Source organism: Apium graveolens, chromosome 1, assembly GCF_009905375.1.
Source record: "Apium graveolens cultivar Ventura chromosome 1, ASM990537v1, whole genome shotgun sequence".
Lineage (NCBI taxonomy): Eukaryota > Viridiplantae > Streptophyta > Magnoliopsida > Apiales > Apiaceae > Apium > Apium graveolens.
This window is the reverse complement of record NC_133647.1, coordinates 187,682,117-187,796,781: the sequence shown is the minus strand read 5'-3', so window position 1 is coordinate 187,796,781 and position 114,665 is coordinate 187,682,117. Positions and strand designations below refer to the sequence as shown.

The 114,665-nt window shown below is 35.8% G+C and overlaps 11 protein-coding genes and 2 non-coding genes across 28 annotated transcripts; 3 read left to right on the top strand and 10 right to left on the bottom strand.

The window, feature by feature from the left end:
• The first annotated feature begins 9,272 nt into the window (after nt 1–9,272).
• On the top strand, nt 9,273–9,379 carry LOC141679928 (small nucleolar RNA R71). Its single transcript, XR_012558211.1, has one exon. It is a non-coding gene; the product is annotated as a small nucleolar RNA R71 (small nucleolar RNA).
• Nucleotides 9,380–22,613: 13,234 nt separating this feature from the next.
• LOC141673587 (ninja-family protein AFP3-like) lies at nt 22,614–25,914 on the top strand. Its single transcript, XM_074480342.1, has 2 exons — nt 22,614–23,646; nt 25,331–25,914. The coding sequence occupies exons 1-2, from the start codon at nt 22,926–22,928 to the stop codon at nt 25,732–25,734; spliced, it is 1,125 nt and encodes a 374-aa protein (XP_074336443.1). The 5' UTR covers nt 22,614–22,925; the 3' UTR covers nt 25,735–25,914.
• Nucleotides 25,913–29,948, bottom strand: LOC141673579 (LRR receptor-like serine/threonine-protein kinase RPK2). 2 transcript variants are annotated; one of them, XM_074480336.1, is made up of 2 exons: nt 29,292–29,948; nt 25,913–29,204 (listed from the first exon to the last, which is right to left on the bottom strand). In XM_074480336.1, the coding sequence occupies exons 1-2, from the start codon at nt 29,560–29,562 to the stop codon at nt 26,203–26,205; spliced, it is 3,273 nt and encodes a 1,090-aa protein (XP_074336437.1). In that variant the 5' UTR covers nt 29,563–29,948; the 3' UTR covers nt 25,913–26,202. The 2 variants fall into 2 exon arrangements, with proteins under 2 accessions (XP_074336437.1, XP_074336434.1); XM_074480333.1 differs by having other exon boundaries at nt 25,913–29,947.
• Nucleotides 29,949–30,506: 558 nt separating this feature from the next.
• On the bottom strand, nt 30,507–33,409 carry LOC141723024 (uncharacterized). 6 transcript variants are annotated; one of them, XM_074525072.1, is made up of 5 exons: nt 33,283–33,407; nt 33,085–33,176; nt 32,383–32,478; nt 31,601–32,291; nt 30,507–31,331 (listed from the first exon to the last, which is right to left on the bottom strand). In XM_074525072.1, the coding sequence occupies exons 4-5, from the start codon at nt 32,245–32,247 to the stop codon at nt 30,836–30,838; spliced, it is 1,143 nt and encodes a 380-aa protein (XP_074381173.1). In that variant the 5' UTR covers nt 32,248–32,291; nt 32,383–32,478; nt 33,085–33,176; nt 33,283–33,407; the 3' UTR covers nt 30,507–30,835. The 6 variants fall into 6 exon arrangements, with proteins under 6 accessions (XP_074381173.1, XP_074381172.1, XP_074381174.1 ...); XM_074525071.1 differs by having other exon boundaries at nt 31,601–32,249; XM_074525073.1 differs by having other exon boundaries at nt 31,601–32,249; nt 33,085–33,169; nt 33,283–33,328.
• A 988-nt stretch (nt 33,410–34,397) lies between these two features.
• On the bottom strand, nt 34,398–44,631 carry LOC141673549 (PHD finger-containing protein 1-like). 8 transcript variants are annotated; one of them, XM_074480306.1, is made up of 9 exons: nt 44,408–44,630; nt 43,982–44,050; nt 43,595–43,742; nt 37,769–37,813; nt 36,902–37,034; nt 36,469–36,571; nt 35,140–35,364; nt 34,942–35,066; nt 34,398–34,748 (listed from the first exon to the last, which is right to left on the bottom strand). In XM_074480306.1, exons 5-9 carry the CDS (start codon nt 36,993–36,995, stop codon nt 34,696–34,698), a joined length of 600 nt encoding a protein of 199 aa, XP_074336407.1. In that variant the 5' UTR covers nt 36,996–37,034; nt 37,769–37,813; nt 43,595–43,742; nt 43,982–44,050; nt 44,408–44,630; the 3' UTR covers nt 34,398–34,695. The 8 variants fall into 8 exon arrangements, with proteins under 8 accessions (XP_074336407.1, XP_074336426.1, XP_074336413.1 ...); XM_074480325.1 differs by lacking the exon at nt 43,982–44,050 and having other exon boundaries at nt 34,942–35,036; nt 44,408–44,631; XM_074480312.1 differs by lacking the exon at nt 43,982–44,050 and having other exon boundaries at nt 44,356–44,630.
• A 2,372-nt stretch (nt 44,632–47,003) lies between these two features.
• TRNAP-AGG (transfer RNA proline (anticodon AGG)) lies at nt 47,004–47,075 on the bottom strand. Its single transcript has one exon. It is a non-coding gene; the product is annotated as a tRNA-Pro (tRNA).
• Nucleotides 47,076–47,237: 162 nt separating this feature from the next.
• LOC141723008 (uncharacterized) lies at nt 47,238–58,734 on the bottom strand. The gene is made up of 9 exons (XM_074525069.1): nt 58,531–58,734; nt 57,499–57,619; nt 57,311–57,378; nt 57,136–57,195; nt 56,891–57,049; nt 48,635–48,781; nt 47,885–48,099; nt 47,662–47,770; nt 47,238–47,561 (listed from the first exon to the last, which is right to left on the bottom strand). Exons 1-9 carry the CDS (start codon nt 58,648–58,650, stop codon nt 47,481–47,483), a joined length of 1,080 nt encoding a protein of 359 aa, XP_074381170.1. The 5' UTR covers nt 58,651–58,734; the 3' UTR covers nt 47,238–47,480.
• A 2,013-nt stretch (nt 58,735–60,747) lies between these two features.
• LOC141673541 (uncharacterized) lies at nt 60,748–63,196 on the bottom strand. Its single transcript, XM_074480292.1, has 4 exons — nt 62,974–63,196; nt 62,374–62,616; nt 62,232–62,271; nt 60,748–61,531 (listed from the first exon to the last, which is right to left on the bottom strand). The coding sequence occupies exons 1-4, from the start codon at nt 63,026–63,028 to the stop codon at nt 61,003–61,005; spliced, it is 867 nt and encodes a 288-aa protein (XP_074336393.1). The 5' UTR covers nt 63,029–63,196; the 3' UTR covers nt 60,748–61,002.
• Nucleotides 63,197–64,499: 1,303 nt separating this feature from the next.
• Nucleotides 64,500–68,522, bottom strand: LOC141722992 (triose phosphate/phosphate translocator, chloroplastic-like). The gene is made up of 12 exons (XM_074525068.1): nt 67,969–68,522; nt 67,750–67,821; nt 67,256–67,321; nt 67,034–67,112; nt 66,825–66,945; nt 66,441–66,536; nt 66,065–66,177; nt 65,839–65,916; nt 65,624–65,740; nt 65,299–65,398; nt 64,958–65,058; nt 64,500–64,871 (listed from the first exon to the last, which is right to left on the bottom strand). The coding sequence occupies exons 1-12, from the start codon at nt 68,265–68,267 to the stop codon at nt 64,845–64,847; spliced, it is 1,269 nt and encodes a 422-aa protein (XP_074381169.1). The 5' UTR covers nt 68,268–68,522; the 3' UTR covers nt 64,500–64,844.
• Nucleotides 68,523–73,211: 4,689 nt separating this feature from the next.
• On the top strand, nt 73,212–76,930 carry LOC141673530 (uncharacterized). 2 transcript variants are annotated; one of them, XM_074480287.1, is made up of 5 exons: nt 73,212–73,422; nt 73,661–73,733; nt 75,880–75,931; nt 76,026–76,095; nt 76,652–76,930. In XM_074480287.1, exons 1-5 carry the CDS (start codon nt 73,309–73,311, stop codon nt 76,733–76,735), a joined length of 393 nt encoding a protein of 130 aa, XP_074336388.1. In that variant the 5' UTR covers nt 73,212–73,308; the 3' UTR covers nt 76,736–76,930. The 2 variants fall into 2 exon arrangements, with proteins under 2 accessions (XP_074336388.1, XP_074336383.1); XM_074480282.1 differs by having other exon boundaries at nt 73,215–73,422; nt 76,649–76,930.
• Nucleotides 76,931–77,413: 483 nt separating this feature from the next.
• Nucleotides 77,414–79,999, bottom strand: LOC141673526 (14-3-3-like protein GF14 iota). Its single transcript, XM_074480278.1, has 7 exons — nt 79,819–79,999; nt 78,879–79,185; nt 78,589–78,676; nt 78,386–78,495; nt 78,125–78,273; nt 77,773–77,837; nt 77,414–77,687 (listed from the first exon to the last, which is right to left on the bottom strand). Exons 1-7 carry the CDS (start codon nt 79,889–79,891, stop codon nt 77,682–77,684), a joined length of 798 nt encoding a protein of 265 aa, XP_074336379.1. The 5' UTR covers nt 79,892–79,999; the 3' UTR covers nt 77,414–77,681.
• A 446-nt stretch (nt 80,000–80,445) lies between these two features.
• LOC141673520 (putative methyltransferase PMT5) lies at nt 80,446–85,629 on the bottom strand. Its single transcript, XM_074480273.1, has 10 exons — nt 85,390–85,629; nt 84,377–85,168; nt 84,028–84,163; nt 83,631–83,871; nt 83,040–83,238; nt 82,752–82,911; nt 82,315–82,619; nt 81,535–81,667; nt 81,166–81,372; nt 80,446–80,856 (listed from the first exon to the last, which is right to left on the bottom strand). The coding sequence occupies exons 2-9, from the start codon at nt 84,886–84,888 to the stop codon at nt 81,223–81,225; spliced, it is 1,836 nt and encodes a 611-aa protein (XP_074336374.1). The 5' UTR covers nt 84,889–85,168; nt 85,390–85,629; the 3' UTR covers nt 80,446–80,856; nt 81,166–81,222.
• Nucleotides 85,630–86,328: 699 nt separating this feature from the next.
• LOC141673510 (protein KTI12 homolog) lies at nt 86,329–88,553 on the bottom strand. Of its 2 annotated transcripts, none has more exons than XM_074480265.1 (2): nt 88,420–88,553; nt 86,329–87,558 (listed from the first exon to the last, which is right to left on the bottom strand). In XM_074480265.1, the coding sequence occupies exon 2, from the start codon at nt 87,508–87,510 to the stop codon at nt 86,602–86,604; it is 909 nt and encodes a 302-aa protein (XP_074336366.1). In that variant the 5' UTR covers nt 87,511–87,558; nt 88,420–88,553; the 3' UTR covers nt 86,329–86,601. The 2 variants fall into 2 exon arrangements, with proteins under 2 accessions (XP_074336366.1, XP_074336362.1); XM_074480261.1 differs by having other exon boundaries at nt 86,329–87,594; nt 88,420–88,514.
• Between the last annotated feature and the right edge of the window lie 26,112 nt (nt 88,554–114,665).

Genomic DNA, 114,665 nt, shown 5'->3' with positions numbered 1-114,665 from the left:
CCGCTCTTTCCCTTGCGGTTCCCCAACAGTGAACCCTTCAAACCCAAGATTACTGCACAACTATTCCATCCTTGCATGACTACTAATGCTTTCACTTAGAAAAATAAATGTTGGCCTCTCCATACGGGTTAAGTCTTTTAGGAACCGAATCTTCCCAGGGGAACCCAAACCCCTCGCAGTTCCAAGCTAGAGCATTCATGATGCATGGCGGGCCTGCATTGTAGCACCCGCCAATAATTCATTTTTTGGATTGTGTAGGTCTCCAGCATATGTTTACATCTCTGTGTTTTGATCCTGGGTCATTGTTAGGGAGAAAACATGCACTAATATTCACGCAAGTATACGCATTCGCAAGTAATATAGAATATTTTCTAGTTCGTTCCCTCAGAGACTCAGACTAAGTTATTGTCTAATTAAACTCACTCACCAATGTATGACTACTTCTCAATGTTAAGATAATAACACTTAAAATTGTTGATTAAATATTAGCTATAATTAACTGCTTAATTAACCACTTAACTAACACTTCAAATTATCAATAATAAAACACTCATGAGATCACAACTTCATTATTACTTCCTTCTATAGCCATTGTTATTACCTTTAGCATGTGACAGTGATGATATTAATCGAATAACACGAAACTGATAAAAGCCAACTTTCATTGTACTAATACCATTCTACCAAACATCCACAATTAAGATAGAAGTTGAATAGTCATCAATCATGTTGAGTTCCTATATGTCTACAGAAATTGACAACACAACGATTTAAGCACAAGTTATTCCTTTTGATTATATAGGGCAAATAAAACTGTTAGAGTTACCCACTAATCATGCACAACGTACATGCACCTATGCTAGCATGGCAAGTTCTAAATCTCAAGATCCACCGTCGCTTCACAAGAGATTAACACCCTATCTTATATGTTCGCGACGCACATAAGACGAATACGCACAACCAATACTAGATATCATGCAATCATCACACACTAAAGTATTAAACAATTAACTAAAGAATTCCATAATAAATCCGTTGAAACCCCATGATCACGATTAGCCCATAATAGAACTTATCGCCATCATGGGTTCATATGAAATCATGATAAACAAACACAAGAAAATAATAACTAAACTAATTATATTAAAACAGAGTATGTCACAAGAGTAAATAAGTCAAAGCAAGAAAACTAGCATCCAACGTTACAACGAAACAAGAATCACAAGAATAAATGCTTCATCTTCGTTGCGGTGTGCTAAATCGGTCTTCTTCCTTATCTCCTTCTCTTCTTGCGTAAAACACAATCTAAAACATAATCTCCTTAATATTCTCTCTGTGAAAACGTCTCAAATCTACTTATATAATAGTCCCATAAAACTCAGATTACATAGAAGTTGGAAGCCAAACAGAAGTAGAAGTCTAAAATAATTTATCCTTTTCCCCGACCCTGCGCGGCCGCTCAGCATTTCTGCGCGGGCGCGCAAGGCTGCTGCGCGGCCGCTCAGCATTGCTGCGCGGGCGCGCAGGACCCTACTGGAAAAAATCCAGGTTTGCTCCGTTTCTTCGCCGTAATCTGCCCGTTCTTTTCCTCTCGCAATGGTGAACACATGCCAAGGCTTATTCTTGATGATTCCTCCTCCGAAATGCAACTAATACCCTGAAATGCATAAACACTAGAAAAACGCATCAAATACACAAAATACTTGATTTCAAGACACCAATTTAAGCCATTTTAAGACGTTCTAAGTGGTATAAAATGCCACTTATCACACCCCCAAACTTAAATCGATGCTTGTCCTCAAGCGTCACAGACTCAAAACAAATAAAAATATGCATGAATGCAATCTATATGAAAATGCAACGATCCCCCTTACTACAATTAACCAACCAAATTGTCACGTCTCAACGAATGCAGTTAGACACTAAAGATCAATAAACTCATGCAAACGGACATACAGCCAGAAACGTGGTGTGTGCAAATGCTTAACAGATATGCTTCGGAACTAGACCAATTACTATGACTAGACTATCCTCAAGGCAATCCTACGATTATACAAAGAATAAAAATTCTAGGCACAAAGTGATATACAACACTACAAGAACTCTGGAGCTTACTACGGAATCGTGCTTTTTATTTACAACTCAAATGCTTATTTGACCGTGCAATGAGTGAGGTCCACAAAAGACTTATACAATGGTATCCATGTAACGAGCGTTAGGTTAGCGGATCCCAGACTCTAAAAGCCTTAGGTCACTAGGCACAAAGTCCCCTAAGAACTTAATAACTCGAATACCAAAGAGCCCACTCTTGATCAATTATGCAAAAAATTTTTTTTTTTTCTGAGCAAGTGCGTTTCGCTCCATCTTGCTCAACCCTAGACTACTCGCATAACATGCGAGCCGGCTACTAGCCATTTGACGCCTAGCCACAACTAGCAACAAATTCCATTTTTACTCCATTTTTTTTCTTTTTCATGCCTTTACCACTAAGAACCTATTATCAAATTCTAAGCATAATAAATAGATTATCCTCGAAAATAATCAGATCATAACAACAATCTAGCCCTTAAGCATTCTCTAAGACTTAGTGAAAATACAAGTGCTTCTAGCATGCATATCAACCTACACAACTTAATATCACTTTAATGCTATCACTACACTCGCATCAATATCACAATTCCGTCGATAAATCATTGCAAAAGGGATCATGGTATATGCATGAGCTATATGATATGACAAACAAATAAAGCTATATAAAAAAAAACTATATGGCAAAAATTATGCAACTATATGAACTAACTATCATGAATATGCAGCTATATGACACACACAAAATATTCCTTAACTACCACCCCCAAACTTAAAATCTTCACTGTCCCCAGTGAAGGTAGTAGAAAGGAACACAGGGTATACCTACTCGGAGTCATCATCATCATCACCCTCAGTGGGTGGAGTATCAGGCGGCGGGTATGCAGAGTCCTCACCAAAAACTGGCCACTGGATATTAGCTCCAAGGCCTCGAAAAGCAGTCCCTAACGCAAGAGTGAGCTCCTGAGCAAACCTACTCTGCGTCTCATACATGGCATCCATCCGCCGTGAAAGCCTCCTATACTGGGCATCACCCATCCCAGCACCCTCCTGAGCTCTCGACGAACCAGCCTCACCACGCCCTGGCCTAGCCATAGTAGCACCTCGTGCTGGACGTCCTCCTGGAAGACGATAACCCAGCCCATGCTCCTCAGGCTCACCACCGGTCCACTCCTGCATCCCATTCAGAGTGCCAGAATCTATCGGAGCTGCTGGCAACTGCAACTGCTCATGAGCCGGCCAGTTCACTCCTACTACTCGGCATAGCTTCGTAACCTTGGATGCATAAGGGATGTTCATATGCTTTGCTCCCCTCAAAAACTTCAGAATTCCTTGGTAGATAAACTCACCAAGGTCCACATAGTATTCTTCATTCAGAATTCCCCACAACAGCTGTGCTCTCTCAACTGTGACCTCGTGTGCATGTGAAGAAGGCAAAATATTAGCACATATAAATGCATTCCATGCACGGGCATACCTGTTCATGGCGATCGCCGGAAAGTGACGATACTCATTATTGGCTGGACTGCGGTTCCAAACTGTGCCCGGTCGACAGAGAGTCGCACAAATCAAATCCAAGTCAAAATCCTCAGCAGTCTTTTCATTCCAGTTCTCCTCCTCGGGCTTCCTCTCTCGCTGTCCAATCACACGGCGAATCGCCGCAGGATGATAATCAACCGTCAGCCCACGGACTACAGAAAACCCATTCTTTTCAGCCTTCGCGTTCGCGTAGAACTCGCGAACAACGCTCATCGGTACTGCTTCAGGTGACTCACAAAAAGCTATCCACCCCTTCTCTGCAATCATGGGCAACAACTCACCATCCCTCCATGATGGTAAAAACCCCCTCTCTTTCAGAATCGGCTTCCCCAACAGCCTAGTGTACTCCTCCTCCGCAACTCTGTCAGTTAACCGAGGCCTTGCAGCAGTGCCCCTCGAAGAATCAGCTGTAAGAACTGTGCTGCTGCTGTCAATAGTGTGTGCTCTCTTGGGTGCCATTGATTCGTGAATAGAAGTGTGTAAGAACTGATTTTTGATGTTTGTGAGAGGGTTTAAGTGTAGGAAGTTTTGTGGGAGATATGTAGGATAGGTGTATGTATATATAGGGTGTGGAGTAGGTTAAATTAGATTAGGAGTGGGGTTGAGGGATAAAATCATGGGGTAATGGGAAAAGAATTCGTGGGTTTATGGGCTGTGATGGGTTTTTGTGTTTTTTTTTTTTTTTTTTTCTGAACTGTAAAAAAATTTCTGGAACTCGACCCCTGCGCGGCCGCTCAGCATAGCTGCGCGGGCGCGCAGAGGGTCTCTGGAAAAAAAAAATTCAGCCCCTGTTTTCTGATTTTTTTATGTTTTTGGATAGGTTATTAACTTCTAAGGGTTCCTGTAACAACAATTCATGGGTTGCCTCCCACGCAGCGCTTCTTTTTCGTCATTAGCTTGACGTTCCGTACCTTTCTCAAGTAGTCAACAAAATGGCACTAACCACCTCTCGGTTGGCCATGTCCCCATAGTAGTGCTTCAATCGCTGACCGTTAACCTTGAATGCTTGGTCCGAATCATTCTCAAAAATTTCCACCGCTCCATGTGAAAACACAGTTTTGACAATAAAAGGTCTAAACCACCTTGATTTCAACTTCCCAGGAAAAAGTCGGAGCCGAGAGTTGAATAACATAACTTGTTGCCCTGGCACAAATAACTTAGGATGTAGCTTCCTATCGTGCCACCTCTTCACCTTTTCCTTATACATTTTGTTATTCTCGTACGCTTGAAGTCGAAATTCATCAAGTTCATTAAGCTGAAGCATTCTTTTCTTACCAGCTGCATCTAAATCCAGGTTCAATTTCTTCAATGCCCAGTAGGCCTTATGCTCAAGCTCCGCCGGTAGATGACATCCCTTACCATACACCAACTGAAACGGTGACATCCCAAGTGGAGTTTTGTATGCTGTTCTGTAAGCCCAACCAGCTTCATCGAGCTTTAAAGACCAATCCTTCCTTGACGGACAAACAACCTTCTCTAGAATGCGCTTTATCTCTCTGTTAGACACTTCCGCTTGACCATTTGTTTGCGGATGATAGGCAGTAGCTACTCGATCATTCACATTATAACGCTGCATCATAGAAGTGAACTTACGGTTGCAAAAATGCGATCCTTCATCACTTATGATTACCCGAGGCGTTCCAAACCTTGTGAAAATTTGCTTATGAAGAAAATTTAGTACTACCTTTGCATCATTTATCGGTAAAGCTTTAACTTTGACCCATTTTGAGACATAATCGACTGCCAGCAAGATGTACTGATTATTGCACGACGAGATAAAAGGCCCCATGAAATCGATTCCCCACACATCAAAGACCTCGACTTCAAGCATCACATTTAATGGCATCTCATCCTTCCTTGACAAATTTCCCACTTTTGGCAACGATCACACCTTAAAACAAACTGATGAGCATCCTTGAACAAAGTAGGCCAGAAAAAACCTGCTTGCAGAATACGAGCTGTCATCTTCTCACCTTCATAGTGTCCACCATAAACCGTGGAATGGCAGTCTCGTAATATCCCCTCCGTCTCACAGAACGGGATACATCTCCTGATGATCTGGTCAGCTCCCTGTCTAAACAAATATGGTTCATCCCACATATACCACTTCACCTCATGCAGAAACTTCTTCTTTTGAGCGGATGTCAAATTAGGAGGCATTATATTGCTGACAAGATAATTTACAATATCTGCAAACTATGGTTCTTCCTCCTGAATTGCAAACAACTGCTCATCCGGAAAAGATTCATTGATTAACGTCCTATCTTGTGAAGTAGAATCGGGATTCTCCAACCTAGAGAGATGGTCAGCTACTTGATTCTCGGTACCTTTTCTATCTTTGATCTCTAACTCAAATTCCTGAAGTAAAAGCACCCAACGAATGAGTCTCGGCTTCGAATCCTTCTTAGAAACCAGATAGCGAATAGCTGCATGATCAGTGAATACTGTTACTTTCGTACCAAGCAGATAAGATCGAAATTTCTCAAAGCCAAAGACTATAGCCAAAAGCTCCTTCTCAGTAGTGGTGTAGTTCAATTGGGCACCATTTAAAGTCTTACTCGTATAGTAGACCACATGGAAGAGATTTTTCTTGCGCTGTCCCAGAACTGCACCTACCGCATAGTCACTCGCATCACACATCATCTCAAACGGTTCTGTCCAATCTGGTGCTGTAATAACTGGTGTCGTGATCAAACTCTTCTTGAGAGTCTCGAATGCTGCCAAACATTCATCATCAAATTTGAAAGGCACATCTTTCTCAAGCAAATTGCACAATGGCTTAGATATCTTTGAAAATTCCTTGATGAATCGCCGATAAAAACCCGCATGACCGAGAAAACTACGGATTCCTTTCACAGAATTGGGTGGGGGAAGATTTTCAATGACTCCCACCTTGGCCTTGTCCACCTCCAGACCCTTGCTAGAGACCTTATGCCCAAGGATAATGCCTTCACGCACCATAAAATGACATTTCTCCCAATTAAGCACCAAATTAGTTTCCACGCATCTTTTGAGTACGACGCGCAGATTATTCAAACATTCATCATATGAGTGTCCAAAGACGGAGAAGTCATCCATGAACACTTCGACGTTATTTCCAATCATGTTAGAGAATATAGCCATCATACATCTCTAAAAGGTGGCCGGGGCGCCACATAACCCAAACGAAACTCTACAAAAAGCAAATGTGCCAAATGGACAAGTGAAGGTAGTCTTTTCCTGATCCTCTGATGCAATACAAATCTGATTATACCCGGAATAACCATCCAGAAGACAAAAATACTCATGTCCCGCCAATCTGTCAAGCATTTGATCAATGAATGGGAGAGGGAAGTGATCCTTCCTTGTGGCTTTGTTCAATTTTCTATAATTCATGCATACTCTCCATCCTGTAACTGTTCGAGTAGGGATGAGCTCATTCTTTTCATTTACGACCACAGTGATACCTCCTTTCTTAGGTACACATTGCACGGGGCTCACCCACGAGCTGTCAGAAATAGGATAAATGATGCCTGCATCTAGCCATTTCAGAATTTCTTTCTTCACCAACTCCTTCATGATCGGGTTCAGTCTTCGCTGCTGTTCCACAGTTGGCTTACTACCTTCCTCTAACAGAATTTTATGCATACAATATGAAGGACTTATCCCCTTGATGTCTGCTATGGTCCATCCTATAGCCGATTTGAATTCTCTTAAAATCCTTAAGAGCTTGTCTTCCTCACTACCTGAAAGGTCAGCTGAAATAATAACAGGTAATGTAGATGAATCACCTAAAAAAGCATACCTCAAGTGTTCAGGTAATGGTTTGAGCTCTAAGGTAGGTGCTTCCTCTATTGATGGTTTGAGCTTCCCTTCAGCGTTCTTGAGGTCAGAAGTACCAAGAGATTCAAATGGTATGTCCAGCTTTCGCTTCCAGGGAGAAGCGTTCAGATATTGTAATTGCTCGTTGCTATCTTCATCGTCACTGTCAAATTCCCCCACTAAGGCCTTTTCCAATACATCAGACATTAGCATGTGCTCGAGTTCCGAAGTAACTGCGGAATCAATCACATCCACTTTTAAGCACTCCTCATCTTCTGTAGGGAATTTCATTGCCTTGAATACGTTGAAGGTCACATCCTGATCTTGGACCCGCATAGTAAGTTCCCCTTTTTGCACATCTATCAAAGTACGGCCAGTAGCCAAGAAAGGCCTCCCCAAGATTATGGGAATCTTCTTATCTTCCTCAAAATCCAGAATAACAAAATCTGCAGGAAAGAAGAGCTTATCCACCTTGACGAGCACATCCTCAACTATGCCCCTTGGGTAAGTAATGGAACGGTCAGCCAATTGTAGCGACATGTATGTGGGTTTTGGATCAGGCAGATCCAGCTTTTTAAAGATCGACAAGGGCATCAGATTAATGCTTGCTCCCAAATCACAAAGGCACTTGTCAAAAGTTAGATTGTCAATGGTGCAAGGAATGGTGAAGCTTCCTGGATCTTTCAGTTTTGGTGGTAACTTTTGCTGCAGAACAGCGCTGCATTCTTCCGTGAGAGCAACGGTTTCAAGGTCATCCAGTTTCACCTTCCTTGAAAGAATAGTTTTCATAAACTTCGCATAACTAGGCATTTGTTCCAGAGCCTCAGCGAAAGGTATATTGATGTGAAGTTTCTTGAACACCTCCAGAAACTTCCCGAACTGTCTATCCAGCTTTTGTTGCTGCAATCTCTTAGGAAAAGGTGGTGGAGGATAGAGTCTCCCCTGTATTAGCCTCAGGCAGAGTGTGTTCAACAGTAGTCTTCCTTGGTTCCGCCGCTTTCTCCTTTTGCTTAGATTCTTCATCTCTAACTTCAGCTTCGACTTCTTTTGCCTTTTCAGCATCAGCTACTTTTCCAGACCTTAAGGTGATAGCCTTGACTTGCTCTTTAGCTTCCTTCCTGCCTGGTACTTCCGTGTCACTGGGAAGAGTGCCAGGTTGACGATTGAGTACTGCATTGGCTAATTGACCGATTTGATTTTCCAAGGTCTTGATAGAAACCGCCTGACTCTTGCACAACAGCTTAAGTTCCTCAAAATCAGCACTAGTAGGTGCAGCTGCACTTCCCTGTTGAGGATATGATTGCCTTGTAGCATACTGATGTGGTTGCTGGAATCCAGGTGGGTTAAACTGTTTACTTACTCCTTACTGATATGTTGGCTGAATAGCATTCTGATTATTCCCCCAGCTGAAATTTGGATGATTTCTGTTGTTAGGATGATAGGTCGTTGGCACAGGCTGCTGTTGTCGCTGATAATTATTCACATACTGAACAGATTCGTTGACAAGAGAACACTGATCCGTAGCATGAGAACCTGCACAAAGCTCACAAACCATAGCTATTTGATTAACTCCATACGTAGCCAAAGAATCAACCTTCATTGATAGCGCTTGGAGCTGGGCTGCAATAGCGGTGGCTGCATCAACTTCCAGAATACCTGCGACCTTGCCTGACGTCATCCTCTGAGTTGGGTTTTGATGCTCATTTGCAGCCATTGTCTCTATAAGATTATACGCCTCAGTATAGCTTTTAGCCCATAAGGCTCCTCCAGCTGCTGTATCGAGCATGGGCCGAGATTGGGCCCCCAAACCATTATAAAAACCAGTGATTACCATCCAATCCGACATTCCATGATGTGGACATTTTCTCAACATTTCCTTGTAGCGTTCCCAAGCCTCGCACATAGATTCTGTAGGTTGTTGCGCAAACTGAGTAAGAGCACTCCTCATAGCAGCAGTCTTTGCCATTGGATAAAACTTCACCAGAAACTTTTGCGCAAGATCTTGCCACGTAGTGATGGACCCAGCTGGTTCAGAATGTAACCAGTCTTTAGCCTTATCCCTTAGTGAGAATGGGAAAAGCCTCAACTTGATAGCCTCATCAGTCACGCCATTATACTTAAAAGTGCTGCAGATCTCGACAAAATTCCTTATGTGCATGTTGGGATCTTCAGTTGCCGCTCCTCCAAAAGAAACAGAATTCTGCACCATCTGAATAGTGCCCGGCTTGATTTCAAAGGTGTTAGCTTGAATAGCCGGATGAAGGATGCTTGACTGAATATCATCAATTTTAGGCCGAGAAAAATCCATAAGAGCTGGATCAGCTTGAACAATACGATCTCCCATGTTTACTGGTTCTTTCTGCTCAGCGCCTGAATCCGAATCCTCAAAATCTAACTTCTCCGGAATATCAAGAACTGCGTTTGTCTCCTCAGTTGTATCTAAAGTCCTCTTGCGAGCACGAGAACGAGTTTGCATAAACGCTTGCTAAAGTACCTGAAACACAACCGAAAAGAGTAATTAAATACTACGTCCTAATCACTGAGTCCTAATGACCAATGATGGTAAGTACATAAACTAAACAAATACGCCGAGTCCCCGGCAGCGGCGCCAAAAACTTGTTAGGGCGAAAACATGCACTAATATTCACGCAAGTATACGCGTTCGCAAGTAATATAGAATACTTTCTAGTTCGTTCCCTCAGAGACTCAGACTAAGTTATTGTCTAATTAAACTCACTCACCAATGTATGACTACTTCTCAATGTTAAGATAATAACACTTAAAATTGTTGATTAAATATTAGCTATAATTAACTACTTAATTAACCACTTAACTAACACTTCAAATTATCAATAATAAAACACTCATGAGATCACAACTTCATTATTACTTCCTTCTATAGCCATTGTTATTACCTTTAGCATGTGACAGTGATGATATTAATCGAATAACACGAAACTGATAAAAGCCAACTTTCATTGTACTAATACCATTCTACCAAACATCCACAATTAAGATAGAAGTTGAATAGTCATCAATCATGTTGAGTTCCTATATGTCTACAGAAATTGACAACACAACGATTTAAGCACAAGTTATTCCTTTTGATTACATAGGGCAAATAAAACTGTTAGAGTTACCCACTAATCATGCACAACGTACATGAACCTATGCTAGCATGGCAAGTTCTAAATCTCAAGATCCACCGTCGCTTCACAAGAGATTAACACCCTATCTTATATGTTCGCGACGCACATAAGACGAATACGCACAACCAATACTAGATATCATGCAATCATCACACACTAAAGTATTAAACAATTAACTAAAGAATTCCATAATAAATCCGTTGAAACCCCATGATCACGATTAGCCCATAATAGAACTTATCGCCATCATGGGTTCATACGAAATCATGATAAACAAACACAAGAAAATAATAACTAAACTAATTATATTAAAACAGAGTACGTCACAAGAGTAAATAAGTCAAAGCAAGAAAACTAGCTGTTGGGTCCCAATGTGTTTGTAGAAGGGGGGGTTGAATACAAACGTTACCAAATAATCGAATAAAATGCGGAATAAAAAAAATGTGAAACAAAATTCAAGTTAAATAAAAATATTATTAAACTTGAAATGTGTTACAACAACTGTATCGATTACAAGGTATTAATCTCAAATCAATTATCACAAATCTAGAATAAATTCGACATGATTTTTTTTTCTATTTTTGCAATAATTAGAATCAAATGCTAAACGCGATTTGAGATTAAGTTCTAGGGATTTTAATCCGCTAGATTGATATACAAGAACAAGATAAAGATTTCTAGTGGATTAGATTTAACATTACAATCTAGAAATTATGATCTTGAATAAAGCAGATGAAGAATAATATTTTTCAGAGGCGGCTGCTCTTTGTTCTTGTCTTCTCTTTTTTTGTTAAAAATGACTTCTGCTTCTATTTATCAACAGCTGAGTTAATTGAATTGGAATGACAATCCTTTAAGCTTGTATGACTTTCGGTAGGACAATTGAATGAACTAGCAAGACAATCTGAATGAACTAGCAAGACAATCAGAATGAACTAGCAAGACAATCTGAATGAACTAGCAAGACAATCAGAATGAACTAGCAAGACAATCACCCTCCTAGAGTGACTTTCGGTGTAACAATTGAATTTGGCCTAGCATGACAATCGGTATGACAATCCTGATTGTCATGCTAGTTCATTTTCAATTGTTTTGCTGATTTAAAGCTTAAATTTAATCCAATTAAACTTCTGAAAATTCCTAAAATTCCTAGAATTAATTCAGAATTAATTAATCAATTAATTCAATTAATAAATAAATTATTCTTCGCAGATATAATTTATTTTCTTAATTAAATTAGATGACTCAATTAATTAATAGAGAATTAATTCTAGTCTTGAGCAGCAACCATTCTTCTGCAAATCTTCTGAAAATCACTGAAAATTATGAATCAATTCCACCACTTCAACGTTGACACTCGATGTACTGTCTGGTTCATGAGTGACTAACTTCCGTGACGTTTCTTCATGTCTTGACTTTGACACTTTGATTTTCTTCAGATTAAATCCTTGTAATTTATTGATACCCTGACGAGATCTCTGTCACTTGATTAAATCCACGATCTTGATTTATATCACTGAGGCATGATCAACTTCTTGAACTTCTTCCAGTGAATTAACTCCTCAAGTCTGTAGATGAACATTGTCTCTGACTCCTTTGACAGATATTACTTTGCGAGATCTCTTTGACGGTAGTTCCACTATTTACTTATTACATTCTTATTTGAGTTGAGTTGAATCCTCGAATATACAAATAGGTCTATGACATATGACTTACAATCTCCCCCTATTTGTTTGTTAGACAATAACACACAAATACCTAGAGGATAACTCAACTAACAAATAAGAAAAAGATATAAGCATACATGCAAAGTAAATAGCAGAAAAGTTCTGGATGAGATTTAACATTTTCCAGATTCCAAGTAGATGTTCCTCTAGACTGAACATATCTTCAAGTAGTTCCATCTTCATTTGTACAACCACATTTCCTGTTGAGAAGCCCATATCTCTTGCTTCTCCCCCTATGAGAATCAACTGATTAAAGAAGATCACCTTCGTTTTACCACCTCTCCCGTACAATAGGATCCGCAGATAAAAACCAATGGTACTCCCTTAACAGCTTCTTCCCTTATCAGAAAATCACCTTGTGTTTACCACCTCTCCCGTACAATAGGATCCGTAGTTACAAACAACAATGGTGTGGTGTAGTGTACATATAGGATCTTTTTCTTCCTCCCTGCTATTTCTCCCCCTTAGTTGAGGAATCCTCCAAACTATAACTCAAGCTTTTATCTCCCCCTTAAAGAAGGAATGTATGCCGTCGTCAGAAGGAGTTCTCATATTTCACTTGGTTGGAAAAGAAATAACAAGTAGTTTCTGTTTCTTCCTCACTGTGAGTGTGTGATTGTGTTTTAGTGTACCTCACATGTGTTTCACTCTTCTCTCCACTCGTGTTTACACTCATTCTCACAAGTGTATCACTCTTCTCTCATAGCTCCATAATCCAGCTGTACCTGCAAGGAAAATCACCTTAGCCATCCTTAAAGGAGGTCACAGGTGGTGCAATGGGAGTTCACAAATCCCCACCCTTGTTAAACTCGTCAGATGAATCTGAGTCATAATCTACAAGTTGCTAGTTTCCCTTTTAGGGTTCCAGATTTGAATTCTGGGAAGGTAAACAATGATCCAACGAATTTAGCATAAAGATCAAGGTTCCCTTCTAATGTCTGTAAAGACATTTCCTTGTGACTTATCAGGTAATATCTGAATCATTGTCAACAAGTTGCCGATCTGCGCCTATGTCAGATCCACTATCCGCAGATGCATCCAGGGGATTTAAGCCTGGGGAGGTAGACACTGACCACTGACATATGGCTTTTGGATCAGTATCCTCTCCTAACACCTGTAAAGGCAATTGGTCCACTAACGAACCTTGAACAATCGAATCTGACCTTAAAATGGTCGAAACTCTTGTTTCCGTCAACTCATCCTTTGTGTGTGTAACCTCTCCTTGTGCATCAAGAATTGATTATGTTTGAAGTGGTGACACTACATTGGATACCTTGGCCGACAGGCAAAATTCAATAGACGCACCCTGTTGAGAGAATGAATCTAGTAACTGTTTTTGTGCCTTTTCAGCCATTACATCTTTTTGAGAAGATGTATGGGGGCTAGCAGTTGTCTCGGTTTAAATACTACTCATCTATGTAGGAGACAGAGCTACTGGGTTGACTACAGAACCTTCCTTATGTGGTGCACTAGGCACTATCTCCCTCACGCTCATTCATACTACTTTTAGTGGTAAAAGAGTGTTGGTTGGTTCTGTTTTTGTGTTTGTCTTTACAGTCTGGGATAGATGTTGTGGGTTTTCAACCTCATGACTGTCAATGAAAGAAAGTCATAGGAGACTGAACCTGTATCATAGAACATATGGTAATAGAGAGAAAATGATTTACAATAGTGATTTCAAAAGATTTTACATGAAATAAGAAATCACTAATGTAGAAAGAAGTTTAATTTTTGTTTTTCAAAATGAATGAGTTTTTGATAAAACATTGATCACTTAGGGTAAAGTCTAAGTAATTCTCATTCATGTCAAAAGCTTACAAATATCTGCAACATAATGTTAACAACATATCATTGACCGATACTTGTCAAGTACTTTAGATACTAATTGTTATGTTGCATAATTATGACGACTCTACTAGTTCATATAAAATTACAATTTCTGTTAGAGTGCCATACCATGTCCTTGACGATTGCTTGAGCAGTATACTAGTTCATACCAACCTGAAGTGAGATTGTGAAGAAGAAATTGCATAGTCCAATAGATCTGCAGCTGCAAAGTCCATGAACTGTGGTGCACTGACTTCCTCTTTTTAACTCACCAACCAGGAGTACACTTGTACACATCTTACTAGAGTACAATTCCAAGTGTAATGTGCAGCAGGTGCTTGATATGTCGTAATATTCCCAAGTCTCGTCACTGGTGCTATATGTTGGATACTGCTTCCTGATAATAACCTAGCACAATATGCAAAAATTTAACTGATAACATATCCAGCTTACAAACAGCCATATCCCTCAGATACACCTTTGCTGTTATCTCCAAAGGCAACCATGGGGCCAGCTTTCTCAATCCACATTTGATAGCAGGGCTCTATCTCCGGTCATATGTCTTGATGATCCACTGTCAAGAATCCACACTACCGGTTACACCTGTATACTACCCTGCACTTCAAATGGATTAGACCTTCTTCGGAACCCAAACTTGGTTGGGCCCGGCATACTTGTAGAACTGTCCTTTGTCAGGCAAAACAACATTTTTAATTTTAACGATCTCAACATCCTCAATGACTGAACATTTGACCTTGTAAATAGCCTTAACAAATTTCTGTTTAAGCTTAGGCACAAATGTCTCCTTTCTAGCCTTAGAAGGACTAGCAGTCTTAGACCTATCATGCTTCTTGTTATTCACATGCTGACGAGGAGTAGTCTTATCATTAGATACATGCTTACCATTAAAATAAGCATACATCATATTAAAAGCACAAGACATACAATTAGCAACACCACATGCTTTATGAGAGTGATTAACAGCAGGTAATTTATGCATGGTAGACATGGCATTATTGTTATCCAACTCATGTGTGTCTGAGTTAGTCTTAGTTGCTTTCACAACTTTGACTGGAACTTTCGACTCACTTGACTTGGAAACAATCTTCTCATAAGCATGATCCTCAGCACGTATTTCTTCTTGAATAACAGAAGAGGTCGCATCAAATGGTTCAGCAATTGATGCTTTATAGAGGGGTTCATCAACACCCTTAAGCACATGTGGTACTTCCCTCCCTTTAGCACATACATGAGGAGGGGAGTTTATGCCTAATTCTCCAATAGCAGCATTGTAATCATAACCTATTCCAGATGTTTGATTAACAGCTTGCTTACTGTAGAACTCTTTAGCCTTCGAACAAGAATTGAAGTAGGCTCTAACCTTAGTCTCAAGACCGGTGATCTTGTCTTTGAGAATAGTTTCGAGTTTTCTATAACAGTCAACTCTATTCTCTAGAAAAGATACCTGTTCTTTTAATTTGTCTTGATTAATGTGCACAAGTCTTAACTCATTGACCTCTTTCTCAAGGTCTGTGATCTGTAAACTTAACAGTTCATTATCACGACGTGCACAATCTAAGTTACCTCTTAGATGATAAACCATTTCAGCATCAGAAAGTTTTACCTCTATTCTTGACGATGAAGCTTTTCCATCAATAGCCATAAGAGCAAGATTTCCTTCATCTTCATCTTCACTGTCAGTATCATCCCAGCTTCTTCCCTTTGCCAGATAAGCCCTTTCAGAGTTCTTTCTTACTTGCTTTGGCTTTCTACATTCTGTGGCAAAGTGTCCCAACTCATTGCAGTTATAGCATCTAATGGTGCTCCGATCAACCATCCCTGTTTTGTATCCACCACTGCTGGTGTTAGAGGATGAAGATCCACCTTTCTGGAATTTGTTGTAGTTGGACTTGTACTTCAGCTTGGGATTCCTCTTGAATCTGACATGGGAGAATCTCTTGACAATTTGGGCCATTGACTCGTCTTCCAATTGCTCCAGCTCTTCCAAGGAATAAAAATCATCACTTGATTGATTTGTAGTAGGAGGATCATATTCTGCTACTAACTCATTTTCCTCACCCTTGGAAAACTGTACCATTCTCTCCGACTGTTGAGATTGCTGTTGTTGTTGACCTTCAGCTACAAGTGCAGTAGATGTGCTGACCATTCTATCCTTGCCGTAGACTTCCTTCTGTTGAATCTGCTCCAACTCATAGGTTTTTAACACTCCATAGAGCCTGTCCAAAGAAATCTCACTCAGATTTCTAGCTTCTCTAATGGCAGTGATTCTATGTTCAAGATGAGCTGGCAGTGTTAAAAGGAACTTTTTGTTGACCTCCCTGATTGAATAAAACTTTCCATTGATGTTCAGGTTGTTGATCAACGCATTGTACCTCTCAAACACTTCAGTAATTCCTTCTCCTGGATTTGATTTGAAATGTTCATATTCAGAGGTTAGGATTTCCAACTTGTTCTCCCTAACTTCCTCTGTGCCTTCATTAATTACCTCAATAGTTTCCCACATGTGTTTAGCATTTTTACAGTTCATCACATGTCTGTTCATTAGGGGATCAAGGGAATCAATTAATATTAATTGAAGGCTGGCATCCAAGGAGAATTCTTCCTTCTCAGCAGGAGTAAAATCTTCAGGATCTTTTGGATAGGTTCTAGCTTCAGTAGTCACCACACCATTTATTATTACCTCCGGTTCAATAACCATCGGAGTTTTTATGCCCTTCTTTAACAAGTTTGAATATTTGGGATTTGCAACTTGTAAAAATAATAGCATCTTCTTCTTCCACATGATATAATTCTCTTTATCAAATTGTGGAATTTTAACGGTTCCAACTTTATGTGAAGTCATTATGAATTTTTGAATAAATAAAAATTCAAGGAGTTGAAAAATCACAAAAGTCTAGGATCTTGATTTGTTCGTTAATCAGAAGGCTCTGATACCAATTGTTGGGTCCCAATGTGTTTGTAGAAGGGGGGGTTGAATACAAACGTTACCAAATAATCGAATAAAATGCGGAATAAAAAAAATGTGAAACAAAATTCAAGTTAAATAAAAATATTATTAAACTTGAAATGTGTTACAACAACTGTATCGATTACAAGGTATTAATCTCAAATCAATTATCACAAATCTAGAATAAATTCGACATGATTTTTTTTTCTATTTTTGCAATAATTAGAATCAAATGCTAAACGCGATTTGAGATTAAGTTCTAGGGATTTTAATCCGCTAGATTGATATACAAGAACAAGATAAAGATTTCTAGTGGATTAGATTTAACATTACAATCTAGAAATTATGATCTTGAATAAAGCAGATGAAGAATAATATTTTTCAGAGGCGGCTGCTCTTTGTTCTTGTCTTCTCTTTTTTTGTTAAAAATGACTTCTGCTTCTATTTATCAACAGCTGAGTTAATTGAATTGGAATGACAATCCTTTAAGCTTGTATGACTTTCGGTAGGACAATTGAATGAACTAGCAAGACAATCTGAATGAACTAGCAAGACAATCAGAATGAACTAGCAAGACAATCTGAATGAACTAGCAAGACAATCAGAATGAACTAGCAAGACAATCACCCTCCTAGAGTGACTTTCGGTGTAACAATTGAATTTGGCCTAGCATGACAATCGGTATGACAATCCTGATTGTCATGCTAGTTCATTTTCAATTGTTTTGCTGATTTAAAGCTTAAATTTAATCCAATTAAACTTCTGAAAATTCCTAAAATTCCTAGAATTAATTCAGAATTAATTAATCAATTAATTCAATTAATAAATAAATTATTCTTCGCAGATATAATTTATTTTCTTAATTAAATTAGATGACTCAATTAATTAATAGAGAATTAATTCTAGTCTTGAGCAGCAACCATTCTTCTGCAAATCTTCTGAAAATCACTGAAAATTATGAATCAATTCCACCACTTCAACGTTGACACTCGATGTACTGTCTGGTTCATGAGTGACTAACTTCCGTGACGTTTCTTCATGTCTTGACTTTGACACTTTGATTTTCTTCAGATTAAATCCTTGTAATTTATTGATACCCTGACGAGATCTCTGTCACTTGATTAAATCCACGATCTTGATTTATATCACTGAGGCATGATCAACTTCTTGAACTTCTTCCAGTGAATTAACTCCTCAAGTCTGTAGATGAACATTGTCTCTGACTCCTTTGACAGATATTACTTTGCGAGATCTCTTTGACGGTAGTTCCACTATTTACTTATTACATTCTTATTTGAGTTGAGTTGAATCCTCGAATATACAAATAGGTCTATGACATATGACTTACACTAGCATCCAACGTTACAACGAAACAAGAATCACAAGAATAAATGCTTCCTCTTCGTTGCGGTGTGCTAAATCGGTCTTCTTCCTTATCTCCTTCGCTTCTTGCGTAAAACACAATCTAAAACATAATCTCCTTAATATTCTCTCTGTGAAAACGTCTCAAATCTACTTATATAATAGTCCCATAAAACTCAGATTACATAGAAGTTGGAAGCCAAACAGAAGTAGAAGTCTAAAATAATTTATCCTTTTCCCCGACCCTGCGCGGCCGCTCAGCATTTCTGCGCGGGAGCGCAAGGCTGCTGCGCGGCCGCTCGGCATTGCTGCGCGGCCGCTCGCCATTGCTGCGCGGGCGCGCAAGGCTGCTGCGCGGCCGCTCAGCATTGCTGCGCGGGCGCGCAGGACCCTACTGGAAAAAATCCAGGTTTGCTCCGTTTCTTCGCCGTAATCTGCCCGTTCTTTTCCTCTCGCAATGGTGAACACATGCCAAGGCTTATTCTTGATGATTCCTCCTCCGAAATGCAACTAATACCCTGAAATGCATAAACACTAGAAAAACGCATCAAATACACAAAATACTTGATTTCAAGACACCAATTTAAGCTATTTTAAGACGTTCTAAGTGGTATAAAATGCCACTTATCAGTCATAGGAATGTTCTTGTTATGTTCTAAGTCCAAGTCCACTCTGCGTCTTTTTGGATCCAGCACTAGAAGACTATCCAGCCCATTCTTATTTCCCTTCAAGCCTGCATTTGAACTATGTACAGGTGGCAGATTATGATCAAGCATATTAAAATCTTCCTGATTTCCACCACTACTTCCTATCATCACTTCTTTAACAAACGAGTTAGTTTGAAGTCCAATCCCTGATTTGTTGTTGGGTTGTTGCATTTTTCCTACTTTCACGTAATTTACCTTATCCGTCTCACCTTCGTTTCCCCCACCGGAATTATTCCCCAGAAAGCTACCACTGTTTCGCAGCCATTTCGACCCTATGATATGAGTTCTCCGTCTCAGATCTGCACGAAGCCATGCACCGTATGGTTTTTCAATATTTTCTATTGAGTATCAAAAATTCTTTCACAGAAACGTTCACCATGTCCAATTATCCCACAAATGAAACAAAATTTAGGGATTGCTTCATATTTAAAATTTACCAAACACCATTCCTTTCCAGATTTTCGCAGCTTCATTCGACGTTTGATTGGAATATCTAATGGGACTGACACCCTTATACGTAGAAATTCCCTCCAAACTCCTATAAAATTATTAGGATCCCCCATCAATATATGTAACTAAGTAATTGTCAATATCTGTTGCCACACGTTATGACATGAATCCAGCACTCATATCGTGTAGCTGTACCTACATATCAATCATCTTTATCTCTATTGTTCTTGGGTTGTCTCCCTCTTTGAGGCGTTGCAGGACAAGATGAAACCGCCTAAACATCCATGGACTTCCCTCAATAACCCTCTTAATATCAACTTCATGGTAAAATTGAGAGAGAAATATGTTCGTATCCAATTGTTTCACATACACACCTTTCCCTGGCTTCCATAGTGAAGCCATATTATGTTGCATGGCCTGAAAATCGATAGATGAATCCGTGAGGAAACGTCCTACTATGCACCATTTTGTATCAATTTCACTCAACTCCTCTGTAGCGTTTTCATAAATAAGTCCCTCATACTCTTCATCCTCAATCTGTATTTTCACCAAAGCTTCCTCCATCTCTATTAAATGTGACTTTTGTTTGTCTATAATGATTCAAGAGCACTAATTGAATGTGATAAAACTGAATGCCAATGACTGAAATACGTAAGGAAATAGAATAACGAAGTGACTCGCACTTCAGAGAGACTCACGTGTCAGATGACAAGACATTGTTTATAAGAGAGGAATTTAATTCATAGGACTAATTGTCCCCAAATTAGCCACACACACAACACACACGGTCTTACTCTATATAAATAATCAACCAAACACTTCACGCTATTTTAGTGTCAAAGTAATTTTGCGTTGGTGCATGTGTTTGAGATGGTTTAATAAATAAAAATATTTATTTTATTATAATTTTAATAATTTATTATTACATGATTAATAGATTAACTTTTTTGTTAAGGTTCAAACCCACTTTAGTCAATTATATACCCATCTATTATCCACTTCACTGTATTAGCATAATATCCATCTCACAAATTCAGACTCTCGGAGTGCTCCGCGACATTATATTTTCTATTAGCACTGCATTCTATTTTGTCAGCAGTGTCAGCAATACTAAGAATAACATGGTAGCCGAGAGCACCAGAGTTCTTTCAGTTTATATTAGTTGTTATTCATTAGTCGGACACTCTTTAATTTTTATTTTTAAATGTTAATTTATTAAGTAGCTCAAACTTAAATTTATCAATATTTTTTTGTGATTCTTAATATTTTCTATGAAGAGTTGAATCGCAAAAACGAATCTTAATAATCTCAAATTCATAATCATAATTGAGGTGATTAATCGCAACCGTAATTACATATCGCTCATCATAATCCGGTTCGAATTTTACTCCAAATTCGATTCGATTTGAAGAGCTTACGCCCCTGGTTTATAGAAGAAACGTGAAACAGCACGTTAGTGCAGGGCACAAGTGGCTCGACACAATTATTGTTTACTCTCCTCGCTATCTTATTATTTCTTCCATCTTATACTCCACTTTGTCTATACTTCATCCACGTGTTGTGGATTCAAATTATTCATATTTTAGTTTGGGGACTTGATATGTTAGTCTCACAATATAATTGAGTCCTGATCTAACCTGATTTTAACATGCGATTTATTCAAGTATTGGGATATAAATTTTAAAAATAATACAAAATAATGGAACCAAGTTGAACGCTTATCCTACACAACTTTAAGTGACGTACAATATATTCCCCTCCTTTAAAATTTTCATCTTTAAGACGATGTATACAAACACGTATGCAACTTATTTACAATACTTTAAACCCTTTTACCAAATATATACTGTTAAACCGCATCTTTACCCGTAAAATATTCCACGTCTATTTTTTAATCATACCGAGTATTTAAATAATTTTTAAGTGTGCCCATTAGCGTATAATAAGTAATTTGGTGACAAATTTTGATTGATTTATTTTTTAATAATTATTATAAACTCCAGTATGCATAAAAATTTAAATCAATAAAAATCTCTCAACCCATAAAAAATTAATGTTAGAATGTTCCAATTGGTATATACCGAACAAACCCGTACTTAATTTAAATACTTATAGTTTTAACGAAATATTCTATTATGTGCTCGTAATCACATGATAAATGCGAAAAAATAGAAGTTTAATATATTTTGATTCGTTCATTTTTAATAATAGTAGTGAACCTCGTGCGTTTACAAAAATATCACCGATGAAAATAACCTAAACTTCTAATTTTCTGTACTTATCACGTGCTCGTAAACATACAATACAATAGAAAAATCGATAATTTAATAATTCCAAAATATTCAAAAATCCACGTATCCACATCACTAATCAGAAATAGTTTAGGGATTACCTGTCCTTGAATAACATGATTCAATAATGACAGCCTAGTTGTAGGGACCAAGACAACAACTTTAAAACAGACAATCAACACTAAACAAAATGAAACACACCAACGTGCCTTTACATATTACAGCCACGTGGAGAGTTACAAAGACTTCGCCAAGGTTCACCGACACGTGTCCTTAGTTCCCCCCCTCAAATACTTGACACGTGCCCCTAAGTCAATGTACTATTCGTTGTAGTTTCACCAAAACTAGTCCATCCCCCCACTTGGCGACACGCACAAACCAAGAAAAATTTAAATTATTATATCTCGAAAATCAAGACAGATATAAAAGTCAGTGACTCATGTACACGTGGCACCTTGCACTTTCCTCCCTTCTTGTAGTCTATACAAAATATTTTGAGATTCAAATAAATTAATTTTTAAATAAAATTTACAAATATAGCACAATTTTTTAATTAAATTTAAAAAAATTAAATATATGTCATGTTATCTTATTTTTCGACATTTTGTATCGAAATTATTAAATTAAATCAAATAATTTTGGATTCGAATTGTGTGAGGAGTCCCTATCCCTAATCTAAAGGTCATTTTAGAGATATAGCAAATCTCTGTCCCCCCTTTCTTGCTGTTTCTTTCTTTCATTCACATATCATACTGCCCTTCATTTTTCTTCACCTTTTTATTACATATACATCACTTTACGGCGAAAATTGCCGGAATTTCAAGAAAACTCCGCCGGAAAATAAAGATTCAATTTTTATGCAATTTCAAGGGTTGAATTGAGGAAACAAGAAGATGGGGTTGCTTAATTGTAGATTTATTCATCTGGGTAAACTTGCTTATTCAGCTAAGTATAGTTGTGCATGAGTTCTTGATGATTTTTTATTTAAAGTTTTGATTTTTATTGTTTTTTTTCTAATGGGTGATGGTAATGAGACAAAGAAAACTAGTAAAGAAATGGAGAATTTGAGTCTTGATAACAAAATTCCTAGAGATTTCTTGCAAAGATTTAGTGGTGGTTCTGGAAAAAATGAAAGTGATATAGATATAGGGGTAGATGCAAGTGATAATCTAGAGTTGAATCTTGGTTTATCACTAGGTGGAAGATTTGGTGTTGATAGAAGTACTAATTCGAATAAACTGGTGAGATCTTCTTCGATAGCTGGTGCTATTCCTTTAGTTAGAGATGAACCTGAAGTTTTAACCCCTCCGGCCACTGCTCCGGCGCCTTATGCGGGTTTAGTTAGGACATCTTCGCTTCCGGTTGAGACGGAGGATCAGTGGAGGAAGAGGAAGGAGATGCAGAGTTTGAGGAGAATGGAAGCCAAGAGAAGGCGGTCGGAGAAGCAGAGAGTGAGAGGAGGGGAGGAGGAGAGGAGGGAAAGTGATGTGAGTTTGAGAGGGAGAGGTGGTCAGAGGCAATTGTATGTTGAGGCTATGAATAAGGTGGGATCATCCGCGGCGCCGCAGTTTGGGTTGCCTTCTTGGGCAGTTGCTGCTAAACAGACTATTCTTGGTGGTGGCATTGAGGGTTTGATTGCAAGAGGGAGAGGGAATTCTGGCGGTGGTAGTGGACAGGAGTCGACACGAGGATGTTCTTCGACTATGTCGGAAATGGAGAGTAGTAAAGCACTTCAAGGTATAAAATTTTGTTGTATACTGTTGTTAATTTACTAAGTTTTCTTAATATCACAAGAAGTATAAAGAAACCTTGATATGCATTTATGGTTGTGTTGATACAACTCACTCGAAAGTCCTAGTTTGGGATTGAAGAGTGGATTGTTAGAAACGCTTCTTTGGGGAGGGTCAAAAAGAGATCCGATGCTAAATTTTTTAAAAATCTTAAGGGTGCTGTGAGGATGCCATAATATGTATATCATGCTTATAGTTTAATATCTAAACTTTCTCTAAATGCTCCATCTAAGATTTCAATGATATATTGATCTTTGTTGGGGTTAAAAAGAACTTTATGTGTTGCAAATGTGCATGTTGGAAAGAATGTAATGACTTCAACTTAAGATAAAACACTGTTGGTGATGCTCAAGATCATCTCTACATATAGCTGTGCTTTTTATGAATTTGCTGCTTTGTCAAAGTTGAATTTAGTGTTATTTTCATAAAGTTTTAACTGGTGATGCCCAAGGTCGTCGATACAAGTAGCTGCATTTTTTAATAATTTGCCTTCTTGTAGAAGTTGGTTCAGTTTTTTCCATTAATTTTTACTGGTGATGCTCAAGGTCATTTTAACATGTAGCTGCATTTTTATGAGTTTGCTTTCTTGTCGAAGTTGATTTAGTTTTAATTTTTAAAACTTTTACTGGATTGAGTATGAATATTTTAAATCTATTGTGGCATCAAAGTAAAGGCGGGTTACTATTTTAAAACACCAATGAAGAGAAAGAAGGAAACATTGTGAATGGTGTGTAATCAGGTGCAAATCTATAAAGACACCATTAGAATTTTATCCACGTGGAAACCATTATTTTCACTAGTAAGCTATAATGATCTTCAAGTTTTTTGTAATATAGCGCTATGAACTTTTGCTGTAATTGTATGACAGATATAAATGGATAGCGGGTGACGAAATAGAATGTCGTGTAGGGTTTGACATCTTTAACACGTAGTTTTTTTCAATTTCTATTTTTGGTAATTTACACAACTCATCTATGACGGGGAGAAGCTTTCACCACTGTGCCAATCCTGTATTCTTTACTTTGATAACTGGTTATGTGCTCTGTGTGTGCCTGGTTTGAATCTAAACATGTAATTACAAACTATTTTAACTTAAATCGTAACAAGGCATATTTCATATGTAAGAAATAATAAATGAGGGTTTTATATTTGTTAGAACCCATGAAATCTTGGGGTCATCCACTTATAGCACTTGGGTTTTTTGCCAAGTCAATTAGGTGTAGTTACATCAATATTATACTTTCGCCTTTCTTTTTCATTCAACTGACAAAGTCTTTCAATTATTATATACCTTTCTTTTTAACACTTCTTTACAAACTTGATTTTGTGATATTTCTTCACCTATAATATTGCTCCCCTGAACAGTGCTCAATTGTTTCAATGCTTAAGTTAGACAAATGCGTGTTAGCAAAAAATATTCCTACTAGGATTACTATGTTTGGTACTTTAGCCTATGCAATCTACCAATTTCTTCTAAATTGCACACATATCGCCGTACCACTTCTTTGTTGGCTTTCTGCGTGCAATAATCTGTTACTCATAAACTTCAGTCACCTTTAATCATTTGTAATAAAGTATTTTTAAGTTTCTGTATGCATTTTAAATACTTGACTATATGTCGTTTACAACAGGGACTCCAAGTTGTGGTGATTTTAGTGCAACTAGCATTCAATCAGCTCGAAGTAATCAAGACACAGCAGGTTCTTCAGGGAAAAAGGAGGGAGAAATTTCAGGCAAACCTCCTAGGGCTGATCTTGAAAATCTAAATAAGAGAACGAATGTAGCGAGCAGCGGAACAAAGGATAGCGGAATGAATTCATTAGATGACATGCCGTGTGTATTTACAAAAGGTGACGGTCCTAATGGGAGAAGAATAGAAGGAATATTGTACAAGTATGGAAAGGGAGAAGAAGTGAGGATAATGTGTGTGTGTCATGGTGATTTTTATTCTCCTGCCGGATTTGTCAAGCATGCTGGTGGAACTGATATCGCTCATCCACTCAAGCATATAGTTGTAAATCCCAGTTCTTCCTAGGGCAATTGAAAAGAAAAGGACAGGATTGATGTTTTCATCTCCAGTCCTTGTATGTTTCTATGATTGTTTTATTTACATTTGAAGGCTAAATGTTCTGTAGGATTTTTGAATGTACCATTTCATAAGAGAGAAAAGTATGCTGTTGACATGGGATGTTTCTATATACAATTTCCCCTTTAATGCCGTGTACAATATTTCTGTATGGTTTTGGTGATAAGAGGTGCACTAGTGCTGAATAAGTCAATAGTACATATTGGAAAAGAAAACATAAAAAATATTGACTTTGTGCTTCACTATGAAAAGGAAGGAAATTTCAAAAAATGAGATCCATGTACACATCCAGTCAGAGCACTTCTCAGGTAGATCAATTAAAGATTGAAAAACACAGAAGTTTGGCTGCAGCAATTGAAGCCGAGGTGAATTCTGCAAAAATGGCTTTACTCCGCATAACTAGAGTACCAAGTGCATCTAGATTGGAGGAGGTTCAAATCTCTTTAGTATGTTGATAACTTGTCTCATTGCAGGCCTGGTAGCTTTGACCTCTGCTGAACATCCTAGTGCTAACTTTAGAATATCAACAAGATGATTCTGGGGAGCTGCTTCCCAAAGACCACTTGTGAAAAACTCCTTTTCATGACTGCTTTCCAGCAGCATCAATGCCCATGACACAATAGTGAAACCGTTTCCATATGAAGAAAAAGAAGGATCCAGAGCTTTCTTATCGGAGAGCAGCTCAAGAAGCATCACACCATAGCTGTAAACATCAGTTTTCTCAGATACACGACCAGTTAAAGCATATTCTGGTGCAACATAGCCATATGTTCCTGCAACACTTGTTGTTGCATGAGTTTCAGAGATCCCTAAAAGCCTCGACAGCCCAAAATCAGATAAACAAGCATTATATTCATCATCCAGAAGTACATTGCTTGGCTTGATGTCATGGTGTAGAACACGTGGATTACAATGATCATGAAGAAAAGCAAGAGCACTGGCAACATTCAGAGCAATCTTGTGAAGTACTCTCCAGTCAATAGCCCTCTCAGATCGTTTTTGAATAAACTGCTCCAAATTACCTCCGGAAAGAAAATTATACACAAGGAACATCTCTGCTTCACTGGCATGATAGCCGATTAATGTAATGAGGTTTGGGTGTTTTATCTTTCCAAGGATGCCTACCTCAGCATTAAACTGTGGAACACCTTGGTATCTTTCTAAAGTGAGCCTCTTCACTGCCACTATGGTTCCGGGGGAGACTTCAGCCCTGTAAGTGGCACCAAAACCCCCATATCCAATGCAATGGCTTCCATTAAAATTTCCTGTTGCCTCAACAACACCTTCATAAGTCAATGGGACCCCTATATCCTTAAAAACTACAATTTCCTTTCTCTCGGAAGACACAGAAACATGATTTCTCAAATTCGGAGTCTTTCTTTTAATATAGTAGAAGAGTAGGACTAGACACAAAAGAATACCAACAATTGCAGATACAGATACAGTTAAAGCAAACTCGACAGAACTAATTCCTTTCCTCGATTTTTTAGTATCACTTACTGCTGGATATGCCACAGGGTCTTGTGTCTCTTCGCCAGAAGGAACTGAAGTTAAAGTAGCTACTGGACGAAAAGAATTTCTAAAAACGTTGCTGCAACTCATTTTCTTATCGCCTAACAAGAATTGTCTAGACATATTATCAAGTGAAATATCACAATTGGTGAGCGACATTGCATTAGACAACTTCAAAGGGATGTTACCTGACAGTTTATTGTTATTAAGCAATAAAACAGTTAGGTTAGTCAAGTTGACTAGACCCTGGGGAATTTCACCAGAAAAAGAGTTTGATGAAAGTTCTAAACAACGGAGAGAGGTCAACAGTGAGAATGTAGTAGGTATGGTTCCATTTAGGTGGTTACCTGCCAAGGATAGATACCTGAGATTCTTCATGAGGCTGAGATCAAATGGCACCTGACCTAGCAACTTGTTCCAACTCAAGTCCAGCTTAACAAGTGAATTCAAATCTCCAATACTGGGAGGTATGATTCCTGAAATTTGATTATTGGAGACATCCAAAATTTTTAGAAATTTGCACGCTACACCAATATCAGATGGAAGTTGACCTGAAAGTCTATTGTTGCTTACATTAATGATCATTCTGAAACTTTTGTTACAACTACCAAGTAAGTTATTTAATGGTCCAGTGAGATCATTTTCACTAGCAAGAAATGCATATTCAACATCACTGCCTAGTCTTTCAGGGGTTACTGGAAGCAGTGGGATTGGACCACTGAAGTTATTTCGACTGAAATCATGAATAACTGGAAAGCTCACACTTGAAAACGGCACAGGGTTTCTGGAAAGTGTCTTGCATGTAAAAGATGACACATACGCAAATGATAGCCTGGCAGGTCGGAGAAGGCTTGAATTAGAAGAGGGTAAAGAATTGCAACTAGAGTTGTCGAAACTGGGAATCAGTCCTGAAAGTAGGTTTGAACTAATATCAAACACAGTCATGCAGGGCACTGGAAGTTTTTCATCGAGATTCCCACTTATCCTGTTTGAACTCAGATTAAGAAAATGCAGGTTTTTGCATCCTCTAAAGCTCTCAGTTATTCCCCCTGTGAAAAAGTTTTGTGCCAAGTGCACCATCTCTAAGTTGTCACAATTTCCCCAGTTTCTAGGGAATCTGCCTTTTAAATTTGCACCTGGAGCCCAAATTACCTTTAACTTCGGAAGCAGGGTGACTTCCTCAGGAATGGACCCCTCAAAAAAGGTTAAATCATACAAAGGAGCATTAGGTAATGAAAATTCCTTCTTGTGAAGGTGACTTGAGAGGATAAGAACGGACAAACTAAAACAGTTTCCAAGGTTTGCTGGGATATGACCATTTAGGTTGTTTTCCGATACATCCAAAACTTCAAGCTTCTTGAGTTCACCAAGTTCAGATGGAATAACACCTTCAAATGCATTAGAGAATAACAACAGCGTTCTTAATCGACTACATTTACCAAAACCGCGAGGAAGTTTCCCATTCCGATAATTACCAGACAAATTTATATGTTCAAGACTCCAACAACTTTTCAACACTTCATCTGGAACAGGTCCCTTCAACAAATTAAATGACAAATGAAGTGCTTTCAACTTCATAAGGTTACCAATGTAATGCGGAATCTTTCCCTCTATCTTGTTATTAGCTAAGTTTAAAATTTGCAGTCCCCGACATTCTGACATTGAGTTCGGGAACTCCCCATCAATTCTATTAAAACCAAGGTTCAACACCTGCAATCTCCTAAAACTGTCAAAACCACCAGACAAATTCCCGGCAATGATATTCCCTTCTAGATCAAGTACTTCAATATTCTTTAAACTCCACAGTTCACTAGGAATTTCACCACTAAATTCATTAAATGGAAGTGATAAAACCCTAAGCTCAGTTAACTTTCCAATAATTTGCGGTAATTTCCCAACCAACTTACCTGTCCTATCAGAAAATTTTCTTTCATATCCATAATCATGCAACATAAATGCTGAAGAATGCATACAAGAAGCACCGTAAACATTACCTCCATTACCACCAGGTATCTTCAGTTCCACAACCCTATAAGCTGAATTGCATGTGATTCCAACCCAGGAACAGTAGTTAAAACTTTCGCTTTTCCAGCTGGAGAGAATCCCAGATGGGTCAGAAACTGAGTTCTTGAACTCCAGTAACACCATTTTATCATGCAAAACTTTTCCTGAAACTAAATAAACAAAGTAGAACAATACAATCACATAATACCAACTTCCAGTTTTAAGAACTGATCTCCAAAAACTTCTTCCAAAACATTCCATTTTCTTGATTTGATTAATAATCAAACTTTAAAATCATAAAAATCTGCAAATTAACACTTAAGAAGTCAAGATTTTTTTTGAAAGGAAAAAGATATAAGATTTTTAGTTATTAGCCAGTAAAAAATATTCAGGTTTCTTGGAATAGTAAATAAAAGGCTAAAAAGAAAGCCTTCCCTTCTTCTTCTTTCTCCAAAACTTGTGTGCTTTTTCTAGAGTCAGTTGAATCTTCCAACCATCATATACAGACATGTTTTTCCTACATGTTTCATTATCTGATTCTGTGGCCTGTGGATGGGGTCATTGACTCAGTTGGTGGTACCGAGTCAATGAATGTGCTATTTCCTAGTCTTGACAGTGACACAATGCGTGTTTAAAGTATAAACTGGTACAGAAGTCTCCTTCCACTAGGCTTCTGCTATGTGGACAACGATCGACCTATTAAATTTAGCAGCAAGTTTTTATGATTTACCTTGGATAAGTGGGCCACAGTCGGCCCACAGAACAACTGCAGTGACAGATTTTCTGCAGGACACAATGCAATGTATGTAGAACAAGAAAAATGAATGTTAGATTAATGCATAGGTAGAATATTAGAACACACCCATTTATCTAGCTAAATGTTTACAGGCGCAGATAATAACATAATTTCCTTTATAACTTTAAGAGCACTCTTAATTTTCAAATTGTCTCATAGCATAAGCATGATCGAGAAACAAAACATCTCAAGAATTTCAACAAACCTCTAATATGAAGTCAGAGACTAAAAAGTATGAGCCAATCTTCCCTTCATCCTAGTTTGTGGCCGCATTTATGAAGTATTTTGGCGCATAAAAATCTTATTGAATGCTAGGAACAGCCGATAAATGTACATATGTGAGGAGAAACACTAGCTAAATCTAATTCTCGCTGAATCAACTAATTTGATATCTATTTCAAGCCATTGCTATGTAAATCTACAAAATTTTATTAATTCTGAAATGCAAATTTTCAATTACAAGGTTAGGTATGGAAATCACTCAGGGTCAATCAGAATCAACACCCAACTTACTTAACACTAATACCAGCAGTAATGAAGAACATGACCTACAAGGTAAAAAAACAGCACCAACCAAAAATGTTGATGTAAACCTTTGCTGTGCAGCTAACCTCTCCACTATTCTGTTGGATTCCCACTGAATGTATTTTCCTGTCTGAATGGTGGCACTTTTTCCTTTTCTCTTTTCTGGAATCAAGCGTAATAGGTGATACTCACACTGACACAGGAGGAACACTTCTATATGTTAACAGGGGAATGAGATGCAGGATAACTTTTCCTTCTACAACAGTTCCAAGGGTAGCAGAACGACCAACTAAAACTTGAACAATTGCAGTTGAAGCTTGGATAGTGAAACTTGCAGCATGATCGAGGCCATTTACAGCAACTGCAGCTTGGCCATGTACAGCAACTGCAGCTTGGCCATGTACAGCTGCAGCCTGGCCAGTTACATCCGCAGCCTGGCCACTTGCATCCACAGCATGGCCACTTACAGCCACAGCTTGGCCGGTTGCAGCCACAACATGGCCAGTTGCAGCTACATCTTGGCCAGTTGCAGCAACAGGTTGGCCATTTAAAGCAGCAGCTTGGTTTACTACAGCAGCAGCGTTGCCGCATAGAGCAGCAATTCCAACTCGGCCACTTACACCAGAAGCTTGACCATACGCAAAGGCAGACATCCCAGCTATAGAAAGAACAGGGCCACAGCAGTCTCCACCCGGACCTCTTCTTCTTTCTGAAACACAAAAAAATACCGACAACATGGAATTTGGACTGCTTCATACATATTTGCATCTCTAAATAGCCAAACTACGCAGAATAGGGGAATGTTAATACATGCAATGACATACTAAACATTGGTGCAACTTTAAAAATGACTGCATCTACATATAGATACATAAAATGAGATAACCATTAACCACTGTGTGTGCAAGAAAGCAGCATACATATATGTTCATGTATTAATGGACATGTTCTTTTCGATAATAAAGGCAGAGAACTTACTCTGGAAACGCCAGGGGTTGACAGCTAATTCCACTTTCATCAAATTGTTGACAATAATTTGTAGCAGAATCTCTACTCCCCTCTACTTGAGGGACTCCATTTTTAGGTTGATTAAAGTTTTCATTTGAAGAATCTTTCAAGATTTCATCTTTTTCTTCATATTTCTTTCCCATGTCAAAATCATTTGTGTCATGAAGTATCCCAATTGGAGATTCATTATGTAGTCTGGACCAGATTAGTTCAGCAGATTTTCTCAATTCTCCAGATTTGAATAATTCATCAAACTTGTCTTCACTCATCGTCAGAAATTGATCCCTAGAGAAACTATGAGTCCCAATCTGAATGCTGAACAATGATTCATTGGAAACAGCACTCCAGGCTGTTGGCGTAGAGGGTTTACTTTCAAAGACAGAAGCTGGAATCCTGTCACGTGCTATATCTTCGGGCCTTTCCATGATTTGAACATCAGGAGCTTGTACAGGAGATGCGGTCTGCAAAGGAGATTCATAGGTGGCTGATGAGTATGAAGACAGGGAGCTAGAAGACTTTGAATATTTGGATGATTCAGCTGTCCCATCTTCGTTTATTGCGTTGTCTGCATCTTTGCCATGGTGATTTGTGGTTTCATATCCATGTACAGGCTCCATAACTTATGTTGAGACAAATAAGTCATTTCAAAACAATTAGGTACCTAAATTTAAGCAAGCTCACACGAGATGTGAAGATTTTACCAATCTAGCTGTTAATATGGATAAAAAAACTTATGTTTACTACATTTGTACCATGTGTTATTGACTTGAGGTGGATAGCTACAAAGCTCAACTACATAGCTCAATAGATTGAGAAGTACAGACGCGATTAGAGCAGAAAGGGTGACCCTGAGATCAAAATTCGATTATAACTAAGGTAGTAAATATATTATCTAGCAATGCATTTAAATTAAAATACCAGGTGAAAAACATATAGTTTGATAGCGTCTTAATAATTATTACAAAAAATACAACAGAACACTGAAGGAACTTCAGTGTGATGTTCGGTGGATAAGTCTTTTCAACACTCTTCCTCGAGGACCCATTTTTCAGGATGGGGTTCCTCGAACACTAAATGCTCATCTTTTCAGGGTTAGCTAGTGTCCATATATTTACTTCTAAGAACATCCGGAGTAGAAAAGTTCCATGTCCTAAACCAGGGAGTTCTAATACCATGTTAAAGTTACAAGATGAGGGTACTAGTCGAGGGGTTGAATTAATAAATCATATCTTCAACAACATTTCATCTAGCACATTGGTTAAGTCTTCGTGTCAGTACAAGATATCATAATAATAATGATCATATCGAATGATTTCATCAGGGTAGAAGGTCTTAAAAAATATTAACCAGCAATAGCTTCGTTAAAAATGTAATTAGTGAAATGATCTGTATTCACAAATAACCATCAAATTGATCATACTAGAAACATACAAAGAATTATAAAGGATTATCACCTGACATGAAATCTTGTAGCCTCTCTTGTCTTCCCGGAGCGGCAATGGCAACCAGAGGTTACCCTTCAACCGCCCCGCCCCGTACCTGCAGGCTGCAGCACATTACATATAAAATTTATATGAATAAACATGCATGCATTCACATATAAAACTTGTATAAATTTAGATAGACAATGCAATAGGGTCCAATGACTTTACCTTAAAGATCAAACTTTATTCGAGGTCGAAGCTTCAAAAGGGTAAAATCCAAGGAAGAATAAGAAAGAAAAAACTAGCTAGGGTTTTTGGGTAACAAAAATGTATGACTACATTTTGGCTTGGACAGAAGGGCTAACCGACATTCACGGCAATTTATATTCATGTTCCATTTTTGACATGCAGCAGATGATCTAGTAATGGGCACCCGAGATAAAATTAAATATTACATTTTTTTGTCATTAATTTTTTAAAAAATTAAATATATGAAGGTGCCTCTCAAAACTAAAAAATATAAATAAAAATCGCGGTGTCCTCCTAAACAAAAAATTCATTGATCCGGCACTATTTTGGCGCGCTTTCCAAGTGAACTGGGCAGTAAATTCAAAATTTTCATTTACTTAATCTTCTACATTAATAATTTTTTAAGGGATCAACATCATTTATCTTGCATATGAAGTTCTAGTTAGCACTAATGCCAGTAACGATGAAACATCCCGCAGCATCAAATTTTTGACCATTTGTCCAGTTCAGCTGTTGGTTTGGTTCCTCAACAAATTAAGAAGGCAATGATGTTACTTGCATTTTTAATTCATCAGTATGAAATGCACACATATGTTTCATGCAAGAAGGTTTTGTGGATCAGATATTCAAATGAAAAACCAGCAAAATTTTAGATACTCTGTTTATTTCCTACCCAGAATTTTAACAAACGCTCGACACCATACCTATCTCCTTCCTCTAATTACATTACATGTTCATTTTGATTTTTTAGTTATCAAATTGACCAAATAGTTCACTAAACATTATCTATTTTTTATTTGACAAAACTAAAAGTTTCAAATTAAAATTAGATATAACTTTCTTTTACTTTTTTTAATTGTATAATATATAAAAATTTAAATCAAATGTCAAATTGAACATGTATTTAAGGACGGAGCTAGTAATATTTAATATTTTTTTACAAAACAAGGTTTCTTTGCAGGATTGTTTTATGAAAATTCTGTAAGAATGAAGAAACATCATGACGATAAAGATCCTTTAAAGAAAGTGTTTTGTAGAGAAACGCCATGACTACAAAGCACAGACTTATTCAGCATACAAACATGCACGCCTCATTTTAATTATTATTTCTAACTTTATTCTCAACATAAACTTCAGAAATCCAGTTACCAGTTTTAAAACTCAAACTTGTAAAACCAGTGCCTCCAAGAAGCCACATGACTGGCCTATAATCTAGCAAACAATTAATCCAACACAATAACATCCCATGCTTTGGTCAACAAGAACAAGCAAATTTCAAAATCTACTCCATCCAAAATCAAAAGGGAACCTTAACACATAAACCGGAAAACATTATAGTCTTGTCAGCTATGCTTTTGCAGTTTCTTATCAGCTATGTTGGGCACCCATAAGTCAGTTGTTTCCGCCGCGAAAGGCTCCCCATATGAAAAAATTATTCTCTATCCCTGGTAAAAGCATGTAATACAAATAGTGAACGCGTTATCATAGAACAGTTGTAAAAATAAATTTCAAGAATGACAAACTTAATTAAGCAAAGATAAAAAGCTATGATGAGCGTTGTGAGGGATGGTGAAACTTGTAAACATCAATTATCATGAAATAGCATAAGATCAGTATTACAAAATTTATGATGCTTACTCTGAGAATCAGCCGGCAGGATTGTTGATGGAAACAACAGCAATTCTACACCATCAATACGAGACTGCATCATCAAATGGCTTGCTACCATGTTTCTTAATAAATTAGAATACACCATTTTTTCCCTAAAATTAGAAGAAAGAACTTAAATAGTTGGAGAAATAAACCAGAAGTCTCATGCAACAAGTCTAAAATTACCTATCAACTCTGGATGGATAAAAGTACAGAGCAATGTCGTCTCTGTCAGGGCCTGTATTCTGGAAGATTCTCGGATACCATTCAACAAGAGGAAGTAACGTGAAATCCAGTTTGGAGTTCATATTCTTCGAAAAGTCATAGGCCTTTCGAGAAACTTTGGCAGATGGATGAGCTGACATATTAGCAGACAACCTCACCCTAAGCGATTCAAACTCAACAATGCCACTACACAAAACAAAAAACGCGCTTAGCATTCATGTTCAATCACTTAGGTTAGACAGAAAACAAGCATGTGAAGAAGTAAAAACTACAAATTTCTTCAGGTTCACCCCAGCTCAACTTCAAGAAGCACAAAACTACTTGCAGCATAACTGTATATTCAAAATAAGGGATTGGTTTGGTTTGCATCTGGTCTCTGTTATCATCACACAGACTCACGAGTCACGACTCATCCAATTAAAACCACTTTATGATTTCAATACTTACTCATCGATATACCTCCTAAATTATTATACTGTCTCTCAACAAGGAAATCTTATTACATAGATTTACCTGGAGCTCCTGGAAAAATAATTTTAGAAACAAATGAAAGATGGTGAGTTATGCTAGGGGAGAGATTTACAGACTTGTAGAACGGATTTTATTATACTGTCTCTCAACAAGGAAATCTTATTACATAGATTTACCTGGAGCTCCTGGAAAAATAATTTTAGAAACAAATGAAAGATGGTGAGTTATGCTAGGGGAGAGATTTACAGACTTGTAGAACGGATTTTATATTCAGAGCAAATCATTGGTGGTGTTAAAAGTGGTGTTATTTCTATAACATAGCACCCAAGAAAAAAAGTCTACTACAATGGGGTGCTAATGATGGATGCAAAATAGCAAAATGCTATATTTGGGGCTATATACAGAACAAGTATAGATGTTTCTATAATTGCAACATAAGCATGCAAGTTGGTAAATGGAGCAAAATGAATTATTAAGTAACAAGAACAAATATAATTGTGCATTTAAAGATTAGGTGGTTAAAATATAGCTTTATTTAGAAATTTTGCTGCATTTTAAACCTATACATTGTAGCACAAGTTCTATTTTAAATCAAAATTCACTTTTAGATTTCAAAATTCAGCAATAGCTATATGTATTTTAGCACCGCCGTTGAACTTGCTCTCATAAACGGGCTACGTAAAATATAACTATCGAGTGCATAAAAAAAACAAAGTTTGAGCTAAGAAATTCAAGAAAATAATGCAGATAAGAAAGCTGCTTGAATTTACAGAGATGTATAACAGGATAACATGTACACGGGTTTAGTGCTGAACTCACCTCCATGCACGCTCTATTGCAGGACCATTCTGCAAACTAATTTGCTTATTTCCTTCTCCACTCGTTGTACTTTTATGATTGATCTCAGTCTGAATCTGGACACCTAATCAATCAATCATCAGAAGTTAATACTATTTTAATTCTTGGACATGGTATTGGTACAAAAATTGAACATACTACTAGCTCGGAAGCTCTTCATAGTATGGTGGCTACTACAGTGAGTGACATGTTTTATTACAATGCTTTAAAGGACATTTTTTCTTGCTATCCAACTAAACTTCTTCAAAAAATCTATTGCTCCTATATACCAAGTTACCAAGTCCAACAACTTAAAAAAGCTATTTCTCAACGAACATACTATCCATATCAATAAAGGAGCAAAAAGCAGCTACAAAGAGAAAATATTCAAAAGGTTAAAAAATTAAAATCATACCCCTGGAATTGATAATAGGTGAACCATTGAAGTGGCCTATTTTCTGTCTTTTCGAAGGCTCGGAGGCAACTGAAACTCTTTTCTGGGTGGACATTGGTTAAACTTGGCAAATATTGAAGTGATGACTATTAGCCTGTATAATGATGAAGATGAAATTAATTAGAACAGGAGAATAACATATATAAAATTTTCAAAGCAAGAAGAAAGACTGGAATGATAAGTGTGGTACAAAGAATCAATAGGTCAGTCTCCAATTATTTGGGGCCTTTTCCTAAATTTAATATCAGGACACATTTGATGATAATATATACATATATACATATATATATTTATATAAACTAATAATTTTGTCTAGTCATTATCCAGTTATTTTATCAACGCAAAAAATATCAAGTTACAAGTCTTGAAGATTTTACTGAAAAGTATAAACATCTACGTGCCACTCTAAGTAAGAGTTAATAGAACAAGAATAGCATACTACGGTATATATTACTTGCCCAAATTTCCACTCCAAAATTTTAATTTATTTTAATTAAATTAAAACCACATCATAAATTTGAGATCCCTAATTTTTCGGCGCCGTGTATACTGACATTACCGGCCCGGCAACAAGTTGCCACTTAGCAAACATTTAGAAAAGTGTACCACGTTGAGAAAAGGATAATATTTGATAGACACGTGCACAGATCTAAAAACAAAAAGCGACATACCCTAAAACAGATTACACCGGATGCATTAAAAACATTCGTTTTATCAGTATCACATGAATCGAGAGAATTAAACCAACATAAAACTAACAAATCTGCTAGCTATCATCATTAAGAAACAAAAAATTATGTAATTAAATAGATCTGCTTACAAACTTACCGATCTGAAACGTGGTGGCACAAAAACTATGGAAACACGATAGACCTTCAGTGGAATAAATCACAAATTAGAAAACATATATAGGAGGAAATAAAGATAACGACTATAGCTTAAATTCCAAGATTCAGTTTTGTACCTACCTTATATTATAGCTAATCACCTTATGTTTCTTTTGAACAACTTATTAACACGCAATTCTAGGCAATTGAGAAGATGGTGTATATAAGTGAAACGGCGCTCACGAAGTAGAGATGTTTTATGATGATGCCCTAGAGTTGATATTTATCAAAAAGATTCCTCAATGATATTGAGCAGTTTCTGTTGGGCTCGCTTAGCAGGCCTAACTCCACATTACTATGATATTGTCTGCTTTGGGCCGAGCCTGCACGGATTTGTTTTTGGGTCACTCCCAAAAGACCTCATTCTAATTGGAGTTGGTGCTTATATTCTAGCAAACTGCCCCTTCCACAAACGACAATGATGATACCGAGAAAGAGTAAAATTTTGACCATAATTTTACTACGTACAAAAAAAGGATTTTGCATCACAATTTAATACAACATGGTATTTTATAACTCTTAAAATAAACAAAATAAAAAATACCTAATGGGGAGCATCTTTAATATAATAAGAATAAGTTGTAGGAAGTTGCTAAATTATATAACAGAATTTATGAAAATAATAATATGCTAATAACATATTTAAAAATTAGTAGGTACATCGAAAAATAAAAAATATTACTGACTTAAAAGACAAATATTAATAGATGCTTCACTATAGACTTATTATCAATTTTTTCAAATTTCTACGGAATATAAAAATAATTTTTCCAATCACAACTATAATAGTAAGGGAAAAGAAAAAACAAATAAGTTTAAGTACCCCTAAAACGATCCTCCTTAGATTTTAAAAGCATCCTCACAATATGCTAACTTGATATTAAGTACATTTCCACATAATACATTTTTAATTAACAAAAGTTTTAAGTTAACATAAACAAGTCAAGCCCATACATTTAAATAATAAATTTAGAATTCATGATGACATTTCTATAATGAGGCAATTAACCTATAAACTTAAATATGTATACTATCAAAATTTATAATTTTCATTGTTTGAAAATTAAATATATATTTTTCTCATAAGAGTTAGGTTCAATATTTGACGGTCTATATATACTTCTAGTGTGATAATTATATATATATATAACTATAATTTCCTTAAAAAATACAATAATTATATATAAGTGTTAAGTTAAAAACATGTAAAAAACCTGCAATGCATTATAAAAATAATTATATGTAAAACATCTCCTAAACATTAGGGGGCAAACAAGCACTTTTAATAACACTTTTTAAAAACAATGTTATAGGAAAGCAAGAAGAGGGGACAAGGAGGCAAAAGCAAATGATAAGGCATATGAGATGCATAAACGCGTGAACACTGAATGCATTCTTAAATTGGCGGATGCTCGAGATAGAAGGCAACAAGGTTTGGGATTGGGTAGGTATATTAAGGATAAGTATAAACATCTAGTACTCAAGAATAAGAATAATAATATCAAGAGGAGATATGACATACTTTCGTAAGTTGTTTAAGAAGACCACAATCCATTAATGGAGCAAGACAAAGGTCAATATGTTGCACATATTAGTAGTATGAAGGGAGTTTCGCAAAAGATGAACATGGCAAAGAGTATCGGCCAGGCCTAAACTAGATTCTGATTGAGGAGTGGCGAAAAAGTTGTACGATAGTTGTTAGACCTCTTTAACACCATGCTAAAAACCGCTATAAGAAGGAAACATAAAGAAAAAGAGATTTTTGTAGAAAAACCGTAAAAAATCCACCAGTCCCAATGTGATCCAACCATAGAGGAACCACTACTACCTCTATGATTTCTTAACCGCGGAAAAGAAGAATTTGTTTGATTTGCAACCCATGCAGCCTATAACAATATGCAACCTATAACAATAGGGAAAACAAATTTAAGGTAATTTCAATAAAATCCTCTCTATGTCAAATATTACATTATAAGAGTAAATCTGTAAACTTGGTCACCAAGTAAAATCTTAATAAGGAACGGAAACACATCCTTTTTATTTTATTACTACTCTAATTTATAATATTCCTAATATTCAATGTATCGAACATAATTAATTTCTAATAAAACTATAACCAACTTATTCGAAAATAACAACACGAAATAAATATGAATTAGTATTTTAAATCCATATTCTGCATTTATACTAGAGAAGTGCAGACTTAGCACAGTGGTGTCAATCTATAAAAAACAAAGGTGATGCACAAAATTGAGGTAGTTATCGAGGTATTAAACTACTTAGCCACATGATGAAACTTAAACTTAAGATAAGCCAACCAATTAAATGCCACCAATGTCGACGATGGAGGTACTTCATCACATCCGACATTTAATCGAGAAATATAGTAAATGTCATAAAGATCTCCATATTGTGTTTACAGAAAAGGCTTATGATACTAAATGAAGTTATTTGGTGAAGTTCAGAAGATAAAGGGTGTCGCGACGCGAATGTATGTTAGAGTAATACAAGACATCTACTTGCATTTTCTAATTCTAGTGGGTGAACTAATATTTTCCAATAAAGAAGCGTTCCACCAAGGGTCGACATTGTATCCATTCATGTTTGTTTTAAGGACCAAAGCTTGTGCATGAGCTGCTTTAAGACTAAATAGTTTTAGTGTTTCAGTGAAGTGTGACGACACTAATGATGAAAAGGTTAGAATTTTAAATTGTAAAATAAAATGCCTTAAAATAATTATGTTAATTAAGAAAGATGACAGATATCGTATCAAGATGCCAAAGTCGAAGGCCTTTGTTAAAAGAACATAAAATTATGATACTTGAAGGGCTCAAATGGGAAGTTTTACATATCTCCGCGTAGAATAGGCAGAGTCACACTAAATTCTTAATTCATCCAAAATTCATAGATTCATATAATATACACCATCTTTGATAAATTAATAATATATATTCAAAACTTAGAAGAACAAGTTTATACCAAGTAAACTCCTAGTCATAAGGAAACATATTCTTATATCATTCTATTATTGTAATCTAGAAGACACTAATATAATACCTAATCAATTACAGACAATTTTTTGGTATATATTAATATATATAATATGTAGGAATTAATTTATAAATTATTTTATTAGCATAATTATCCTCTTATGTAGAAAAGCTCATCCACGAGGTTTAATATAAGGAACCTATAATCCTTGAACTTAGTTCCATATAATTGGACATGAATTCTTGCAAAACATTAAGATATATCATTCACGTATTTTACAAGTCTCTTTGACAAAGAGAGACTTACAATCATTTGTATCCCTTTATATATTCCTCAAACCCGCTTCTTTCCCTTCTCTTTCTTTCACTATTCCTCAAACCCGCTTCTTTCCCTTCTCTTTCTTTCACTATTCCTGCCTAGGTCCTCGACTCTGGTTACTTGGCCGGGATAAAGTGCTATGGAGAAATGATAAATAAAATGTCGTAAACTTGAAGAACAAGTAAACTTGGAGATTCCTGAAGACCAAGTAAACTTGGAGATTCCTGAAGACCAAGTAAACTTGTGGATTAAAGCTAAAAGGAAACGTAAGGGATGATAATTTGATCCAATTGAATGGATACCCGATATGTTCCGGTCCAATTGAATTTAACTGAACCTAATTTTTCTGATTTGAATTTACATATATTTTAGAGAGCAAGATAATGGATCTAGCCGAAAGTTTCATGAAACCCACACAATAATTGAACTTGCATGTTACAAGTACCACCAACTCAAGAAGTATATTACAAAAATTTAATTCATTGTCTACGGTAGAATTAAGCATAACGACAATTGAGTATAACAAAGCTAAAGTTAAAATAGGGTTGTCAAAAAAATTCAGAAAATCCGATATCCGTCCGAAAAATCCGCATTCGTATCCGGAAAAAAGCGGATATTATTCGTATTCGAAATAAAGCGGATATTATCCATATCCGAATCCGGGATATTCGAATCCGAATTCAAATACATATATGATATTTAAATTATATAATTATATGTAATTTAAAATTAATTCTATTAGTTTATACTGTGTAAATATGCATTAAATAATATATTTATACAAAATTTACATGATTGTACACAAACTTTATACGTATAAAAATATAAGGTTTGAATTTTATCGTAAAAAAATGTCCCATAATCATCGTCAATACGGTAAAGTTTTTAAAAAATTCAAAAAATCTGATATCCGTCCGAAATATCCGCATTCGTATCAGAAAAAAAACGGATATTATCTGTATCCGAAATAAAACGGATATTATCCGTATTCGAATCCGACGATTGCAGATACGGATACGGATATGGATATAGACATATCTGTATCCGAATTATCCGTTTGACTACCCTGATTTAAAATATGGTTGTGTTCGAACCTACCAATGACTGATGATACAACAAGATACCTAGTCAGTTAGCGTTAGTTATATAGAACATAAGTTAAGTTCTTGCAAGACCTCGGGAATTTTTCAGTTATATTCAAATCATAGAAATTAGTTTTGTCCAGATTTATCCAGGATAAAAGGCCATTGTATCCTTCCCGATCTCCCCATCTCTTTATTGTTAAGGACGTTGAGACATGAAGAGAATGAGGACAAAGACAATGAATATTGCAATAATTGTTACAAGGATAGAAAAAGGCATGATCAACAAAAAAACACATCAATAGCACCCGTGGTTTATACCGTGTCTCAGCAAGGAAAACATGATATGTATATTTACTAGAAGCTCTACAAAACTAATTTTAAGAACAAATGAAGAGCGAATGATGGGGAGAGATTTGCAAGCATGTGAAAAAGGTTTTTTCCCAACTCATAAACAAAACTATTGAGTGTGTGTGTGTGTGTCTATATATATATATATATATCAAACATAACTTGAGCTATAAAAATCAGCAAAAGCGAATATAATAGGAAGCATAACAGAATGCAAATAGGTTTAATACTGAACTCATAGACAATCTTTTTTCCATAAAAGATCTTTTGCAGGACCATTCTCGTAGAATGGATAAAGCAAGGACAATAGTTTGCCTATTGAACACAATATGGGGTTTGACACCAAATAATCAACTATCAGGATTTACTTTTTTTATAAAAAAAAATATATATATATATATATATTAAAATACTGTATTGGTACAACAATAGACCATAGTCACCATACAACTAGCAAGGAATCTCTTTTTGGGATCGATTTCAGTGTAGTTTTCCGAGGGTCTCAAAACAATGTTCATGATTGAAGACACCTAATATAAGTGTATACAGCTTCTGTAGCAGTATCATGTAGATATGGAGGCATTCAATGGGCACTATAATCTACAGAATATAGCAGTGGGGAACAAAAATCAACATTTATGAAGAATTATCTCAAGCTCACAAGAGTACTTCATTATGATGTTAAATCCATAGATATCCTATGCAAACAGAGTAACAGAGTATGCAGTCATCGAGTCAGAGACTGACGATAACTAATTTAGAAGTATAGCACTTCCTCCACTTAAGCTCAATGCTTTTGCGGAGACTACCCAGTGGAGACTTGTTGTTCACAACACGGTAAAGGTTATTTGCTTCTTGCCAACTGACCAGGCTTCTTTGCAAAAATCTCTTACTCCCATATAACATGTTACCTACTACTTCGAACTATAAAATATTTTACATACGGGCAATATCAATATAGGATCAAAAACTTAAGAGTTAAAGAGAGAAGTAATATATAAGGTCCAAAAATAAAGAAGTCGTACCCATTGAATTGCTACCCCAGTAGAAATGGAAATGATGGACTTATTTTTCCGTTGCCCATGCTATTGGTTCTACTAACTAGAGAAGGTTCATCATCTCCACTCCCACATTCATCAACCGCATCAAGTCTAGACATTGAGGCTTCAGTTCCTGCATACCGCACAACATCAAAACTATGACTGAGGTCCGAAAAGATATTCAAAAGAAAGAATAACACCGAACATGTAATACAGTCAACTTTTTGAAATCAAACCATCAAGATGACCACTTGGTGGTTCTGTCAAAGCCTGATCCGAAGCCGGAAAAGGGCAAATATATGCAAACCTCATAGTCTCATACATGTCCAAATGAGCAAAAAGAAGGCAATTTGATTAAGAAAAAAATCATACACTACACTCGGAATTGGTCCAAAGCCAGGGAAGGCCAATTTACGCAGTAATGCAGAGCTCCTACATGTTCTAAGAAGTAAAAAGAAGCCTATTTCAGGTGATGAAAAAAAACATGGAAATTTACATAAAAAAAATAGTAAATAAATAACCATTCTTGGAAAACCAGGCAGAATATAATTTCAAGAAAAATCAATAACAAACATATCATCACTAATATTAACAACTAACATCCTAAGAATCAACATTACACTCAAGAAATCAATACCAAGAACCCAACAAAATGCATAGATATTGAATTCATATAAAACTCAAATTACCCATGATTATACATATATGAAACACCAAGAATCATACAAAAACACACAATAATTTACCAAGAAAAAGATAATCTTGATGGCATAATAAAAAAATGCTTCTGGGTATTACCGGAGAGTAAACAAAGTTGAATCAGTTCTTTTCTTAACCCCTTCAATCTCTGCTATGCTATGTTTCATTTTCTTGTGATGTTGCACAATTAAACACTTATTACAGGGTCTATTGTTTGACAAGAATCAGTGTCTGAAAAGGGGTAACTGATAAATTAATAGGTGGAGACAGTAAGATATCTGCTAGTAAGACACCTTGAGATTAATCTGACATTAATCGGTGAAAAAACTAAATGATCTCAAAACCCATTCCTTATTATTATTATTATATTAAATTTGAAAAATATACGAACAAAAAGTGGAAAAAAAGAAAGAAAAAAGTGGAAGAAAAAGTGAAAAATGAATATTTTATTAATAAAAATGATATAAGGGATGATTAATTATTCTTTAAAGATAATGTATTAAAATGATGTATTAGTGATTTAAGGAACTACTAAGATACCGTTGGAGTGCAAATTTAAGTCTAGTTCCTTATATTTAAATTTAAGAGTCCATTTAGAGCAAGTCCAACAGTTTGATAGTAGCTTCCTTATAAATTTTATAAAATAATAACTCTTAGTAAGTTAGCACATGTTTTTATATTTTAACTCCAACCATGATCTCTAAACCCTTATTATTATAATAAATTTGAAAAAGATATGAACAAAAAGTTGAAGAAAGAGAAAGAAAAAAGTGGAAGAAAGAATGAGAAATGAATATTTTATTAATAAAAATGATATAAGGGATGACTAATTGTTCTTTAAAGATAAATTATAAAGATTATGTATTAGTGATTTAAGGAAATATTAAGATACTGTTGGAGTGCAAATTTAAGTCTAGTTCCTTGTATTTGAATTTAAGAGCCCATTTAAGGAAGCTGTTGGACTTGCTCTTAAGGAAACTGTTGGAGTTGCTCTTACTATGTTGAACCTGCGCTTATTTATACTTCGACTTCATTGTTCTAAGAATACCCGATTTAACCCATTAATACCGCTATTAGCTATAATTATTAATTATGTTTAAAATAAATATTATTTTATTAATTTCTATATAAATTACTGAAAGTAAATTAATAAGATTTTTATTTTATATTTATGTCAATATTTTAAAATAAATATTATAAAATAAAAATAAATCCTTATGGGCAAAATATCTACCATTTAGGGCAAACCGTCTAAAATAACAATTGACGGTATTGTACACCAAAAATACCCACAAAACACGCATCTGGAGGATGCGTATTTGATTTTTAAAAAATTAACAAATGATACGCATGATTAGTATGCGTATTTTCTTTCACTTTTTAGGTATACGTATGTTAGTCATGTGTATACCCTACAAAAAATACACATGTTTGTCAAGTTGTCATGCGTATTCTTCGCTAAATTTTTAAAAAACCGAATACGCATTCATGTAATGCGTATCCCGTGGGTATTTTGGGCGGACAATACCTCCAATGAGTATTTTCGCGAAACCCAAAAGTGATGTATTTTGGATATTTTTTCAATTATTATCATGTTTGGTTGAAAATATAATATTATATTTAAAAATAAATGGAAAATGTATCTTAATGTTATTATATTATGATTTTTTATAAATTTAGTTGAAAATAAAATAATAATTTTACATTTAATATTACATAACATTGTTATTTTATAAATATAAATAATATGTTAACAACCAAATGAGAAGTATCACCTTTTTAAATACTACTTAATTTTCAATATTAACTAATTTACAATAAATTTAAAGTAAAAAAGTGAGTATTTTTGTATTAAAAGTTTAAGGCCATATATAGTATTTTCATCTATTTGTAATTTAATCTTTTTAGATTTGACAGATTTTTTACTGTTTTGACAGATTAATCACGGTATTGCCCGACTTTTGATAATTTTTTTGAAAATTTTGACCAATTTCCGATTAATTAACATAGAGCCCACCTATCCATCGATGACCGATTTATTAAATTCATCGGCGATTTTTTGAAACTCAAACAAAAACAACTAAATACTGTAAATCTACTACAAAATATATTTTTTGATATATTTCTTTCTTATTTGAAAAAATATAAAGAAATATTGACAGCACTCGTTATAAAATTTAGTAAATTTTATCTATTTTATTAAAGATTAAATTAAATATTAAATTCTTCTTTTACTTACATATTTTAAGATAAACTTAATACTCGTGCTTACCTTACGGGAGTACAAATATTTTTTAACGTGAATATATGAGGGGTACATAAGTAATTATATAATTTAATTATAAAATTTAATAAATTTATTATTAAAATATATTATGTACTCGACTTTTTAATGTGAATACATGAGAAATAGATAGGTTATTACACAACTTGATTATAAGATGACTAAATTTCATTATTAAAATATATTATATACTCGTCTAACTCGTACGTATTTGGGGACAACTTTTTCATTTAACATATTTAGAATCCAAATTTGTGGAAGTATTGATTTAAAAAACTTGGAAATGAAATACTTACTTTTCAGAATGCTAAGAAAGTTTATTTTTACAAGAAAAATATAGACTACAGCCGAGGAAAGGCTAAAAGCTAAAAAAAGTAGAAAGGGGAAGTTTTTTTTAAAAAAACAAATTAAGGGGCATTCCGAGAATTGAACTCGGGACCTCTCGCACCCTAAGCGAGAATCATACCACTAGACCAAATGCCCATTTTGGATCAGCAATTTTGGTTTAAGTTTTTTAGTACATGTTCATATATTGTAGTAACCTGACAAAGGTCCCCTTTGGATACATGAAGGTTGGTCTGGACTCTGGTGTCTAAACAAAGTACTCCCCAGCTTAAAACAGACATAAGACATGAGAGACACTAGTGAGGCAATTTACTAAGTACAGATTATTCAAGTAAAAATCATGTCCTCATAGATGAACATGATGGCCCTTGCGACACCAATACAAAAAAATTCCAAACTACACAAGGAGATGAGTTCCCAAGTTATCCTAACCAAAAATAATCTCTTTCATCTTTCATGCATAATTTAATTTTCACCGCTCCAACTGATGCTAAGACCTATATTCCGCCTAATCTTGAAGTAAGCATCCAAGACTTCTTTAAACTAAGATTCCAGCTTTTCCTTTGGTGTTTCATCTTGGAAAAAGTTTCCCAGAAGTCTCTGGTCAAAAACCATATTTGGTACCTGCAGAAAAAAAACTCATGAGAATGAACTGAGAGACAGTTTTCTTTTGGCTAGTATGTGCTTTCATTAAGGCGGATATAGAGAGAAATTAGACCCATACCTTGTTTCCAAAAAATATCTTGGAGTTGTTAGTAATTGCTTCCATGAACTTGAGCTCGAGAAACTGCGGAGTAAGTTTTAATGTGTTTGCCTCTGCTTCTCTCATTGTTCTATAGATTAAAGACATTGTCACTAGCTGTTTTTTAAATGATATCTATGCATATACTTGTCTACGTCTATACACCCACAAGAATTACGTATAGAGAAAAGAAAATAAACTGTACTTATAGAAATCAGCATCTGCCAAACTCTTTTCTCTGGCTAAATACATAGCATTTGCAATTTCCTCTTCCTTCCTTGCACCATCTTTTTCAATTAACTTTTGCTCCATCTGGATCGAGCTAACATGTGCATGCTTCTGAGCTTCACTTACAGCTATCTTCTTCTGAGTCTCTGCCTCCTTCTCAGCTACCCTCTGTTTCTCTACTGCAATCAAAGCCTGCACAAAAACATTTGTAACTCATAAGTCATTATCACTTACAGATGACTACTTCATCGCTACATATTCATCATTAATGCAGAGGCCTATCAAACCAGCATGCTGAATTTCTTACCACCAGCCACAAAGAAAAAATAAAAAGAACTAGTAAGGAAGAACCATAAATACCAAGCCAAAGAGAGGATAGGTGTTAGAGATGAGCAATGTACTAGGCAGGTGCTACAAACAACGGTGTTATATGAACAATGTTGATCTGATCTTTGGCTACACCCAATGGTGTTATATATAAGAGGGTAAGAGAGGGAGGGTGCATAATTTAACTTTAGACAAACAAAAGTTTCAGACGTACTTGAAGAAATTTCAGATTAACAAACATTGTAAAGCCCCTGGGAACCTTTATTACACAGCACTTGTTACATCAGCCTTCTACATATGTAGTTGTTTCCTTAAAGAGCTAGTACTTACTACTATGTTAGGTAGGCTGTTACCTAAAGCTTAGGAATACAGCATATTTGAAAATGAAAAGATACAGTACCTTGGTACGTTCTTCCTCCATCTGTTCAAAATTCCGCATTATTTTCTTTGGGATGGTAGGTTTCGTAACACGCACACTTATAATTTCGATACCTGGAGCATAACGTGTGCAATCAGCCTGAAGAGCATCTTTCATTCTCTCATCAATCTGAAAATTTCACTTTGTTCAGTCAAAATTTCAAGAGTAAATTACAGAGGAGTGGCCGCATTTTACATCGATTTTCAAAATAGTTGCCAAATTTTCAAAACAATGGCTAACTTTTTGTTCCGCTTTTCAAAAAAATGGCTGCCGTCAACTCCCGTTAAGTCTTCACCGTTAAATAATATATTTAAAGCGTAAATTACAGAATGGTGGTTGTTCTTCGTACTTATTTTCAAAATAGTGGTTAAACTTTTATAAATTGTTGAAATCTTTTTTCACCTTTTAAAAGAATGATTTCGTCGAATTGCTACCCGGACTCACATCATTATCGTCACAAAAAACATATGATATAGCTAAACAAATAGGTACAAACACAACTTAAATAATTATCAGTTTTTTCACTTCTTCTAATTTAATCAAGTGCCCGGCTTTTATATCTTTTCCACCTCCTCACACAAAAATATGAATAAAAATTTTACCAAATATATAAAGAAGAGTATCCACCCATTGAAAAAACTTATAACCAAAGTGATAATTTTAAAACTCTTTCTACAATGCAAAATTTAAAAATGTCATTATTTAAAAAATTTAAAAATGTAGCCACTATTTTAAAAATAAGTGTGAAGTACGGCCACCGGTATGCAATTTACACTTTAAATATATTAGTTAACGGAGAAGACTTAACAGTAGTTGACGACAACCATTTTTTTGAAAGGCGGGAAGAAAAGTTGGCCACTATTTTGAAAATTTGAAAATTTGGCCACTATTTTGAAAATCGGTGCTCAAATTTCAATTGACGATTAAGAAAAATTAGTATAAAAACAACCATTCAAATAAAATATAATATGATAATAATATCCAAGCCAAAATTCCCAACAATGCATTACTTATAGAATTCACTTCAGATATGAAGTTCTCTTGTCATACCCCCAACAATACTTATCTTTGACACTGAATTTTTTTTTTTTGACAGAATGCAGATTTCATTACTCCAAATCATACTGAATACAATTTCTAACATTAACTGGAACTGAACTCCAGTCAAAACTACGATCAGGGTACATATGAGACACATGAGCAAGTTCGTGTGCCAGCATATTCGCACATCGTTTGATAAAGTACAACTTAAGGTTGTTTGCCTCCTTTATTATCTCCCTACAATCCTGAACTACTTGACCAATTCTTGAGCGCATGGGGGCTGAACTTCTGATCATCTGAACTACTACAAGGCAGTCGGATTTAATGGTAACCATAGTCCATCCCATATGCTGCATCCAGCTTAAGGCCTCTTTTATTGCTAACGCTTCGGCTAATGAAGGATGCAAGACTTCTGAGTAAAGCTTGGTCCTAGCTTGAAGCAGATAACCACCCTGAGCACGAGCAACAATGCCTATACCTGAACATCCCTTATCTTTAAAGATTGTTGCATCAACGGTGATCAATTGGCACATGTTTACTCCTCCTCCTCCTGTTCATGGTTTATGGACTCCTCCTGTTCATTTCACATTGGGCAAGAATTATCAATTGGCACATGTTTACTTTGCAGCTGAGTTTTGGTTGGAAGACATCGATTAAGAGCTCGCCATATGACACTAATGACCTTTGGAGGGGCCTTTATGTTCCATAACATCTTCCAAACTGCCATATTAGCCTCCCCATTCTAGTCAGTTTTTTGTCGTTGAAGCATCTTGTAAGCACTCCTAACCGAATAGTGTCCAGAATGTTCGAGATCCCAACATAAAATATCCATGTCAAGGTCGGCTTCTACAGTAGTGTTGATGATGCATTCTTGATCTCTTTCAACAAAAATGTTTCGGATAACTTCCAGATCCCATTCTTTGGTACCAGTACAAAATAATGAAGCCACTTTCTGGTTTATTATTGAAGGCGACTCAGTAATAATATATTGATTATCCACACTAGCTAACCAAGGTTGTTGCAGAATAGAGATAGACTCCCCAGTACCAATACGCCAACTCGACCCCGCAGTAATGACATTCCTAGCCTCCATAACACTTCGCCAAATAAAACTAGGGCTGTTACCTAAGCTGGCCTCCAAGAAATTCTTATCTGCATAGTAACAAACTTTGTACACGCGAGTCACCAGGCTATCTGCATTCGTGATAAAGCGCCAACAAACTTTCCCTAGCATAGCCAAGTTAAAGTCGCGAAGATGTCTGAAGCCTAATCCACCTGAGTGTTTATGTCTAGCCATTCTGTCCCAAGACATCCAGTTGATTTTAGGCCCATTGTTTGTCGATGTGCCCCAAAAGAACTTTGCCATCTATTTTTCTATATCTCGAGTAAGCTCCAGCGGAAGAAGAAAAACATTCATTGCAAAAGAAGGGAGGGTCTGAGCTACCATTTTTAACAAAATTTCTTTGGATGGTTTAGAAACTTTCTTTGCAGTCCACTTCTGGATGCTATTTTTCACCCTGTCACGTAGATAACTAAGCACCACAGTCTTGTTACGCCCCAATATGTTCGGTAAACCCAAGTATTTCGAAGAATTGTCTGCTTCATTAATGTTCAACATCCGATAGATCTCCTCCTTATTATATTGATCACATTAGCACTGAAGAAAACTCTGGATTTACCTCTATTGATTTTCTGTCCAGAAGCTTGTTCATAGACAGTTAGAACCTCCAAAACTTTAAGGGCTTCCTCCGTATCTGCTTTACAAAAAAGATACCTGTCATCGGCAAAGAGCATGTGACTAATTACTGGAGCTCCTCTACAAACTCGAATGCCTTTCAACCACCTTTTAGCTTCATAATATTTGATAAGAGATGATAGACCTTCCGCACAGATAATGTAGAGATAGGGTGACAAGGGGTCCCCTTGGCGCAATCCTCTGCTAGGAATAACGGGGCCAATCTCAAATTCCCCATGAACTATATTGTACTGCACCGTAGATACGCATTGCATAATCAGAAAAACCCACCAGCCACTAAAACCCATTGCCAACAACATTCCCTCTAAAAACTTCCATTATATCCGGTCGTAGGCCTTTGAGACATCCAACTTGAGGGCCATATATCCTTCCTTTCCAAACTTCTTACGTTTCAAGTAGTGCATGATCTCGAACGAAATCATGATGTTGTCAGTAATCAATCTCCCTGGCCAAAACGCACTTTGGGTATCCGAGATAACAGTTTCCAACACCTTCTTCATACGATTCGCTATTACTTTTGTAATAATTTTCATCACGACATTACATAAAGCAATCGGACGAAGCTCTGACAAAGTAGTCGGGTGCTTTTTCTTCGGGATAAGCACAATATTTGTATCATTCATTCCCTCTCCGACTAGACCAGTAGTAAAGAAATATTTTGTCATAAGGATCAGCTCCTTTCCTACAACCGTCCAATTTTTCTGAAAGAACGTCGGGGTCATACCATCAGGCCCCGGAGCTTTGTCAGGGTGCATGTGAAATAGAGCCTCCTTCACTTCTTCATCAGAGACAGGTTTAAGCAACTCAGCCAGTGTTCTAAAAAGCGGGAATCGGAATTGTTCGGTGGAGGGACCTTTCAGTGATTAATCGGATAATCGGTGATCAATCGGATTGATTAATCGGGGCATTAATCGGAAGAAATTTATTTAATACATAATAAAAAATAATTCTATTTAAATGTCATTAACCTTCCATAAGATTTACAAAAATAAAATCACATATCATTAATTCAATATTGATGTTTTAATAGTAAGATTTATAAAAAAAACTACCATCACGAGTCCATAATTTATTTAAGTAATTTATACTAATTAATTACTACTCACTACTCACTAATATTACTTGATAATTAGAAATTACTACGTACAAATTCAAATCGTATAAGAATATACGATTGTTTCCGTGTGTAAAAGAGTCAATATGTTAATATATTATTATTAATATTAATTATTAAATGTTAATGATTATTTTAAAAAAACTTTATTTTAAAAAAAATATTTTTTTTATTAATTTCAAACTTTGACCGATTCGGCCAATTTTTGACCCGATTCGGCCGATTTTTTCCGAACTGCCCGACTTTTGACCGATTTTTCAAAAAACCGTACTTTGACCCGATTAACGATTAATCGAGACGGGACCCGTCCGAACTCCGATTAATCGGCCGATTAATCGGTTAATCGGCCGATTTTTAGAACACTGAACTCAGCATTTTGAGAAGCAGAGATTGACTGTGGGATATGGTTCAGAACGACCGCCACATGCTGCTGCTCAGCGGTGAATAAATGCTGAAAATATTCTTTAATTACCTCCTATAACCCACTTTTCCAATCAACCCAAGCTCCATCATCATTTTTAAGCCTCTGAATGTGATTATTCCTTTTCCTGTGATTGCACGAAGCATAAAAATATTTGGTATTTTTCTCACCAGCCTGTAGCCATAGCTGTTTTGACCGTTGACGCCAAAAAATTTCCTTTTGATCCAATACCAGGTGTAGCTGTTTTTTCGTGTCATCATACTCTGCCATTGACTGATCATCATGTTTATTTCTTAGCAGCTTCAACTTTGCTTTGCAATCTTTAATTCTTTTACCAAAGCAGCCTGTGATTTCTTTTCCCCAGACTTCCAAACTTTCAGCACAAATTTTCATTTTCTGCATTACACTGCTGCTAGAGTTCTCCTCCCAGCAACTCTGAATAAGCTGGTAGCACATCGGCTCAATAAGCCAGGCATTCTCGAAGTGAAATGGCTTTTTCTTGTTGCCTCTACTCTACTGCTCTGGAATGACCAATAAAGGACTATGATCCGAAGGGGAGCCTTCAAGACTATACACCTTAGCCATAGGAAACATATTCAGCCATTGTGCATTAGCAAGCACCCTATCGAGTCGAATCTCAATCCAATGCTCAGTGTTACGACCTCTCTCCCATGTAAATTGGTGCCCGGTTAAATCGAGATCAATAAGCTCAGCATCATGTAGACATTTATTAAACCCATCTATCAGGTGTTCCGGGTATGGTGCTCCTCCCCTCTTATCCACTTGTGAAGTTACATTATTAAAGTCACCAACTAAACACCACGGTAAGTTCGCATCCCTTGCTAGATTTCTCAGAAGATCCCATGTTTTGTGCCTCTGCGATCTCATAGGTTCACCATAAACACCAGTTAGACGCCAAGTACACTGCTCATTCTGCTTGATTGTCACATCAACATGTGATCGAGAGAAACTCATAAGGTTAACAGTGTCAGCATTCCTCCAAAACAAAGCGATGCCACCACTTTTGCCTTGCGGATCAACATCAATCAATCCTTCAAAACCAAGAGTACTACATAACTCTTCCAATTTAATATAACTGCTAATAGTTTCGCTAAGAAAAAGAAACGTTGGCCTCTCCATACGGGTTAGATTTTTAAGGAACTGAATTTTCACAGGGGCACCCAATCCCTGGAAGTTCCAAGCTAGGACATTCATAATGACTGGCGGGCCTGCACTGCAGCACCCGCCAATAACTCGTTTTTGAAACGTGCATGTCTCCTGCTACTGGTTCCATCTCTGTGATTTGGTCGTGGGTCAAGGTAATGTTTTGATTGTACCCCGAGTCCAAGTCCACTCGACGTCTTTTAGGGTCCAGTACCGGAATGCTATCCGGCCCAACTATATTTCCTTTCAATGCTGTATTTAAAGTATATCCAGGTGGCAAATTATGATCAATCATATTGAAGTTGTCCTGATTTCCACCACTACTCCCTACAATCACACCTTTATTCAATGTGGAAGTTTGAAATTCAATCCCTAATTTGTTGCTAGGCTGTTGCGTTTCTCCTACATTCACGGTACTTACCTTATCTGTCACACCGCCGCCTCTCCCACCTGAATTATTCCCCGGAATACCACTACCATTGCGCAACCATTTCGATCTCATGGTACGAGTCCTCCTCCTCGAGTCTACTCGAAGCCAGGCACCATATGGTTTCTCAATAGCTTCTAGAGGGGTATCAAAGATTCGTTCGCAAAATCGTTCCCCATGCCCAATTATCCCACAAATAAAACAGAATGTGGGAATAGCTTCATACTTAAAATTCACCCAACACCATTCCTTCTCAGATTTACGTAGCTTCATTCGACGTTTTATTGGGACATCCAATGGCACTGAAACTCGTATACGCCAAAACTCTCTCCAGACTCCTACAAAGTTATTAGGATCCCCATCAACATATGTACCCAGGTAGTTACCAATATCAGTTGCCACACGTTGTGACATAAACCCTACACTCATATCGTGCAATTGCACCCACAAATTAATCTTGTTTATCTCCGCAGTTCTTGGGTTATCACCCTCCTTGAGACGTTGCAAAACAAGATGAAAGCGTCCGAACATCCATGGGCTTCCTTCTACGACCCTTTTTATGTCAATTTCATGATAAAACTGAAATAAAAATCGATTCAGATCCAGTTGTTTCAAATACATACCCTTGCCTGGCCTCCAGAGAGATGCCATCTTGTGTTGCATGGCTTGGAAATCGATAGGTAGTCTGTAAGAAACGACCCACTAAACACCATTTTGTATCAATCTCGCTCAAATCTTCTGTATCATTTTCATAGCTAAGACCCCCAATCTCTTCATCCTCGATCTGTATATTCGCGAATGCTTCCTCCATTTCTTGCAAGTTTGATTTTTGTTAGGGATGACAATCGGGTCGGATCGGGTCGGGTATTGCAAAATCCATATCCAAACCCGAAAATTTTATCCATACCCGAACCCGAAAAATACCCGAACCCGATCTATCGGATTTCGGATCGGATTCGGGTATACCCGAAACCCGAATTTTTTTTTGAATTAGATATTCATACCCGAACCCGAAACCCGAACCCGAAATCTGAAAATTTGTATAATTATTGATATTGCAAGTGTTTGGGATCGAACACGCGACTTGTAAAGAAAGAGTTATAACGTGTCATCTTCAACCACCCCACCACATCATTAATTGTATAGCTAATATTTAAAAAATCAACTCAATTGATACCCAGTTTTTTTAGATTTATTACTAAAAGATATTTTAATTAACCTTATAAACCTTATCACCCGTTTAAATGATTGAATAATTGTATTTCATTAAACTTTATAATTAGTTATTTTTTTAACATAAATATAAAAATATATGTTCTAAATATTATATAATAATATGTATAATGTATATTATAATATATATATATAATTCGGGTTTTTTCGGATTTCGGGTTCGGATAGAGTTTCGGATTTCGGATCGGGTTTCGGATCGGTAAACCTAATACCTAATATCCAAATCCAAATCCAAAAAAATTCGGGTTTAAAAATTAAATCCAAATCCAAATCCAAAAAATCGGTTTCAGTAAATCCAAAATTTCGGGTTTCGGATCGGATATCCGTCGGATCGGATTATTTTGCCATCCCTAATTTTTGTTTGTCCATAATATTAAGAAAAGGTACTGAATGTGATAGTACTGAATACCAATGATTGAAAACAGAATGATAGAAAATCGAAGTGACTTGCACTTCACAGAGACTTACATGTCAGATGACAAGACGAGAGAGCCGGTTGATGAATCCGGTGACGGGTCCGATCAACTTTCCGGCGAGATATTTAACGGCGCCGACGTTGTTAAATCACAAGTGGCGTATACAGCAACGTGTGTGATTGCTACTTAAGAACATGAATTATATTGATTAAACTGTAGAGTTGACAATTTAGGTAAATGGGTCAAAAGTGGGTTATACCCAATTGAAACTCAATTAGGGTTTATACCTAGAAATTTGGGGATTTTCTAATACACGAACCTAGTGTATAGTGTATAGAGTGGGTAGGATTGTGATTGGATCATAGAAGAGGTAAGGAAAAATTAGATGGGCTATTAAGAAAAAGGTGATCGGAGGTGGGAGCATGGGGATTGTGTGTGTATCTTGAATACGGCGTATCTTTGACACCGGAATTTAATAAGGAAAAAAGACAAGATAGACACAGTGTAGTTGTTGTTGCTACAACCAAGTGTTGTCTATTCCTTGATCACCAACACTAGGAATAGGGAATTGATTGATTGTTCAGCTAACAAGATGATCCCATTAAAACTTTGAAAGAGTGACAACCTAAACTCATTAATCAACATCAAAGCTGTTTAATTGCTAACCTGATCAAACATGTCAATATAGATTTGCTGAAGGGAATGGCCACTGCAGAACTGATTAATCTCATGGTGAATCTTGTCGTAGATCCATGTGTTGTCATAATCTACGCCATAGTTCAATAGTGTTTCATAAACATAGTCCTTTTTTAGGCGATTAACAACCTGAGAGCAGACAGTAAATATAAATATCACAATTAAGGCAGTTATTGGATATAAATATGAGACAAACAATGAACTCAGACAATCACCTCAATCTTCTCAAAGTTAGTCATCACACCACCTTTTGTCCCACATGGAATATCTCTCACCTGAAAACAATAATAGCAATATATGGAAGTTATAAGAGAAAAATATCAGCAATCACGATTAAAGGTCGTTGCATTCTTCCTTTCAATTTCTTGGCTATAATACAACTAGATTTACCAGATCTGTCTGAAGGGTCACTTGGACAGGCTCAAAGTGGGTTATAAGTGGCAGTTTCAAATGAAAGCCTGTAATATTACAAATCCATATCATAAAACCTATAAAATCAGGATAAGACAGCACTTTCTAGACTCCAGAGACGACCAATAAGCATACAGATTGTACAATAATAAGGCACTGTATCAAACCTGGTTCCGTTATTGTTTTTAGCAGGGCACCTCCTCTCCAATAAACCCCAACTTGGCCTTCTGGAACTTGGTGTACTATAGATAAGCTACTCGTCACATCTAATAATGATGGAATCAGAACCTACAAATTAAGGAATGTTAGGTACCTTGACTGAATCTATGATCAACAGTCCAAACGGATTTAAGCAACACAAATGCACGACTATACAAAAAAACGTTAGAACATTGAATCTTATGAACCTATGAGCTTAGAACTGTGGTTACCCTAACAATAGGTGAATTTTTTTTTCATCCGAGTTCCTCACAGGAACACGGAAAATTGTTAGTTCCAGTCTTCTCTAATAAGTAATAAATAAATAAATAACATCTACTAAGAGCTCAATCTCGATGTTAAAACTGATACAGTTAAATGCACATATGACATATGTATTTCCCAAGTAGCAGGTAATCTAATCAATTCAAAAAGTATAAGCTCCCTTCGTCCAAATAATATTACACATAGCTAAAAGTATCAACACGTAAGAATAACATACATATTAAGTAGTTGTCGTTTGGAATAGTCCATGCCTTAACATATGGTAACATTCAACATAATTCTTTTAGTCTCGCACTCAAGCTCTATTCATGAAAACCCTAAAATTCTCAAATTATAACTTTTAGTATGCATATTACCCAGACATGCCTCAGCAATCCACTCCTCAATTCTACAAAAAATCCCTAGTATCGTAACCTAGTGTATACCCCTCCTGGCATCGTAACAAGATATCGAGATTTCAAACCTAAAATGTGCTATAATTGACTAATACCAATAAAATTTGCAAGTGACCCTTACAATGATATATGAACCAATTTCGTTTAGCTTGATAAATAACTTTAGGTGAAATAGTCGTTAAATATAATGTCATTTTGTGACTTTTAAAAACCTAACAGATGTCTCAAGTTCGAAACTCATTAATCAAATTTTCTCAGATTTAATTCGGGCACCGAATTTTAATATTATCGACTAGTGTACAAGGAAATAAGAATACTAACTAATGCAAAAATTGCGATGAACGGCAAAAGCACAGGTAAATTAGGATTAGTGGAATCTCCGGTCTCTCCTTGCTGTCTCCGTGGTGGAGCCGCCGGTCGAGTTCTCTGTTCTCCGTCCATGTCTGAATTACAGTAACTGTTCCTTTTTTTTTTTTACTGAATAATTTAGGACGTTGGTGTATTTACACTCTCCGTTCTCCAAAACATTACAGTACCATTTTCTAGCGACTTACCGGGGGCGTTAAAAAACCAGGTTTTATTTTTTAAAAAAAGGACCGGGTTTTTGAAAAAATTAGAGTGGGTTGGATTTTTTCCCCAAAATATGAGGCTCATTTGGTGTTCACGGCCGGACCGGATTTTATACTGAATTTATTAATATTTGAAAATGGTATAAATAATTCAATCCAACTCCTCAGGCTTCACAAATTTTGAGAAAACAAATAATTGTAAAATAATATTGTCAAAATTTATGGTACAAACCAGAAAAATCTTTTGCAAAATAAAACATCGAATAAGGACGTCAATAAAACGGTAATACCATCATAATTGTCAAAATAAAAATGAATTTTTCTATTGTGTGTCATGCGATAATACCATCATAATTGTCAAAATAATAATAAATTTTTCTATTATGTGTCATGAGTACACGGAACCCAATTCCTAAAATTGTTAAATCATTGATTGCAAGACTACTAAAATCAAAAGAATGTGAAAAAAAATATTTTTTTGGTAAAGATTAATAAAAATAACAATGTTTGGAAGAAATGACTAAAAATATTAATTTTCAGAAGGGATGACTAATTTTAACACTTGGGATACCCAATTGTCAAATGAATATTTCATTTTTATGATAAATGGGTATTGTAAAAAAAATTATATTGAATACCCAATTCACGAATCAGTATCTCAAAATAAAATATTGAAATGTCTAATTGAAATATATGCATCTTGTATAAAGTTAGATACACAACTTTTAAGAGTTTATCATCTGTCATCCCGTTGTCCATTCCAACCTATGAATCACAGCATCAAAATGAGGAAGTTGAACTAAAAAGTAATACTAGATTTTTAACATTTGAAATTAAAAATTCGGGATATATTTTAATGCAAGAATCAAAAAAAAATCTGAATAAAATTTAATATTTGAACTTTTATTAAAAAAAAAAATTGAAACTAAATTATGAAATTATACTAGATAAAAATTTTAAAATACTATCCATCACTCAATTTTAAATATTAATACGGAGGGAATGGTTGTTGAATATTTCCTGATGTGTAGTACGAGACCAGTCTAAGAATACTTTTGCAAAGAATAAAAAGGATAAACAGCGAAATAATGCAACATGCATAAACTGATATCGGTGGCTTATTAGGTAAGTACTTATTGACATGAGTGTTTGTCGACCCAACTTATAAGTTGAATTTATAACTTATAAGTTGATAAGTTAAATATTAATAACGACATACTTTTTCTCAACTTATTTTGATTTTTAATTTTTTTATTAATTTTAGTTTTTAAATTTATGTTTTTAAATATTAAGTTAATTTAAAAGTCATGAATTAAGATATTAATATTTAAAAAATATTTATTTTAGTTCATTTAAATTAAAAAAAATATGACTTGTAAGTAAAATTAATCAAACACTTAACTAACTTATAAGTATTATATACTTATCACTTTTAAACCACTTATTAAATTTTTAAAATTTCCCAAACGGACACATTTTTTCACTTCTTCACATTTAGAGAAATCGTTTTTTATAGCTTAATAGCTAATAGTAAGTATCCATTTAGCCAAAAAAAAAATAGTAAGTAATATTCATCCTGTGTTTGTTGCGTTCATATGTTCTTTCATTTTTTCCTTGATAAAATCTTTGATGATTCTTCACCTGGCAGTTCTGAAGCAACATAATAGTCGGAATGGTGTTAGGAAAGTGATGAATAGCTTGGACATCATGGTATGGTAGACTGTTAAGGTCATCAATCACAACGAATCAAACTCACAATCTATTCCTTTCCTAAAAGGAAAGATTCCGATTCTCACACACAATCACATAATAATCACACTAACAAAGAACGATAGCGAAATGGATCAACATTTAAGACTAAATTGCTCACGATACTTAAGCAAGTACTGCAACAAATTTTGGCTAAGCTAGAAAACTGAATGTGATTGAAACTGACACAGCACAGCAACAGAGATTAAAAGGCCAAAAGGGCACAAAGCAAAAGCTAAATACCGATCATGGTTAATATTACAATCTCTCATTAGATATACAAATGGAATAAATTTGAACGAACAAGATCAGATTCCTTACTCAACCAACAGCTACTAGCTAGGGAATCCAATTCCCGTCCCTTTTAGCATAGAGGAAAAAACAACAAAGCCCTCTCCTCAACAAGGTCCACTTTGGTGCAGAACAGAATTCAGACACTAAAGAAACTCCACTAATTTCCTGTCATATTCTTTATTTAAAGCTTGAAGCAGAACAAGACCGAAAACAAGAATGTCGATGTTAAAGAGTAAAACAAGTGTGCGCATTGGTGAAGGTTTGCAGTACCACTGCCGTCAGGATTGGTGACTCCTGTTGGAGCAAGACCCGGGAATGGGCTACTTCCTGGCACTGTTGTTGAGGGTGTTCCTGTGCCTGGGTTCCCAAATCCAGGTGTGCCCGTACCAGGAGTGCCTGTTCCAGGTGTTCCTGTCCCGGGGGTGCCCGTGCCTGGTGTTCCTGTCCCGGGGGTGCCCGTGCCTGGCGTTCCTGTCCCGGGGGTGCCTGTGCCTGGCGTGCCAGTGCCGGGGGTGCCAGTGCCGGGCGTGCCTGTGCCTGGCGTGCCTGTGCCTGGCGGGCCAGTGCCGGGCGTGCCTGTGCCTGGCGCTCCTGTCCCGGGCGTGCCTGTGCCTGGCGCTCCAGTCCCGGGCGTGCCTGTGCCTGGTGTGCCAGTGCCGGGAACACCTGTGCCTGGTGTGCCGGTGCCAGGTGTGGTCGGGGTTCCTCCACTGCAAAGAATCAACAATTATGGAAGATAATGTTAACCTCTTAAGCTGTTAATTCTAAATTGTAAACCAGGGAACTTCGACACTGATACCAAGCTACCAAAAATATAGTACAAAGTAGGGAATATAGCTAGTTTCCTGCCACCATGGAATAAATGTATTATCAATGTGAACTGCAAACTACAGAGTAACTGATGATAATAATTCCATCAGCAGGACCAAGACCCTACAATAAGAAAGAGTATTCCAGAAAATATAGCCAACACTTTAACATATATGTTTAGAAATATAACAGAAGGAAACCAATGTTTGGCAAATGACAGATGAACACATCTAAATACCTATATTTGTCAAGGCACCAATCACCGGTGAGAAAGAGCCTCAAAGTAACAAGTAAGAAAAAAGAGCAACCGAATACCAAGTAGTCAAAAAAAGAGGGAATCAGATTGAGGAGTACGAAACTTTATTTTTAAAGTGCTTACAAACAATCCCCTCTGTTCCAGACCATCATAATCAAGAATCTTTGTACAATTCCAAACACAAGAAAATTCAAAAAGACAGGGACATACTCATTTATGGCATTCAAAATCATTTCCACACTGTAGTACAAACAGTCTATATCTAAAATTGAACACATTAAATTCAAGCTGAAAAAACAAGATCTTGGATATGACACAAAGTATGAAAGTGAAAATTCACATACCTGCCACTTGAAGGAAAAACACATCCAGTAGTAGCAAGAGCTGTACACCAAAATTAACAAGAACAACAGAAATATGCTCACAATCTCGAAAAAGAATGTATATTTACATATCAAAACTAGAAACAAGACATGGAAAACTCACTTGGTGGAGTAGCAGTAGGAGTTGCAGTGCCTGAGAAATCACAGGTTCCAGGAGCTTGACCTTTCTTCTGAAAAAAACTATTAACAGCATAATTACAGTGATCTTTCACTGTATTGGGATTGAAACAAGAACCACCTTGACTAATTGCTGAACAATCAGCTCCAGCTCCACAAGCATAATCTATATCTTTCTGCCACACGGAGTCACTCAACCCATCTTTGCATACACAATATGTAGCTCCATCTATCAAAAAAATCACAAAAATCTCATCAAAATTCAAACTTTTTTCACAATTTCACCAAATGCAAAAAAAACCCAAATCAAATTTGCATATACAATACATAGCTTCATCAATCAAGAAAATTCAAGAAAAATACAAAAACCTCAAAAAAAATCAATCTTTTTTTCACAATTTCACTAAATGCAAAAACCCAACTCAAATTTGCATATACAGTAGCTCCATCAATCAAGGAAATTCAAGAAAATCACACAAAACTCATAAAAATCCAATCTTTTTTCACAATTCAACTAAATGCAAAAAACCCATCTCAAATTTACTAGCAAATGACCAAAAAAGTAAATAAAAATCAAGAAACTTACTGGACTGAGCAGCCATTGAAAGCAAGAACACTAGGCCAACTAGAAGAACAGCCATAATTTAATGCAAGATTATAAAGTTATATTAGTGAGAATTTATGCAAGGGAATAATAGAATGATAGCAATGGTTTGTGAGGGAGAGAATAAAAGGATATATTTATGAGAATGGAGATCTCTAGAGAAAAAGAAGACGGTGGTAAAGTTTGCGTGTATATATACCCACACAAGAGCTCTTTGTACAAAAAAATATGAGTAAATACAAGATTTTTAGAGAGTTGTGTAGCAGAGAGAAGCTGCTATTTGTCATGTGTGTGACAATTTGATGTGGGACTAGGTGTACACGTGTCCTTTTTATTTTGTTTATGTTGTTTTAGGTGGAGGCTGTTTCTTCTATTAAACGGTCCTAAACTCACATGGATAGGCACTTGTCAGTTCCGCAAGTTAAAGTGAATTTCATTCCTACTGGACCCACTTCTTAGTTCACTTCTTACCCAACTCTTTCTCCATTTTCACCAATGTATTTATAAAGTTACCGAAAAAGATAAATATTTTTTTTGAAATGAAATAATAAACTACCTTCATATTATAGAGACAAGTGATCTGTCGTTGAATTCGATATGCATTAATCATGAGTTTCCATGTTATAAATGGTGTGAAAATTATGTTCAAAAGTCCGTAAAAGTAATATTCGAATTCTTTAAATTTGTCTGCTCCACCGGAACATCAATTATATTCATAACTGTGATGTGTTTGTGTTTGTTTGCTCTGATATGTATTGATGGTGAGATTGATCGATTAATTGATTATATTCATAACCGTGATTGTGATTAATAAATTATTTATAAATTTGGTTAATTTTAAAAATTAATAGAGAAATGTCTCGATGTCTTGCAAACGAAAAGGTGGAATCGAATTTAGCAAAAAGAAAAAGAAAAGGCGGAATCGAACCGAGTAAAAACTAAAACCTTGTGAAGTAAACTTATTGAGGGGAAAGATGGGAAAACAAACACAGTAAAAAACAGTGATTTGGGTTGATTGAAGGGAGGAGGGCCCGCCACTTATGCTTTTGCCACTCATATCGTTGATGAAAATGAAATGTTATGTGAAAGAGGAGCTAGCATGAGCCATTATGATATTGTTGTATGGTGTCTCTCTCATTTTGTAAAGGTTCGGAGAAATCACTTTCACGTCTTGTTAATTGCATGTTGCTATCCGGGCACCACCGCTGCTCTTTTACATCCTGCTCAATCTCTACCACACCGGAATTCCAAATTAATTATCCGAAAACATGAAATTGTTCGGGATTCGAATTTATTGTCCTTGGTCAAAAATTTAAGAATGCAGTATCTCCATGATTTGAAGTTTGTGGACCCGGATTATAACATTGTTCTGGGGCAGAACCTTAACATAAGCTTTCAGGTGCACACACTCACACTGTGTTTTAGAATAGCATGTGTTAATTTTGTTAGGGTGTGTGTAGATTGTATAAAAATGATATCATGTACATTGAATCTTAAAGATTATGATGTTGTTTGATGACATTGCTGTTATGTTAGAATTGATCAAATGAACTTACAAGTCTATCCAGTAGTCTCAGTATCATGGATCATGATTCAATGTGATATTTGTTCATAGAATTATATATGTTGTATAACTTCATTCATGTTACAACAACAATTTCTCAACTTAACATAGAGACTATCAACTTATTTTGTGAATGCATCATCACAACAAATTCCATTCAATTCCTACAGTTTGGGAAAGATGGGTAGCTCTGCAAAAATTATAACCATGCATCAAATGTTTCCTAAAGACCTGCGTTATTGACCTCAGCGTTATGCAGATTTAGTCAGTTCATTCCGCTTCAGAATGTCTACGATGCCAGTGCTTTGGCCGCCTTCTGAAATGTTGCAAAAAAGATACTTGGCATCAGAATGTCCAAATTGTGGAAGCAAACAATGGCCTTAAAGAAAATTAGTAGTGTACCCGTTTCTCCTCTTCCATGTTTGCTTTTATCAAAGAGTAAATGGCGACACCAGCAATGGCTACTGCAGTACCAATTCCGGTCTGTGTAGAGATCCTATTGCCTGTTACAATTCCCAGCAAAGAGCAAACAAGTTACAGTTTTGACTGTTCAGTTATGTCCAAGACTCCAAGCAACATACATTACTTATTTAGAGTTCAGTTTAGCTAGAGATACAACAGTATAGTTTTGGTGACTATGCCTAATTCCAACCTAAATAAAGCATAAGCAAGGTGTATTTATCACATTTATATCCTGCAAATGTTACATTATAGATCTAAGAAAAGAAAGCATGGGTAATTACCAAAGACAATGATGGAGAAACCAATTACAAAGACTCGCTTCAACACATTTCCAACAGCATGCGTCAGTGGCGCGACCCTTTCCAATGTGTTAGTCGCGACCTGGTTTTGTACAATATATATAATTTGTTAAACTGAGGTTAGGGTACATGAAATGTTATGTTTAGGGCAGAAGATTTGAGAGAAAATATGCAGTAACATGCTGGCTACAGAAATATTCAGACGCTAAGGATGAATAAATTCAGAAGTATTGAAGCTTATGATCTATGGTTTGTGATGTCCATTCTTTTACGACAATTGTAATTAGGACACTGGTAGAATGATTACCTGATTGTACAAATGATAGAACATTCCAATCCAGAATAGATCAGACAAGAATTTGTATAAACCAACTTTGGCAATTGCATCCTGGAACCCGTATTGCATCAGCTTGGGTCCCTCGATCTAAAAGAAAAGCAAGTTAGAGCATTTGATTTGGGAATTTAAAGCAAGCTTTTTTTAAGTAAAGACATAGTATAATTGTAGGTGAAGAGGACACCTACAAGTATTGCTGGAGGAAGGCAAAACAAGAGGGCTATTATTGAAATGTAAGCATACACGTTTGTACTGTCCATCCCTGTCTGTTACCAATGTAAACATTTAACAAAAAGATGAATTAGCTGAATCTGAATAAACTTCATAGAACAATGTGATGCAAGAAGGTACCAAATCTCGATCCAGGTTATGCACACTATCATTCTGAATAAGTGGTACAGATAATGATCTTACCATTGCTTTCTTAGAGTAGATGCTACGGTAGGTGAACGAAATATTTGAAATCATTGCACTAGTGAATCCCAACCAGTTGAAAGAAAGCTCAGTCAGTGATGCCATTGATACTCCTACATATCCAGTTTAAAGGTATGATGGATATCAGGGATATGACCAGCACATTTAGATTAAATATTGGGAATTCAAGTTACAAAACCAGATCAAACATAAAAGAATAGTTCTGGAAAATTCATTGGCATAGCTAAAAGTATTCTTTAGGACATATGCTCACACGTCATTCTAATAACGTGCAGCTAATAATTTGGGTAGAATCTGCACATCACGTAGACGATGACCAAGTAAATGAGAAAATATTGAAGTATAAATGGTTTACCTAGAACAACAGGTGCCAATGATAGCCACAAGGGAAGCGGGATCTGTTGACCTAGAATAAACTGAGAAGCAGCCGCATTAAAGAATGGCTCCAAGGCTGCAAGTAAAGAAATTTGATTATAGTTAGCATTACAATGAACGAACTCTGCACAAAGATCTTAGAGACTGGCAAACTGTCCCCACTTTCCCATGACTTTCTGAGTTATATTTTGTGTGGAAAAGGCGAAACACACAGTTACCGACTACCAGTGATCATGGACCAAAAACTCCTATATGAACTTCTATATTACCAGATGAGTCATACTATACTAAACATCAAGTGCATCATATACAGCAAGCACAATGTAATGCAATGACTGAGTTGAGACGTCCTGGTGTCCTATACCTTTTATTGTATGTGTGAATGACACTGCAACGGCTGCAAATGATACATTAGACATGACATGCCCAAGGGCATGACAGGCTGCTACTGGAGTGAGTAAACCTAGAAGTTCTTTATTAACTGGCTGCATATATACAAGCAAGTAAATAATTGGTCATTGAAGACTAAGTGTGACTTGGTGAAAAGTAAAGTGCACTACAGATTAGTCTTACCGCGCGTTTTGGAAGACCAACAGTCCAACTAATAAGACAGTACACAACACCAACTAGGAGGTGGACAACTGAGACAAAACTGCAAACAAGATGAAATCACACTCACAAATAGTCAGAAAATCGATAATAATAATAGTAGATACTTCAATAATTCAATTATGAATTGAAGTCTTTGGTGAATATATATAGCAAACTACCAATTAAGTTGGCAATATAACTTACTATGGATATGGAAAATAGTTGTAGACTTTCTTGTTGAGGATGTTGAATATGACATTTAGGAAATACCTGCAAACAATTTATTCATTAGTCAGGCCAGTTAAATACAGTATATGCTTCAATCTTCATGCAATATCAAAGCATCATACATAGAAACAACTTACTTAAACTTGACCACCTGCTAATAATCATGAAGTTTGAACTTTAGTAAAGACTTTGAACATGAGATATTAGTATCAACTATGGCTAAGTTGCAGATGCAATTCCCTTGTCAGAAACTACTACTTGATGTTATTTTCAAAGTGAAGTTTTTAAACAAACTGAACATAGAGATCTTGTAACCCTTCTAGACATGGATTCAAATACTCGCACACTCATGTCTCTACCGAGACTCAACCTTCAATCTCTTGTGACTATATTAGCAGAATAGCTACTAAGCTATAAGCCATGAGATAATAAGTTAAAGTTAATAAATCACATAGTCACACAAAGTTTACCATGTAAAGAAGAAGAATCCGGTAAGTAAAGCAGGATATTTATCAAAGAAGCCCGGATTAGGCTTCACAATCCTGCAAAATTACAAGCATATATCAAGATCAGAATAAGAAAAAAGCAATTGACTTTTTTAAGCAACATTATTTTTCAACTTAAGGCTTCGGAATTGACCATTATACAATGGTAGACTACTATAAGATGAATTATTGTAAGTTCCTCACCCATCAACACTAGTTTCAATCTCATGATCACCAGCATCTGCAGCTGCAGCTCTAGTGACCGTTGAATCAACAGCACCACGCCTTCTTAACAGCTGATCCCAGCCCGAAAACTTCAAGGCCTTGCCAGAGATTCCAACAGGAGAAAAACTCTCCGGTGAGAATCCTAATGATGATGAAACAGATTGTATCTTGCATGGAACTAAACCAGAAGCACTAGTCCTAGCACCAAAAGATTTATTCCCACAAGGAAATTGTGACCGTTGAATCGAAAATTGAATGGCATTAGCTAATGAAGCCATTACACATGAATCAAAGAAAACAAACTCGAATCCTCTGTTCTTATGAATGAAAAAGCTTTAAAAGGATACCTTTTTTAGTTGGGAAGAATATATTTATAAAAATATTTAAAGAAACAAACAAAAAAACAAAAAATGCATAGAACAAGAAACCAAAAAATAAACGTAGCAATCGAGGTTGGGTAGTTTTAAGCAGCGGATATATCAAACCTAAGAAATAAACATACAGGGTGTAGTTAAGTAATTATGCAAAGACAAGTTGATTTAACAATGAAATAAGTTGGTTAGGTTTATACTTTATAGAGGTTATTTTTACTGTGGAGTTTAGTTGTTCTTGTTCCCGCCAAATTAACCTTTGTACAGACTGACCTCCCATTATATATTTCACTTTCACATGTTTTTCATTATTATCATCATTTTTCTACCAAGAACATTGAAATCTTAACATGATATACATGATTCATATATCTGGCATTTCACCATGAATAAATTACCATTTTAATTAAAATTTATATACCTACAAACATATTTAGAGTTCTCAGAAGCGTTCACTAATGTTTAATTGTCAGTGTGTTGTTAATCATTTTTTCATAAATGATATGAGACCTTCGTACATGCATATGAGTCTCGCGAATAAATGCATGTTATTTGTCATTTGAGAATATTTTTAAAATTTTATTTAAACTATGTAACATTGCTAAATTTATATTAGTAAAACTTGAACTCTTTTAACTCTTGCTTCCGCCAAGACACGGCAATAAATAATTTAAATTTGAGTATTTTGCCTCTCAATAACAAATATGGCAGGAGGTAATATTAAATATATACACAAGTTTGCAATATTTGGAAAATTAAGATTCCTTTTTCAACAAAAAAAGGCTTAATGTGCTACTTTTACGATGAGTGTTTGTAAGTTAGCAAGCAAGTAAATTAGATGTTTGGTGGGGAAATAATGGAGGGGGTGTCGTCATACAAAGGGGTCTATCAAGAATTTAAAAAACAGAGAGAGAGAGAGAGAGAGAATGGGCATGAGACATAACGTTTGCAACCCAAACAACAGCAACAAAGAGATTAATCTGTTGAATTAGTATTGTATGTACAAATAACGCACGTATCTTTCATTCTATCTGCTTCCTTACCTCATCCACCAACTGTTCTCTTTCTTCTTCCTATCTTCAATCTTTTATCACTTCGATGCATCCTTTTTTTTAAATTATTTCAAAATGATATAGTTGAAAAGAAAAACAATTACATGTTTGTTAACAAAATTCAAGTTCGCCTCAATTTGACTGACTCGACTTAGATTTTCCGACCTAATTCGAAATTGAACATGAATATATATTCGATAAATAAACAGAGTTCGAGTTCACACTTTTTTACTTAAACTCTATTCATTCGGTTTAATATTAATATATTTTAAATATATTAAATAATATATTAATTACAATTCATTTTAATTACCATCGTATTATTGACTGATGAATTTTGTATATTATAAAATATGTTAGCCAATAATCAAGAACTCGATTTTGCTTGAATTCGGTTGTGAGTTTGATTCGACCCAGAATATTTGTGACCAAACTCACAAGTTGAACGTGAAGATAATTTTTCATTTGAGTTAAAAACTTGGGAAAATAAATTTTTTCGTCACCCAACTTATTATGTGTTTAGAAACTTACCACTCAATTATAATTTTTTTTGTTTTACTCACTAATATTAGGTTTGGATTTTTTTAGTCACTAACGTTAGGTTCGGATTTGATTAAAAGAAAGCTAGCTCATCGCCTCAAATAGAGCCTTATCACTACGCCCCTGTTTGCGATGGGTTTGTGTCAATTTTCTATAGCATTATTAAAATATAGTGATAACTAGTACAAAAAGTGTCATATGTGTCTTATAAGAAAACTTAAATGTATCTGAGTTTGCTAGATGCATATAGAGGAGTCGTATAATGTTTGAATTATATACGTATGTTATAGGAAATACACATATTGTTGTTTTAAATATCTGGTCAGAACAGATATGTATAGAATATACATTGTAAACTATGTCGCATAAAGTCAGTTCGTATACGTCTGTTAACTTTTTAGGTGGGGTACTAAACTTATTGGGAAATAAAAAAATAAAAAATTTACTTAGCAAAAAAAAAAAAAAAATTTAATATAATCAAATTAGCAAACTGATCATAAAGTACTTATTAAAAAATAAAAAATTACATATCAATATTTTAGCAAACGACACTTTCAAAAATCCAATGAAATCACCGGTCACAACTTCTTCATGCAACACTTACCGACCCAAAATCAAACCTATAAACCCATCCATTCTAATAGAATTGTGAAAAAAGTTTATATTTTAATAATTCTACTAAAAATTGACATAATGCTAATAATCAAATCTGAACATAACGTTAGTAACTAAAAACAAATACGAACCTAACATTAGTGAGTAAAAGAAAAAAAATTATAGCTAAATGGTAAACTCCTAAAAACACGATAAGTTGGGTGACGTAAAAATTCATTTTCCCTAAAAACTTTAACTTTTTTCAGTAAGATTGAGATTTAATCCTTTTGGATCAATTCTTGTTAAGTACCTTATTATCAAATTTGTTATTTGTACTTATTTTTTTTTAATATTAATGTTTCTGTATTGATGTTTTTGTGTCCTATTACGAGTTTGGTAACTTTTTTTAGAAGAATTTCTATGGTATTTTTAGATATTTACAAGACTCGCATCAGAATGCTGATGGATATTGAAGGGCTCCTTTTCCACAGTAAAAATTTGTTCATATTTCTGAATATTGAGTTACAAATGATAATTACCTGAAATTCAATTATGATGTTACTATTTTCATAACTAATGTAGGTTAAATTGTTCGACATGTCATTATAATACTTTTTATATTGAAGAATTTACATATTTTTATGTTAAGTGTTCCACCCGGTGGTGTAAGAGGGGGGATACCAGGTTAAAATTATTCCGTCAATATATAGATAAAACAAAATAACCATTTGTTCAATTTTTTTATTTATAATTAAATTACAGTTGATAGTTTGAAGATTTATTTCAATTATGTTTTAATATTTTAATGAATTTCCGTTTGTTCATGAAAAAAAAACTCTAACTCCAACCCGACAAAACTCCAACTTCCTCACTTGTACAATTTTTTTTGACTCCATGCACCATCTCCAACCCAGCTCTAAATATTCACCTTTACACCATTATCGTGTAAAACTCCTCTGTAATCCGACTCTAAAAATTACACCATTTTGATTTGTGTAATAGCCCGTACTTCCGGACTATTAACTCTAAATCAAAACTAGTACAAAATACAATTTATTGATCTAAAATTCTATCACAAAGGTACTATTACGAAAGCGTAGCTAAAAGCGGAAAGGTCAATCTACTCTCATACTAAGATCCTTGAACTCCAATGTTATCCAACTCGAACTCTTAGGTGAAACCTGAAATTGTAAGTAATGAACTATACAACCCAGCAAGTACAAATTGACTAACTATTTAACCGGAAAATAATGGGTGTTTTAATAAAACGATTTTTCTCAAAACAATAATAATTTTATAAAATAATTTCTAAAGTAGATCCAACCCAAATTTTTATATTGTAAAATTCAGAATTTAAAACAGAGCAGAGCAGATTTCATTACAGGTCATAACAGAATAAAACAGAACGAAACGATAATTCTTATAAATACCACAATCTTATCTACGGCCACACTTTGCCAGTAGCCGACATCTAATTCTTATTCTTATTCTTTATACTACACTTTGCCAGTGGTCGGCATCTAAAATTCAATAATTACGCTCCCTTAATAGGTATCTAAAGTTGCACACTGGTGCGCCTACTAAGGGTATCTAAGGCTAGTTCCAGAACTATAGCGTAAATTACGAACGGGTTCGAAAACGTAGAAACTGGGTTTCAAAAGATTCTCATATCTTATTTCTTATACAGTTCGAAACAGAATTCTTGTATCTTATACGAAATTCGAAAATCAGAGTATCAAAACTTTTCCGAAAATATAAGTAAGTCAAAAAGTACTTACCCCAGAGCCTGACTAGATCTGAATATAGCCTTTTTGACCATCTAAACGACATTATCTTGAGAAACACGAAACACGAAAGTTGTAGATAACGAAAAGAGCTTTCCGAAAAGTCCAGAATCACCGAATTTCGACTTACGATAAACTTTCTACGAATTTTACAAAATAGCTGATTTATGTTGAGAAGAGCCCTACGAATTTTTATATTAAAAACGAGGAAGACGAATAGGATCTATTTATAACAATACAAAACTCTATTTCTTAACCTACAAGTTATCTATATTAGAATTGATCCAAATTTTAGGCCCATTACTCTAATTCAATTTTAAATCCTAGTCCTTATCAAATTTTAATCGTTTTATTTTATTCTTCTATTATTAATCTAATTCTAAAAATTACAGGATATTACGGTTTGACACAAAAACATACACCAAATTTGGTGTCGTACTAAATATTAGAGTTTTTGTATAATTTCATGTTATCCTTGTACTACTTTAATAAAACAAATTTATTTTATTTGTATTTCATCATATTATTACTTTTATACTTTTGTAATACAATAGTCTACATAATACATATAAATAATACAATAGTCTACATAATACATATAGAGTTTTAGCTGACGGGTTGTAGTTGAATTTGAGAATAGTGTAATGGATTCGACATGCTATGAAATCGCTTAATAAAAGACCGTTACAGACTCTTTCACCAAAGTTTGTAAGTTGGGTCTATCCAACAAAATATAATCGGGCCTGTCTAATAACGCAGAAACACTACATCAATTCTTGGATCACACAAAGGCCCAACCCAGCCCATCTTCACTAAACTCTAACAAAACCACATATCCATTCTTTTTGACTCTTTCTTGGTACAAAAAATACAATTTTAAATACCAGTTCAAGTTTCCATTCGTCCAAGTCCCAACACACACAAGCACATACACATATAAATACACACACAAACATTTAGCGAGATCATAAAAACAAAATGGAGGAGTTGAATGGAGGAACTGTGAGACCTAAAGAAGAAGAACAAGAAGAGGGCATGTCTGCTCATTCCCCTTGCAAGAAATCCCCTTCCTCTTCTTCCTCTCTTCACAAGGTCCCTCTCTCTCTCTCTCACTCACTCTCTCTCTCTCTCTCTCTCTCTCTCTCTCTCTCTCCCTCCCTCCCTCCCTCCCTCCCTCTCTCTCCCACTCTCTCTCTCTCCCACTCTCTCTCTCTCCCTCCCCCCTCCCCCTCTCTCTCCCACTCTCTCTCTCTCCCACTCCCTCTCTCCCCCTCACATGTATTTAAATTGTTTTATATATGGGTACATTGAATTTGGTTAATTTATATAGGAACAATCACAAGTTGAAGTAGAGCTGAAGCTGTTAGAAGCTCTTGAAATCTACCCTCTTTCCAAATTACGCGGCAAGTTCTTTTCTTTACCCCCTTTATTTTTATTTTACAGTCTTTTTATTGAAATGTTTAGTTTGTATGTAATTAAATTATGCACCTTCTGATAAAGTTTTGTTAGACTCGATAAATGAATATACTCTGGACTCAAAAATCTTATTTATTTGACCATATTATTTATTTATTGAGGTTAAAATAGATTGTATCTATTATATTGGGATCGAAAATAATTATTCATTTGACGAGTCGTTTTTCAAGATTCTACTCTATGTGTTCTTTTTCCACTTCCTATCATAGTCCATATAAAGTTAGATTAAAAATTGCATGGTTTCTGGTTAATTTCTTGAATCTTGAAATTAATATGAACTTATCTTCCATATGTACTGTGTAAAGACTAGAGTTAAGAGATGTGGCAATAAGTAGCATATTTTAATATTCTTGAATCAGTAAGACAGATGCTAGGAAATTTCTTTCGGTGCCAAATAGGTCCAAAGCATAATTACCATCATCGTCGGGGGGGGGGGTTGTATATCTTCAGATTTGATAATAAGATTGTCGAGTTCTTTTTTTTTTTGCCCACTTCCAACCACGATGAGTTGGATAATGTTCTTGGCTCAAGAAGTTCATATATATTCATCTTCACTAGATATTATTGAGTAACTAGTTGAGAGATTTGGAAATGAATAGAAATTTCAAATCAATATATTTTTCAAGCAAATCTATTAGTGTGCTAGGCACGTCTTTTGGTGCCGGGCAGGTCCAAAATTTATTATCATCGTGGGGGGAGAGGTAAAGGGGGATACGCTGAGATTTGACTTTTGAGGCTATATCAGTTATATTGCATTAGCTGTGCCGGATAGGTCCAAAATTTTATTTGTCATCGGGGGGTGAGGCACCAGTCTATATACACTGAACCTTGAGAATATATCATTTATGTTGCAACTACTGTACCAAACAAGTCCAAAGTTTAATAATCATCACGGCGGAGGCACCCATGTAGGTCTTGATAAAAAGTTGAGATATCCGAGTGGGTCTATCGTAGAAGTGTAGGTTCGAATCCCACTTGCAACCATTAGTTTATTTTTCTTTTGAATTTAAAATAATTTTACTGGAATAGATTTTTTAGTACCCTGAAATCTCATTTTACCTCCAAATTGTTCTATATTTCCTGAAACAGTATTTTAATAGAAAGAACGATCAATCAATGTCTATTAAGCATTCAATTTGCACTTAATGAAGTCGACTCTTTCTCCATATATACACTCGAGGGCATAAGTATGTAGTAAAAACATTTATATGAAACAACCAATATTTACCGGAAGTAGGAACTTTTTTTATTGGAATGGGGAAATACTATTAGCATAATTTTGTATATATTAGGTTTAATTTTCAGTTCGTCTAGTAATGGAATGAAGAAACTAATAGGTGTTTGCTTGTTTCTATGAAGATACTAATTTTGATTCTAATTAGTTGTCTTGCATGCAATTTGCAATATGAATATCAAAGTTGTCTTGCTCTGATGCTCATACTGTTAAATTATACTCCCTCCGCCCCCCTCGGTTGTTTACGTTTGAAATGGAGAGTTCAGCACACATTTTAAGGCTTTTATCTAATATAGTTTCATAACTTATTTTAAAGATTTTCTTTTTTTGAATAAAAATTTGAACATTTAATTTTTATTCCGACGAAATTTTTTTTTAAAATAATTTATGTAACTATACTAATTACTAGATAAGAGTCTTAAAGTGCATGTCGAGCATGCTATTTCAAATGTTAAGAATTCATTGGGACGGAGGGAGTACAATTTAGTTAAGGTAATCTATGTTTGTGTAAGATTAATATTAGTAATTGTATTTTTAGTTTTATTAAGATGAGATATCTCATAGTTGAGTTGATACTTAATACTAGAGTTTTGAGATGTTAACATATTCAAATAGTGCTGTTAACGGGGTTAATTATTACACGTAGCAAACAAAAGTATAATTCTTTTTAAAAAGCTACAAGTAAACTGCTAAATGTATCCAACGAAAGGATATAAGATGTGCTGAAATGATAAAGAACTTTCTTATGGTCGGTAAAGAGTATATATCTTTAGCGCATTAGACACTTTCGTACAACCTGCAACTTTGCACCATTTGTCACATATTGTATGGTTTTACAGGTGTGCATCGTCACTTTGTTCTTTTTGGGCTGACCGACTATCTGCAAAGAAGGTCTCTCTACTTATTTTCCTTTGTGTTTCTTCTACTCAGTTCTCATGCTTTCCTAATCTCGCAATGCTGATACCACAATAATCTGTTGTCACAGCTTTAATAAAAAATTCTCCCCATCTGAGGTCCTGCAGTTGCTGGACCGTTTCTACAATCTGGAAATGCTGGTATGTGTAGTATCTCTTAATCATGTGCTTTTTTATCTACTACTTAGATTAATATTTCTGAAATAAAATAATAGCAAGTCTTGACAAGATTATGATTCATCATATTTACTGTCACGCCTGAAGAGGTAGAGATTGCGGGCTTGATGCAGTATTGATGCGAAATCCTAGTTTTTTTTTATGATATAAACCCTTCCTGGACTATAATTTAAGTGTAGGAGCATACTGTTTAAAATTTTCAATCCACAAGCACAGATAGTGGATTGGCTTTGTCCTCTGTAACAACAGAAGTAATGTGTATGTAACTTTTCATATGGATTTCTGAGTGGCAACAAATTATTATGAAGATTAATTGACTACTTAATTAAATACCCACTAATCATAATCAAATTACTAGCTACTAACCAATAAGGATGTGCAGCTAATGTTTTACCTCCCTTATCAAAGACTACGATTTCAGGCTCTCAAACGTTATTATTGGTATTAGTAATAAAAGAAATATATTTCCATATTGGTACTGTAAAAATTATTAATCTCATACTTTAACCTGTTGCAGCAGCCAGATGACGATGACACTGAAATGTTGAACCAAGAAGAAGAGTTCTCCCTTCCCCAGAGTTACTTTGTTAAGGAAGAACCTTGAGTGCTACCAAAGTGGGCTACTAGAGACAAAAACAAATCGTGATAAATTATCTATCTTTGCAAGCCCTGTAATCATATGAACACCTAGTTTGCTTTAACTTTTGCGACTGTTGCAGTCTTGCTGCCAGTTTCTGGACATAGAATAAACATACACTCTAGAAGTATTTAAGACATTCCTTAAATATGTTTTGTTGTTCCTAACTTGTAGTTTGAGTATGTAGCAAATTTAGCCCGGTAATTTTTTCCTTCTCAGCTGAGAGTCAAGGCTTTCAAAATTTTAATTTGGACAAGAGAGGTAAGTGTAGAGTTTTATTCTAGAGATAAAGACAGTTTTCTACATCTTCAAAAAGCAAGCAAACAATGAGATATTTTAATCATTCCCCAAGTCGGCTAAATTTCTCGAGAAGTTGCTCAGGGTTGATTCCAGCAGAAGACTAACATCAATTTCCTTGGGTCAGAGACTTGTAGAAGGTTGAAAATATAAGATTGATCTTTTAAAATTGGACAGGGTCTTTGGTCATTTGGTAATTTTATATTTAGGTGGATTCTACAGGACCAGGGAATTGTTAGCCACTAGACCATAACATCAATTTCCTTGGGTCTAAGACTTTTGGCATGTTCACTGCTAATGCTAAAGTTGAGCAATAGAGTAGAGCATGATTATTTTTAAACTACAATCCTTGGAAACATGAGAGAATTGACCATTATATAATAGTTATGGTAGAACATGAAGTGGCTAATTTGAGAGCACTGATACAAGAATAAAACAAAACTAAGCATAAACAAATTCAGAGAAATTAAAGACTATAATCTGATCTGTGAGACTGTGACCCAAAATGTAGTATCACTTGCAAGATGCCAACACTTTTTCATGCAATCCCTTCGAGATTTAGGAAACTTCCCAAAAGTATTTCAAGAATGCAGTGCTGCATTTGAGGTTCTTCCCATTATGTCTGCAAATAAGAAAAGAGTATTTACCAATTTAACAACATCTGGAATAAGTACTGGTGTGACGGAAAAATAAAACGAGATACTTACCTCAGCACCTTCGTCTGGTTTGGATTCGGTCTTAGACTCTTCTCCTTTTCCAGCGTTGTCATCGCCTGCAATTAGTCATTTCTCGAAACATGAACTTCTCCATCAAAAATAGATAATATGCAGTTGCAGAAAGAATTTTGATACAGTCCGAGCTTCACTTTTGACAGTAACCATGAACAAATCAATAGAGAACCATGACCCTCTTACAGATAATTTTCTTCTGGAAAAAGATGTTCAGATGATGGTTTACTCTCCAATATCCAGCTTATCAGTCAAATATGTTTTGTGTTTTCATTATGAAGGAACATCAGAACATGCATTTATGTTGATATTGACTATAGATATTGAGTACCTCCATCCTCAGGTAAATCAGAGGTCCACAAAGTGAGGTTGTCTCTTAACAGTTGCATAATTAAAGTACTGTCCTTGTAGGATTCTTCACTCAAGGTGTCGAGCTCAGCAATTGCCTCGTCAAAAGCTTGTTTAGCTAAATGGCAAGCCCTGCATTAGCAACAAATGCAATTGAACTATAAATTTACAGGAAAGACAGGGATTAGAGAGGGTTGAAGTGTCTGGCTTAAAAATTAGAATGTCAAGTTGTATATAAATAAACCTTTCAGGAGAATTCATGATCTCGTAGTAGAAGACAGAGAAATTCAGAGCAAGCCCTAGACGGATTGGGTGTGTTGAAGGGAGTTCTTTATTAGCAGTTTCAGAAGCAGCCTAATGAAATGCAGTAAGACAGTATCAAATTAAAGTGTGGACTGATGTGTTAGTATGTTGATTAATCTTATCAGTCAATAGATAGAAACATGCCTCATAGCCTTTCATTGATTGTTCAGAGCAGTCTTTCTTTTCCTGGTCAGTCTTAAATTCAGCAAGATAACGATAGTAGTCTCCTTTCCTGCGTTCATGCAATTTGTGAAGCAAGACAGCAGTCATGATTGGAATCAGAAGAATAGTGTACAGAAGATATGAAATAACAAAAAATCAATATATAAGATCACTCCTTGCATGCTCATCAATTCTGAAAAGTGAACCAGCAAGGTTACATGTAAATGACTGCAGGTATAAGGTATTTATACCTTGAAGATAATATGACTTACATCTTGTAGTAAAACACAGTAGCTTCTCCAGAGGTAGAAGCGGGAACCAGATTCTTGTCTATGATAGAAAGAATGTCATTGCAAATGTTGGAGAGCTCGTCCTCTACCTTCTGGCGGTAGCCCTTAATTAGCTTAACATTTGACTCATTACCCTTGGACTCTTCCTTCTGCTCAATAGATGACATTATGCGCCAAGAAGCTCTTCGGGCACCAATCACATTCTTGTACCCAACCGACAGCAGGTTTCTCTCCTCAACAGTGAGCTCAACATCAAGCGTTGCAACTTTCTTCATACAGTCCACCATTTCTACAATCAACAACAAATTCTTATATTTGTAGAAATCTATTGTGATATCATAACCAAAGGTTAAAGTATCTGAGTCATACATCTACAAACACCAGTGGGACTCTTCACCTCAAATATAAGAAATACTGTATATTAGACATATCAGAGTAGACTTGTAGGAATTTCAGGTTTAATACTAAATTAGTGTGTTAATGTATCATTAAGAAGGAACCGTCGAGAATGCACTTATAATATTCAATCAAGAGATGAATGTATATGAACTAAGTGCTAGGTTAATAACCTATTCTGCTGTAATTTTTTTGCTCTTGACAGATTTCATTACATATAGATCAACAAAGAGGTATTTACTCGCTAATCATCCAATGCCGGATTATAAATTCATAATAAGAAATCCATTATGGTTAAGAATAAATTCCTACGTGTAAGACGCGATAGCCAAGAATCATGAAAGTATCAATTATGCAATGCAAAACAATTGCAGAAACATGACAACTTTGATTTACATAACAATCATGCGCTTCTTAAGTAATCCATGTCATCACTACCACAAAATTGAAAAGTATCAACTGAAACGAGAGATTTGAGTATGATGTATTAATGTGCATTCATCTACAGACATAAAAATGTGCTTACCTTCGTAGCGTTCGGCTTGTTCAGCAAGCTTAGCCATGTAAACATGAGTTTCTCTATCTTTGTCGGACGACATTGTGTCGAAAACTAATCGAATGAAGAAACAAAGTAAGATGAAATAATGAGGGAGAAGGAGAAAACAAACAAGGAAGTGGTTGGAAGAAGAAAAGTGTAGGGTGTGAGAGATTTGATAAAGACCATTGGAGTAATATTACTAGTTTACTATAAATAGATCAATCGAGCAACTTCAGGATGACCCAATTTAGACCGTAGGATCTATCTCAATGCTTGCTTTCTTTCACAAGTATTACCGTGCAATTCGTGATCTCAGTTTACTATACATCTAGGCCTGGGTAATTTTTTAAATTTTAGTGTGTTTTTTTTATAATTTTTATTATGACCTTTTATATCACCCAATTTTTGATTAATACAACCTCATGAGCAATTTTTATCGTACTTTGATTTTTTTTTAATGAAAACATGGGTATTTTTAACAAATTTTCGAAAGAATTTGAGATCGAATAATATCTAAGATAAACCAAGCAGAAACTACATAATACTAATATATGAATGTAGTAGAATTGTGAACTTATCTTGCCACAAGGAACTTATGTGACTATAAAACATGTATAGGATTAAATTGGAAAATTACTTGACAAAATTAATCAAGAAAAGTTGGATTAGGTCAATGCAACAAATTGTGATTGTGACGAATATAAGAAGGAAATGAACTGTTGCTACATCTGAAGCAAAATTTCCCTACAGAATGGCTTCCAATACATACAGTCTCCCTCGAAATCATTAAGAATGTAAATTTTAATTCCTCTAAATTGCATGCGTAGTATAAACGGAGAAACTTGTCATCCGCACTTGAATCCTTTAACATATCACTATACACCATGGTATCATCATGAAAGCCACTTCAACCAGTACTGAGGATTCAATTTTGCGGAATATTATTCAGTGAACTTCCAGTCTTTTAGTATAAACATTGCAGCCTTAACCAATCCAGATACTGTACCAGCAGATTCACATATGTTGCTACGTTCACAAGAAAGAAACGCAGAGATCAGAAATATAGTCAAAATTAAACACTACAGCAGAAAAGTTTTCAATAGTCCATTAATCTTATATTTCAAATCTTTAACAAACTTTAAAGGTTAACTTAATACCTATAGAATAGAGTGGGGGGATCGATCAGAAGGCAATAAGGAAAAATGATGAAAGTTGAGCAATTAAATTAACTTGTCCTATTCTGAAGGTAGAGCAATTAAATTAACTTATCCCAAAATTATTAACGACCCGTTGCTAGGTTGCATCCCAGATCTCATTCAGCCTCTGAATATTTACCTGAATTAATATAAAATGACAATCAAGGAGGGCCTAGCCCTTCCCAAGATTGAACAATCATTTTCTCAAAAATGGTTTTTGGCAAACAAGTAAACGTTGGTCACTGCCATTCTGGAGATCAATCACTCTTGCTTCCCAACGAATTTGTGTAGCGAGCATGCGAGCTTTCTCTATTGGCCCTAATGTATCTGAAAGAACTACCCAACCCTGTCAAATGAAAATGCAATAATTAAATTTTGTGAACCTTCAAAATTTTGCTTTAAGGAAAACTTTTAATAACTACTTCAACAAAATCACATTTCGGTAATTATGCAGAGCATTTTACTTAAGTATAGTTAAAAACAAAGACAATAGCAGCTACGAAATTACTTCAGGGCGCAAAATTCGATCCATTTCCAGAAGTAGGTCCGTTAAACTGCATCCCGCTGAATCAACACGTGAGAGGAGACCATTCGCATGAAGCATGTCATAGGTTCGTGGATAGGTAGGAAACGGTTGGCACCTGGAAAGTATTGAAAACATGAAACCGAGATGGGAAAAAAGATCTTATACACTGTTCCAAAATAATTCCGAAATTATGATATATTGATAGTGATTTGCAAGCACGGAAATGTTTGGCGGCATTTAAAGTCCTTCAAATGATTTGCAAGCCATGGCAACATTTCTGTAGTCAATGGGCTCGAGGCAGGGGAATACCAGAATTGGTGTTGGCAGGGTTGGAATCTTAATTTTTTTACTTATTTAAATTCAGTAGCGTGGAAATTATATATTAAGTGGTGTCAAAGTTTAAATTAAAGTATATTTTTTATATTAGTATGTACAATGCCTGCTTGAAGGCTGTAGGCTGTAGCGACAGAGACACAAATAGACCACATGATTTTTTACTTATCTTCCACCAAAAGGCAAACAGGTTCCTTAAAGACCAAGTAATGTTCTTTCTACACGACCTTCCATAATAAAGAAAATATATAATGTTTAATTTCAATGCAGGCCTAGATAACACAACAGTCAACATATAATATATTTAATCTAAAAATCTCACAGAAATGGAAAAAACAAGATTTACTGCATATAGAATGTTTTGGCAAAGTGAAACAAAAACTGACATTAGAGATACATGTCACCATAGAGCAAAGAAGTTGTCCATACCAGTCATGATAAACACCAGCAAAACCTTGATTGAGTATCAGAGGAAGTGTATTGTGTGCTCCAACGGGAACAACGTTCATCACCCACACTGATATCCTAGATTCCAGAAATGCAGCATTCAGACCTCCATAATGAGCATTCATGTCTAGAACGTTCCGAATCATATTATACGGAGGTAATGGATCTTCTTCACCTGGCCTCTTTGGATGATCTGAGAAAATTAAGGGTGTCAACAAGGACCAATAATTTCTCAGTGCTGATCTCCAGTACTCCAAGTCTTCATAGAATTCTTCAGGATGAACTTCTGGAACAACAGAAAAAAATCATATATCTAGGTGAGAAATCATAATTGGAAAGGTTCTTTAACAATTATAGCATTAACAAATTAACACGGGAAACTTGACATAATTAACTGACAAATATCAAAAGTACTTTCCATGAATTTCTAGCTCGGAAGGCTTTAATGGATAGCTAGATGACCTGTTCTGAATTGGAATCCAACGATTACTAGCTGTACCACTTATACAAGGTGCGAGTGACTGATAAAACGATGGAACATCATGCATGTCCTGACAAGGGGGTACAGCACCCAGTTTGCTACATAAAGGCACCAAAGCATGTTAGACTGGTTCTGGTTTATCAAAAAGAAAGGAGATAGAAGAAGAACGCATGAAAAAGTGAAAAGAGTATAAAAGTAAAAAAACATTCATCATTCTTGGACTCACCTAGTATAACATTGAGAATCTGCTGTTTTAAGCCAGACAAAAGTATCTTCTTCTTGAGCTAAAAGGCTCCAACAAATTTTCTCAGTCAACGATGTGATTTGTGCAACAGAACTTGTTTGCATCCTGCCTGCTGGTGAGTTTAAAACAAAGTAGCCTCCAGGCTTCAGCAGCCGGTCAACTTCAATAAGGAACATGCCATCTGAATTTGTAATTAAAAAAAACATGAATAACCATAAACTAAAAAAGAAACTGTCCAGTTTTATTACAACCTGATACTGCTCAGAACTTCGGAAATCACAAAAACTGTGCAGATGTATGCCACAATATAGACGTGAATACCAATTATAGACTATGTTAAGGACTTAGCTGGAATTTTCAAACATGAATACATGTCCAAGAATTGGCCTTTTTTTAATTTAGTATCCGTTATGGATGCTTGAGGTGAAATAGGGAGTCGTGGTGACATAAGTAATAAAGCAACATGCATATATAAAATGAAAACAAGAGGGGCAAAGAGGGGCAAAGAGGAAACTCAAGCACATGCGCTATCTGAGCTGGGTAAAACTTTTACGCCACTAACTAATAACATACCTTTGCTGTCCCAGGAAATACCACATTGAGCGCAGTGAACCATGTCGTATGACAATGATGGAAATGGAAGCTGTCTTGAAATGAAGTTGCCAATGATTGCAGGAAGACCTCTTTCAAGGGATAACTGGACTTGGCTACCAGTTAACTCATATGCTGCCATACAGACTGCCAATATATTTAGGGAAAGCAAGTGGGCGCCAAAGCTGCCAAACCCACAGCCAATGTCTAAAACTCTATGCACCTATAAGTAGCACCGTGGTGAAGCAATATCAATAAAGAACTAAAAGGAAACAAATTTATCTTGATAACAAAAGGCAGCCTCCCAACTGTTGGACTGGTAAAGGCAGAAAGAACATAAAAGCAGAGTATATTGATGATGAGCAAACATAGTACTTACGCCAGCATGACGAAATTCGGTGTCACTTGTCAACCCTATCATCTCTGCAATTTGGTGGGAGTAATCTTTGACACCATCAACAATCAATCCATCATCTGAATGGAAAGCAATTTGGTTTTCCTCTAATAGCATTAACCTAAAAGTAAAGAAAAAGCTCAAAAAGGAACATGTATCGAAATTATTACACCGGACGATGATTGACTAAGAATATTATGCAGATCAGAATGAGGTGCATAACACAGTTGAAGTTCAGAGTTTCACTCCGACAAGCTCAAAATATGAGTCCGACTAATAGCAAAATATTGTAGCCAATCTTATAATCACCAAATTGATGGCTAACTTGCTTTACCTTTTTGTCATGCTTCCAGAAGATAAAAATTGGTCTTTAGTTATCTTCACATTCGCATTCCATATAATGTCTCTACCAGCTGGCCAACTCAGAGGTGTCTTGTAATTGTTAGGAGGTCGAACTAAACAACGCTGCCTCTCTTGTGATACTTCACAGTGTCGGTCAAACTCCTCCCCGTCTTTAAACCCTAGTAACAAATTCCCCGACACATTATAACACGGTACAAAATCCTCTCTTTCTTTACCACAAAGACTAAACTCCTTCAGTTGCTTAGCTCCCGAAGACAAACTCCTCAATTCCAAATAATCATTAGCTGTTTGTTCCTTCAACCTTCTATAATTAGAGTAAACATCCAATCTAGCACTAACAATACCCGGTTCAGAATCACTAGAAGACGACGGTCCCAAGAATCCAATCAACACAAGTACACAAACAGCACATAGTAACAACAAGCTTCGTGGCTGTCTTGGCCCAAAAATCATCGACATCTTGCTAAACCAAGATCTTCCCATATCAAGATTCAACAACCTAATAATTCACCTTAAATCTCCAAGATACATCAAATCTAAAACTTTCTAAAAATTCTACACCCTCCAAGGTATTGCATTAGCACCAATTGTCCTCAAAACTCAAACAAAACACACCCCGTCTCATCGAATCGCAATTACAACAAATAACAAGCAAGATAACTCTCAGATACTACTTAAACATCACAATTCACACTGTACACTTAACACAAAACAAACAACATGTGTATAAAGGTAAGTATTAAGACTACAGCTTCATATAAATCTGCAGCAAACAATGATCAAGAAAATATCAATAAAGCAACCAAAACATTAAATACAACTCATGACATAATCGTAAAAGACACACACAATTTACATAGTTATGACAAGAATTAATGTAGATGAGTAGAAACTAGAAACAGATCAGATCCAGACAGAAGATGAGAAATAAAGTGTGAAAAAGGAACAGTAATACAGAAGTGGTAGTTAAGGTTGTATACTTACAGACCAGGTTGTGTAGGTGTTTAGAAGTGGCAGTTGTGATTCGAGGGTAGGAGAGTGACAGAGTGTTTGTGTTAGTGTTTGTGTTTAGTTGGTTAAATTAAGGAGGTTAGATCCAGACATATATACTGTGTACATTTAATTATTGTTGTGTTCTTTTGTTAAATGAAAAATGTAAAGTAAGTTAAATTAATGGTGGTAGAGGGAGAAGGGGAGGGGGGAGAATAATTGTGTTTTTGTATTTTAGTAAATTTATTTTTTTACTCCCTGCAAATCCCGTGCTCGTCCTTCCACGTTTCCCACCATGGTGTCCTACGCGAGATAGAGATACCTTATGCATTATTCACTCCCATCATTGTTATAAAAATTATCTATAAATTCTCAAGAGTCGGTCAAGATTTATAAACTGCTAAATTATTCATAAATTATTTGATTTTTCAAAAATCACCCAATAAATCACAACTCCTTAGTTCAATCAAATTAGTTCCGATTTTCGAAATCTATAACCAAGACTTTAATTCGATTATTCATAAAAAATATAATTTAATAGTCAAAATTCTCAAACCTAATATTTTAAGTATCAGTTTCACACAGATTTAACAGACTTGGTAAATTTTGTAGAAAAATAATACAAAATTTTCGTAAAAAAAAGTTGATTGTGGAGCAACACTAAAAGTAAAATAGATACGCTCATATGCTGCTTCCGCAAAACAAAAAAATATATGGGGTAGTTGGTGCAGAAGCAATAAACTGCCAACGAATTATAGCTGCAAACCACCAATATTCACCAAGCTGTCATTCTCTCTTGCTGAGTTCACCAGCTCACTGCTTGTGGACAGAATCACACTTTGGCTACAAGTGTATCAAGTCGGCAAGACTCTCAATCAGTTGTCTGTCACTGCCATAATTTTATCTAAAACAGCATTAAACTGAAAGCCCGTCTCCATCGTAATACAGAAAAATATTTCTCACTAATTTCACAAGTTTCTTCATGGTGTTCAGTATTGTATAGTTGTGAATCTTGTGATGAGCATTAAGCATTCTGGACCAAGAACAATAACAACTTCGATACAAGTACACACAACTATTATTAGAGTACAACTCTTGATGAAAATTTAATAAAGGTAGCTGAAGTGATTAAGGGTTTTACTATTGGGCCACACAAAAAGGTTCATTGTTGTACCTTCAAAACTTTCAGTAGACATACCATGGCATTCAACCACTTCCCAATTCTCTGTTCAAGTAATCCACAAACATTCTTTTTGCGCTGTTGGCATCTGAAGGCGGAGGTGCCCCACTCAAGCTCGATTGCCCTGTCAACTTAATAAAAGTTCGTCTTATCCTGCGTAGTTCAGGCAAGCCAACTGATCTTGAGAGACTGATGGTTGGTAAATCTGGACCAAGAGTAAGTCCATTCACATTTCCTCCCATTGCCAGAGACTGAGCTTCCACTATGGCATTTGCAACTTCCTGGGTAGCTTTGTCCATTTCATATAGGGAGTTGGCCTCTGAAAAACGTGCACCCTGTGTTGCTATTGTTGGCTGCAAAACTTTTACGTCCCTCGTCTTAGAATCAACTCTTTTTGTCAAGTATGATACAGCATCTACAATAGCTGTGGAAGCTTTTTCTATTCCATCTCTCGATGGCCAAAACTCGAATAAAGGTGAATCCCATCGGTTTCTACTGTCAGGTTTCTCGAATCTTCTCACTAAATCATCAAATATCTTATCATTATAACTGGCTTCTTCTCTCTCCCTGCGTTCTTCATTCCATTTTCTACAGTAATCTTCTTCAACATCACAATAAACAACACAATATCTAGTTCCTGCAGCACGAGCCAAACACCACAGCTCATATCTATAACCCTTGATGTTGTTCAAAGAATCCACTATAACAATACTATCCTTATTCAAAGATCTATCAACTTCTGACCTAAGCACTCCCCTAACATTCTTCTCTACAACCATGTTAGCATAGCTTTCATTGCGATCAAGATGCAAAGATGTTTCATCAATGACCTTAACCACCGGATTTGAATCCGATTCTTTGAGAGATTCGGAAAGCAAGAGGGCAGCCTTTGACTTACCACTACATGGTTGCCCACAGATTACAACCAATGCCATCCAAAGCAAATTCAAACAAACCCGTGTGGCAGATATTCTAATCCGTTGCTGCTTAAAATATCAAATACCACTTAATCAAAAATCCTGTCGGTTTAAAAAATCACCAATTATCTTAGATTTCAAAACAAAGTTACAAAATGCATATCAGTTTGTTTAATATATCAGTCATTTATTACATGACAATAACCATTAAAATCACAATTAAATTATTTTTTCAACAACCAACTGTAAACATATATTCAATGGGCTAAGTATCAAACTGGCAAGTATATAACTAGCAAAATATCAAATTTACCGCCAATTAATTCGGGGTCTCAAATTGGCCACATTTCAGACAAAACTGTTGATTTTCGGTGGTAAATTTGAGATTTTGTTAGCTAATCACTGACTTAAAAATGGCCTATTTTAGAACCCCACCAACTTAAAAGTGACCAATATGAGAACCCAAATTTGTAAATTCGAAACTTTGCTAATTGTATAGCAGCAACTTGATAATTAACCCTACACTAAACACGATTACAGTAACTGATTAAAGCAACAAGCTAACACGTAAATGAAGCAGTAATCAGTCCAACACTTTTGGATATAATGATCTTACGGAACCCACTAACAAACATTCCTACGAGACTGCAAAGATCAACCTAACTAACTATACTTCCCAGTTAGCAATTCGTAAAATTGTGAGTAAAATAATCAAAAATCGAAAGACCGCTTAAATAAAAACTAAAATTTACATCCATCTTAAAATAAAAACAAATACTAAAAATCAAGCAAAAGTAATTAACAAGGCCAATAGGCAGCGATTAGATTCCTAAGTAGCTAAGCAATCAGTATATGTGTGTATTAAAAAATCTAAGTGAACTTCGAGAAATTGGAAGTGAGAGAGAGAGGGAGAGATAGATTAAATACCTTTGTGAGGGAGAGTTTGAATCGGCTGCTCAAAGTGAAACAGGAAGAGCGTTTAGGTCAGGACACAGAATAATCCCGGCTAAGGACAAATTTAGCCTATTTTTACACAAAATTGACAAAAATAACCAATTTTTGAAAAGTTGACCAATTTTGGTCGATGGGATACCCAACTGTCAGTGGAGTATCCATTTTATATAAGATACCCAACTGGTAGTGGAGTATCCCATATATGAAATGCCCAACTACCAGTGGAGTATCTTATACAAATTGGGATACTCAACTGACAGTGGAGTATTCAATCGGCCAAAATTGGTCACTTTTTTCAGAATGGCTATTTTTGTTAAATTTTTTCAAAAATCGGCTATTTTTGTCATTTTTTCGCTAATCCCCGGGGTGTATTCATGTTTTTTTTTGCGGAACGGGGTGTATTCAGAAAAAATGTTAAAAATAACAATTTTTTGGTACAAATGGTTGAAAATACTCATTTTGGAAGTGAATGACTGAAAATACCATTCGGATACGCATTTGCCATTTGGGTATCTTGTTTTGTACTAGATACGCATTTGTCAAATGGGTATCCAATTTTTTTTTTAAGATACGCATTTGGCAAATGCGTATCCCAATGGTAATACTCAAACTACAAATGCGTATCTTTAGTAATTTTCTTGAATACCCAATTCTCAAATGCGTATTACACTTACCCAATTACAAAATGCGTAACCAAAACGGTATTTTAAGCCATGTGTTTTAGAAATGGGTATTTTCAGCCATTGCACCCCAAAAATTGGTATTTTTAAATATTACCCGTGTATTCATGTTAAAGTACGTGTTATTTTTTATTGTAATCATACTAGATTGAATCCTTGGGATGCATCCGTTAATATTAAAAAAAAAATTCGTTATATAACATTTTTAAAATATTTATATAAATCTATATTATGGTATAATAAATGATACATTAAAAATTTTGTAGTAGATCGGTACTTACTGAAATTACTTAATTACTCTTATTTAATTATTTTAATTCTAATTATTGGGCCGTTCAATTCTAATTCTAATTGATATTTAAGTCAACTTCCTCTATTATTTTATCAATTTCAATTATATTTTATATCGAACTCTATATCACTATAATTTATATTAAATTCAACTTCTTCTACCAATTGAAATTTTAATTCATACCAAGTTATATATCATTTTAATTTGTTACTTCGGGCTAAAATAAACTTAAACAAACTATGTTAGGTCACACAACACTGTAGAAGGGGTTGAATACAGTATTTATACAATCAAATCGATTTAACACAAGTATGTAACAAAGATCAAGTATATTGAATAAACGTTGTTACTGTTGGATTTTTAATCGCAGCGGACATGGCAAAACACTTTTACACAGATAAAATCCAAATAATAGCATATAAATCGTGGTAAAAACATAGGGATCGAATCTAACCTTTAAAATAATTCGGAGACAACGATCAGAGATCCTTAGCAGTTGCTCCTCAAGTGTGAAGCACTCCACCGGTATCCACCAAGAAAACGATGTTAAGGAGGAGGAAGGAGGTGGAGAGAATTGGGTTTTCCAAACTTTTTGGGTTTTGGGGTTCAAATAAAAATAGGGTCTATAATAGTATATTTATAGGCAAAATTTTCAGCTGAAATTTTCCCATAAATATTATTATTATTATCTCATTTATTATTCTCATTAATAATTAAAACACCTTTTAATTATTAATCCTTTTTCTAAACACTTTAGAAATAATTCTCTCTCTTGATTTAATTTCCAAAAATTAAATCCTTAATTAATAATATTAAGAACTTTTCTTAATTAATTTATAATCAATTAAATCTCATTTAATCAATTATTAAATTTGCCAATTAATTATTTATTTCATAATTAAATAATTATTTAGCCATTATTAATTAATTCCTCCACCATTAAATCATTCTCTTTTTATGGTGTGACCCTGTAGGTTCAATATTAAGCCGGTAGTAGAAATAAATAATAATAAAACTATTTTATCATTATTTATATAAATTCTCTAATTTATTAAATATGATTAATTAATTAATCACATTTATTCTACATCGTGAGAGATACTTCTCAGCATATCGCGACTATCCGGATAATATGAATTCACTGCTTAGAATACCAAGAACCTATTCAGTGAATAGTTACCGTACAATAAACTCCTTCTACCCTTCAATGTCCCGATTAAATACAAGGCATGGATCTTGTGTCAAGCCTATCTAATTCAATCACTTGCTTACCATTTACTATGCTTAGTTCTATGCAAATTAGAAACTCCTTTCTAATTTCATTCACTCTGACCATAGGTACTTTCAGGTTTTGAGCATGCCAAGTCTGAGGTACTTCTTCCCCATCCATGGTGTCCAATTTGTAAGATCCTCTTCCTTGAACGCTCTTAACCTTGTGTGGCCCTTCCCAATTTGGGGCGAGCTTTCCTTTCTGCCTTACTCCAGAAGCTTCCACCTTCCTTAGGACCAAATCCCCGTGCTTAAAAAACCTTTCTTTCACCCTTAGGTTGTAGTAAAAGGGGGTTTTTTTTATGATATTCTATGATCTTTACATGCGCTGCATCTCATACTTCATCTATCAAGTCCAAGGCTAACCTTTGCCCTTCTTCATTTTCCTCAGCATTGTATGCTTGGATTCTGGGAGACGAGTGAGATATCTCCACAGTAAAAACTGCTTCTGCCCCATATGCTAGCATGAATGGTGTTGCTCCTGTAGTAACTATACATGTAGTTCTGTAAGCCCAAAGTATTGGCAGTATTTAATCCACCCAATTATTTTAGGATTTTTCAATCCTCTTCCTTACCCCATCTAGAATGATACGATTTGCAACCTCTGCTTGCCCATTGACTTGAGGGTGAGCAACCAAAAGTGAATCTTAGGTAAATTTCGTTCTCTTCACATTAGTCTAAGCATTATACATCTCTATGTATCACATGAAGCATTTAAAAGCAATTAAAACAGTCAAAAACAGCTTTAAAATATTTCATGGAAATATAAACAGTTCAAAACTTTTATATAAACTAAAATTGATCACTCCATTAGATCCGTCTCGGAAAAACGAATCCAACGGTATATTGCACGCCTAAAACGGAGTTACGAAACTCCCAGAAAATCAATTTTAATCTGGACAGTCGTGCTGTAACGCATTACAGGAACGCGTTACAAGCCCTGTAACGCATTCCGGTGATGCGTTACAACCCTTTTAACTAGGGCTGAGCAAAACCGAACCGAAACCAAAAAACCGAACCGAACCGTGCTAATTCGGTTCGGTTCGGTCCTAAATTTTTCAGAAATTCGGTCTATTCGGTTCGGACCGAATAGACCGAATTAAAATTCGGTTCGGTTCGGTTCTTTTCACAAATATTTCGGTCCGGACCGAATAGACCGAATAATAAATACTATAATTTTGTATTATATATATTTTACATATATCTTAAAAATTATAATCAAAATTTTTAATTTGTAATTATATTTATGGAGTATTAGAACTCGACATATCACATTACTTTAATTATATTTTAAAATTTATAATTTCTGATTTAATTTATAATGCAATTTTATTTTTGAAAAAAAATTCGGTCTATTCGGTCCAAAACCGGACCGAACCGAATTATTTCGGTTTGGTTCGGTCCGGTCCATAATATAACTTCGGTCCGGTTCGGTCCAAGAAAAAATGACTATTCGGTTTTTCGGTCTATTCGGTGCGGTCCGGTTTTGGACCGAACCGACCGAATGCTCAGCCCTACTTTTAACCAATTAAACGGTGTAACGCATTCCGTGAATGCGCCACAGGGTGTAACGCATTCCCGGAATGCGCGACACCCTTTATTTATTTTATTTTTTTTCTTTTGCAGCAGCAGCCGCTTTCCTCCTCGGTTGTTGTGCCGCCGTACTGACATTCTCTGTTTCTTTGTCTGTGCTACCATCACACCACAGCAGTAATAGCAGATACAGATATATACATACATACAATTCATATATATATATTTAATTATTTAATTACAAATTTAATTGTAAAAACTTCAAAAAATCATAATAAAAAATCTATACATCATAAAATTATGAAAAAATACCCAGACGATCTACAACACTTGTAGAGCCCAGATCAACATTCAAAATTATTCTGAGAAACGATTTCTCATCAGACAAAATTAATTGTTATTCCTAGTGGACTAACAATGAGATTTACAGATGGGGGGTTGAATGTAAATCTCAAAACTTTTTCAAGTTTTGAGCAGTTTATGAAAGTTGTGTGTTCAAGAAGAACAAGTGTGTGAATTGCTTTAAGCTAATACAGACAGATATATATTCAAGCACAAATGTAAAGAACACAACAGACTTTAAAAACTTTTCTGGTGGATTTGTTGTTCCACCACAGATGGTATTTTAGAAAATCTGTGATTAAACAATGTTGATCACAGCTGCATTCTAGTACAAACTAGATGAATTTTCTCTCAATATTTTTCTAAACAGCTCTGGAAAATCTCTCATCTAATTACTAGCTTCTACTTGGTTTATATATTACCAAGTGTACAAGTGAAGAACAATATAAAATACAGTAATAAAATAAGATCTTCACTTGCTTCTTTTCCTGTTCACTCAAGTACTTTGTTGACTATTGCATCTTTGTACTAGAGAAGAACGGCTGCTTTTTTTGTTGTTCCTGAAATTCGGCTACCACATCTCAGTTGTCTCTATCAACCCATGTGCCTCTGTTTGTAGGTACAACTACCCCTTATCAACGGCTAATCATCAGAACATCCGTTGAAGCTTTCATCCGTTGATGCACTCATCCGTTGAAGGATGTTATCCGTTGAAGCTTTCATCCGTTGATGCACTCATCCGTTGAAGGATGTTATCCGTTGATGACTTTATCCGTTGAACCTTTAGAGACATCCGTTGAAGCTTAGCTTCTTATCCGTTGAAGGTCTTTAAGTCATCCGTTGATACCACTTCACTTATACAAAATTACAAGACATGAAGTATTTACAATTGGCCTTCCTATCTGCATATCATCTAGTAGTCAACATGACTCATAGTTTCTCTCAACTTCCAAGAATTACATTTTAAATACAGAGACTGAAATATGCTACAACACTAGACTTATTTCTAAGTAAAGCTACACCATCAACGGATAGCCAAAGTGGTCTTATCCGTTGAGGCTACAGACACTAAATTTCTACTTAAGTATTTTGTTAAACATATCATCAAACTAATGCACATACATTCCTAACAATCTCCCCCTATTTATGTCTATAAGAATTGTAGGCATAAATTCAGGGTTAACTTGATGATAACAAAACACTTAACAGATATATGAATTGAAACTAAGTAGAAATTTAAAAATGCTGCAAAAGTGTATGTACTAGGAGATAATTGAAGATTTACAGTGTTTCCAAGGACACTCCTTTAGTCTGAGCAAATCATCTTTTTCTTCTTTGTTCCCTGGTTTTCTTTCCTAGCCTTTTGTCATTTTCCTCAATTTGGAGTTGGAGTTGTCTGAAGAATTCAGCTTCATCTTCAACACTGACATCCAACTTAGATTGCATTTCTTTGAGAGTTTCATTGCTGGCAATCTTGAGTTGGTCTTCAAGTCTGAAAAATCTTCTGACTCCTTTATCATCTCTAAATTCCATCAAGCAATGAGGTGATTTGAGAATTTTCATTTCCCTTTCTTGAATGAGTAAAGTCCTGGGTAAAGCATTGGGCTCCCTCCAAGTTTTCCTTATATTGGCTATCTTGTTGAGAATTTCAGTCTTGGCAGTTCTGGTAAAGCCAGAATCCTTTTGTATAGCTGAATAGTCTCTAATCAAGGTAGAGTAGCCTTCATCCAGAATCCTGTGGAGAGGCCATGTTCTTTCCCCAGCTCCTTTATATCTGAACACTAATCTCTCTGGTAACTGTCTGTAGGCAGCTATTCCCCTTACATCCTCCAGCTCATCCAGATAGAGTTCAATGTCTGAAATTTCTTTTATGTCACAGATGTGAACATAATCATCTTTAGAAATGGGTGACTTAGGCTTAGGTTTTTGTTTTTGAGTGAATTTCTTAGAGGTTATGGGAGGTGTAGATTTTGGTTTTCTTTTCTGTTTCTTTGGTAGTGGAAGAGTGGTTAGAAAGGTAGGCAATTTGATAGTGTCCCAATCAATAGGTTCCTCTTTTGGAATGATTGGTTCACCATGGATGTTTATTGTGGGATCAGCAACAAGGGGTTCAGGTATGGAAGGTAGTGGTTTAGATATAGATTTGGTTACTTCAGTGTTATCTCCACTCCTTCTAAGTGCCTTGGCCTTTCTTCTGTTTCCCTTCTGCCATTCCTCTCTTTCTTCCACACTCTCACCAAATATACTCCCTAAAACCTCATCTAGGTTTGTAGTCTTGTCTTCACCCCTGACTTCAATCCCTTTTTCTTTTTCAACTAGACTTGACTTTAGCTGTTGTTCAAGCTTTGCTTGTGCTCTTTTGTCAGCCTTTAATTGCTTGTCTTCTTCCTTCTTGGCTATTGAGAATTTGGGATGTCCTTGCATCACACATATGCTCTTTCCCTCTCTAATGATAATAGCTCTATTTCTCCTTACAGCCTCATCCATGGACTTTTTGAGATAAGCAATACTTCTGCCTAAAATCTTGTTCTCATCAGCTTTTGGAGGAGGAAAGTCCACTTCTTTTAAAGGATTCTTTGTTGAGTCCTTATTGGATCTTTCATTGGGCTTGAGAATTATAGCTTGTAGTTCTTTGGAAGAAGCTTCTCCATCCTTATGACTCCCTACTGGCATGAGCTCCATGTTGATTGGTTCAATTTTTGTGCTGTATTTCACAGATGTTGATTTGTCTTGTGTAGAACCAAACAACAGTTGCAACCTTTCATCAATTCTCCTCCTTTGCTCTTTCACTTGAATTTCAGCTGCTGCTAGCTGAATCAAATCAATTCCATCAGGCTTGTCCTTGATTTGAATGATTGGAGAAGTAGTGATGGCAGGAACTAGCACTTTAGATATGTTGACTTTTGTAGATGGCTCTCCTTCCCCTTCCCTTTTACTCTCCCCCTTTTTGTTATCATCAAGGAGAGGGGTCAAGCCTTGTGCTTTTGCCAGCTGCATTAGGAGACTGGTTTGAGATTGTTGATTGTGAAGAATGGTGGCCACATAATTTTCAATAACTTGAACTCTGTCTTCTAACTTGGCCAACCGTTTTTCAGTAACAGATTCTTTCTTCAATCTCAAAACCAAGTCCTGCAATGTACCATAGGGCATGACTGAATCCAATTTTTCTGAAGTATAGGTTTTCAAGTCAGCAATATCCTTCCTGAGATCATCCATACTCAGATTCTGCTTCACTTGCTGCAGCTTCATGAGATGCAGTGAGTCCAGGTGGGCTTGAAGGATAGCCTTGATACTTGCATGTGAAGTATTCTGAATGGCCTGTTGAATAGTGTTGATTTGTTTGACTAAAGAGACATTGAATTCCACTGATCTGTACTCCTTAGTCAAGGCCCATTCAGGTAGATTTGGAATTGAACTAGGGCCTTCATCTCCCCCTAAGTTCATGCTTCCATCAAAAGAAATAGAGTCATCATCATCAGAATTTGCTCCAAATTCCTCAGATGGCTCACCAGCTGTAGAAGGCATTTTGTTAATGGCAGCTTTATCCCTTTGAAGAGATTCTGTTGTGTGCACTAGATGTAGTGACCTTTCTGCTTTCTCATTGCCCTGAGCAGCCAACAGTTGATAGGCTGTCACAGGATGAGTAAAAGTGTCAGCATCCAAGGAAATGTTATCAATTACAGCTTTGTAATGTTGCTGAAATTGTCTTTCCTTTTCAGCATCATCCACAATCATTGACTCATTAGCAATGGCTGGTTCCACCCTTGTATCTACTGTACCTGCTTTTCTCTCTTTTTCTCTATGTTCTTGCATCAGGGGCTCCCCTGGCTCACACAACTCACTCCCTCACCTTCACCTACTAAGGTGGTACTCCACTCACTTACTTTTGCCATGCTGGAAGAAATAGCATGCATTTTTGAGCTCTCAATCTCTCCTTTTGCCTGGGAGCAACCCAGCCTCTCACTCAAATTGTCACTCCCTTCCCTCAATCCTAAGAGTGATTGCACAGTATTCATGTCTTCTACACTTGGGATTAATTCAGTTATTTGTGTAGAGACTGTCAACGGATGTGGAATATCCGTTGAAGGTGAAACTGATGTTATCAACGGATAACTGCTGTTAAGCTTATCCGTTGAAGAACAACCACTTGTCAACGGATGAGTGATATCCGTTGAAGAAGGAAAAGAAGTTGAAATTGAAAGTGATATAACTGTTGAATCTGTGTAGATTGATTTGAGATGTGGTGACACAGATCCTTCAATTATATCTGAAAGAATTTGCGGGTGATCCAACAAATCATCCAAGAGATGATGATCACCTGTATTTGAGTGGGGCTTCTCCCTGAGTTGTAAAGAGGGAGAATCAGGAATTGATGGGAATAACATATCCACATCCAGAGATGGTGATGAAGTGTTTGGTGATTGATGTGTGATTATTGTGAGAGAATGGGGCTGTGACTCCACATTTATTGGAGTCACATCAAACTGAGTTTGAGAATGCATAGATACAGATGGATGTATCTGTGCAGTGTGTGCACCCTGTGTAGAAGATTGGGTTCTAGCCTTCTTTCTTCTAATAAAGGCTTTTGTTGGTGAGTGTTTGGCTTTAGTGTCCCTCCCTCGTTTGTTCTGTGTTCCTGGTTTGGAACTATTTTCAATAGTAACATCCTTTTGGGAGGATGCTACTAGGGATGTGCTAGATACCTTTTCAACCACCACAGCTTTTTGAGAAACTGTGGCTTGGCTAGCTTGGGAAGCACTCAACTTTCCTTCCTTATCCTGGGGGTTTCTTTGATGTTCACCCCTCCCCTCACCACTCACACCCTGTTCACTCACCTCAGGGTTAATAGTTGGTGTTACAACTGTTGTCTTTTGAGAAACAACAGAGGTGGATTTCTTTGTCTTTGATTTTGAAAGTTTAGTTTTAGTGACCTTGGTAGAAATCTGTTGGGGCATTACAGATTTCATGGCCACACTAGAAGATAAAGAAATAGAGGGGTTGGAAGAAGTAGGAGTTGTAGAAGCAATTACCTCACCTACCTGAGGTGCATTCATGATTGGTAAATATACCAATGACACACTGCTGTTAAGATCCATTCTCATCAAGTCTGCAAGAACTCTTTTCTCTTGTGCCCAGCACTTGAGTTTATTATTCTCATTGATTATGACTAAACCTTCAGCAACATGGTTAGCCAATAACATAAAGAATCTAGCATAATAGATGTTATTAGGTCTATTAGCTTTGTTACCTAATCTAGTACCTAATTCTAGCATCACATAGTTGCTAAAGTTAAAATACCTATCAGAAACAAGCATATAGAGCATATTAACCAGAGATGAAGTTATGGCATCAAAATTACTAATTTTCCCAGAGAAAACCTTTATAAAGGCATCCCCAAGGAAACTCCATTCTTTCCTAAGGCCTTTTCTTCTAATACTCCCTAAATTAGCAGAGTTAAGAGAATAACCTATGGAATCTAACATGCTGGATACATCACTATCAGTGTGTGGTGTCATGGCATTGTTCTCAGGCAATTTAAAACATGCTTGTAAATCATCACAGTTAATACAGTGAGTTTTACCTTTGAGAGTGAAGGAGATAGTCATATCCAGGGAGTTGAACTCAGCAGTTGTCCAAATCTCCTCAACTACTTCACAGAAAATTGTTGGGGCTTCCAGCATTGCATAGCTAAGTTTACAGTTTTTGATGAAGTCCATCATTTTGTGATAGTCTGAGTGGGCTTCATTCTTTTCTATCAAAGCTATGAAATTGTTCTTTTCATAGATGAACCCAGATTGAGACATAATCTTCACGACTGGTGCCATTGTTGTGAGTAGAAATTGCAGAGAATAACTTGAAGTTTTTGCAGAGAGAAAATGGTAAATGCTTGAAATTTTAAGAAAGCGTAAAGTAAAAATGAACAATCAGAAGGACTTATATGCTTTCTCAAATTAATAAACAAAAATATAAAATAAAGATTTATCACTAAATATGCGTTAGTGATTTTCAGCCGTTTTAAGAATAAACTGTAAGTATTCTAAAAACTACCTTTAAAACCAATACATACAGATGTATGTATGAGTATCAACGGTTAAGAGAATAGAATCAACGGCTGTTAAACACCTGAATCGATTGATGTGACATTTCAACGGATAAGGCAAATTGTCATCCGTTGAAAGGTACTTCAGTTTTATCCGTTGACGGATAAAAATTCCAGAAATGTATTTGTCTTTCAACGGATAATGATTATCCGTTGATAGAGCAATTTTGACTTTCAACGGATAGGGAACATCCGTTGATGGAATAAACTATGTTAAAAGTCAAATTTGTTCTTAGCAACTAATATATTTCAGGCTTCAATTCAAATTGCAATAACGACATGAATTTTAAGAGTAATTAAGCATACCTAGCTCACTTACCAATCTTGTGAATGTTGATTCATCAAGTGGCTTGGTAAATATGTCAGCAATTTGTTGTTCACTTGGAACAAAATGTAGTTCCACTGTACCATTCATGACATGCTCCCTAATGAAGTGGTACTTGATATCAATGTGCTTGGTCCTTGAGTGCTGCACAGGATTCTCTGTTATGGCTATGGCACTTGTGTTGTCACAAAAGATAGGAATTCTATTAACATGAAGTCCATAGTCAAGGAGTTGGTTCCTCATCCATAACACTTGAGAACAGCAACTTCCAGCAGCAATGTATTCAGCCTCAGCTGTAGAAGTAGAGACTGAATTTTGCTTTTTGCTAAACCATGATACAAGCTTGTTTCCCAGGAATTGGCAGGAGCCTGTTGTACTTTTCCTATCTATTTTGCAACCTGCATAGTCTGCATCTGAATAACCAATTAGATCAAAGCCAGATTCTCTAGGATACCAAATACCTAAATTTGGTGTACCCTTGAGATATCTGAAAATCCTTTTGATAGCAATTAAGTGAGACTCCCTAGGATCAGCTTGGAATCTAGCACAAAGACATGTAGCAAACATTATATCTGGTCTGCTAGCAGTTAAGTATAAAAGTGAACCAACCATGCCTCTATAACTTGTAATATCCACAGACCTTTCAGTCTTATTTAATTCAAGTTTGGTGGCAGTGGCCATGGGAGTTTTTGCAGATGAACATTCCATTAAGTCAAACTTCTTTAAAAGATCATAAATATATTTAGTTTGACTAATGAAAATTCCATCACTAACTTGTTTAACTTGTAAACCAAGAAAATAGGTTAGTTCTCCCATTAGGCTCATTTCATAATTACTTTGCATTAGCTTAGCAAACTTTTTGCAAAGTTTATCATCTATAGAGCCAAATATTATGTCATCTACATAAATTTGAACAAGTATACTAGAGCCATTAACATCCCTAAAGAAGAGAGTTTTATCAACAGTACCTCTAGTGAAGTGATTCTCCAAAAGAAATTTTGATAAGGTTTCATACCAGGCTCTAGGTGCTTGCTTCAGTCCATAGAGTGCTTTCAACAGATAATACACATAGTCTGGAAAATTTGGATCTTCAAATCCTGGAGGTTGACTTACATAGACTTCTTCCTCTAATTTCCCATTTAGAAATGCACTCTTGACATCCATTTGATAGACTTTGAAATTGGCATGGGCTGCATGGGCTAGAAAAATTCTGATGGCTTCAAGTCTTGCAACAGGAGCATATGTTTCATCAAAATCTATTCTCTCTTGCTGAGAATAGCCTTTAGCAACCAGTCTGGCTTTATTCCTTATGATAATGCCATTTTCATCCATCTTGTTTCTGAATACCCACTTTGTGTCAATAGGACTCTTGTTCTTTGGTTTGGGTACCAGCTTCCATATTTGGTTTCTCTCAAATTGGTTCAGCTCTTCCTGCATAGCTAATATCCAATCTGGATCCAATAGAGCTTCTTCCACTTTCTTAGGTTCCTCCTGAGACAGAAAACTACTATACAGACATTCATCTTGAGTGGCTTTTCTTGTTTGCACTTTAGATGATGCATCACCAATGATCAGTTCAAAGGGATGATTCTTGGTCCATTTCCTTTGTGGTGGAAGATGTGCTCTAGATGAGGTGGCCTCAGTATTGTCATGATGTGAGACAGAGTGTTGACTAGTTGAAACTCCCCCTGAGTTGTTGGTCCTTTGCAGGGAACTTGGAGTTCTATCAACTGATGATGTAAATCGATTATCCGTTGATGAACTATGATCAACGGATGCTTCATTTTGTACTTCAACGGATGATGCACTATGTCTTTCAACGGATACTGCATTGCCTCTATCAACGGATGCAGTATTTTGTGCATTATCCAAGGGCATGTTTTGAATCCCTTTTGAAGTGTCATCTCCCTCAGTCTCCTCTTCACTATCATCACAATATATCTCAATGTTGTCAAATTTGAGTCTCTCATTATGTCCCTCATCTGTTAGTCCATCAATCTTTTTATCATCAAACACAACATGCACAGATTCCATAACAATGTTGGTTCTTAGATTGTAGACCCTATAAGATTTTCCAGCTGAGTAACCAACAAATATCCCTTCATCAGCCTTTACATCAAACTTCCCTTTATGGTCAGATTGATTCCTCAGTATAAAGCATTTACATCCAAAGACATGAAGAAAGTTTAGAGTTGGTTTTCTTCTCTTGAACAACTGATAAGGAGTCATGCCTTTAGCTTGATTGATCAAAGAAATATTCTGAGTGAAGCAGGCACAATTAACAGCTTCAGCCCAGAAATATGTTGGTAACTTTGATTCTTCAAGCATTGTTCTGGCAGCTTCAATTAAAGATCTGTTCTTTCTTTCAACAACCCCATTTTGCTGAGGTGTTCTTGGAGCTGAGAACTCATGCATGATTCCATTTTCTTCACAGAACAGCCTTAATGTCAAATTCTTGAATTCAGTTCCATTGTCACTCCTGATATTTCTAACCTTCAAGTCAGGATGATTGTTGACTTGCCTGATGTGATTGATAATGATTTCACTTGCTTCATCCTTTGATCCAAGAAAATAGACCCATGAGAACTTTGAGAAATCATCTACAATCACTAAGCAATATCTTTTTCTTGCAATAGACAATACATTGACTGGTCCAAACAAATCCATATGTAGCAGCTGTAATGGTTCATCAATTGTTGTTTCAAGCTTCTTTTTGAATGATGCTTTCCTTTGTTTGCCTTTCTGACAAGCATCACACAAACCATCCCTTAAGAATTCAACTAGAGGGATTCCTCTAACTAAGTCCTTTTTGACTAGATCATTCATTGTCTTGAAATTCAAGTGAGATAGCTTCTTGTGCCATAGCCAACTTTCAACTGTGCTTGCTTTGCTGAAGAGACAAGTAATGGATTCTGCATCTGTAGAGTTGAAGTCAGCTATGTACACATTTCCTTTTCTAACTCCAGTTAGAACCACTTTGTTGTCTTTCTTACTAGTGACAACACAGGCTTCAGAATTGAAGGAAACTGTATTCCCTCTATCACATAGTTGACTGATGCTCAGTAAATTGTGCTTGAGACCATCAACTAATGCAACTTCATTAATGATGACATTCCTTGTTGAAATCAAGCCATATCCCATAGTAAACCCTTTGCTGTCATCTCCAAAGGTTATGCTAGGGCCAGCTCTCTCCTTGAACTCTGTGAGCAGGGAGAAATCTCCTGTCATGTGTCTTGAACAACCACTGTCCAAGTACCATAGATTTCTTCCATTTCCCTGCACACCATAAAATCAATCAATTTGATTTTGGTACCCAAGTTTCCTTGGGTCCATTCTTGTTAGCCTTTCTCCTAGACTTCATTCCTCCTGCATCTTTAGACTTAGGTAAGTTTGAGTCAACCTTGGTCTTAGATTTAGTTGGTTGAGGTGTAGGGTTAGTCACAGAATCATTTAGCACATTTGTAAAATTATTAGGCATTGATTGTGCAAACATGTTATTCCATATGGGCATATTGTATGGCATTTGAGGCATACTAAATGCAGCAAGATAAGGATTGTTAAAATATGGCATGTTTACAAAATGTGCATAAGGATTTTGTTGAGACATAACAGGCATAGCATGCAGAGGTGATGCAGACATATTAGGCATAGAAGAGGGTACATTTATGGGAGTCTTCTTAATGGATTTACAACTAGCAGATAGATGATTAACACTACTACAATGCACACAGCTTTTTCTAGGAGCATACCTATCAGGTGTGTAATTGTTGTGTTTATTAACTCCTACCTTCCCATTTCTGTTGGATTTTCTTTTAGATTCCTTTTTATCCTCAACCATCTTGAGCCTATTATTTAACTGTTCTAAGGTCATGTGCCCTACATTCACCTTACTGACATCTTTGGATGTGCTTGCTTCTTCTTTGATAAAGTTCTTTGAAGTTGAACCAAACTTTTTGTTGAGTTTCTTTAGATTCTCTCTTTTAGAAACATCTGCCTGTTTTGATTGAGGAACCTTCAACGGATGCTCCTTTTCTTCCTTCAACGGATAACTTTCATCATCCGTTGATTCCACATCCGTTGACAGCCCATCAATTAATTCCAGTTTCTTTTTATTTTTATCCCAGGCAGTTTCACAGAATGATTCAATTCCTTGGACCTTAGCAATTTGAGCACTTACATCCCTAGATGTCTTCCAGGCTTTAATCACCTCTTGCTCTTTCTCTAATTGATTGGAAAGTATTTCTACTTTCTTAACAGATTCAGCTAGTTCATTTTCAACAGATATACAATGCAACTTTGTTTTCTCTAGGTCAATCATCTTATCTTCTAACAAAGCATTTCTATTACTTAAAAACAGATTGTTCTCTCTAATCCTACTATTTTCTTTAGCAAGAGATTTAAGAGACACAGGCAAATGATACAATTCGGTAGACATGTCATTAAAAGCATCATTGCACTCTTCTTTAGTAAGCTGTGTTAAGTCAGTAGTGATTACCTGATTGCTTGATGAACTAACTTCATTTTCTTCAGAATCAGCCATGAGAGCAAGGTTGACATACTCCACATCTTCATCCTCTTCATCTCCATTAGCTGCCCAGTCCCTTTCTTGAGTAATGAAAGCCCTCTCCTTTTGCTTGAGTAGATCAAAATATTTCTTTTTGTAATCTACTTGTTCAAATTTCTTCTTTTCAGAAGTTGGCTTTCTGCACTCACCTGCAAAGTGTCCACTTATACCACAATTGAAACACTTGAACTTGGATTTGTCCACAGTGTTTTTGTGAGGTTTAGTGGCTCTAGTGTTTTTCTTGAATTTCATCTTTGCAAATCTTCTGGACAGAAATGCAAGATGCTCATCAATACCATCTGAGTCATCTTGGCTGGAGTTGTCTTCATTTTCAGCAACTTGCTCTTTCCCCTTGCTTGATTCCTGATTTCTCATACCATCTTTGGAGTTTGATGTAGATCTCGCAGTTTCTTGTCTGCATTTCCTCTCATCTTCAGCTACCAATGCAACTGAACTTCCTTTCTTTCTCCCCTTCTCCAATACCTCATCCTGTTCCAGCTCTAGTTCATAAGTCTTCAAGATTCCATACAATCTTTCAAGAGTGAAGTCCTTATAATCTTGAGAGTTTCTTAAGGAGACAGTCATGGGTTTCCATTCCTTTGGCAAGGATCTTAAAAATTTAAGATTTGAATCCTTCACCTGGTACACTCTTCCATACAGCTTCAGTCCATTCAACAGCTTTTGGAACCTATTGAATGTTTCATTTAAAGATTCATTTTCTTCAAAATGAAAGTATTCATACTGTTGAATGAGAAGCTGCATTTTGTTTTCTTTCACTTGTTCTGTACCTTCACACAGTAGTTGAACTGTGTCCCAAACCTCTTTGGCAGTTGTGCAATTTATCACATTATCAAACATATCCATGTTAAGACCATTAAACAAAATGTTCATAGCCTTCTTATCCTTGTGGACTTCTTCTGTGTCTTCCATTGTCCATTCTGCTCTAGGTTTTGGAATGGATTGACCAACAGCAACTGTGGCTGTAGCAACTGTTGCTACTTTGTGGGGAATATGAGGACCATTCTCAATGCAGTTTACATAACCTTCATCTTGGGAGAGTAGATGAAGGTGCATTTTCACCTTCCAATGGTGATAACTGTCTTTGTCAAGAACTGGGATCTTTACTCCAATATCCTTCTTACTCATCTTTGTTAGATTCCAAGATCTTTAAACTCTTTGTATGTCAAGAGCCTGCTCTGATACCAATTGTTATTCCTAGTGGACTAACAATGAGATTTACAGAAGGGGGGTTGAATGTAAATCTCAAAACTTTTTCAAGTTTTGAGCAGTTTATGAAAGTTGTGTGTTCAAGAAGAACAAGTGTGTGAATTGCTTTAAGCTAATACAGACAGATATATATTCAAGCACAAATGTAAAGAACACAACAGACCTTAAAAACTTTTCTGGTGGATTTGTTGTTCCACCAGAGATGGTATTTTAGAAAATCTGTGATTAAACAATGTTGATCACAGCTGCATCCTAGTACAAACTAGATGAATTTTCTCTCAATATTTTTCTAAACAGCTCTGGAAAATCTCTCATCTAATTACTAGCTTCTACTTGGTTTATATATTACCAAGTGTACAAGTGAAGAACAATATAAAATACAGTAATAAAATAAGATCTTCACTTGCTTCTTTTCCTGTTCACTCCAGTACTTTGTTGACTATTGCATCTTTGTACTAGAGAAGAACGGCTGCTTTTTCTGTTGTTCCTGAAATTCGGCTACCACATCTCAGTTGTCTCTATCAACCCATGTGCCTCTGTTTGTAGGTACAACTACCCCTTATCAACGGCTAATCATCAGAACATCCGTTGAAGCTTTCATCCGTTGATGCACTCATCCGTTGAAGGATGTTATCCGTTGAAGCTTTCATCCGTTGATGCACTCATCCGTTGAAGGATGTTATCCGTTGATGACTTTATCCGTTGAAGCTTTAGAGACATCCGTTGAAACTTAGCTTCTTATCCGTTGAAGGTCTTTAAGTCATCCGTTGATACCACTTCACTTATACAAAATTACAAGACATGAAGTATTTACAATTGGCCTTCCTATCTGCATATCATCTAGTAGTCAACATGACTCATAGTTTCTCTCAACTTCCAAGAATTACATTTTAAATACAGAGACTGAAATATGCTACAACACTAGACTTATTTCTAAGTAAAGCTACACCATCAACGGATAGCCAAAGTGGTCTTATCCGTTGAGGCTACAGACACTAAATTTCTACTTAAGTATTTTGTTAAACATATCATCAAACTAATGCACATACATTCCTAACATTAATCCATGATATAACTTGTAAAAATCATAATTAATTCATACAAGCACATAAAATTCTGAAATTTTTACCACAGATCTATATGCATACAACCTATGCTCTGATACCATTGTTGGATTTTTAATCGCAGCGGGCATTGCAAAACACTTTTACACAGATAAAATCCAAATAATAGCATATAAATCGTGGTAAAAACATAGGGATCGAATCTAACCTTTAAAATAATTCGGAGACAACGATCAGAGACCCTTAGGAGTTGCTCCTCAAGTGTGAAGCACTCCACCGGTATCCACCAAGAAAACGATGTTAAGGAGGAGGAAGGAGGTGGAGAGAATTGGGTTTTCCAAACTTTTTGGGTTTTTGGGGTTCAAATAAAAATAGGGTCTATAATAGTATATTTATAGGAAAAAATTTCAGCTGAAATTTTCCCATAAATATTATTATTATTATCCCATTTATTATTCTCATTAATAATTAAAACACCTTTTAATTATTAATCCTTTTTCTAAACACTTTAGAAATAATTCTCTCTCTTGATTTAATTTCCAAAAATTAAATCCTTAATTAATAATATTAAGAACTTTTCTTAATTAATTTATAATCAATTAAATCTCATTTAATCAATTATTAAATTTGCCAATTAATTATTTATTTCATAATTAAATAATTATTTAGCCATTATTAATTAATTCCTCCACCATTAAATCATTCTCTTTTTATGGTGTGACCCTGTAGGTTCAATATTAAGCCGGTAGTAGAAATAAATAATATTAAAACTATTTTATCATTATTTATATAAATTCTCTAATTTATTAAATATGATTAATTAATTAATCACATTTATTCTACATCGTGAGGGATACTTCTCAGCATATCGCGACTATCCGGATAATATGAATTCACTGCTTAGAATACCAAGAACCTATTCAGTGAATAGTTACCGTACAATAAACTCCTTCTACCCTTCAATGTCCCGATTAAATACAAGGCATGGATCTTGTGTCAAGCCTATCTAATTCAATCACCTGCTTACCATTTACTATGCTTAGTTCTATGCAAATTAGAAACTCCTTTCTAATTTCATTCACTCTGGCCAGAGATTCCTGAACTAGCATAAGTGGATCAGCCTTGAACATTCGCTTCCTTCACTGGAAGGGTAGATCCTTTATTGATCATACACTATCTTCGTGTATAAATTCCTATACCCAGTAGAGCATAGTTCAGTGTACACAAGATGACTATGATGACCTCAAGTCTAAGGATACTTGTACAACTATCACTATGTGAACAACTGCTGACACGTGAGTGAACTCCATCAGTTGTTCATCTGTGCGAGTCATGTTCAGTGAACTTATTTTATAATAAGCACCTACATACTAGCTATAATGTCACCACACAAATGTCTATGAGAACAGACATCCTTCATAATGAAGCAAGCATAGTATGTACCGATCTTTGCGGATTATTAATTACCAGTTAGTAATCCTATGATCAGGAACTATTTAAGTTTAGAGTTATCATCTTTTAGGTCTCACTATTATGATCTCATCATAATCCATAAAAAGCTTTACTCTAAACTATGGTATATCTTATTTAAACACTTAAATAGATAGAGCCCGTAATAAAAACAAAACAAGTCTTTTATTAATATCAATGAAATCAAAGCAGATTACACAGGAAGTTATTCCTAAATCCTAATTCATGATTGGACTTAGGACATATTCCTTTCAATCTCCCACTTGTACTAAAGTCAATCACTCTGGTATCTAATACTCATCTTGTCTTAATGACGATCAAAGTGACTTTCATAAAGTAGCTTTGTGAGTGGGTCTGCTATGTTGTTATGTGTGTCAACTCTAATTCAATACAATATAAGAAATGTTACCGCGCTCTCACTAACCCTTTTGTAGACGCATGGTTCATCTACGTTTTTGATAAAATCAAACTCTTTGATTGTCTCATCAAAACGAATGTTCCATCTTCCGAGAAGCTTGCTTTAAACCACATATGGTTCGCAGTAGCTTACACACTTGGCTTTCATTTCCCTTGGAAAAAAAACCATCTGGCCATATGTCAGATCTCATAGTCGTAGTAAGCAGCAATCGCAAGCAAAATCCGAACTGATTTTAACAGGGCTATAGGTAAAAAGTTTCATCAAAGTCAATCCATTGCCTTTGTTTGAATCCTTTTGCCAAAAGCCTGGCCTTAAAGGTCTCCACCTGGCCATCTTCTATAATCTATCTTTTGTATACCGTATACATAGACAATCTGAATCCATAATGATTCTTGACAAAGCTTGATATCAGCTTTTCTTCTTTACTCCTCAGGACTTGAGACATTGTAGCTTTAACTTGCTTCATCTCTTTATCTTGACTCCCAATTTGATAGATTGCAGTCCTTAAAGCAGACACATGGTTTCTTTCTAAACCATCATTCAGTCTTATTACCCTAGGATGAGAAAAATCTTCATTGTGGCACATACATTTCTCATTCAGTAACACTTCAAGCTTAGCATAATTCTTCTTCATTGGAATTTCAGTTCCATCATCTTCAACAATATTAGGAATGAATTCTGTAATTCTTGAACCAGAAATTCTTGCTTTATCTCTGATGGTCTTCAATATGAAGTTTGACCGTCTCCTGGTAATATCAGACTTTACCTCTATAAGGTAATGAAAGAATTAAAGTTATTTCAGTGATTTGTTTAGCACATCTGATTCTGACATCTGATATGTCCTTCCATCTTCAGGAAATAGAATCATATTTTCCTTAACATTGTGCTTGTCATGAGCATCCAGTACCACTTGAACAGAGATAACCTTATCAAGATGTTTCTGTGTAACATCTTCAAGCGGTCTGTCAGTCAATAGAAATGGATCTCTAGTAGCAGCTTCAACTCTTCTTTTGATCTTAGCTTCATCAGAACCTAGTCCAGCCCTGTCTCTTGTTTGACTAGCATTTAACCCAATAGTCATGAAAGTAGATAGTAATTGGCTTTTCTTTGGATCTGATGGTTTGACATTTTTCCAAAGAGGAGTCTTTTTATCAACTACTTCCATCTTGTCTAAATCAACTTGAGCACTGTCAGAGGTTGACTTGATGACTTTATCAGAACTTGTTGTTTCTGTTATAGCTTGTTGTTCTTCACTCTGAACAACTTGAGCCTTGTCAGAGGTTGTCTTTGATTCTTCAAAAATCTTCCTTCTTTTCAGAGTTTGAACATCTTTATCTTCAGCAAGAATATCATCAGTAACTTGAACCATTTTGCACATTGGCTTTATCAGAATTTGAGGAATTTTCATCTCCAGAGGCTTGATTGGTTCATCAACTTTTCCTTTCCCTTTGTCTTTGGGATCAATCTCAGATTGTGATCTTGTTTTGGGCTTTGATGCCTCAGTATTTGACTTCTCCTTGATCACAATGCCTTTTACCTTAGGCCTTGGAGGTTTCTTTGCAACAGAAGTTTTTGGTTTTAGATTTGTCTTTTCATCTTTAAATCTAGCTTCTTCCTCCTTGAGATTTTCTAAATTCATTCCTGGATTATGTTTCAGAAACAATCTTCTAGAAATTTCCTCATCAAGTGTCTGAATCTCGGGATCCTTATAGTAGACAGTAGTCTGCTTTCCCTTGAGCTTCAGAGTTTGCATGAACTTTTAAGAATCTTGACTTCCACCTTGTATTAGAACATCAGGCTTTGTCATCAGACTTTGCTCATCAGAACTTGATATCAGATTTTGAGTTTCAGTATTTGCTATCAGATTTTGATTTTGAGCAGTTTCAGAACTTGTCTTCTTTTGAATAGAAGATTTGCTTGCATCAGTAATTAGTTTCCTTGAAGAAACCTTGATGCTCTGCCCTTTACTTTGAACTTGACCTCTACCCTTGCTAGGGTTTCCTTGGTCATCAGCTTCATCATCTTTCTTCTTCAATATTTGATCATTTGGACTTAACTAACTTCTCCCCCTTTTTGACATCATCTGATAATAGAAGTGAGAGAAGGAGTTCCACTGAAGATTGAATATCATTCAATTGAGCCTGTTGAGAAGCTTGATTAGCCAGGACCTCAGAGATTTGGGCCTGTTGCTTCTCTTGAGCTTTCTCAATTGCTTCTACCTTTTCAAGTGTAACTCAGGATATGTCGATTCAAATTCAACATTTGTTTGTCAAATCAGCACAAATTATTAGTAACCACAATTTTAATCAAAACATTCATCAAGAAATACAGTTCAAGTAGATGAAGTAAAGATTAACAGGCTTTAATGAGAACATTCACATGCACATAATACGAGATAAACAAAGACTAAATCTTGCAATCAAAAGAAATTTCATTTAAAATATCAAAAGAGTTTACATGCAAAAGATTACAAGATAATCCTAATAAGATGGTGAACATTAACAGCCTTGGTCTAAGAAGGAAATCTATCGATTAGTTCCTCCTACTGCTGACAACTAGCACTGCAAGACGGATGATCCGTTCTTGATAAAGAAGAGCCTCTCTCCGTTCTTCTTCCAAGCGATCAAGATGGAGTTGATAGTCCATCTCAAAGAACACGAGATTTGTCTGAACCTCTTGTGGAACCAAGTTCCAAATCTCATCAGGAATGGCAGTGACGTGTCATTCATGTTCCCAGTCACCACAACTGAACTCAACGTTGAAGTTTTCATAGTTTATAAACATGTTTACAAGAACCATTTTTATGAAAGAGGTAAATAGTGAGAATTAAAAGAGAGAGAGAATGATTCTGTGTGAGAATAGAAGATGATTTGTCTGAGATGAAATGTCGGTTAAATAGCCAATGGAATATCTAGGGACTAGAGGACTGATTAATGATTACGTGTAGAGTTAACTTAATGAGCGTCTCCCTACAAAGCCTGAAGGTTGTTCAACATATACCTCTTCTTCCAATTCTCCATTGAGAAAAGTACTTTTCACATCCATTTGAAAGACTTTAAACTTTTTGTGAGCAGCATAAGCCAAAAAGATTCTTATGGCTTCCAATCTAGCAAGTGGTGCAAATGTTTCATCATAAACAATACCCTCCTGTTGAGAGAGACTTTAGCAATTAACCTTGCTTTGTTTCTTATAATTATGCCATCACTGACAGTTTTGTTTCTGAACACCCATTTTGTGCCAACAATGGATCTGTTCTTCGGTCTTGACACTAGGGTCCAAACTTTATTTCTTTCAAATTTATTTAACTCTTTTTGTATTGCTTGCACCCAATCAGCATCTTGAAGAGCTTCTTCCACTTTCTTTGGTTCAGTCTGAGATAAAAAAGAATGATAGAGACATTCATTTGATGTTGCAGTTCTAGTTCTGACACCTGCTTCAGGATCTCCAATTATTAAGTCAGGTGTATGTGATTTAGTCCACTTCCTTGCAGATGGAAGTTGTTCTCTAGAACTGGATCCTCCCCCATGATCCATGTTGTCTCCATCAGCATTTTCTGATGCTCCCCCTGTAGTTATGCTCTCTGACACTTCAGAATTTGAGTTAGATCCATCAGGATTTGAAGTATTAGAGTTTCCAGAATTATCAGAACTTGGCTCATCAGAACTTGATGAATCAGAACTTGAAGAGCCAGTGACAGATTCTGATGCTTCTTGAGAGTTTTAAGTTGTGGTAGGGTCTTCAGCTTGCTCCCCCTGGAAAGGTGCATTTTCCTTTGGAGTTGTTACCACAGTTTTAATGACATCAGAACTTACAGGGTCAGAGTTTAAGTCATCAGAATTTACAGAATCAAAGTTTAAATCTTCATTTTCAAATCTCAGTTGATCATGATCATTGAAATCTTCAAGTCCTGTAATCTTCTTATCATCAAAAGATACATTGATAGATTCCATGACAACCCTTGTTCTTAAATTGTAGACTCTGAAGGCTTTTGTGGAAAATGGATATCCAACAAAAATTCCTTCATCAGCTTTTAGATCAATTTTTGACAGCTGTTCAGGATGAGTCTTAAGAACAAAACACTTACAACCAAATATATGAAAGTATTTCAGATTTGGCTTCTTTTTCTTCACCATCTCATATGGTGTTTCTCCATGCTTGTTTATTAGTGTCGCATTATGTGTAAAACAAGCAGTCTGCACAGCTTCAGCCCAAAAGTAGGTTGGTAGCTTTGCTTCATCAAGCATTGTTCGTGCAGTTTCAATGAGAGTGTTCTTTCTTTCTACAACTCCATTTTGTTGTGGAGTTCCAGGTGCAGAAAATTCTTGTTTGATTCCTTACTCTTTGCAAAATTCTTCCATGATTGAATTCTTGAACTCAGTATCATTATCACTTCTTATTATTTTAACAGAATCTTTGACCAACTTATCCAGCTGTCTGACATGATCAGTTAGAGTAGATACAGTTTCATTCTTCTTGTGCAAGAAATACACTCATGTCTATCTTGTGAACTCATCCACTATAACCATAGCATATTTCTTCTTTGCAATAGACATGACATTGACTGGACCAAATAGATCAACATGCAGTATGTGATAATGCTCAAGAATTGATGATTCAGTTTTGCTCTTGAAAGAAGATTTTATTTGTTTTGCATTTCGACATGAATCACGAAGGCCATCAGGAGCAAATACTGATTTTGGCAGTTCTCTCACAAGATCTTTCTTTACAAGCTCATTTATGTTGTTGAAATTTAAATGAGAGAGTCTTTTGTGCCAATTCCAACTTTTTTCAATTGATGCTCTACTCAACAGACAGATTGCAGAACCATCAGAACTTGTTGAAAGTCTGGCTTCATAAATGTTACCATGCCTGTAACCTTTCAAAGCCACTTTTCCTATAGAATTGCTTACAACTTCACAGTGTTCTTCAAAGAAATCCACATGATAACCTATGTCACAGATTTAACTCACACTTAGCAGATTGTGTTTAAGTCCTGAGACAAGAGCTACTGTTTCAATGATGACATTCCCAAGATTAATATTGTCATATCTCAGAGTTTTTCCCATGTTTCCATCTCCATAAGAAACTCCTGTGCCAGCTTTCTCCACAAAGTCTGATAGCAGGACTTTATTTCCAGTCATATGTCCTGAACATCCACTGTCCAGCACTAGGATGTTTTTCCTGTTGCCCTACAATCACAAAGACCACTAATGGTTAGTTTTAAGGACCCAGACTTGCTTGGATCCTTTGACCTTTTTAAGTTTATTAACATTTACAGCGGATTTAATTTCAGATTTTATGCTAACATGCTGTTTATCATAACTTATATCAGACTTTACACTAGAAGGAATAATACTAACTTTCTTCAAAGAAGGTTTTATTTGATAATAATCATAGTACAAACTATGATATTCCTTACAAGTATAAATGGAATGCCATAAACTACCACAATGAATACAAGGATTTTGTGGCTTAAATCTAACAGACTGACTCTTAACTCCTGAATTAGGAGGTATAGAGTTTATATCTTTATTTTTCCTGCAAAAAGAAGCAAGTGGTTAGAGTTTCCAAAATTATAGCATTTCTTTCTAGGAGAATCAGGAACATGCAAATAATTATTGCTTTTATTCACACCTTTCTTTCCATTCCTATTTTTCCTTGCTTCCTTTATCTTGTTGACATTCCTAATCTCTTTCAGCTTATGCTTAAGCTGCTTCTTTGTGATGAAGCCTATGTTGACTTTAGCTGGTTTATCCTGTTTTAATTTGTCAGAAGTTGACTTATCCTTAACTTCTGTCACAGACTCTTTCATCTTTTCAGAATCAGACTCTACAGTTTTTGCTACAAACTTAACAGGATTTACCTTTGGCTTAGCAATCTGTTTAACAATAATTGGCTCAATTTGTTCAGTTCCTTTTTCACTTTTATCATCTCCATAACCTAAGCCCTCTTTCCAGTTTCCACTACTTAATAAATTCTTCTGATAATCTCTCTTTCCTTTTCTAAGTCAGCTTTTAGAGATTCATTCAATTTTAACACTTCATATCTAACATATAAAGCATCATCTTTTTCTTTCTTAGTTTGATGAAGAAAAACTAACTCCTTTTCTAAATAATCATTTCTCTTTTTATAAGCAAGATTTTTAGATGTTAATATTTCATATGTTAAAGCCTGATCTCTATAACTAATGCACATGGTTTTAAGATATAATCTCAACTCAGTAATATCATCAGTATGAAAGGCATAAGTTGTTTGAGGTACCTTCGATTCAGCAGTTTCAGGATTGCTGTCAGCATTTGCCATCAGGGCATAGTTCACCTCATGTTTAGAATCTGAAGTGTCTGTCCAGCTTTTCTTCTTTGTGACAAGTGCCTTGCCTTCGTCGCTTTTTTCCTTTCTTGCAGTCAGGAGATATGTGGCCTCTTTCACCATAGTTGTAGCATTTGACATTTGAGTTGTCTCCTCTGTCAGACTTTCCTCCTTTGCCTTCAGACTTTCTGAACCCTTTCTTATCAGAACTTCCACTTTTCCTGAAAAACTTCTTGCCTTTTCTGAATTTCCTGTAGCCTATCTTTGTGATACCCTTCACCATAAGAGCACACAATTTCATCATCTCTTCATCAGCATCTATCTCAGGTAAACTTTCAGTTTCTGAATCATCATCATCAGAATATGATGACTCTGAATCAGACTTTATGATGAGAGCCTTTCCTTTTCCCCTCTTTGAGGCAACAATATTAGGAGATTCCTCCTCAGCCTTAAGAGCAACTGTACTTGACTTTCTTCCATGCCTCTTGTTCCTTTGATCCATCTCAAGTTCATAAGTCTTGAGCATACCATAAATTTCATCAATAGTAGTTTCAGTAAGGTCATAGTTGTCTCTTATGGTAGTAGACTTCAAATCCCAATTTTCAGGAAGAGCTAAAAGGAATTTT

Coding starts and splice junctions, on each gene's coding strand:
- LOC141673541 (XM_074480292.1), bottom strand. CDS start 63,028: ATGGCTGTTCTTCTAGTTGGCCTAGTGTTCTTGCTTTCAATGGCTGCT. Junction 62,617..62,973: donor TTCAATGGCTGCTCAGTCCA/GTAAGTTTCTTG, acceptor TTTTTTTGATAG/ATGGAGCTACATATTGTGTA. Junction 61,532..62,231: donor GTTTTTCCTTCAAGTGGCAG/GTATGTGAATTT, acceptor GATTCTTTGCAG/TGGAGGAACCCCGACCACAC.
- LOC141673526 (XM_074480278.1), bottom strand. CDS start 79,891: ATGTCGTCCGACAAAGATAGAGAAACTCATGTTTACATGGCTAAGCTT. Junction 79,186..79,818: donor ACAAGCCGAACGCTACGAAG/GTAAGCACATTT, acceptor TGTTGATTGTAG/AAATGGTGGACTGTATGAAG. Junction 78,677..78,878: donor ACTGTGTTTTACTACAAGAT/GTAAGTCATATT, acceptor GCATGAACGCAG/GAAAGGAGACTACTATCGTT.
- LOC141723024 (XM_074525070.1), bottom strand. Junction 31,332..31,600: donor CAACCCCTGGCGTTTCCAGA/GTAAGTTCTCTG, acceptor TTTGTGTTTCAG/AAAGAAGAAGAGGTCCGGGT.
- LOC141722992 (XM_074525068.1), bottom strand. CDS start 68,267: ATGGCTTCATTAGCTAATGCCATTCAATTTTCGATTCAACGGTCACAA. Junction 65,399..65,623: donor TCTATCATTTGTACAATCAG/GTAATCATTCTA, acceptor GTACAAAACCAG/GTCGCGACTAACACATTGGA. Junction 64,872..64,957: donor ACATGGAAGAGGAGAAACGG/GTACACTACTAA, acceptor GCAACATTTCAG/AAGGCGGCCAAAGCACTGGC.
- LOC141723008 (XM_074525069.1), bottom strand. CDS start 58,650: ATGGACGGAGAACAGAGAACTCGACCGGCGGCTCCACCACGGAGACAG. Junction 57,379..57,498: donor AAAAACAATAACGGAACCAG/GTTTGATACAGT, acceptor GTAATATTACAG/GCTTTCATTTGAAACTGCCA. Junction 48,100..48,634: donor TGGAGGAAGAACGTACCAAG/GTACTGTATCTT, acceptor GTTTTTGTGCAG/GCTTTGATTGCAGTAGAGAA.
- LOC141673587 (XM_074480342.1), top strand. CDS start 22,926: ATGGGTGATGGTAATGAGACAAAGAAAACTAGTAAAGAAATGGAGAAT. Junction 23,647..25,330: donor GAGTAGTAAAGCACTTCAAG/GTATAAAATTTT, acceptor CGTTTACAACAG/GGACTCCAAGTTGTGGTGAT.
- LOC141673520 (XM_074480273.1), bottom strand. CDS start 84,888: ATGGGAAGATCTTGGTTTAGCAAGATGTCGATGATTTTTGGGCCAAGA. Junction 83,872..84,027: donor CCGAATTTCGTCATGCTGGC/GTAAGTACTATG, acceptor TGCTACTTATAG/GTGCATAGAGTTTTAGACAT. Junction 81,373..81,534: donor ATCGAATTTTGCGCCCTGAA/GTAATTTCGTAG, acceptor TTCATTTGACAG/GGTTGGGTAGTTCTTTCAGA.
- LOC141673510 (XM_074480265.1), bottom strand. CDS start 87,510: ATGGCATTGGTTGTAATCTGTGGGCAACCATGTAGTGGTAAGTCAAAG.
- LOC141673579 (XM_074480333.1), bottom strand. CDS start 29,562: ATGGAATGTTTTGGAAGAAGTTTTTGGAGATCAGTTCTTAAAACTGGA.
- LOC141673549 (XM_074480312.1), bottom strand. CDS start 36,995: ATGTCCACCCAGAAAAGAGTTTCAGTTGCCTCCGAGCCTTCGAAAAGA. Junction 35,067..35,139: donor TATCCATCCAGAGTTGATAG/GTAATTTTAGAC, acceptor TTCTAATTTTAG/GGAAAAAATGGTGTATTCTA. Junction 34,749..34,941: donor CCTGCCGGCTGATTCTCAGA/GTAAGCATCATA, acceptor TGCTTTTACCAG/GGATAGAGAATAATTTTTTC.
- LOC141673530 (XM_074480282.1), top strand. CDS start 73,309: ATGGAGGAGTTGAATGGAGGAACTGTGAGACCTAAAGAAGAAGAACAA. Junction 73,734..75,879: donor CCCTCTTTCCAAATTACGCG/GCAAGTTCTTTT, acceptor ATGGTTTTACAG/GTGTGCATCGTCACTTTGTT. Junction 75,932..76,025: donor ACCGACTATCTGCAAAGAAG/GTCTCTCTACTT, acceptor CTGTTGTCACAG/CTTTAATAAAAAATTCTCCC.